At 39.5% G+C, this 132,156-nt stretch overlaps 9 protein-coding genes and 1 long non-coding RNA gene across 12 annotated transcripts; 5 read left to right on the forward strand and 5 right to left on the reverse strand.

Moving 5' to 3' along the window:
* The first annotated feature begins 943 nt into the window (after positions 1–943).
* Positions 944–4,343, forward strand: LOC133737770 (protein FAR1-RELATED SEQUENCE 5-like). The gene is made up of 3 exons (XM_062165268.1): positions 944–1,214; positions 2,276–4,008; positions 4,142–4,343. The coding sequence occupies exons 2-3, from the start codon at positions 2,276–2,278 to the stop codon at positions 4,341–4,343; spliced, it is 1,935 nt and encodes a 644-aa protein (XP_062021252.1). The 5' UTR covers positions 944–1,214.
* LOC133735764 (uncharacterized) lies at positions 3,897–5,314 on the forward strand. Its single transcript, XM_062163202.1, has 3 exons — positions 3,897–4,008; positions 4,142–4,816; positions 4,896–5,314. Exons 2-3 carry the CDS (start codon positions 4,685–4,687, stop codon positions 5,178–5,180), a joined length of 417 nt encoding a protein of 138 aa, XP_062019186.1. The 5' UTR covers positions 3,897–4,008; positions 4,142–4,684; the 3' UTR covers positions 5,181–5,314.
* A 9,656-nt stretch (positions 5,315–14,970) lies between these two features.
* Positions 14,971–17,492, forward strand: LOC133736420 (light-inducible protein CPRF2-like). 2 transcript variants are annotated; one of them, XM_062163897.1, is made up of 6 exons: positions 14,971–15,460; positions 15,556–15,637; positions 15,781–15,970; positions 16,444–16,519; positions 16,634–16,759; positions 16,856–17,492. In XM_062163897.1, the coding sequence occupies exons 1-6, from the start codon at positions 15,086–15,088 to the stop codon at positions 17,345–17,347; spliced, it is 1,341 nt and encodes a 446-aa protein (XP_062019881.1). In that variant the 5' UTR covers positions 14,971–15,085; the 3' UTR covers positions 17,348–17,492. The 2 variants fall into 2 exon arrangements, with proteins under 2 accessions (XP_062019881.1, XP_062019880.1); XM_062163896.1 differs by having other exon boundaries at positions 14,973–15,460; positions 15,541–15,637.
* A 186-nt stretch (positions 17,493–17,678) lies between these two features.
* On the reverse strand, positions 17,679–23,477 carry LOC133736419 (histone acetyltransferase GCN5). Its single transcript, XM_062163895.1, has 13 exons — positions 22,770–23,477; positions 22,575–22,639; positions 22,332–22,412; positions 22,164–22,235; positions 21,208–21,376; positions 20,924–20,967; positions 20,471–20,570; positions 20,249–20,317; positions 19,995–20,049; positions 19,136–19,248; positions 18,518–18,611; positions 17,945–18,086; positions 17,679–17,864 (listed from the first exon to the last, which is right to left on the reverse strand). The coding sequence occupies exons 1-13, from the start codon at positions 23,343–23,345 to the stop codon at positions 17,801–17,803; spliced, it is 1,644 nt and encodes a 547-aa protein (XP_062019879.1). The 5' UTR covers positions 23,346–23,477; the 3' UTR covers positions 17,679–17,800.
* Positions 23,478–24,071: 594 nt separating this feature from the next.
* Positions 24,072–27,035, forward strand: LOC133737771 (uncharacterized). The gene is made up of 2 exons (XM_062165269.1): positions 24,072–25,872; positions 26,383–27,035. The coding sequence occupies exons 1-2, from the start codon at positions 24,072–24,074 to the stop codon at positions 27,033–27,035; spliced, it is 2,454 nt and encodes an 817-aa protein (XP_062021253.1).
* A 13,936-nt stretch (positions 27,036–40,971) lies between these two features.
* LOC133737772 (uncharacterized) lies at positions 40,972–41,430 on the reverse strand. Its single transcript, XM_062165270.1, has one exon. The coding sequence runs from the start codon at positions 41,428–41,430 to the stop codon at positions 40,972–40,974; it is 459 nt and encodes a 152-aa protein (XP_062021254.1).
* Positions 41,431–49,652: 8,222 nt separating this feature from the next.
* Positions 49,653–55,948, reverse strand: LOC133739977 (uncharacterized). The gene is made up of 17 exons (XM_062167805.1): positions 55,617–55,948; positions 54,828–54,930; positions 53,973–54,042; positions 53,803–53,841; positions 53,604–53,721; positions 53,452–53,509; positions 53,265–53,329; positions 53,154–53,160; positions 53,003–53,063; positions 52,750–52,809; positions 52,593–52,612; positions 52,442–52,507; positions 51,936–52,103; positions 51,149–51,406; positions 50,826–51,038; positions 50,194–50,465; positions 49,653–50,114 (listed from the first exon to the last, which is right to left on the reverse strand). Exons 1-17 carry the CDS (start codon positions 55,709–55,711, stop codon positions 49,973–49,975), a joined length of 1,815 nt encoding a protein of 604 aa, XP_062023789.1. The 5' UTR covers positions 55,712–55,948; the 3' UTR covers positions 49,653–49,972.
* Positions 55,949–69,534: 13,586 nt separating this feature from the next.
* LOC133740841 (uncharacterized) lies at positions 69,535–70,789 on the reverse strand. Its single transcript, XR_009861461.1, has 2 exons — positions 70,176–70,789; positions 69,535–69,997 (listed from the first exon to the last, which is right to left on the reverse strand). It is a non-coding gene; the product is annotated as an uncharacterized LOC133740841 (long non-coding RNA).
* A 22,318-nt stretch (positions 70,790–93,107) lies between these two features.
* Positions 93,108–93,701, forward strand: LOC133737773 (uncharacterized). The gene has a single exon (XM_062165271.1). The coding sequence runs from the start codon at positions 93,108–93,110 to the stop codon at positions 93,699–93,701; it is 594 nt and encodes a 197-aa protein (XP_062021255.1).
* Positions 93,702–104,208: 10,507 nt separating this feature from the next.
* Positions 104,209–106,477, reverse strand: LOC133738243 (uncharacterized). Of its 2 annotated transcripts, XM_062165717.1 has the most exons (4): positions 106,162–106,477; positions 105,358–105,934; positions 105,034–105,226; positions 104,209–104,949 (listed from the first exon to the last, which is right to left on the reverse strand). In XM_062165717.1, exons 2-4 carry the CDS (start codon positions 105,796–105,798, stop codon positions 104,393–104,395), a joined length of 1,191 nt encoding a protein of 396 aa, XP_062021701.1. In that variant the 5' UTR covers positions 105,799–105,934; positions 106,162–106,477; the 3' UTR covers positions 104,209–104,392. The 2 variants fall into 2 exon arrangements, with proteins under 2 accessions (XP_062021701.1, XP_062021700.1); XM_062165716.1 differs by having other exon boundaries at positions 105,358–106,477.
* Between the last annotated feature and the right edge of the window lie 25,679 nt (positions 106,478–132,156).

A 132,156-nucleotide genomic window follows, 5' to 3' on the forward strand; every position in this document is an offset into this window, starting at 1 on the left:
ATAAGCCCATATGACTCTTTTAGCCCTTAAAGTGTGGGCCCCATCGTCGGACTTAACGTCCAATTTGGATGGAATCTGAGAAATTGAACACGATTGACTGAAATTGGAAAGCTCAGGGATGTTTTTGATTTTTTTTTTTAATTAAGATTGAAGATAGAAGAGCAACAATACTCTCCATCTCCCCTTTATTTCAAAAGAAAGAAAAAGATACACATAAGTGATCTCATGGATGTTTCTGATTAAATTGAGACTACAGAGACTAACATGAAGTTACCCCCAAATCTCGAGAAGGGGGGGGGGAGTTAAACTAAATTTAATCGTTTTTTATTCATATATCACTAGAAATTTATTATATGATGCGTACCATATACTGCATAACAAACACATGTATGACTCACTTAAATATTAAACCTATAACACATGTATTTAAGTGACCATATATATATGTCTAAAACAAAGGTAAAAGTTTAGGAAAATTCTACAGTACTGGGGGGTATCCCATACTGGGGTTTTGTGAATATTTGTGACCATTGGATCAGTAATATATCTAATGGTCATGGATATTCAACAAATAATTAACCTATTCAGCAGGTAAGGTAACCTGTTAAAAAAAAAAAAAAAAAAAACCCCAAACGTACGGTTCGCTCTCTCAGTTCGCTCTCTCCTCACTTCGCCGTCGGTCTCAGTTCATCACCGTGCCTCCGGCGTCGGGCCTCGGTGCGCGGCGCTCCTCCACTCCACTGCTCCTCCAGTCTTCCAGCCCACGGGTTCTCCACGTAAGCTCTCTCAGTTCGCTCTCTCAATCTCAGTCTCACCCTCATAGCCTCACTTCGCCGTCGGTCTCAGTTCATCACCGTGCCTCCGGCGTCGGGCCTCGGTGCGCGGCGCTCCTCCACTCCACTGCTCCTCCAGTCTTCCAGCCCACGGGTTCTCCACGTAAGTTCTTGTTTTTTACTTCTTCCAATGTTCTTGTTCTGATAAATTGAGAATCTGGGATTATGGGAATTATTGAACTGAGGTTGAATTGGAAAATTGAAAATTGAAATTTTGAATTGGTATTGTTCAATTTATTTCTGTCTTACTGATATCAACTGGGAATTTGGTAAAGGCGTAATGTTGCAAAGTTGGAAATTTGGTGAAGCTGGAATTCTGGATATTTGGGTGTTCTTGTTTCTGTTGTTGGCTTGGTCAGATTGTTCTCGAAAGGACTTAAGGTCAGATTGTTCTGTTAAGGTCATATTGTTCTGTTAAGTTTTCTTCGTAGTAGGTAGCACATGCTACAAAGCACCATTGCCAGAAGAACAGCGACTAGTGCAATTAATACCAATCCATATCCACTTATGCGATGCATCTGCATAGAGTAACTATTATGCATCATTATGCTTTGTGGTTAAGTAGACTCCGGACGTAATCTGGATTCATTAGGTTGCTCATAGTTTTCATTCTGTTTGTATCTTATGAATTCTGTGGTCTTTAATAATATTACCGTTGTGAGTAGGCATTCAGTTTCATTAGCAACTTGTGAGCACGTATCATTATCATCCAATTTTCGCAATATATGTAAACGGCTCATTTAGATACTTGATATTTGTTGTTCTATGGCTTCTGTAATCTCCATCTGATTGGAGTAGTGCTGAAAAGCTTTTGGTTCATAATAAAACTATTAACTTGCAGACCTCATTGATCCTTAATTAATAAAACCAACCACATATTGTCCAAGGAATGCTCATGTTATATCTCATTTCTTTATTATAATTGGGGATAAGATGGGTGGGATGATTGAAATCACTGAAAGTTTGTCATTACTTACCTAGGTTTATTTCAGGGGACGGCAATTGTTGCCGGCATTGAAGTAGTTTCTTTCCATATGTGACAATAAGCCACTTCAAACTTCTTTATAGCACCTCAGTCTCTTGCTGCACCTTTTATATTGGATAGATTTGTATCATTTTGAATCCGTTTAATATAGTCATCATTGTCTAATTCTTGCCTGTAGTTGCCATATGGATTCGTATTTATAGCTCATTCTATAAAAGACAATAGCTGCTGGTAGCATCAGATAAATTTTATCCTATATATAGTCATGTTTATGGTCTATGCAATTTCCTATCAAGAGTTAAATATTCGGATTCTAATGGTGTCTTTCTAAGAAAATCTCTGGACTAAATGTGGACTCATTCAACTTGATGTAATATGAACACAAAAAACTGACACTTGGTTCCTTGAGGATTTTAAACGTCTCTGTCAATATTCATTTTCATGTTATATGTTTCAGATGTCAAGTCAGGATGCATTAGATGAACCTCAACCTGAGATTTCAGACACTAATTTGCAAGAGTCTGAAAGTGGCATCAATCAGTTGGAATATAATGGTATTAGATACGATAAGTTGGCTCCAGAAGACATTATAGGCGTGAAGTTTGTAACTGTTGAGGCAGCAGAGACTTTTTACTATGCTTATGCGAAAGCAATGGGTTTTGATGTTAGAAAGGATGACAAGAGAACAAGTGCAAGGACTGGGAGAGTCACTATCCGCAAATGGGTTTGTTCTGCAGAGGGGGAAAGACTAGAGAAATATATGGACAACAATAATAATGTCCGTATGCCAAAGAAATTGACAAGGTGTCACTGCCCATGTTTGTTCAAGGTAAGGTACTTCAAGGAGAAGAACTCGTATGTCGTAGTTGATTTCAAAACAGATCATTCACATGATCTTGCACAGCCACAGGAGTCTCATTTTCTTAGGTCACATCGGTCTGTCCCAGATTCTCATTTAGCTTTAGCCACATCTATGCGGAGAGTATCCATTAAGACTTGTCATGCATATCAATACATGGCTGACATATCTGGAGGGTTTGCGAATGTTGGTTTCAAAATGAAAGACTTGTACAATAAATTGGACTCGAGTCAACGTGAAATTGTACTTGAAGGGGATGCAAAAGCTACACTTGCCTATCTTGAAGGAAAAGCAGCTGAAGGGAAGCCCTTGGTATTGTTTGTGGGATCAAACAACCATCTATTGACTACAATTTTTGGTTTTGCATTATTGGTAGATGAAACAGTTGAGACATACACATGGGTTTTGCAGATGTTCTTAGAGTCTATGGAGGGCAAAAAACCTCTGGGCATTTTGACCGACGGTGATGAAGCAATGGGAAAGGCTATTGAACTAGTGGTTCCAGGTTGTCCACATCGTTTATGTACATGGCATATTTCTAAAAATGCTCAGAAAAACTTACGCAACCCTGAAATAGTTGCAGAGTTCAGACGTTGCATGTTTGATGAAACAACTCCCTGTGGTTTTGAGCAACGATGGAGAGCTATGGTGGAAAAATATGGTCTTCATAATAGAAATTGGGTGAAGATGATGTATGATAAACGAGAGAAATGGGCTGAAGCATTTGTGAGTGGACATTTTTTCGCTCGCATGCGTAGCACGCAGCGATGTGAAGGCATGAATAGGTATGTGAAGGATAGTCTCAGCTTCAGTGGAGTGAAATTGATTGAACTCATTCCGCAGCTTGATAAAGCATTGGAACGACTTAGAAATAAAGTAGCTGAAGAAGATTTTCGATCAAATAACTCCGCTCATGTACTTTCTACCCAACTCAGACAGTTAGAGAAGCATGCCTCTACCATTTATACGGATAATGTGTTTCAACTAATATGTGTGGAGATAGATCGGGTTGGAGGACTGATAACTTCAAGGATCATGCATCTGAATTCATGTCGTGTGTACATTACGTCTAGTTATAACAATGATGAAGAGAAAGAGTGCACAACTACTTATTATCATCGGGAAAGTGATCCTCGAGTAGTATGCTCTTGCAAACTTTATGAATGTGAAGGCATCCCATGTTCTCATTTATTTAATGTAATGAAGCATGAGCGCATGAGGGAGATACCTTTGTCCTTAGTATTAAAGCGGTGGACAAAGCAAGCAAAATCTGAATTTCACTCCACAGTTTCCAAGGAAAATATGCCTAGTGAAGCTGTACGATTGGCCAGGTACATAAACATCCTTGTCAATATCAGTGATATTTTTTATTTTATTTCATATAATAAGTTAATGTAATGAAAGATCTCTTTTTGTACAGAGAGTTCTTTTTTTTTGGTTAATTCTTGTGTTAATGCATTGCAGGCATGGAGATTTAAGTTATTTAAGTAGCAGGATATCATATCTTGCTTCACAGACAAAGGAGGGTACCGACATTTTGAAGAAAGAACTCAGTAGATTGGAGTCGATACTTGGAGATGTTTTGAAGCAACAAAAAGATGTAGGTGATAGTCCAGATCCATGTAATAACATTGTAAGAGATCCTATCAGGGTAATAACATTGTAATATGTATCAATACACCTCCTTGCCAAGATTTCTGCTCATAGAAGAAAGATACCCTCCTAGACAAGATATATGTTTCTCTACACCTCCTTGCCGAGATTTCTGCTCATAGAAGAAAGATACCCTCCTAGACAAGATATATGTTTCTCTACACCTCCTTGCCAAGATTTCTGCTCATAGAAGAAAGATACCCTCCTAGACAAGATATATGTTTCTCTACACCTCCTTGCCAAGATTTATGCTCATAGAAGAAAGATACCCTCCTAGACGACATATATGTATCAATACACCTCCTTGCCAAGATTTCTGCTCATAGAAGAAAGATACCCTCCTAGACAAGATATATGTTTCTCTACACCTCCTTGCCAAGATTTATGCTCATAGAAGATGACATTCACATTCAACAAAACAACTTCGATTGTGGCATTTTCATGCTCAGATACATAATAAACTATGATAATCCATTGAAAGATGAGGTAAGATGATTCAACTTTAATTGCAATATATGATGTTTTTTTTCCCCTATTGTATAACTTTGTTGTTTACTAAATGCAGTTAGATTCCGTAAATCGTCGTGTGCAACTTGCCCTTTGGATGTTGAAGCACCCAAAGAACCAAGCATGGGTGAAAATTAATGAGGCTTTAGATAATGAAAACAAAAATGATGGTGCCAAGAACAAGATCAAGACAATAGAAGCAATTGATGAAGCTACTGGAAATAGTGTTGATCAACATCATGGCAAGAGCTGTTCAAAAGTCGTGCAGAGAAAAACCTCAACACTACAAGCAAGGGGTCGTGGTCGCCCTCGTGGTGCAAAGAATAAAAACTCTCGAAAATAAATCAAAACATGAACAATTTGTTTTAACAGAATCTTTATGAGATTGTCAAATGTTTGTTTCTTTTCACAATCAACTTTAGGATAAAACCCAAATCGGAACATTCTACCTAAATCATGAGTGCAAATCTCTAAGTTTCATTTCGTCATTCCTCCTCACAACTTCATCTAAAATGTTTCTTCCTAAGTTTTTTTTTTTTTTTTTTTCAAAATGAAAATCATAACATCCCTTGCAAGGCAATGCCGATCAGTACAAAATCTCGGATCTCAATGTGAACAGAACATACAATCATAGTAAAGAAACAAACAAGAACGGGAACAAGTATCCTAAGTAAGAAAAGAGCTGACTGTCTAAAAGACATGCCAGACCTCAGAGAGAATCTTGCAGCTAAGTATGTCTTCAAGTCTGGGACAGCGTCAATGGACTTTATCAACGAAGCATCCACACTCTTCTGATCATCTTTCCTCTCTTGTGGGAACACTTTCTTGTCCTGCAATTTGTTGTTGGGAAAATATTAATAATGGAAAGAAAAAATAGAGCATGTGTCCTAACTCACGTAATAGAGATCTTGATTGTGTAATTGGGTGGTACCTTGTGTAATGTTCGTCATTGAGAAAATAATTATCTCTCTGACTTGCTTATTACGATATACAAGGACAAATGATGAAAAATGTTGTAAAAAATGTCATCTTTGTGGTAACTACAAGGTCTACGACTACATTTACAGGTTTATGAACCATTTTACAAAATTGAATACGAATGTGTTGTCCAGGTGGTAAATCTTCATATTTCATACTAAATAGAACATGTGTCCTCATTCACGTAATAGAGTTCTTGATTGTGTAATTGGGTAGTAACTTGTGTAATGTTCCCCATGAAGAAAATAATTACATCACTGACAACGATTATTATGAATATAAGGACAGATGATGAAAAATATCGTAAAAATTGTTCTGTTTGTGGTAATTACAAGGTCTACGACCACATTTACAGGTTTATGAACCATTTTACAAAATTGAATACGAATGTGTTGTCCGTGTGGTAAATCTTCATATTTCATACTAAATAGAACATGTGTTCTCATTCACGTAATAGAGTTCTTGATTGTGTAATTGGGTAGTAACTTGTGTAATGTTCCCCATAAAGAAAATAACTGACAACGATTATTATGAATATAAGGACAAATGATGAAAAATATCGTAAAAATTGTTCTGTTTGTGGTAATTACAAGGTCTACGACCACATTTACAGGTTTATGAACTATTTTACAAAATTGAATACGAATGTGTTGTCCGGGTGGTAAATATTCATATTTCATACTAAATAGAACATGTGTCCTCATTCACGTAATAGAGTTCTTGATTGTGTAATTGGGTAGTAACTTGTGTGATGTTCCCCATAAAGAAAATAATTACATCACTGACAACGATTATTATGAATATAAGGACAGATGATGAAAAATATCGTAAAAATTGTTCTGTTTGTGGTAATTACAAGGTCTACGACCACATTTACAGGTTTATGAACCATTTTACAAAATTGAATACGAATGTGTTGTCCGGGTGGTAAATCTTCATATTTCATACTAAATAGAACATGTGTCCTCATTCACGTAATAAAGTTCTCTATTGTGTAATTGGGTGATAACTTGTGTAATTTTCCTCATTGAAAAAATAATTACATCACTAACAACGATTATTACTAATATAAGGACAAATGATGAAAAATGTTGTAAAAAATGTTCTGTTTGTAGTAATTACAAGTTCTAAGACAACATCTACCAATTTATGAACCATTTTACAAAATTGACAACAAATGTGTTGTACAAGTGGTAAATCTTCATATTTATACCAAATAGAGCATGTGTTCTCATTCACGTAATATAGTTCTCCATTCTGTAATTGGGGTAAACCTTTTAGTAATTACTCAATTTAGGACAATATTTACAAGTATATGGACAATATTACAAATTGATGACAAATGTGTGCTTAAAAATGTAATTTTAATTTTTTTAAATTGCCATGTGTCAAAATTTGAATGGGTAACCTGATGACCTATTCATCAGGTTACCATCATATTAACTTTTTTTTTGATCAAGACCATCATATTAACTTGTTATATATTTAAAAAAATAAAAATAAAAAGGTATCCCATACTGGGGGGTACTATAGTCTGTCTCAAAAGTTTAACCACATATTATACATCATGTGCAGATACATGACATTGAAGAAGTACAAATTTGTTGAATCTGGACCATGATCCGAGGGAGATCGATCCCATCTACTCTTGCATGATGAAGCGTCATGCAAGATAACGATTATGAGATCTCTTCTTTATGTTATTTAGTTCTACAATGTTTTTTTTGTTTTAATATGTTAAATATGTGAAATTGCTCAAGTAATATTCAACCTGTGTGCTCCAAAACGATGGGCGGATGGGAAATTATATATAACTTTTTGCATTATTCACCTTTTCGATAAAGAAGAAGAAAAAAAATTACCAATTCGCTGAAGCAGAGAGAAGTATATCAATATTGTAGGCTAGAATATTTGCACTCTTAATTACTAGCTTGCTAATGTAAAAGGTTGACTTGTTTTTACCAGAGGGACGGGCATATATTTTTGACTTACCTGTTCATGAAATTTATTTACTTGACACGATTATTTGCTTGCTGCACAATTTTTGCCTGAGCTTTTGAAGCTTAATTTGATCGGAAAGCGTCTGGGAGGGTCTGAATGTTGAATGTTGAATGTTGAATGTTTGAAGTTGGTGCATGCTAACCCTTTACACGACAAGATCATACTACTAATTTGACGCAAGCAAATTCAATTCAATTTATTTGTCGATTTATACTGGAAGGCAGTCAGGCAGCTATGTTCGAGTTATACATAAACCCGAACTATTTGCTTAATCAAAAGATCAATAACGAGTCTAAAAGACCAGACATCTATTGGTCAAACTATATTTGGGTCAAATTGACAGCAAATACGTCTAGTTTTTGATATTTTGACATTCAGTAACAGAAATCTGAATATCATCTGGTATATTAGTTCCAAAGAGGCATGCTATGAGGTTTTCCAAATTTCTTATACATTAACATTACCGATCGAGAAACCCATAAAATGGTACGCAGTATATAGCCTTTGATTTCTTTGTGCCTGAAATGCATTCCATTGTATGGGAAAACAAAACAAAAACATAAAATGAACAAGCTCCCCAACTTAATTTAGGGAAAAATAATATTATTCTTGACTGAGAATTGTTATTAACACTTTCCTGGAAGTGTCTAATAGTAGTTTTTCCTTCTCTTGTATACCCTAAACGTACGTTTGCACGACCCCTTAAGCTGAATTCTTTCTTCAATATTTGAATGCTACTTAGACCACGTTTAACGTATGAAACAAGGTTGAAAGCCATGCATTGATGCATATATGTTGGTGAGTATAAATATCCATATGTGTAAGTAATTTAACTCACCTCATCTCCACATATCCTTCAATTGTCGTTTTAGATCTTAACCTTTGCTAGCTAGCTCTTCTAATTTTTATAGTACAATTTCATCATCATGGGTGTTCTTAATGTTATCGGAGTTACAGCAGTTCTACTGCTATTTTTCATAAGCATGCAATTGTCTGAGGCTGGCAGGGTGTTGCATGACGAGGACGAAAACTTGACGAAGAAGGCTGTTCTTCCTCCCGGTGGACCTAATGGTCACACCAACGTTCCTGGTCCTGCGACTCCTACTAGTGGTCATGCTGCAACCATTAACCAAAGAAACTTTGCAGGCCACATTACTACAGAAAACTCGACGAAGAACAAACTTTTCGTTTTAATGGAGTCGAAGCAGAAAGGTGGACGCCCTCCCCAGGGACCTAATCCTCCCACCAACGTGCCTGGTCCTAAGCCTCCTGCTAGTGGTCATGCTGCTTCAACCATTAACCAAAGAAATTAACTTTGCAGGTCTCCTCCATATGCGTACCCTAACTTCAGGTTTCCAGTGCTAACCGGCATGGTCATGAATCATAAATAAGTCGATTGGCAAATGGTATACACGTACTATAACAATACTGTTATAGTATAACGTCAAATAATGTTATACGATCAATTTATTGTTGTAATCTAGCTGTACACAATGTACATGAATAAAATGAATACGTGAATTATTTTTAGCAGCATACTTTATTATGTTTTGCATTATGCACTTTGACGAAGTTATCACATAGGATTAATTATGGCTAGCTCTTGCAATCAAATCTTTTTTAACAAATTGTACGTGTGTTGCTAACTGGATCATAAAAAAGGGACGAAAATTGTAGTGAGGGATTGCCTTATCAATTTTGGAAGTGCTACTAGACCATGCATGTTTAGAAATTTAAGACTTGTATTGACATGCAACACGAATGAATTTCGAACAGGGTTGACCTCCAATTGTAGAGCCAAGGTGAAAAGAAAATGACTAGTAGCCACTTTGATCACCTCGATCTGTTGCCACTACAACAACTCTTATGGTAATTTAGGAAAAAAAATCTTCGTTAAGCTAGGTAAATCACAGAAGTATATATAATAGGTAATCGTTTTAGAAATTGAGTGCTTAGTGTATTAGATTCGTGAATGATATATATGCATATCAGCATATACAGTAAAATTATCCATATTTTATAAGTTTTCACCAATCAAGATTTTCCTGAGGCCAAACACCTTAGGTTTTTGAATCTGAATGATATATGGCTAGTCATGCATGTCAACCCCAATATATATATAAAGGAAATAGCTTTTAAATTCACCATAAAAGTTGACAAAACTATGATGAAATAATTCTATTATTTTGTCATATATATCTCCACGAGTTTGACGATTTCTGAGCATGTAAGTGATCTCCCCAGTTTGTCTGAAGTTGGAGATATAAAAACTTGCATGGGCTAAAGCCTAGGTTGCCCTTTCCCTTTCGTATTTATTATTTTGGCTATTTGTTTCAGGGTTAGGGCTTTGTGCTGATAACGTGTTTTAGGAAAAGAGATGCAGAGAGAATAGTAGAGAGAATTGAGAGAGAATGAGTTGTCTTTCATTAATCATAAGGGCCTGGCCTCTTTATATAGAGGATTACAAGCATATAATCAGAGTCTTATAAGGAAACATAATCGTACAATTATTTGAATATCTATGAAGATATCTCCGAGAATATCTATAAGACTAACCTTAAGTAATTAGAGTTTGGGCCAGACACACAATTACTAGGTGTCCTTAAACATCTATTTATTATTAGGGAAAATTTCGCAAACAATACATCAAGTAAAGACCACTAATAATTCTTATACATAAAGTTCCAAACCAATCATTTCGGTACACGAAATCTGAAACTCGACCCACTATCAGTACACGACGTCAATGACGCCGTTAATTTGACACCAAAATGTCTATTATCCCCTCAGTTTTTTTTTTCTCTTCTTTTTTTTTTTCCTTCGTTTTTATCTCTTTCTTCTTCCAGCTCCACGAAACCCACCTCTGTTCTTCATGTGAGAAGAAGCCCGAGCTCACCCACTTCGAAACCCACCTTTGTTCTTTAGTTTTCCTTTCTTTCTTTCTGATTTTTCTTCATCTATTCAATTCCTCCTTCCTCAGATCCCTCTCTCTCTCTCTTTCTTGCTGTGGATCCGGAAGAAGGAAGAAGGAAGAAGAAAGAGATAAAAACGAAGGAAAAAAAAAAAGAACAGAAAAAAAAAATTATTAAAAAAAAAAATTGAGGGCATAATAGACATTTTGGTATCAAATTAACGGCGTCATTGACGTCGTGTACTGATAGTGGGTCGAGTTTCAGATTTCGTGTACCGAAATGATTGGTTTGGAACTTTATGTATAAGAATTATTAGTGGCCTTTACTTGGTGTACTGTTTGTGAAATTTTAGGGAAAATTATGAGAACTCACTTTGTCAGCTAAAGTGGTTAAGTGGGTGTATTTTTTTTTTTTTGAGAATAAGAAATTGTATATATTTAAGCAATTTAGATAGGTATATCAGATATAAGTACGTCAGATAGCCAATAAGGTTTATCAATTACCCCAAATTTGAAATGCAGGAAACAATTAAAAGTGTTACCTAACTAAAACATACGATGTCTGAATACATTTCCTAAAGCATTACAAATAACTATAGGGAAGAAGTGGAAAAATGTCACCTTCTATTAAATAATTGCAATTCAACACATGATATAAACTTGATAGTGAAGAATGAGCAATGTCAACAGTGTAGTTTTTTTTTTGAGTTGAAAATGTCACACTTTTATAAAGTTCAGCAAGCAGTACAATAATGACTTGCCCATAGGGCCGTCAGAAGAAGCCATTACATAGAGCACACTACACTAGCACACCCCTCACACAAGCGTACTACTCAGCACACCCCTAGCACACCCACCTTTTAATATTAAGCTCAGACAAAGAACAATTAGAGCTCTGAAGAAAAGTAAAAAAGACAACAGAGCCCCAATCTTTCTCCGCATTCTTTCCCGCTCAAGCCAAGAAAAATACAGACCCACCCTCTTTGTGGACAAAGAGAGAAAGGCCCACTACTAAATTAAAAAATAAAAACATAGGCCAACAATGAACCCAAAGCCCCACAGAAGTGGACCATATCCAAGGCCCAATTTCCGCAAACCCTAGAGGAGAAGACAACGCTGGTGTTGCCGCCGCCACCTCCATATGGGCCCAAAACCTAGCACTGTCGCTGCCGCCACCCTCTCGGAAACCCCCGCCATCGCCATGGAAGCTACTGCTCCCATGGAAACCACTGTCGCCATCAAGGACCAAACCCTACACCAGATCGCGGCCAACCTTGTCCTGGCCAGCAGCGGTGATGTCAGCCTCATCCCTGTCAACGCCTCTAGAGGGAAAATTCCACCACCAGTGCCCTAATTCATCACAGCTTCTGTCCAATGGAGAAGCACGAACCGGATCCTGCCAGTCCCCGTCACCAATCACCGATTGCCAACCAGCCCCAGACGCCTTCGACCAAGGTGCCCCAAGCATCAAAACTTCTCTGATCCTCTCAACCAGAGGATCACTGATATGCAAATTCAACTCCAAACCGGACTCCCGAACTCCAGCCCTGCTCACTGTTAAAAGCAAGAGACCACAGTTTATGAACACGAGGAAACGCCGAGCAAGCCCGCTATCAACCCCGAGGAAAAGACGAGATAGAGGTGAAAAACCTTGCTCAATCGCAGGTACAAGACCACCACTAACAAGCCGCCACCAAGAAAACCCTCTAGCGAGGGTCAGAGAAGAAAACATTCTTCTTCTGTATCAATTTTGGGACTTGGTTTAACCTAGTTATTATGTCAACAGTGTAGTTGTAACAACAGGAAAAAATTTAGGTACAAATATTGCGAAAGTTGGCAGCTTCATATTTGAGGAAGATCCACAAGTATCTAAACCAAAAACCAAATACCATCTAAGTTTACTCTCTTTGACTACTCTGTAGACCACTACACTATCAACAACAACATGATGAAATGGACAAAATGGGTGTGAAAAGATGTCTATAACCTTGAACCACAGGTTATTATAGAGTAACTTTTAGTAAATGAAGGGTGTTATAGTCATTAATAAATTAACAAAAAAATTAATTAATAAAATAATTTAAAAAAAGTGTCTCTAAAATCGCCTCTATATGTTTGGTCGGTGTGTTTCACCAAATGAAAAAGAATAATAAAAAATAATTAAATTATTTGATCACAATTTGATAAATGAAATTCTCGGAAACAAATTTATTTAACAGAACTGAGAACGCTTAGAGCGAGCAACTATTGTCGTATGACAAAGCCCTTTTTCCTACCAAATCAGTTGGAGGTTCCAGTGTTGTTCTTTCCGACTAGTGTCGATTTGAGTCTCATAAATACTCAAGAGGATGTGGAAATCAGTTCAAAAATTCTCTTACTCTAATTCTCATTGCAACAGCAGCACAACAGGTATGTCTTTTCTTCGCTCCACTCCTCTTATTAAGAACAACTACAACAAAGGAAAAAGAACACTATAAAGAACAAAGTGTCACGGGCCGACTTTATACGTGACGGAATTAGCCCGTGAGGCGCTAAGGTTACTCTGGACTGAGGCCAGCCTGTCTTCCTTTCTCCCTTGATACTCCATTTTTCTTTTCCTCTGTGTGCTTCTCTTGTCAACTTGACCATTTCGACATTGTCCCCTTTACTTTTTGGGATTTATCAACGAAAGCTACTCATACATGAGTCTCACACCTTGTGACTAACTGATCGCTTCCTTGTGTCATGGTTGTCTCCTAAGACACTTGCCCAATCGATAGGCTTCCGTGTCATCCAGGCTTGTGCCAGCCCGTTGCTGACCCGTGTGCATCTCGCACGTCGATAACAAGTAGCATGACAGTGTACCGAGACCTAATTGGTCTTTACATTCCCTCATTCGGTCATTCCTTAGTAGCATGCACAACTCATTCGCCTCGTGGGCATCCCTTGCACCACCCACTCGGCTCATGGGCAACACATGCCCGCATACTTCGCCTCGAGTGTCTTCCTGACAAGCCATCCTGGCCGTGTGGCATTTCCCTTCTAACGAGACTAACCATGTTATCTTCTTGATGACTATCATGGCTCTAAGGCCTGTCCTCACTTGTAGGCCAATCCCCAAGCTGGCGTACCGTCTTGCATAGTGGCACGCCGCTCGAGTGAGCAACTCACCCTCGATGCCCCTCTCGAGCTTCCTTTAGTCTAGCACGGGGCACCCCTCCCGTGCTTGCTGGCATCACTTTTCTTTGGGCAAGGTCGAACCTTAACACATGCCCACGTCGCTTGCTCCGTGGCAAATGAGCACCACGGGGTCCTGACATATCTTTCGTAAGGCCGCATGTTTGTCTAACGTTGATGGCATAAGGACCGCCCTCATACGAACCTCGCCCTCGACGCCGACCCGCAATATCTGCTTTTCAGCCGATATTGTCCACAAGACATCTCGACTCATGGAAACATATGTCGCCCCTTTCTGACGACACATGCCCGGCCCCCTAGGTCCCTAACGGGTGCCCAGGAGAAGCTCACTTAGTGCCCCATGAAAGCCAGCACCGGGGTGGTGGAGAGCTTGACACCAGGTCTCCCCTTGTAGAGCATATCGGGCTTAAATGGCCAAGGTGGGATGAAACATCAAAATAGCCGAGGAGACTAATAATCCATAATTAATTCATAGAAAATCCAAATGACATACTGTCAAGTGCGTTGGATTCGTCTCGAGGTCCTTGACATTTCTTGTGTTTTGAGTTTTCCTAGATTCCCAACCGAAGACCTCGAACTCAAAGTTCCACTTAATTACGACAATGCCACTTGCCCTCTATTTAGCTCCAAGCTTGCCATTGCGTCTCCAAAACTCGCACCTCTTGGCATCTCCTTTATAAAGTGTCACGATAGCACTACTCTTACGTGCTGCGGCTCGTGACACAAAGCAAACAGCCTTCCCACAAGAAGGAAGGCCAACTATTGGAGACAGTTATATGCGCGCCAAAACTATAGAACGAGATTCATCAAATCAACCGCCAAGTAATAACGGAAAACTACCACCGTGAAATAGTTAAAACTGAACTGTACCCAGAGTTAATGAAACCCCACACATGGGGGCCCTCACTTCCTCTCGCTACTCTACCCTACAATCCGTACTACATAAGCCGACCAATCTCCGTACACCGCAAACCAACACGTGATTAAATAGTCCCAATCACGGCCCAGAAAAGAGGCAAACTCCAATTATTACCGTGGTACGAAAAGCACCGGATCCCAGCTCTAATGGTCCGCAGTCCAATACATTAAAGTTAGGCGAATCGTAGTTGGTGACTCCTTTTTCTCTAGTATCTCGGATTTCAGAGCCGCACCGGCACCCGATCACATCCCGGAAAACGACTATGCATTCGGCGTTTCCGGCCGACGAAATTCCCGACATCTCTGACACCTTCTGGGCCTCCTCGCCGTCTCTCCCGATGAATCGCAGCGCCTCCGAGTGGGCCTTCGAGCAGTTTCTAGAGGAAGTCGTCTCCGCCCCACCACCACCACCACCCCCCGCCGCCGATCAATTGACCGTCTCCTCCGCTCACTCCTCGACGTCGAAGCGCGAGGAGGCCGATGAGGAGGTCGTCGAGATCAAGAAGCCCGATCGTCATCTCAATTGTCCGCCGCCTCCTCCTCCGCCGTCCACGGCGCCGATTAATTCGGATCAGTACCACCGCGAGCTGCTCAAGAGCAAGCTCGATCTCGCGTGTGCTGCAGTCGCTCTCACTCGGGTAGTTATATCTCTCTCGTCAATTTTACAATTTTTTTTTTTTTTTTTTTGCTGAAATTTGTGTAATGAATGTGGTTGCAGGCTTCGTCGTTGAAGCCTGTGGGTTCTGGTAATGTAGCGCAGACTCAATCTATATTGCCACAGCCTTCGCAAGTGACCTCTGCACTTCATAATAAAGGTTTGTTCTTTACAATCTTGTAGGTGTTTGAATTTGATGTTGTTTTATGCTTAGTGCTTAGTGATCACTTTTAGTAAGTAATGTTAGTGTTAGATATGTTTGTGTCTAACATAGAGCGACCATTTTGATTTGGAATGTGCTAGCTGCGGGTTATGGTTTGCCACATAGTGAGGCTGATACTAGCCCGCTTGGCATTCCGGCTTTACCTGCTATTCAGAAAAAAGCTCAGACAACCAGTGGATCGTCGAAAGATGACTCGGATGATGATGACCTGGAAGGCGACATTGAAATTACCGAGAATATGGATCCTGCTGATGTGAAGCGCGCTAGGAGGTGAGTCACTTCATGTTGATTCCATGGCTTGTAGTCTCATTTTGGTTGCCATCAGTTTCCTACTATTATTTAGTTTTGTTTCATGTCATGGAAACCTCTTTGACTAAAGATAGTAAGAGTTGGTATTCAGGGTTTCGTTGAAGTGTGTTAGAATTTCTCTATGATAGTCATTGTATGACTATTATGTGACGGACGTCAACAAATTGAATGTCTCGATGGTGAACAAACATGTGTTCCCCTTGGAAATTAGTGTTGTTTGAAGCAAAATCAGTAGATTTAGAATGAGGCGATGGTGTCTGTTACATGAATGAATTTTCACCTGATGAATTTGTTTGACAACAGGTTTGTTGTAAAAATTGTCATCTCTGATATCAGGAATTCAACAGATACTACTCTCCATATGCGAGTTAATACCATATTTGGTAAATCTAAAAACATAGCCCTTTATCAATTGACATGTTGATGGTGCTCAGGATGCTGTCAAATCGGGAGTCAGCTAGACGCTCTAGAAGAAGAAAACAAGCACAAATGACTGATCTTGAGACCCAGGTGCTGCTCCTTTTTTTAAATTTGTAATAGTAAAATCATGCTCTCTTCTTCATATTTCCAATAATAATTATTGTTGGTAGAGACCATTGGAGTTATATGTTTGGTTTCATATAGGCTGGCCAACTAAGAGTCGAAAACTCTGCACTGTTAAAACAACTCACTGACGTGAATCACAAATATGATAATTCAGTCGTTGATAGAAGAATATTAGAAGCCAATATTGAGACATTAAGAGCAAAGGTACAGACATACTTGTGTGCTTGCTTTTCCCTAGTCAATATATTGTTGATTTGATTTTTCTTATTGGTTAACACTTACATTCTCTGAAATTATCAGGTGAAAATGGCAGAAGAATCTGTCAAGAGGAAGACAGGGATCAACCCGCTACTTCTAGCCATGTCTAATGTACCAAATGTACCTAGAGCAAGCATGGCATCACTAGGCAATCCAATGGATACATCTGCCAATGCTTCTGTGCCAATGCAACCAACCTCCAATCATCTCTTTCATCCAGTGGCTCCTAGTATCAACACTCCACCACATCACCAGAGATTAGATACCAGCTTCCCTGGAAACCCCTCGATTCCTCTAGTTGGAAACCAACAGAGTACTGTTGGGCAACCAATTGTGAGGGGAAGCAACACGACTGAAGTACCTTCAGTTCAGCACACAGCTAGCATAGATCACATGCACCAGCAGCAGCAGCAGCAGCAGCAACAGCAACAGCAACAGCACCAGCAGCAACTTCGGCCAGGAGTGAATCCGTGTGAAGCATTGCCAGTTTGGAACCCTCAGATTCCCCATGCAGTCCCCAAGAATAAGAAGTAGAAATGAATGTAGTATTGTAGTGCCTTTTTTTATCCCTTCCTATTTTACAGATAGGGATAAAAAGCTTGATTGGATACTTAAAACATGGGAGCACTTTATTAATGAATTTGTATTTCTACTTTCTTTTGCTAAATTTTTTTGTTTCCACCGTGTCTCCTATGAGAAATTCAATTGAGACCTCCACTATTGCTCAGGTAACCTCCCAAAGGAACTAGTTGAACCCATCTGATCTCAGTTTAGGTATTGGGATGCAAGTTGTATGCTAATACAATAACATGGTTTCATTAAGAAAAATAATTTCTCTACATGATAGCATCTTTCACAAGAGGACTTCGAAAGAAATTCTTTTTTCTTAATGGGGTCTTAAATGTCTTACATTTGAAAGAAACAAGAAAAAAGGTACTACATGAGCTGAAAATAATGATACAGGTGGTAATATGTTCATTTAATTCACTACTGAATTTTGGCGCCAGCTTGGAGACCTGATTGCACTTTGCTTTGAAAGTGAGATTCCAGCCTGCAAGAAGAAATAAATCCATTGACATCAGAACTAATGATAGATAATGACAAAAATGACGAGGGATACAAACACCATGCCTGGTTGAACACTTGTAGTAAATGGTATCGGGAGAATTGTAAGTGCGTGCATTTGCAAACATCCTCTTGGCATCCGCAACAAACATCTCAAATGTTACATAATACTGCTCCGACTCTACCCTCTTAGACATTGTCTTTAGATCTGCATCATATTGAATATCCGACAACACATCCCAAATTTGAGAACAATGCAAAGTTTAGTTACCTATGCTAAACACAGCTTAGAAGAGGTGGAAGTACTTGTTAGAGATTTCCAATAACAAGTACTAGGAAATAATATATGGTGAGTAAACACCTAAGCAACAGAATATTAGCATACAAGTTATGGTGACTAAAAACCTATCCCATACCATGCCTTTTCAAATAATTTAAGTTTGTGAAATTTTACAACTCAAAATGTAAAAGCCAAAACTATGCTATGACCCAAACGCCATTATCAGAACTCGGAAGTCAAATGGAATTTTACAGTTTCCAATGAAAGCACTTGAAACAATTCCAGATACGGCTGAACTAAACTGGTGGCCATGATATCAAATCCATTCTGTTGCATGGATTGAAACGAAAAATCCTTACCCATAGGATCTTTGATGATGTCATAATAATCAGGAACATCACGTGCATCGACTGGTTCCTTGAATGGCCACGCATCAACATGGTCATGCATAGACTGCTTAAATGACAAGTTATGTGGTCAGAATCCACATAGTATTGACAATAGGAAAATAAAAAAATTTCTCATGATTGTATAAATAGACTTTGAACTCAAATAGATACGTTTTAAACTCAAGTAATTACAATATTTTTAAACTCATGCTATGCATTAAGTTTCGTATATAATATCCTACCCCTGGAATATCACTTCCTTTAGGGGACACTAGGATGATAGTCCTATACTCTTCTATTAAATTTAAGGATAAGTAAACAAATGATTTGAATAATTTCTTAGCTTAAGAGGTATGCAACTAAGAAAAGCCTTGCAACATCCATGAAGGTTAAAAAAAGAGACACACATAGATGCAATTTTTTTTTTTTTTTTTGAAAAACCCCAGCTTTCTCATCAGCCCATAGGTTCCAGCAGCGTGTTAGTAACTTGATACTAGTTGCAAAATATACTAGGTCAAATGCAATTATCTTAATAAAAATAAGAGAAAATCAAATTTAAACTTGAGAAAGAAGAGCTAAGAAACTAACCTTCAGAAGGGCACGCATGAAAGCAGTCAAATGCTTTTTGGCATTCTCTGTGGAAGCTGTCAAAGCTCCAAAACGTGAATGGCCAAATTGATCAGGGGTCCACCCAGCCTCCCCTATTATCAGAATTATCATAAACTTTGAATTAGCACTCCAACTTCACCAACAGAAACTAAACTAGCATCTTAGTTGATGAGCAAAAGAATTCCATTAGGGCATAAACAATGAGATTAGCATGATATTAGTGCTTCTCGTGACTGACTACAGGTAGCATATCATACACCGCCAAAGACACCGCCAAAGTGTCCTATATAACTAGTCTACGTTCCAAGTCTTCTAAATTCTACAAATTTCAAGTGTACTTCAATTACAAGTTTCAAAGCATCTTCCTTTATAAGATAGTCAAAAGTACTCTTGCTTAATAGAAGCTAACTATCAGGTGGCGCATACTGTGCCTTTAGTCCCCACTTCATTCCAATGCTTATTTACACTAATGTATAAAACCAAAACCTCATAGTTGGTGTAATATGTTAGACTCCTACAATATGTCCAGTAGCCTAGTTAATATAATACTAAAAGTATTTTAAAAACTATGATAGTTAAACAGAAGTGGTAATAATTTCTTGTTCTCAAACAAATTGTCATATAGATTTGAATTTAAAGATTTAACTTTCAACTAGTCTAGACATACATCAAAAATAAATAAAGATGTAATTAACATTTGATGTTCAGCATTTAAGGGCCGCATTCAAACCTGGAAAATTAGTCTAAAGGTTGTTTGGAAAAGAATCAAAAGAGAGGCACCTACTGATCCAAAAAGTACATAATGGAATGCTTCGTTAAGCAAAATTAAATTACTTACTCAAGCCAGGGATGTCCTCGACCTTGATGAGCTTTTTAGGAATACCAGCTTCTTTCTGATAAATAAATTAATTCAAGTTCAGAAATTAAGTTTAAGAAACATAGGAAGGCACAGCTCAAATGTGCCATGACAGCAGATTATAAGTAATGACACCAGATTCTCACTAGTATGTCTAATACTCCACTGGTTAGTTGTTAATACATGAAAAAGTGGCACAATCGATTAGATCGGTATAAATAAGTTTTAGAATATACCTTTTGGAAATCAATGCCAGGATAAACAATGTGACAATTTGAGAGCTCTCTTATCTTTTCATCAATTGCCTACCATATGTCAAACATGCAGAATAGTCTAGATTAGAGTAAATCCATGTTGGTGCAATACAAATGCTTTGGCATCCACCATTACCATAATAAGATGGAAACACATCTAAACATTAATTACACAAATCTATAAGCGAACAAATGGACTATTACCTGCCTTTGACGACGAATCATAGTTGATAAATCAGTATATGGAAGCTTTTGGTCTATTTTGCATTCCATTAGGATTCCTCCATCATAGTCTTTTATATAGCTGCAAACCATAAAAAAATGTTGACAAAGTTTTAAAAAGATTCTCCGACGCAGTAAGATACATACATCTAGAAACTCATTTCTGATGAAGGACAAGCAGGTTACATGCTCATTTGTTTATCTTATCTTTCCTTTTTTTCTCGGGTTACATTTGGACTTTGATGATGGTAATTAAAAGTCAGAAAATAAAGCATCAGTTGTAACAATGCTAGGCCCCTTCCCCAAATGGCTTTTGAGACCAAAACACATTTCTTTAATTGTTTTAACAGTGACAGCTTAAGCACAATAAGACCCCTAAATCTTAAAACAGAATATGATAGTCTTCATACAATTAGAGTGATGCATATAACATACCCATGCCATCTGTCCTTCTCCAGGTAAATCTCTTTCGTAAAACCCTGCAAGTATATATATATATATATATATGATTTAGTGCAATTTCTTCACCAGTTTCAGTTCATCATTCAGGAGCACAAAAAGAAAGAGATCCGAAGGAGACAGTTAAATAAAGTATTTCAAAAGCTGAGACTTCAGACCCAAAATTTTGAAAGCACATGTAGTTTTGCCACTATTAGTTTATGCTAAAGCAATCAGTAGAAATTCTAAAAGAAGATTGCAAGAACAGTAGATAACAAGACCTGTTTAATAAAATAGCCAACGGCATTATTGTCAGCATAGGTCAGGAAATGGGTTAGCCCATCAACATCCCGTGCATGTTGTTTTAAGTGATTCATCAGTCTGGTGCCATAACCTTTTACTTGTTCATCAGCTGTGATTGCACAAAAAGCTATCTCTCCAAACCTTTGGCTGTAATCCAGAAAAAGAGTGTTGGTAACAGGGGGACTGTGGTAGCTCCTAGATGAAACTATAACACTAATGCACAAACTATTTAAATTACCATATAACTATTCCCCCTTCATATACAACGATACAGAGGCTATGAGAGATCCAAATGAAAAGAACATTCGTTAACACTTTGCAATGGCTTGATGATTTATTACATGTTCAAACTCTTGGGCCTCTAAGAATATCATCACGGACTATACAGAAGTCCTAAGTACCACTATCATATCATAGATATTACTAAGAGTTCCTGGAAGTTTCACAGGAACAACAATGAACAGACAGAGTTTGGCAAAGTTTCACTTCATAGGGGCGAACCAACTTTGAAGTGCCTAATCATTACATATTCAAACTCTTGGGATTTCAGGAATATGAACTCCAACTATACTCCTAAGCATTTAACTATCTGATGATAAATATGATCAGAAAGTTACTGGGGAGTTTCAAAGCCACAAATTGTATCTAATATACAGACAATTTAGGGAAGAAAGATACTAGAGATCGCTTTATGTTGTGAAACCGTAAATGGGATTATTGAATACTAATAGAGTAGTTCTGACAACAGAATAAAGCCAGGAAATGTAATGAAATGATTTTAAACAAGTGATCTAGTAGTCCTTCTTATATTCATTGAGAATCTTTCATTCGAGTAATGTTCATATACAGTGCAAATATTTTAAAACCTTAAAGTTGTATTTAAGAATGTGGAAATGGAAATACAAGGAGACGAAGAAAAAGGTATAAACTTTACCTGACATATGGTCGATAAGTTATGCCACCAACAACATGATTACGTCTGATAACCATAACCGACTTATGGCTCCTGTCACCCGAAAGTGAAAACCATAAACAAATTTAAACGAGAAATTAAAATATAACTACAGAGGGATGAAATGAGCTATGGAGCTAATAGCATTACCTATCCATAACCAGTCGAACAATGTACTCCTTGGGCATGTTTGGTAGTTGCCTGGCAAATATGTTCTTCAATCCTACCAACCTGAGAAAACCCAAAGCATAGGCATAGATTAAACTCCACACCAGGACAGAACTTTTATTACCACTTAGTTTCTACCGATTCCGTTCAGTGTTATTAACCAAACTCGTAACAAGAAATTGAACCAGCCAAGATTAGAAACAAAAGTTCATCAGAGACAAATACCAGACCATATGCTCATCAATACCATCATTCGAAAGGCACACAAACTTGAGCCTCCCTGCTTCCTCCTAAAATCGAAATTACGAAAAACAATAGAACTTAATATAACCAATTAAGCATTGCTTCCTACTAATTCACAATTCTGAATTTCATAAAAAAATTGTCAATGTGATACTTGAAAGTGCAGAAAGGCTGTACCTCTCTCTTCAGTAGCTCCTCTCTAGCACTATAAGCTCCACTGGTTTGTATATTCTCTGTAAAAATTTTAGTCGCGTCCTCCTTCACCATTATCCCCGGCACCGACGAAGTAGGCCCCACCGTACAGGTCCCGGCATTCCCACCGCCGTCCTTAACACTATCCGAATTCTCAATCTTAACCGTCAAATTCTCCGTCTTGAGCTTCGAATTGCGCGCCGAGGCCGCGGCGGAGCCGCCGCTGTTATCGAGGCGAGCGGCAGTGAAGTTGCGCATGGAGGAGTCGTGGTCGAAGTCCTCGTCGTCGTCGCCGAGGGCCTCGGACTCATCGTCGGAGTCGGAGTCGGCGCCGCCGCCGCGGGCGGAGATGCTCTCGAGGTCGTCGTTGGAGGTGAGAGCGCCGTCGCGGGTGTCGGCGGAGAAGGAGGAGGGAGGGAAGGGGGGCGCGTGGTCCTCAGACGCGAGCTTGCGCTTGTGGATGGAGGAGGTGGCGGAGGCGGAGGCCGAGTGGGACGGCGACGGGGACTGCGAGCTCCGCGAACGGTTGGAGACGGCGAGGTGAGAAGAGTGCGTGTCCATTGCGTGGGGTTAACTCGGGCCTGTGAGTTGACTCGGACCGAGTCAAGAGTTTAGGGCACTCTAGAGCTGATCGGCCAGTTCGAACAGAGAGAGAGACATGGAATGGAAGATTGAAGAAAGGGAAGCACGTGCGCAACAGTTGGACTCTATCTTAAAAAAAGTGTGTGACCCGCCCAGACACTAGGCCCAATATGAAGATCCAGCAACATCTTCCTCCCGCCAAGTTTTCTATCTTCGAATCAGTTAAGAGGGCGGGGATGGAGGGATTGAGCTCATTGAGGTGTCCGCCTGGTTCCTCCATTCCCCGTAATCGGCGTATCGTTTTAGCCGTTCGGAAACAAAGGCGTAGACCTTCGACACATGAAGATTTCTTCTAAAGTCAAGTACTTATAATTCGAAAGGCGGTAAAAACATTGTTAAATTTAGTGACATAGAAAATTGATCATTGTCAAAAAAGAAAAAAGTGGAAGAAGGAAAAGATTCTAGAACGAGGGGAAAAATACCTTTTTACAACGTACGTACTTACTAAGAATAGATCGATGTATGTTCAAATCATATTAAGAACAAAAAAAAGTTAAAATTTTAGTATTGTGGGAGCAATCGCGATGGAGAACCCCTTTCATGCTCAAGCACATAATGTTCAAAGATGGAGATGAGAAATTTTTTGGATGAAGTAACAATATTGAGGGAAACCCAACCCCACCCTGCCCGTCGGCATCCGTGTACATGTACTTGGATGTTGAAATCAATTTTGGATATAAATTGATGTTACAAATTAATGACATGACACTATTAGTTGCAGAAAATGAAGGGTTCAATTTTTCACCATTTGACTTGGGGGGCTTTAAAGCACCGGGACCTGATGGCTTTTCTGGCATTTTTTATCAAACTCATTGGGATATAGTCAAGTCTGTTGTCCATGAATCTGCTATCAACCATCTTGCTGCACAAAACACTCTCTCTCACTTTAACCAAACTCATATAGCCTTAGTTCCCAAGGTCCAGTGCCCTGTTTCTGCCTCACAATACCGACCTATTGCTTTATGCAATTTCTCATACAAAATTATGGTAAGCAGACTAAAGCCTTTCATGTCTGACTTAATCACTGAGAATCAGTCAGCTTTTATCCAACAGAGGCAAATCCAAGACAACATCATTGTTGCTCATGAAGCATTCCACCATCTCAAACTGCTTCGCTCTGGTCATGATGGTGCTTTTGGGTTGAAATTAGATATGAGCAAAGCTTTTGACAGAGTGGAATGGACCTTCCTAGATGCTGTTCTCCGAAAATTGGGGTTTGCTGCCCATTGGGTGGATCTCATTATGAGCTGTGTAACTTCAGTCTCTTACTCTGTTCTTTTTAATGGAAAACCAGGTGCAAGTTTCAGACCCTCACGTGGCCTTCGCCAAGGAGATCCCCTGTCTCCCTTCTTATTCCTATTCGTTAACGATGTCCTCTCTAGAATGTTGATCAAAGCCTGCAATACTCAACTCCTGCATCCAATATCTCTTGGTCAACCGGGCATTGAAATTAGTCACTTGTTCTTTGCAGATGACTCTCTTTTCTTTCTAAGAGCAACTCTTCAAAATTGTGAACATCTCTCCGACATTCTTCATACTTACTGCCTCGCTTCTGGTCAGCTCATCAACGCCGACAAGTCCTCCCTCTACTTCAGTCCAAATACCAGGCCAAAAATAATCCATTTTCTCAGCTCCATTTTGGGTATGAAGGTTGTAACTGATCTGGGCAAGTACTTAGGACTTCCCACCACTTGGGGTCGTTCCAAAAGAGGTGCTCTAGCTTACATCAAAGAAGCTGTTTTGAAAAAAGTTAAAGGTTGGAAGCAAACTTCACTCAGTCAAGCTGGGAAAGAGGTTCTAATAAAGTCTGTAGCCTCTGCTATCCCGGCCTACCCAATGTCGTGCTTTAAGTTCCCTCTTTCTACCTGCAATGAGCTTAATTCTATATTGAGTAAATTTTGGTGGGGTAACACTGATTCCTCGGGAATTCATTGGAAATCATGGGACTTCCTTAGTTTGCCTAAAGATCAGGGTGGCCTTGGATTTCGAAATATGCAATCCTTTAATGATGCCTTACTTGCCAAGCAAGCTTGGAGGCTAATTCAAGATCCATCTTCCCTGTGTGCTAGAGTTCTTAAACAGAGATACTTCCCTAACACTACCCTGCTCCATGCTCGGAAAGGTGGCACCCCATCATGGATTTGGTCTAGCATCCTAATCGGTAGAGATCTTCTGCACCAAGGTACTGTATGGAATATTGGAAATGGTTCTTCAGTCAATTTGTGGTCTGACCATTGGGTCCCAATGCCCTCCCCTTCCCCAATATGTGCTGATCATATCGACTCCTCCTCTTTAGTAAGTTCTCTTATTGACTGGAACTCCAAACAGTGGGACACTAGCCGCATTTCTACATATCTATCTGCAGATTCAGTTCGGCGTATCTCTGCCATCCCTCTCATTGACCCTCAGACCCCGGACAAATTGATTTGGCCTCATGTGAAAAATGGTAATTACACGGTCCGTTCGGGCTACCACTTTCACCACAATCGTTCACACATCCACTCCTTCATTCATCCTCACCAATCCCACTCAATTCAACCCTCCATTTGGCCTTGGATCCAAAAACTGAAAACCCTTCCAAAAATAAAAATCTTTTTGTGGCGAGCATGCCATAACATCCTGCCTGTCAAAGCTACTCTTTTTCATAGGCATATTTCTACCTCTGCCCTTTGTCCTCTATGCAATTTATTCCCTGAATCTGTTGAACATCTGCTCCTCACCTGCAAATGGTCAATGGCTACTTGGTTTGGCCATCCTCTAAGTTATAAAATCCAACCTCAACAAATTACCTCTTTTGATCGCTGGCTTCACCAAATCAGTTTGATGGATGCCTCCGGGGACTTCTTCACTCAGATATCTTTTCTTCTTTGGAGAATCTGGAAGCATAGGTGCTTCTGCTTCTTTAACCATGTTGAACCCAACCCGTCTTTGATTGCTTCCTCTGCATTTCATGCAGCTTCAGAATTCACTGTGCATAAGAAATGTCCTTCACCCCCTCACACTCCTTCATCTTCCACCTCCCAATCCCGTGCTTCTCATCACTGGCAACCACCCCCCATACATGCTCTCAAAATTAATACTGATGCAGCCTGGCATTCTGACTCATTATCATGTGGTGTTGCCGCAATTGCACGTAATCATCACGGTCGTATAATTGCTGGGTCAGTTAAAACCATTTCCGCTCCTTCTGTGTTGGCAGCTGAGGCTTTTGCAATGAATGAAGCCATGGTTCTTGCTCTCTCCTTCCCTCATCGGCATGTGGAATTAGCTTCAGATTCTCAATCTCTCATCAAGAGTCTCACTACAAATGTTCCCCCTGCAGATTGGCAGGCTACTAACATTATCACTCAAGTCCGGTATCTAGCTCAAACCCGGCAAGTCAGCTGGCTTTGGACCAGCAGATCAGCAAATTGTGCAGCAGATCATCTAGCTGCTCTTGCTTGCAGAGGAAAGTGCCCTGTGAACTGGCTTTCACACCCGCCTTCTTCTCTTTCTGAAATCTTGTTGTATGATGGGTGCCCTGGCCCTCCTTGCCTCTGCTCTGGCCTCTCCTTTTTGAGGCTTTATGAGCTTTGTCCTTCTGCTTGTTTCCTTTGGTTTCTGTTTTAATGAAAGTTTTCATTCCCAAAAATTTTTTTTCACCATTTCCCTTACCAACTTCAGTTTTTCATCTTTAGTTTGCAACAACACAAAGAACAGATCGTTATTACTTTATTTCAAAGAGCACAATAGTTTATTTCACCCATCTCTGAATTATTAATCATAACCAACCTTCTTCAAGTACCATAACGCTCCTTCTGCGGCGTGTTCCGCTGCAGCTTTCTTATTCAGCTGCGGTGCACTAAAGCATTCCACTTCTGTGTTTGGCTCTGAGGGTTCCTTTTTTATTTCAATAACGACCTTGAAGGTGAACCTGAGGTTTAATCAATTAGATGTATGATCTTGGTTAGATCACTAGTTAGCATCTACTAACAAAAACACAAAGTAAATTTTGTTGATGATGAACTTACATCCTCAGGTGGGCCGGCCCTTCCTCTTTGCAGCACTCATACACAGGGTGCTTCCATTTGTATGCATCACATACGTTATACAGTTTTGATCTATTGTTCAGTACTTTAACCTACACACAATTAGATGAAAGGAGGTCCCGGTAATTAATAAGAAAATAATGCAAATAACAATTGAAAAAGCTTCAATTCTTAATTTGGAATTAGAACTTACTTCCCTCTTGGCGAACTTGGCCTGTAGCTGATCAAGCGCATTTTCTGCATTCATATTACACAGGTGATGAAGATATATAGGATCAATTCCAGATGAATATATGAAATTAATCAATATTTAAGCATAATATGGTATTGATTGGTAATCACGACATACTAATTTTATACAATTGATATATATTTATGGCCAAAAGTATAATTTCATTAACATGACGGCATGACCAAACAATACATTGGATATAAGCAAGGACCAAAATATCGAGTTTCGAGGAAATATCGATGGTTCCGGAAACGGAAATTTCGAGAATATATCGATTTCGGTAAATAATCAAGAAAAATTATGGAAATTTAACGAAAAACATGGAAATTTTAAATGAAACTTTTAGATATGTTTGTTTAATCAATTATCTACTATATTTCAAAAAAAAAAATCTTGAATAAGTGCTATTATATAATGAGCTACAATAATCTAAGGTGAAATATTATATGTAGGATTACTAACAAGTAAAGATTTACTTTAAACATCTCATTTTTTTTCTATAGCTGAAAAACTCAATCATGTTTAAGGATAATAGAATTGAGAGAGATTGATGAGAGAATTATATATTCATTATTGAGAATAGGAGCCCTATATATAGGGATTACAAAGTACATGTTCTAATGTTACAAGGAAAACTAATCCGAGTAGGACTAGGAATTCTAGAACCTTCTCTCCTATTACAACTATGAAACTATTCCTAGTTTGATAAGGCACACTAAGTCGATTTTCCTTCAACACTCCCCCTTGTGCCGCTTAAACTTAGTGGTGACGCTTCATCGGTTGCCTCGTTAAAAACCTTGCTCGAGTGAAAAACCCTGTGGGACAAAAATACGCTCGAGGAGGAGAAAAAGAGTACAACACGTCCTCTACTCTTCGAGATCGAACATGTAGGCATCATAACTCCCCCTGATGTCGATATCTCCCCCTGATTGCTACAATCGTGGGAGTTCGAATAACTTTCTCAATCCGATGCTCTTCACATGTTTCTCGAAGGTGGATTTAGGTAACGACTTAGTGAATAAGTCCGCTACATTATCCTCTGATCGGATTTGATTCACTTCAATCTTTAGAAGTGATTGTTGTTGCTGATTGTAAAAGAACTTAGGTGATATATGCTTGGTGTTGTCGCCCTTGATGAAACCTAACTTCATTTGTTCAATACAAGCTGCATTATCCTCATAAATGCATGTAGGTTCATCTGTGGTAGACTTCAAACCACAACTTCCTTGAATATGTCTAATTACAGACCTTAGCCATATAAATTCACTTACGACTTCATGTAGAGCAATAATCTCTGCATGATTTGAGGAAGTAGCAACAAGGGTCTGTTTTGTAGACCTCCAAGATATCGCAGTGCTTCCCATGGTAAAGACATAACCCGTTTGGGAGCGACCTTTGTGAGGGTCAGAGAGGTACCCTGCATCAGCAAAACCCATCAAAACATCATTGTCGTTTTGATGGAGGGGAGTAGGGAGACGCCGGCCAGCATGGACGGCGGCGGTGCCGACGCCGACAACATGGCCGACGGTCAATTCTTGGATGGTGGCTTTTTGCCTTTTGGGGTCCGATCCCGAAATTCCATCATTCCTTTTCTCTCTGTAGGGATAGAATAGGCCCATATCAATCATACCTCTAAGGTATCGAAAGATTGTCTTTACACCAATCCAATGGCGGCGTGTTGGCGCAGAGCTATGTCTAGCTAATAAGTTCACTGCGAAGGAGATGTCTGGTCTTGTGCATTGAGCTAAGTACAATAATGCGCCTATTGCACTTAAGTAGGGCACTTCGGCCTCTAATGATTCTTCGTCCTCATCCTTTGGACGAAACGGATATTTTCCGGGCTCAAGACTACGACCAATCATGGGAGTACTCACAGGCTTTGCTTTATCTTCATTAAAGCGCCTTAAAATTTTCTGAGTATATGCAGACTGATGGATCAAAATTCCATCACTACGGTGCTCGAGTTCTAAACCGAGACAAAACCGTGTTTTCCCAAGATCTTTCATCTCAAATTCGGATTTCAAGTATTTAGCAGTTTCCTTTAACTCATCTAGAGTTCCAATTAGGTTCATGTCATCGACATAAATTGCTACGATTGCAAATCCGGAACTTGTTCTTTTAATGAACACGCATGGGCATATTTCATTGTTAATATATCCCTTCCCAATCAAGTAGTCACTTAGACGGTTATACCACATCCGTCCGGATTGTTTTAATCCATATAGTGAGCGTTTTAATCTTATTGAAAACGCGATCCGTGGTTTAGAGCCACTTGATTTGGGTAATTGAAGTCCATCTGGAACCTTCATATATATCTCTGAATCTAGATCCCCATAGAGATATGCTGTAACCACATCCATAAGCTGCATGTCAAGTTTTTCGGAAACTACCAAACTGACAAGGTAGCGGAACGTTATAACGTCCATTACGGGAGAATATGTCTCCTCGTAGTCGATTCCAGGGCGTTGTGAGAAACCTTGCGCCACAAGGCGGGCTTTATATCTTACCACCTCATTTTTCTCATTACGCTTTCTAACAAAGACCTATTTATGGCCAACAGGTTTTACATTAGGGGGTGTCTGCGTTATAGACCCAAACACCTGTCTCTTTGTTAGTGAATCCAATTCAGCCTGGATCACATCTTTCCATTTAGGCCAATCCGCTCTTCGTTGACATTCTTCGATAGAGCGAGGTTTGATATCATCATATTCTATAATTCCTTTTGCAACATGATATGCAAATGCATCATCAATAGCCATAGAATTTATATCCATCATCTCATGTACACTAGTGTAATTCATGGAGATCTCTTTATTCTCTGGAATTGGTTCTGACATTGGAGCGTCCTCCAATGATGTCTCTTGGACATAACCATAATCCGGAATATTCTCATGAGATAGATTATTTACATCGATGATTAATGGATTATTTTGTGCCAAACTCGCTTTCTTTCTTGGGCGAGAATCCATCAAACCTATATCTACTTGAGAAGTTTTTAAGATCTTGAAAGAAAAATGGCGGGTTGTTCTTCAAGCTTTGGAGTATCGAATGTTGTTACCAGGTCGAACGACGTGGTTTTGAGGAAGATGTGGGGTCAGAGTTTAGTTTTCGATAGCGTTAGGTTTAGGGGTATTGCAAAGGAGGTAGCTTTGCCAATGTTTTGTGGGAATAGTAGCTTTGGAAATGGGCTGAATTCGTTTTCGGTGAAGAAAGAGTGGAACTTTGTGGTCATGAGTGTGTTACAGCCTCGGCGTGAAAGGCAATTCAGCTTAGGTGCAGTAACGGTTTCAAATGAGGGAGGTGGTGCTGCTGTAGGAAAGGATACTAGGATTTTGGAGAATGAGGGTGGTTCAAAAATTGATAATGATGGTAATGACGGGGTTGTGCTTGATGGTAGTGGTGGTAATGGGAAGTATCCTAATGGAAAAGGAGGCGGCGGAGGAGGAAGTGGTGGTGGTGGTGGTAATGAACTAGTGTTTCTTTCTCCTCATATGGTTTACTGTTTAAATTGCAGGGGTCAGCCTGGCCTCTTGGCTTTGCAATGAAGTCATGCTCTATGCTTCGAGATTGTATGCTAGCTGACCCATCCTTTCTTTTCAAAATTGGAACAGAGGTTTGTTGAGATTATTTGTTATACTTTTACATCATTCTTGTAGGTTAAGCCTTTTTGATATAATGTTACACATCATTCCAGTGGCATGGTGGCATGGTGTTCTGTGGGGATTGTTGTACTAGTATACTGTACATGCAAGGCAATTGAGAGGAAAGATGAAACTGCAAAACAGAAGTGGCTTCTTTATTGGGCGGGTTGGGATTTGTATTTTTTATTTTTGTTTTCCTTTCATCTCGAAGAGAAGCAGCCTTGATGGTGGCGGTGGTCGTGCGTTCATCGACGGCTTGGGTAAAGATTAGATTTTTTTTTTGTGGTAAATTATGGGTGTGTGATATTGAGGATGGTTGATGTTATGGTTATTGGGTTTGTGATTGTGATTGGGTGTGTTCACATTTATTTTTGTTTATGTTGTTTGTCTGGAAATTGAATTGCAAAGGTTATGGGGTGAGGCAAGAGGCTGCGGTTTGGCTAGAGGAAAATCCCAAAAGAAGAAGAAGGAGAAGAAGAGACAGAACAAAAAGAAATGAAAAGGAAAAAAAAATGAATTTTAAAAAGGGTAAATTGGTCATTTTACATTTTTTTGGGGACCCACGTACTTGCCACGTCAGCAAATAGACGGCCCCGTTAGGAATTTTTGACGGAAGTATCACAATGATGTTAAAATACATGTTTGGGTATCACATTGATACTTTTGAGAGTTCGGGTATCAAATTGGCCTTGGCAGTATAGTTTGGGGACGGTAACTGAATTTTTCTCTTTAGATTATTAAACTACATACTAAAAATAAAAGGGTAAAAACCTCATATGGTATATGGATTATTGCGAAAGATACTTTTTGGTATCTGCGAATTTTTTTTTACCTCAAATGGTACTTGAACTATTGCACTATTACCGAATACGGTACATCCGTTAATTTGTCATTAAATTGCTGACGTGGCATGTATTTGGATTTTTTTTTTGCAAATAAGCTATGGGCAAAATAGTAAATTTCTAACAATGATGTTTGAAAAATATTTTTTTATATAAAAAAAAATTAATTTAGAAATTTGTTCTATTTAACCCCAATTGATGGCCTTGAGCAATTTGGTGGGAAGTTGTGAGAATTTGGAGGGAAAATTTTGTCATTTTGGAGGGAAGAGTTTATGTGGCTGCACAGACCATTTTGCCCCTCCAAATACATGCCACATCAGCGATTTAATGTTTAAGTTAATGGAGGTACCATATTTGGTAACGGTGCAATAGTTCAGGAACCATTTGGGATAAAAAAAATTCGTAGGTACCTTTCACAATAATTCAGGTACTATTTGAGGTTTTTACCCAAAATAAAAACATCCTCATATTTAAAGGTTAAGGTCTTAAGGAGGTTCTCTCTAAATCCTCCATATATATTTAAAATCAGGCATGATCTGAAGAGGACGTCCGCGAAATAAGCAAAAATGCGGACGTCCATTGTCAACCGTCAGATGGGATTAAATGAATTTTAACGGCTACTATTCAATTTGTCTTGCTCTTCCTTCCTTGGGTTTGAAACGCATTGCAAAGTTGCAGCACTCTCACGAATCAAATTGCTTCAGATTGATGCGAATTAATAACCAAAAACCTCATATTGAGAAATTTTCTTCTTGGAAATTAATCTCCTCACACCAAAAGCCTCATTAGCTTATCATCTATCTCACCATTCAAGAAGAGTAGATGTGTAGACCAAATCTATTTTTCAGAAAAGGAAAATTAGTTAAATTACTACATACTCCATTTCAATTTACCAGATAAGGATTGAGAAAAAGTGGGATTTGCTTCTGAGTGTGATGACTTGAGATGGGCAACGAGATTTGAAGGAAAATAAACAAAAACAAAACATACAGAGCGCTCATCCTAAATCTGATTGCCACTACCCAGAAGACATAAATTTGGAATTTAGAATTTAGAAACCAAGAGAGATCTGAGATGGATGAATTGGTTGATGATTCAGAGCATATCGATCTCTCCCATCCTTATTCTGAATTAGTGAATCCCAAATCTCAGAAGTGATGCTTTCATTGTGTTGGGTGAAGCGGTGGACATGGGTCAGCTAACAATTAAAGTCCGCATTTGTTTGGAGCCATTGATTATCAATTAAAGCAATCAAGGGCTAAGATTGCTTCATTCGCACTTCTAGACATTCACGGACGTCCTGTCTTGATCCAGGCTATATATAAAAAGGGTGCGGCTATTGCCACCGGACCATTTTTTTTGTTCACCCTACTTGCTCATTACACCCTACATTTTAATTTCAATTATTAAATTTACTTATTTAACTAATTTCTCTTTCCAAGAATATCCTTTAGAAAATAAATATTTTTAATGAAAATCTCTCATTTGTTCAAGTAAACCCTAATTTGTGTTTGGCCAAACTCTAGGTTACTTGCACCTAGTGGTAATAGGGTTTAATTAGAAGAATCTAGAGATTATCTTTCCTTGTATGATTGAGACTCTATGCATTGTAATCCTCTATATAAAGAGGCCCCTGTTATCAATGAGAATACACAGCAAATTTCTCTCAATTTCAGTTTCTCTACAACACGTTATCAGCACGAAGCCCTAACCCTGAAACCCTAAATTCGTAGCCTTCAAATCCCAGAAACCACCGCCGCCCACTTTGAAGATCTCAACTCCAGGAATCCTGAACCGGCCACCGGAAGTGTCCAAACCGGCCTCCTTAGAAGAGTCCGAAGATCTCCAGCCTGGTTTGCCATCTTCTCGTCCACCACTCAAGGCCACCTTTTGACCCAAGCTGCATCTCGTTTCCAGATTCCGGGAACCGGAAACCTCATCACCGGAACCGGCCTAGAACCACCAGAACCGGCCGCCTGAAGAGACTGCACCACCGAACCGGAACCGCTGCCTACCTCAGTCAACCACAGGCCCAGTCAGTAGCCCTAGGCCCAGAATCAAAGAAGCTGACCTCGGCCCAAAAGCAAAGAACCAGGCCCAAAGCCCACTGACGTCAGACCCCAGCCACGTCAGCATCCAGTCAGCGTCTAGTCAGCAGCCCACGTCAGCACCTCCGGTCAACCTTTTTCCGGCCACTTTCCGGCGACTTTTCCGGCCACTTTCCGGTGACTTTTTCCGGCCATCTACAATAACTTTTCCGGTCAAGAATTTCCGACCACTTTTCAAGGTAAATCTTTTCTAAAAGTTCCCATTTTTTTGAAGTTTTTCAATTTCTTCTTCTTTTTCTCGGGGACTTCCAACATCCCTTCTTTTACCCCCCTTTCTTCTTCATAGGGGAGACCAATAGCCAAACTGTGGGGGTTTGTGCTCATTCCAAACTTGGAGCTTGTAGAGTCCTCCAAACTTAGAGTTTTTTGAGAAGAAAACGATCGACCACATACATTGTCCTTTCGATCTAATCCAAAACCCCTCTTGGAATCGGATTTTCTTGGAAGCGACTACGCTCAGAAAATCCCTAATTTCTTGGAAGCGACTACGCTCAGAAATTTTATAGTTTTTCGTGGTAGCCTTCTTCTCTCTGAAACTAACCCTATTTTCTTGTTGTTTTTCAGGATGAGTAACCTGAACAAGTTGAGCTTCGCTCCATTAGAGACAACAGGCGCAGGATACCACAAGTGGGTCCGTGATGTGCGCCAGCATCTTAAGGCTGATGGGATCCTGAGTACGATCCAAGAGCCAAGTCAGGACGTGCGTACTCCTCAACAAGCTGTTGCTTTTGAAGCAAATAGAGCTACGAGAGAGGCGAATGAAGCTAAAGCCATCATTCTCATGACAAGGCACATGAATGACGCGCTCCAAAATGAGTACCTCAATGAGGAAGACCCAAGAAGACTATGGGTAGAACTCGAGCAGCGTTTTGGCAACGTCCGTGATTCCCTGCTTCCAGACTTAGAAGTGAGATGACATAGCCTCCGCTTATGTGATTTCAAGTCTGTACTTGACTACAATTCAGAAGCACTTCGTATCAAGTCTATGATGGAATTCTGTGGACAGAACATCACTGATACGATGTTGATCGAGAAGACTTTCTCCACCTTCCCCGTCTCTGCATTGATGATAGCCAAAAACTATCGGATTGATGTCAATGCTAGACGTATCACAAGATTTCATGAGCTAATTGGTGCCTTGAACGTAGCTGAAAAGCACGACAACATACTTGTGAAGAACTATAACTCCAGACCCGTGGGAACCAAGTCAAATCCGGAGTCTAATTATAGTCGCGCCTCCAAGGGAGGTCGCAAGGAGCGAAACCCTAAGAGTAGGGATAATTCTGGACATTCTGGTACATATTCTCGCCCTAAAGAGGAAGGAAATCGCCAAGATAGGCGTGCACGGAACCGTGGAGGCAAACGTGTGAAGAGAGAGAGAGAGGCCAAGCCTCCGGTTATGGTGGTAACGCCACCAAAGGCAATAACCGTCTACAAAACGCTCCCAGAGTGCCTCGATCAAGGGAACCTGACCATAATGATGCTTGTCTCAGATGTGGATCAAGTGGACATTGGGCAAAGAAGTGTACTGCATCCCAGAACGTTGCAAACACATACAAGATGTATCGTGAAGCAAGGGAGGCAAATTACATGGAACAAGAAGATCAAGATGGAGATCTCGATCTAAGGGTGGAAGACTACAAGGATCAAGACCCAGAAACTGACGATTTTGATTAAGTCTTTTTATTTCCAAGAGATGTAGGCAATTGCCATATTATTTTTGTAGTAGATGCCAATGCTATTAGTCTTTCTTCAAAGTAGGCGTACTCAATGTGAGTGTGATGTCTAGGAAGGTTTTGAGATAAGTGGTACTTAAGTGAGCCTCGCTCCACCGACATCTCTCTACTCACCTGGTCACATTTACATTGGAATTACCGAAAGGAGTTAGACGACTACCATTGTTTTGCATTAACTAGTTTATTGGATTAGATTTCCTTTGGTTAAAGAAACGATGATGTAATTCCGTTTGGCTTATTTATAAAAGTTGAGTTCTTTTCTTTATGACTCATTTTTTTAATTATGAGCTTTTCTTTTAGGAATGGATGAACTTCAATGTCTTGCGGATAGTGCGACTACGCACACCATTCTATGACATAGGCAATTATTCTTGGAGATATTGCCTACATATTCATCTGTGACTACGATGGCTGGGCCATCAGGTTTAGTTCAAGGACATGGAATGGCCCAATTCCTTTTGCCTAATGACACCTTGATTAAAGTCACTGAAGCTCTCTACGCTCTTAAGGCAAATCGAACCTTATTGAGCTTTAAAGATATTAGAGCCAACGGATTCCATGCGGAAACGCATAGTGAGAACGGAATAGAATTCCTTTGCATTACCTCTAATGATTGCGGAAGAAAGCGTATCTTAGAGAAGCTTATGAGTCAATCTAGTGGACTTTATGTCACTACAATTCGACCTATTGAATCCAATAATGTCATAAGAGAAGATCTCTTGGATTCAGACACATATTGGCTTTGGCATGACCGACTAGGACATCATGGTCGTGATATGATGCTCCGTATACTAAAGACTTCACACGAACATCCATTCTTCAGAGTGAGAAGAAGCAAGAATCGAAAATTGATTCCAGGACTTAGCAAGACCGCAACAATTGCAGCATCTGGCGCTGCAGCCGTCTTGGGGCGCCATAGGGCAGTCCAAGTCCCATGTGATGACACCATCAATGGCGCCAACCATGAGCATGACGCCATGGTTGTTCCTCCCAATGGCCATGACGCCATAAACAGCAATTCCCATGGCTCCAACGCCATGATGGGAGATGTAGTCACACATTTTGCTTCTAATAGTGCTACAGACGCTCAGGCCCAACCAAAATCCTCATTGGTTACTTCTAAGGCCCCTCGCTCTTTCTGCAAAGCCTGTTCATTCGGGAAATTAGGACCGAGACCGTCCTACGCAAAGGATCCCAAAATACTCATTCCGTTCTTACAGAGAATCCAAGGGGATATCTGTGGACCAATTCAACCATCATGCGGACCTTTTAAATACTTTATGGTATTGGTTTATACGTCGACACGCTGGTCACATGTCGCGCTATTGTCCACTCGAAATGCTGCTTATGCTAAACTCCTCGCCCAGATTATCCGTCTACGGGCTCACTACCCTGACCATCCTATTAAGTCAATTCGACTTGATAATGCTGGGGAGTTTACATCGAAAACATTCGATGACTATTGCATGTCACTGGGGATTGATATAGAGCATCCAATTCCCCATGTTCATACCCAAAATGGTCTAGCAGAAGCCGCTATCAAACGACTACAGATGATAGCACGGACATTGGTTATGCGCACCAATCTCACTGTTCCTGCTTGGGGATATGCAATATTGCATGCAGCGACGCTAATTTGTCTACGACCCACTGCAACCCAATCTTACTCTGCGTTACAGCTAGTGACTGGGTACGAGCCTGATATCTCGCACTTACGCATTTTTGGGTGTGCCATTTATGTGCCTATTACGCCACCACAGCGTACTAAGATGGGTCCACAACGACGAATGGGCATTTATGTTGGAAATGAATCTCCAACGATCGTCCGCTACCTTGAACCCTTGACAGGCAATCTCTTTACCGCTAGATTTGCGGATTGTCACTTTGATGAGACAGTCTTCCCATCGTTAGGGGGAGATAAGAACACATATGTTCAACAGGAACGACAGGAATTGTCGTGGTCTGTCCCCACTATGTCTCATCTCGATCCCCGTACCGCACAGTCCGAACTAGAAGTGTGAAGAATAATCGAGCTCCAGAACGTAGCAGACACTCTGCCTGATGCATTTTCTGATGTTGCCAAAGTGACGAGATCACACATACCTGCTGCAAACGTGCCTGCAAGGATCGATGTCCCAAATACTGGACATCACGCATCTCCTGTGACACCAGGAGATGGCGCCATTGCCCAACATGGCAATGATGTGGCATCTATGGTCGTAGGTCCCGCAAGAAAGCGCAGTAGACCAATTGGTTCGAAGGATACTCGCCCTAGAAAGAGAGCGAATGAGGCACAAACAAATCCTTTGATCATCGATACTCAAAATATGTCCCATGAGAATGTTCCAGATTATGGTTATGTCCAAGAGACATCATTGGGGGACGCCTCAATGTCAGAACCTATCCCTGAGAACGTAGAGATCTCTGTTAATTACACTAGTGTACATGGGACGTGGGAAAGAAACTCCATCATCACTTATGATGTATTCACGTATTTAGTGGCGCGTGATATTATTGAGACCGATGACATCGAACCACGCTCCGTTGATGAATGCCAACGTAGAGCTGATTGGCCAAAGTAGAAAGATGTGATCCAGGCAGAACTTGATTCTCTAGCGAAAAGAAAGGTATTCGGACCAGTTGTGCCAATACCGCCCAACACCAAACCAGTTGGTCACAAATGGGTATTCGTTAGAAAGCGTAATGAGAAAAACGAGATTGTAAGGTACAAAGCTCGCCTTGTGGCGCAAGGTTTCTGACAACGCCCTGGAATCGACTACGAGGAGACCTATTCTCCTGTAATGGACGTCATAACGTTCCGCTACCTTGTCAGTTTGGTAGTTTCCGAAAAACTGAACATGCAGCTTATGGATGTGGTTATTGCGTATCTATATGGGGATCTAGATACAGAGATATACATGAAGATTCCAGATGGAATTCAGTTACCCAAATCAAGTGGCTCTAAACCACGGAGCGCGTTTGCGATTAGATTGAAACGCTCACTATATGGATTGAAACAATCCGGACGGATGTGGTATAACCGTCTAAGTGACTACTTGATTGGAAAGGGATATGTCAACAATGACCTATGCCCATGTGTGTTCATAAAAAGGACAAGTTCCGGATTTGCAATAGTAGCGGTTTATGTCGATGACATGAACATAATTGGCACCTTTAAAGAGTTAAGGGAAACCGCTGAACACTTGAAATCTAAGTTTGAGATGAAAGATCTTGGGAAAACACGGTTTTGCCTCGGTTTAGAACTTGAGCACCGTAGAGATGGTATCCTGATTCATCAATCAGCTTATACCCAAAAGATGCTTAGGCGTTTCAACACTGACAAGATTAAGCCTTCAAGCACCCCAATGCTCGTCCGTAGTCTTGATCCAAGGAAGGATCAATTTCGTCCAAAAGATGACGATGAAGAAGTGCCCTACCTAAGTGCAATAATGCGCCTAAGTGCAATAGGCACATTATTGTACTTAGCACAATGCACAAGACCGGATATCTCATTCGTTGTGAACTTGCTAGCTAGATATAGCTCTGCGCCTACACGACGCCATTGGACTGGTGTTAAAGATATCTTTCGATACCTCAGTGATACGATCGATATGGGCTTGTTCTATCCCTACAGAGAGAAGATGGATTCAGACCCATCAAGTGCCAGGGACGCCACACATGGTGGACCGCGTTCCCTCTCCCCGTCCCAAAACGATATAAGTGTTTTGGAAGGTTTTGCTGATGCTGGGTACCTCTCCGACCCACACAAAGGTCGCTCCCAAATTGGTTATGTTTTCACCATGGGAAAGACCGCGATATCTTGGAGGTCTACAAAACAGACCTTAGTCGCTACTTCTTCGAATCATGCAGAGATTATTGCTATTCACGAAGCAGTTCGTAAATGTATATGGCTTCGATCCATAGTTACGCATGTTCGAAGCAATTGTGGTTTGAAGTCTACCATAGATGAGCCAACAAGCATTTATGAGGATAATGCTGCTTGCATTGAACAAATGAAGCAAGGCTACATCAAAGGCGACAACACCAAGCACATATCGCCTAAATTCTTCTACAATCAGCAACAACAGAAGCTCCTCAAGATCAAAGTGAACCAGGTTCGATCTGAGGACAATGTGGCAGACTTGTTTACTAAGTCATTGCCCAAATCCACGTTCGAGAAACATGTGGCAAGAATTGGCTTGCGGAAATTATCTGAACTCCCATGATCGTAGTCATCAGGGGGAGGCGCAGACATCAGGGGGAGATGTCTACATGTTCGTCTCGAAACGTGAATGGTGTGTTGTGCTCTTTTCCCCCTTCGACCGAGGTTATTTTTGTCCCACTGGGTTTTTGTTACTCGGCAAGGTTTTTAACGAGGCAACGAGAGAAGCACCGCGTTTAGGCAACACAAGGGGGAGTGTTCAAGTAAACCCTAATTTGTGTTTGGCCCAAACTCTAGGTTACTTGACCTAGTGGTAATAGGGTTTAATTAGAAGAATCTAGAGATTATCTTTCCTTGTATGATTGAGACTTTATGCATTGTGATCCTCTATATAAAGAGGCCATGAGAATACATAGCAAATTTCTCTCAATTTCAGTTTCTCTACAACATCATTTAATTTATACTCATAAAAAAATTAAAATTTATTAAAGTTTCCTAATAAAATCATAATCTGATTTACTCCCATTTTTTAAATTTTTTCTTTCAATTTCAATGTTTTTTTTTTTGATAAGGAATTTCAATGTTCTCTATTTCAATATATGTAAAAAGATTAGTAAATTTGCAACTATGATCAATGAAGAAAAGATTGATTTTTTTTTTCTTCGTGTTTTAAATTTTTACTTTCAGTGTTCACAAAGAATATTGCAAAGATTTTGATGAAGTTAAAGGTAATGGTTTTGCAAATTGAATAATGAATTAACGATGTTTTTTTTTTTTAAGAAAGAAAGTTTTATTACTAAGTACGATTAAGATCGTACATAAGGGCATCCAGTATTAAACCTGGAGCTTTTACAAACCATTCATGATGAACATTAGAATCAAAACTAAAGCTGGCAAGCCTGTGGGCTACTGTATTTGCCTGCCTAGGAGAAAATCTAATACATACATCTTCACTATCACTCAGCAAGCCTTTAACTTCTGCAATTAAAGCACTGAAAGGGGATAGATCACTGAACTCGTTACTAACAGCCTGCACTGCTACTTGACAATCACTTTCAACAACTACTTTAGTTATTTGCATAGCTTGTAGCATCTCTAAGCCATTCTTTAAGGCTAGTAGCTCGGAGTGTAGAGGAGAACTTACAAAATTCACCCTATGAGAGAAGGCAGCAAGGAACTGCCCATGAGCATTCCGAAGTACACCCCATGTACCTACATATTGAATGCTAGGCAGAAAAGCTCCATCCACGTTCATTTTCAAAATATCACCCTCAGGCGGTATCCATTTCTTGCTAATCTTTTGTCTAGGCTGAGAACTACCCGAAGAAATGTTTGCCTGCAAATATTCCTCATACCAAGCCAATGAGGAAGCCACTAGGCCGGAACTAGTTTGGGAATGGTTCCTCCATAATACATCATTTCTATTTCTCCAAATAACGAATTAACGATGTTAACGATGAGGAAGCAACAAAAAGACAAAAAAATAGTAATAAATTCAAATTTGGGTTGAGAAGATAAAGATTAATATTATCCAATGAGAAATTAAGTAGTATTTGTATTTAATTAAGGGAAAAATGCATGAACTTTGAGGACTGTCAAAGTGATACCTGAACTTTAAAACTTATCAATGTGATACCTGGACTTATATTTTCTTGTCAATGTAGTACATGTGTCAACTTTCCGTCACGGCCCTGTCAAGTTGATCACGTGTGATGCACGTGAGACCGAAAAACAAAGCTAAATGACTTATGTGCCCTCAAAAATTGCTTTTTTATATGAACCATAATTTAATATGAATAAAATAATTAATTTAAATAAATTTCATAATTAAGAGAAAGAAATAAAGGAAGAATTAAAAAAATTTCTTCTTCTCTCTCATTCATCATCAGTTACCCATAATTGATTCGGCCTCTGACTTCACTCTCACCATCGATCGACGCCGCCGCCACGGCGAACCATAGAGGTTGTGGCGACACCAGTTAAACTCCTAGTCTTCTGATTTTCTTTTGTTATCTGTGTAATGAGTTTAGGTTTCAAATTATTGAATGGTAGTACTTCTCAGAATTTCAATTGTTTGAGTTTTTGTGGCGAGTAACTGAAAATTTGTGGTGGGAATCAAATTGAGGGTTGGAGGTTTGATTGAGTATGGGGGTTGATTTGGAGGGTTTAGGGTGTTAGATGGCCAGTTCTTCGTTTGAGTTGGAGGATCAGACCGACGAGGATTTCTTTGACAAATTTATTGATGATGATGACATTGATTTTTCTGGGTATGCACATAGTTCCGTAGCAAAGGTTGAGCTTGATGTGGTTTAAGATATTTTGAAATTGAGTATTTCGGATGTAGGCACCAGTGGCAAGAAAAGGGTTGAAGCTTTGACTCATGGGGAAAATATTCCTACATGAAACCCAGGAAGCATGAATCTTTAACTCAAATTTCAAGGCTTTATTAAGCAAAAATCAGAAATCAGTCCCAAAAGGATTGTTTAAGTTCAAACAAAAACCCAGAAAACATAAATTAATGAAAAAATAAAAACACGACTGGTAATTAAAGCAGAGGAAAGAACAAAAACCCAGAAACTGAAACTTGAATCCAAGCTCAGAAATGGACAGAAAACGCATATATGGAGGTGATAGATACGATTATGTCGGAGATGAGATTGAAGAGAGGAGAGAGCTAAAGTAAAGCGAAGATAGGAAGAGGTGAGTCTGAGTTGTGATGCGAGGTGTAGTAGATGATATAGTGATCGTGAATGTTGTATCAGTAAATGATGAATTTGATCACAGGTGGAGGAGGACGACGACAAGCCGGCGGCGGTTGCTGCTGCTTCTACTGCTGTTGTTGTTACTGACGTGACGGCGGCAGCGGAGGAGGAAGACGCTGAGGCTGTGGGGAAGGAGGAGGGGGGATCGTCGCCGGCAGTTTTGCTATTCAACTTTTATTTTCAATATAATAATTTATTCAGTTTTTATTTGCAATTTTGAGTTTATTCATTTAGAGTTTGATGGAGTGAAAATGTGTTTTTTGCCCTCATATTCGGCTGCACGTGCGTCACACGTGATCAACTTGACGGGGCCGTGACGGAAAGTTGACACAGGTACTACATTGACAAGAAAATATAAGTCCAGGTATCACATTGATAAGTTTTAAAGTTCAGGTATCACTTTGACAGCCCTCAAAGTGTCCAGACACTATTCGTGCATTTTTCCCTTTAATTAATTACTTATATATTTATTTTTTCTTACATATTTGGATTTTAGAAAATTAGTGTACTTATTAATCATTTTGCACTTGAGTAATATAGTCTTTCAATAATTCAAATATTTGTAGGGTGAACTAAGAAAATGATAGGGTGGCAATAGCCGCACCCATATAAAATAGCTGAAAGTTGAAACCTCAGTAAATTTACTCAATAAATAAAGAAAATATGCAAAACTGTTAAATGCTAAACCAGAGGAAACCTCAGTAAATTTTACTGAATAAATACAAAAATGTTAAATGCCAAACCACAGCGAAAATACGCAATATGCAAAGGCCTCTCCTTTCAAAGAGATATCCCATAATAAACTTCAGTAATTTTATTGAGCTGATGAGAAATGAAAATGAAAGAGTACATGCCAAACAAGCCCTAGCCAAGTCATTATGAAACAAATTAACAAACTCACTGAAGCTAAGCACGTCGAAATATGAAGACATTAAAAAAAAATCTTATTATTCCAGATGAACTGTCTTTTCCAATCAAGATGAAGTCATCTTCTTCATTTAAAAAAATAGATGAAGTCATCTTTCTTTCTTTCCCTGTAAGCCAGCGGAACCCACTTCTTTGGGTCTGGGGCTGGCTTTCTCTTCCTCGTCGGAGTAGCTACTTTCGTACTCCTCGCTGATTGTGGATTCTGACCGGTACTGCTTGTCTTCTTTTTCTTTGGCAGGCCTCCTGAGGCCCTAGGCTTAGGGTTATCTGACCACGAAGTAGCAGCTGGTGGAATCGGTGGTTCCAAACCCAGAGACTTAAGAAAGGACCCCGGTGTGTCCGCCAGCTGCAGAGGGACCTCATCTGGTAGAGGCTCATTGCTACTTATCGATTCCGAATCTTCTGCATTGATAAAAGTCATAAAACAATAGAGATCGATGAGAGATCAGATCCTCGTATGCATGAAATCAAGATTGATGAATCAATGTAGATATAGTGGGGTACCTATATATTCCCTTTCAAATACAAAGAAAGAGTTGTGACATCGATTACCATCACTATAGAACACACATATCCCTACTCAAAAGTTTTGACATACCCTCTAGATTGAAAACCAATTCAATCGAAAATGGTATCATTTATATGGTGCGAAATGAGGATGATTATAATGTCATGGACATAAAGTACAAGCAAAAAGGTGTACATGCATGCTAGCCATATATAAAAGAGAGTTTGTTAACTATAAAACAGATAAATCGGGTAAACTATTAAACTGGTAAGCCTCTACAGACCATACAAGGCAAAGGGTTTGGTTAAGATGTGTAAAAAAGTACATATACAAACGGAAGCCATATAATGCCCTCCAATATTTTATATCTTCCAAATCATCCACATTGACAATATCCGGCCACCATTCTCTCTCAAAATCGAATTTTAGTAAATAACCAAATATAGTACTATATTTTGACAAAAACAATGTATCCCTCAGATGTTCAAATCAAATTCAATCCAAATGTCACACCAAAAAAGTAGGGAAAAAAATCGCACAATTATTAAAATAACCACCACACTCCCTCACTCATAAGATTTGTAGAGATTTCCAGTACAGTGGAGAGACTGCGATGACAGTTGGAATGAAAAGTAGAAAAGTTCTGGTGTTGAAACACTATATAGCTAGTTTCAACTGCCATAGCCAATTGAACATCCAAAAGAGAGACAATTTAAGCAATACTACAAACATAAATCTAAGTTGCATGGATTTTGTCATATCTAAGTTGGATGGACACTAGCTATTCTATGATCGTCTCTATCTTGAGTATTGAGGGGAACTAAAAGAAATTGTGATTTTTTATTTCTAGCAAAGATGTATGCAAAGCATGTCCCACGTAAAGTATGTAACTAAAACTACAATAGAGCAAGTGACATAATTCATTAGCTACATAATGAAATGAGCATTAAATAGTTATATACTGAACCGTTTAATAAATTCTCACATGTCGTATCACATACGACTTCTTTTTTGAGAAATAGAATGATATATTATGTCACTTGCTCGTTTGGTGTTTGGTCGTATGTGATAATACATCTTCTAGCACGAGCATAGAAGGATATATTCTTAATCATCTTTACAGTCTTTACTATTACGAAGTGTCTACAACTCCGATGAATTGCCATAAATCATGCCTTGATGATGATTTATTTATATGAAGAAAAAAATGCTCTCTCTCTCTCGAAGCTCTCTCCTAGGGTTTCCCGGTGGCGGCAGCAGTTTGGTTTTTTTTACTATGACGGGTGGTCTCCCTCCTCTCTGGTCTCTGATGAAGGTGATCTCAATGCTGCTGTGCGTTGGATCGTCTTGGCAGTGGGAGGCCTCGGCTTCCTTCTTCTTGTTTCTGGAGTTCAGTGCTCCTTTGAGTCTCCGGCAATTGGTTATGGTGGCCTTCCCCCGGCATGGAGTGTACATCTCCCTTCACCTTTCTCTGTTGTGCGCTTGCCGGCTGCGGTGAAGTGGATTGTTCCCTGGTGGGATACGGTGGTGGATGCTTTGGGTTTCAACCCATTCTCTCTTGGTGGTAGGAGGTCGCTTCCTGATGCGGCGGGAGATGGCTGTGGCGCCATTCTGATTTGGTGGGGTTGGGAGGCTGTGACAGCCTGAGTTAGGGCACGCGGTGATCCAAACCATGGTGGCGGTGATGGCGTCTGCTGTGATGAGACACTGATCAGCTACGGCGGTGCTATAGGTTATTCATGCCATGGCGGCGGCGTTTGGTGTTTGGAGGAGCCAGCTCGTGCTCAGGTTATTTCGAAGATGAACTTTGTTGATGACTGGTCAAAGGGGTTCGCAGGTAGGGCGCTTTGGCTGCCGGCGGGAGGAAGATCGAGGTGGTTGACGGCGACCTGGATTGGTGGGATAGCAGTTAGGGTTTGTTTGGTTTCTCTGCTATTGATGTTGGGCTTCTGGGCCTATTATTTTGTTAGGGCTTGTTTGGTGGTTGGTGGGCCGACAATTTTTATTTTTTATCTGTTCATTAAGCCTGGGGAAGGCCCCTCTGTGTAGGGTGTTTTCTCGGGTTTCTGAATAATATCGGGGGAAGACTCTTGACTGCGTTCGGAGGCTTCCCTGGTAGTGTCAAGGTTACTTTTCCTTGGAGCTCATTCTCATGGTTACATTATGTTTGGGTAGTCTAGGGTTTGCTTTAGAGTATTCATTCATGGCTCTATTATGTCGTTGCCCGGAGTCCGGGTGAGTTATATTTGTAATGTTTCCTACTTTACTATTAATGGACTAACACCCCACGCGTTCAAAAAAAAATGCCTTGATGAAGATTTCGTATAAATGTACAATTTTAGATACATTCCACAAATTATCAAGATTATCACTGTTATCTTAAAATTATCTCAAACGATTAGTAAAACTATTTACATCATGTTTATAATCTCACTATTAACCACATATAATACAAATACACACACATGTATATATTTTCTTGATTAAAATGTATAAATATGAAAGAAAGAGATGATTTTCTGACAATACTACTCGATCTGTTAAACGAGATAATTTTTTGAAAACACAAATTTGTAATTTTGAAGTACAACGAATTGAGGGTTGGCGAAATTTTCCACCTCATGGTACACAAAATTTTCCCTAGCATTAGTTATCTCCTTCTAATCGAGATCGTTTCCCCTAGCCAATTAGATTATCATCTTGGTCACAATTCTTATCAATTTTTGTTTCACTTTAGATACTGTCATCGAATGATTCAAACCCTTTTCCTTAAAAAATAAAAAATAAAAAAAGGAAGACAATAGATCCAAGCCTTGATTCAATGATTCAATTATCAACAAAGAGATCTAGACAGAACAATGGGATTAATTGGGGCAGCAAAAGAATTAATAGAACCACTCATGTAACCTTAAACCATTTTATATCTGATAAATTAAAGCCAAACATTCATCAACCATTACATCACGTACCTTCAATGTTGAGGAAAGCTCTTCCATCAGCGTTTTGATTCATTTTGAGCTAAGATCGATGTCTGGAAACCCTAACAAAATAACACTAGCTAGAATCGTTAGATCCAGAATTGGGGACAAATGGAATTGATCAGACGGGCTAGCTGCCCAAAACCAGAGTTCAATTCTTAGGTAATACCTAAAATTATCAGAGCAGCGGAGCTAGGCACTCAGTTGTTGTAGACAATTTTTATGTGTGAGAAAATGAGGTTAATATAATATATATATATATATATATATATATATATATACTAGGGCTCTTCCTGACAAGGGGGGTTCGTAACATCTCAGTACAGCGTGCCCGAGTAAATGAACCACACCTGCAGTACAACAAGCCTTCATAAAGCAATTTCATGAACTAATCACTTGCTGCAATTTGGATTTTTGAGTTTTTTTGTAAACCAATTACTCGTTGCCATGTCATCAACTCGAGTGACATGTATGCTCCATTCTTTGACTGCAGATGTCTTAAATTACCAGAGCTTTCCAATTTTTATTTTTGGTCCTGGGTCTTTCTTGCTTGTTCTTCCTTGGTTGCAACTTGCAACACTAGTATCATAACAAAGATTAGTAGTAGAAATTACACTAAACATTTTTAAAATTAAGCATTCGCGGGGTTTTTAAACATTTATAATTATAACAGTCACATATTTTTTCACGTATTTATGACGAGCTAACAAAGTTTATTACTCAACTGAAAAACTATTTTTTCATATACGTACTCGATCATAGTGCTCTTCTCCTCCCGTCCTCAGGGCTAATTATCTAGATAAAAAAAAAATGAACATGTTAATTTTTTTTTCCAATTAATCTTGTTATTTTTTATCTATCCCAAGTTACATACATTAGATCCAAAAAAAAATTATAATTTTTCCACACAAAAAAACAATTACATAACCACTAAAAAACAATTACATAACCACTAGGGATAGTGGGGTGGTAGAAGGTCCCAGTCTGGAACCCCCATGTCTGGCTTTTGAATCCCCATGAGGCCTTGGTGGCCAGCTAATGGGTGCTTAATGCCCCGTGGCGTTCGGAAGGGATTAGTCCGGCTTTGCTGGGATACTCCCTGAAGGTGTGTGTGTTGCTAACTTTCTAACGCTAACCTCCCCCAATCAAAAAAAAAAAAAAAACAATTACATACGGTCAAACCGTCTGTAAGACCCAACATTTGTCTTGAATGAACAAGACTTTTTGATGTAATAGTTTGACCCACCAATTAAGTAAGTAATTTCGTAAAGACAAATAAGGAAGACACTAATTAATTGATATGCAAAGGTAATAGGATTAATTTGTTTCCTTTTTCTTTTTTTTTTCGATGACAAAATTGTTCCCTTCGGGGACATCCGATAAAATTTGTTTCCTATTTGAGCATTCTATTACACACCAAATATGAGTGTGTGCTTCTGGATAAGTTCGAATAATCCAGATAAAATGCTTAATTGTGAGCCATTATGGTCGGAACGTCGCATATGGAAGATTCTCGATATGGTTTTGTAGGCACACAGGGAGTTTCTGTCAATTCCATTTTTGTATCTACAGTTTCACACATATCCATACTGGTCAAGGCTTCTACTGACGAACAATCATCGCAATGTTTACTTTTGGCGACAAAGAATAGTTCTGCGAGGATTATACCGAAAAATAGTTGGACAGGCAAAGATGCCTTGACCACTCAGACTAATCCTATTTCCATCACAAGTTACAGTCCAAAGCAAAATAAAAGTGGTCAAATTTAGCTAGTGTCCATGGTTGTTGATCCCTAAATTGTTCAGCATCAACTTGTTTACTTACTGAAACATGAGACTGATGGATAGGCTTGGAGTAGGGTTCCCAATTTGCCTTAAACTCAACGTCGGATTAGGGTTTGGAGCAAGGTTTCCCGTCATGGTGTTACGATCAGTTGAATATGGCATCGAATAAGTTCATGACTTCATGATCTATCATTTGCCTCAGAAGTACTAGGCTTAGCAGCCTTTTGACATGAGACACAAGCATTAGGCAGATCAGCATGTTGGTTTAGAATCAAATCGACATTTAAGACCAAATAAATCCAATGCTTTTGGCTCCCGTTTGGATTGAATGTTGAACTCCATAGCCATATGCCTATTTCAAGTCCCAGGAAGTACATACAAAGGGCCCTTGTCTGCTCAGGAGAAACAGTAAAACCTCCATTATCCACCGATCAGGTGCTAGTCAAGTTTATAGAGGCTGACTAATTCATTGACCCCAATATGCGTTCGAACACATCATCAATCACATAACACAGCCCTTGCAAATGAATGTGTTCCTTTTTTTTTTTTCCATTCTATTTTACCTTCACGAACCATTTAAAGTGATACAACACCAATTTTAAGTCACTGGATGATTGATTAAAAAAATTAATAGAAATACAAATAATTTGGAATTGTTACAGTTAGACTATACGAGCAGCCCATCATCGGATATGATCCTTCACCTCTCCATGATTCGGGCGTACTGAGATTTGAGATTGGGAGGCTTCGTATACAAAAATTGCAAAAGCTCACCCAAGCCTATGCTCCCATCTCAAGTATATATCAAAGCCATTGAAGCATGCCATCACCTTTTTCTTTAGTCCGATCTTGGCCGATTCGAGCCACCTTTCTGATTATTGTACAGGGGTAGCACCCATCCAGACCCCTGTTTTCTTTTCCCATAACACCGCCAATACAATATAAATACAGCTACTATTACACCAACTGGAATAGCCCATCTGTATTGATGAAAGACAAAGTAAAACACAATTCGTTGAGGTAATGTTTCACCTTTTAAAAGAAAGAAGAAGTCATTACCTGTCTAGATCAAGGATGGGGCTGTAAACAAGTGTTTCCCAAGTGGCTACTATTACATGCCAAACTGGGTTGTAATAAAGAGACTCCGCTGACCAAAACATCCTCGTGTACGTCTCTAAGAAGATGAAGAGAACCCACGCCCCAATTTCAATCAAAATAAACTTTATGATAAACCTGCCCACCACGACCATGACAAGAGAGAAGGCCACCAACCAATTGAAGAGCCTGTGATTATATTCTTTTATAAAAAGAGAGCGTGACTTTCCCAACATCTGCAAATTAAACAGTGTGTATCCACGTATGAGCTTGAACTTATCACATAAAAAATACACAGAATCTAAGTAACCTTAATTGCTAGTAAAATAGTTTTCAAATTTTATTGCTTCTTAGCAAACAGGGGTTCCTTTTGTGATTTGCTTATCACAGGTACTCTCTGTCGCATCCCTTTAACTCTTATATGGAGCATGCCTCAACAAGTATTTTGATACAAAAAGAAAGATAATTGAATAAATTTTACCATTCTGTGTCCAAAGTGTCCACCCAAGCATTCAAAGTATAGTTGAAAAGCAAGCATCAAGACATAATGCAATTGCAATCCAATAGGAAAAATTTATGATAAAGTTATGACTGACCTTCATCATCCGTCGCTCATAATTTGTTTTTGCAGGTCCAACACATTCGTGCTCAAAACTTTGGTTGCATTGTAGGAAACCTGCATTGAATTTTGCCATTGAAGGAAGCCTGAGAACCTGAAGATGATCCATTTTATCCTCACAACTGGTATACAATCCCTCACACAGCTTTGAAGATTGATATTCATTGGCCATTAAGACATTCCTGTACAACTAGACAGATTCCCAGCGTTTAAGCAGCATGGATCATTTTAGATGGATAGATTCAGCATGATGAGTTACGGCAGAGAATAAGGATACAACTTAATAAAAAGTACTCATACCTTATCTATTTCTTCTTCTAGTTGCACTACGGATTTCTTTGCATGGTGACGGCCAAAATGCTGCTCTTCAAAAAGCTTCATTGCTTCTGCCATAGAGCTCTCATGGTATTCTACAAGAGATTGCTCAAAGATAGGTAAATGCACTTTTTTCATCCTTTCACTATACAGCTTTAGGCATCGCTCAAGAATCCCTTTATTAAAAACCTCCACCAGAGAACCTGTTGATGGGATCTCCCCTTTGTTCAGGGCTTCAAGGATCTGAAAGATGATTAGTAAAAAGAAGTGAGGAACATAGTTAACTGTTTCTTCTTTAACTTATTTAAGTGAGAAAACCATATAACATTAACAGTACTAGACAATGACCACTATTAACAAGTCTTTCTTCCTTAAAAAGAGAGTAACAACCTCAACCAAAGAAAAAAATAAAAAGACACAGAGGGTAACAGTCATTACAAAACGTGGTTGCATTCAAGTACATAGAAGAATATGATCACTTTCAACTGACATCACAAGCCAAAATAGATTATACAGTGATTAGAAGAGATGTAATCTTGACAGTTGTCCATTCTAATCAAACAAAGGGCTAATGAAACCAGTACCAGTCAATTCAAATGAGTAACTGGTTTGTGTTTAAAAATAAAAGTATGTCCACTGCCTAAATTAAATCTAGTGTTATGTCTACCACCAAAGGTGACACAGACGTCCTCAACTACTTAGGAAGCTTGGTGATTCTCTCAGTCTAATAGACTAATATTTCAAATCTACCAGTAGTTCAATAAACAGGTACCTGCTCCAAAAAGGCTACAAATTCCTTGCCGTTTAAAGGTCTTCCTTGCACAATCTTTGGACGGATGATACTAGTAACAAGCTGTTTTAGTTGGTCCCTTTTTGTAACATATGCCGGGTCGAGCTCGCCATCCTTCATGTCACAGAGTTTCGTTCGTTGAAGGTGAGGCTGTTTATAAGTTCAACATTACAACAGAATCAGATCACTTGACAAACAAAGATTTTAAGATGGAGAGCATTACTATATGATAGCTACCAGAAAAACAGTTTTACAGCTCATGGATGTACAAAACAAATCATCATATGTATTCTCAATTCCTTGAAAACCATGTTTCAAAGATACTCTCCCTATCTCCTTCTCCCTCTCCCAAAAAAGCAATAACTAAAACGTGCTATTTCCGTGTTCTCAAAAACAAATCACTCAACCACCAGATGATAGCCACTATATAATAGCAATTCATATCCAAGAAAATGAGGGGAAACAAAGGAAAGAGAAAAACTTCATACTTGTGGTAAGCTAAATGCTGTGCTATTATCACCCATAATAGCTAAAGAATCCCGGATCTGGTTAACCTGATAAAGACACATGAAAGTATTGGCTTTCAATTGCCGACCACCAATGCCTCAGCAGTAAGTGATAATGAAATAGAGAAAGTACCATATCAATATTTTTGTTGCCTGCAATGTCCAAAAACACCCACTATTAAACCTAAGATATTTAACTGCAGACATTTTTAAAAAGACAGCTAGTCTTGTGCATATTCATAGGAAAACAAACGAAGAAAGAAAGTGAAAAAGATAAAACAAAAACTAACCATCGCTATTAGGAACATGAAGGAGAGCTTCGTGCACCATTTCTTGCACAGATTTTCCTTCTGCAATACACATGACAATGTCAATTCAAGAAAATTTCTACTGGAATCTTGAAATAAAATGGTTAGGAAAGGACACCTGCTAGTAAACCGTCACAGGATCTTGAAGATTTTACTTTAAATTGGAAAAAAAAAAAAAAAAAAAAGAAGAAGAAGAAGAAGAAAGGTAACATGTCACAGGTGTTTCTCAACTTACGTAGAAAATCACGTTGGATGAGCCACAAAAGCTTTGCAGGTTCAAAAGCAACATCTTGCCCCTGAAAAGAAATCCCAGTTATTCACATTCACATTGCAAGATAATGCACAGTAATACGCCAAAAAATAGTGATTCAAGGGATGATAATTACCTTCACTCTATTCTCCATATAAATTTGCAAAGCGACAAAAAATGTCAGTGTTGGTAATAGCACAATAAACTACATAAACTCAGGTAAAGAAATAGAGAAGAAAGTGTAGACCTGCCATAAAATTCTTCGGCAAGCTCAACAGCAAATGACAACCGTGCAATGTCAGCTTCACGTATCTACACACAATGATACAACCAAAAAATGCCAATCAGATAAGGAAAATTCGGCTTGAAGAACAATTGGCTTAGGAGTTAGGACCTACTACATCCTTCTAGTACATCAAGGTTATACAACTCACCGTCTCAGGCAGGTTATATACTAGCACAGAACTCATGACAGTTGCAAGAGCGAAAATCCTGTAAAAAGCATAGCAAAAGATCCAGCAGGTTGAACATAATTTGAATGACCACAAAAACAAAAATGAAGATTACATGATAACTTGGAGATTACCGGTCATCATATACATTTGACTTTCCAACACTTTCAAATCCTTCGGTATCAAGGTAAAACACAGAAGTTGTTACTCCATCAATATCCACTTCTATTGGGGTTCCCCATACCCAAATCCCTGTAAGAGGCAAAAAAGTTTCGTTAGTATGGTTGTACGACATATTGCAAACAATGCCATAAAGTTAGTATCAGCACGTACCTTTTGTTTTTGTGTCACGCATGTGCCCTACACCAAAACCTGTTGGGTAAAGTATTTAAGATCTTATGGTTGTTAGATGTTCAAACCACACACCGAATGCAGAAAGATAAATGTACTAGATCAACAAGAAAATGGACAAAGGTATAGAGTAATAGAAGTCAAAACTAGACCTTCATAACAAGAAAGGGAGAGCAGCTGATTGAGCAAGAAAGATTTCCCAGAGCGGTATGGCCCAATAACCTGAGCAGACAATCATTTGATAAAGAGAAAACAAGACTCGTATAGCAAGTACAGTTTACCAAAAGAAAACAAGACTTGTCCATAAATTGTAATAAAAATTTTTGGGGAAGATTATAATTCTCAATAACCTTTCACCATGTGTGTGCATGTGGACACACAAAACATTCTGTATTTCTGATCAGTGTGTGAACTTGCAATATAACTCATTTCTAGAGTTTGGAGACAAAAAAAATGCTGCTGATGCAGTTACCACCCTTTTTTTTTTTATTGGTCTGATCATTTATCTCTCCTTCTCTCTTGACACAAATCTTTACTGTTACAACAAGTCTTAAACTTTCTTTATGGGCAGGTTCAGTTTTCAATATATAACTCCAAGTGACTGACAAACCCAGAAAAAGTTGTATAATTACAATAAAACAAGAACATAACAAAACAGAGAACTGAACAGATGCAGGACTCCTTCTTTCATCCCTTTCACTGAAAATAGCTGATCTCTATCCTAAATGGTAAGTGAGGTCTTGGGTGATGGGGTGGGGTTTGGGAAGTGGAAGACTAACCCATTTTGTGTAACATCCTCTTACTGCTTGATCACTAGGCACATTTAGATCACTAAAACAATTCATTCAAAATTAATCACACCAAGTTTATTGGTGCTTTGAAAGTATATATATAGGTCCTTTATAATCTTTTGATACTAGAAAATATATACAAATTGAAGTTTTAGCTAAAACGAAGATAAGATTGTGAGTTCTACTGATGCAGAGGAAAACGAATCTAAATCTTACTGCAACAGCTGCAATCGGAGTTGTTATTCTTTCAATGGCCTCTAGGCCTTCCTTTGAAAGACGAAGTTTTGTATGACCAGGATCTGGTTCCACAATAGGAAACCTGCATGTGCAATATTACAAATAACAAACCAGTCACGATATTGACAAAACGCAGCTGCAGTAGTTGCAAAGTTAATTTTCTGGAAGCAAATATGACAAACAAATTTTTGCTAGTAAAATAGAAGAAACTAACAGGCTTTAGTCAGTAATATGTATACACATGTATTCAGTCATACAAGCTACATACTCACTGCTCTAGAGGACCTCCAAACTTTATCCTCACATAACAATCACTTCCAGAGTTTCAACACAACAGAAAAGTTATGTTCTTAATAACGACTCAAACTATCCTATACTAGGATTCTGCCCTACTCAACAATTAAGAACAAAACATTCATCACCTACAATCTAAAGCACCTTATGACCTTATAATCTATATCAAATTTCATGACTTGACTGGCATTTTCCTACTAATAAGCACAAGCTTGATGCAAAAACAATCTTTGCAGTAGTATATTTCTTAAATTTCTTCCTAGAGTTAGCAGCAGAGCAAATGTAGTGGAAGATCTAAACCAAAAGCTGCCAAATTTATCACCAACGTCACTGAACATGCCCAAATCAAAATGCTACTAGCGTAGTACCTTGAAACCAAAGAAAGTCAAAAGCTTTCCAATTGGCATTCAATTCTTACAGCAAAAACAAACAAAATGCTGCGATTCAAAAACAGAGGCAATCGAAACAACTCACGCTTGGTGATAATTCTCAATGGAGGAAGTCCCAGATGCGCAAAAGCTGAAGATTATGGAAACAGCCAAAACAACCCAATAAGCAGTCTTCATCATTAATGTAGAAACAGACTCAATGTGATTGAGTTACAGTTTTTTGATGAGAAATCATGAGCAGAGACACAAGAGGGTAAGAAGGAATTGGGTTTTGCAGACAACGTAGTAGTGAGGAATGGAATGGGATCTGAAGAAAACAGAGAGAAGAGTGTACGTTAAGAATCGTGCAGGTTTGATTGCGGGGAAATCTCGGAGATGGGTTTTGTTTTGTTTTGTCCAGGAAAGTAGAGGATTACCGCCCTGAAACGGAGGGACTGGTCGGATGGGTTTGACTGCGAATTTACATGTGCGTCCCGAAATTTGGAGTCGGTGCCATTAGGAAGTAAAGGGTATTTTGGTAACTTACATGTTGTGAGATGAACCCTGTTCAAGTAGTAGAGGTTTTTTTTTTTTTTTTTTACTTTGTCATGAGGAACCCAAATGCTAGTTAAACCCGAAAGAAATTGTGTAAGTTGATCCCAAGTGCACTTCGACACATTACATATAAATTATTATTAGAGTTAATTAGTTTTAAGTCCAAAAATTATGGCCTATTTTAAATGTAATTCGGACGAAATTTTGTGAGAGGAAGTTAATATTCTCTAGATCAAATTATGAACCCAGTCGACCAGGATCTCAAACATTAGTACAAAAATCCAAACAATTACAAGTGGTTTTCGAACCGAAACAATTACATGTGCAATTTTCGACCCAAACAGTGCAAAAGTCCAACTCGAAACAAAGGCATTTCTCATATACTCTTGCAGTACTCCAGGCCAAGTGGTTCAGAAGTAACATTCTTTGGAGCACGATAGGGTAAACAGTGTTCGCATCATCAGGTATGGTATGTTGTTTCTTATTAACAGGATCATAAACATTTGTTTCTTATTAACAGGATCATAAACATTTGTTTCTTATCAACTGGGGACTCAAAACTAGAAATGTTAGAATTGGATACACACAAGTACACCAACAATATTATTGTGCACTTTAAAAATTGGATTAAAGTTTGTTTAGTCCCTGTACTCTGCCTCCAACATCGTTTCAGTCCCTGACATTTTAATTTCATCCAAAAAGTCCCTGAGGTCACAATTTCCGTCTGATTGGTACACTCCGTCCAATTGCTCCGTTTATAGGCTGACGTGGCATTAAAGTCAACGTCAAGTCAACCTTTTCAATTGTGAAATGTCCATACTATCCATGCCTTTTATTATTTTTTTTTTTATCTGTTTATCTCTTCTTCTTCCCTATCTCTCTTCTCCTTCTGTTTATCTCCCTCCTCTCTCTTTCTGTTCGTCTCTCTTCTCTTCCCCATTCTTTCTCAAATGTCATCATCCACCTCTCACCACCTCCTCCTCGCTTCACCCTCCTCTCCCCCCTCCTCTCTCAAATCACCTTCCTCGGCCAAAACGACGCCGTCCTCCCCAAAAACGCAGACAGATCCCGGATCCTCCTAGCCAGGGACTGCGCCGGAGGGAACCTGGCCCACCACGTGGCCGTACGCGCCTGTCAGTGTCGGACAGTCAAGTTGGCCGGGTTGGTATCTATCCAACCGTTCTTCGGCGGCAAGGAGCGAACCGAGTCAGAGATCCGGCTCGAGAAGGATCCATTGGTCTCGGTGACCCTAACCGACTGGCTGTGGAAGGCGTTTTTGCCGGTCGGGTCGACCTGGGACCATGAGGTGGCGAACTTGAGCGGGCCGAACGCGGTGGACATTTCGGGTATGGAGTATCCGGCGACGGTGGTGTTCGTGGGAGGAGCGGATCCGCTGCAGGACTGGCAGATGAGGTACTATAATTGGTTGAGGAAATCAGGGATTGAGGCCAAGCTGATCGAGTATCCCAATATGTTTCATGGCTTCTATGCCTTGACGACGGGTCTGGGTTGGACGGAGGAGAGCAGCACGAAGCAGTCCAAGGCCTCGCTTGTTTGTTGTGCAGCTTTGTTTATGTATTTGCTAGTTCATCCATGGTGTTCGGTTCAAATTGGTTTCTGTAGAGTTTGATTGATTGTGCAGGTCTGGTTCTTGGAATTTGCTGATATATGATGGCAATGGGATTGGTGGTTGAGCTCGGTGGTGGTGGTTGTGGTGATTTGAGATAGGAGGGGGGGGAGAGGAGGGTGAAGCGAGGAGGAGGTGGTGAGAGGTGGATGATGACATTTGAGAAAGAATGGGGAAGAGAAGAGAGACGAACAGAAAGAGAAAGGAGGGAGATAAACAGAAGGAGAAGAGAGATAGGGAAGAAGAAGGAGAAGAGAGATAGGGAAGAAGAAGAGATAAACAGATAAAAAAATTAATAATAAAAGGCATGGATAGTATGGACATTTCACAATTGAAAAGGTTGACTTGGCGTTGACTTTAATGCCACGTCAGCCTATAAACGGAGCAATTGGACGGAGTGTACCAATCAGACGGAAATTGTGACCTCAGGGACTTTTTGGATGAAATTAAAATGTTAGGGACTGAAACGATGTTGGAGGCAGAGTACAGGGACTAAACAAACTTTAATCCTTAAAAATTTTATTGTTGCATGCCAGTGTTCTTGAGACCAATAATAAGCAGCTTTTAAAGGAGGCCGGCTTAGGGGTGACGATGTTGTCAAGGTCCCTCTCTCTGCCTGTAATCTCTAAATATATTTCTAATTTTGTATATATCCTTCGAGCTTCTTTCATTGAATGAATTTCACTCCAATCCACCAAGAAAAATTAAGTTTCACCCACTTTTTCTTGTTCTTCCATATATTGAATGAGTTACAGACACCGGCCAAGTAAGTTGCATTGGCATCTTCTTGATTCCCTGTTCACAATCACTGGTGCCCGGAACTTAGTTGTTGCTAGCTTATGCACCCAAATAACTTATCAGATGTCCAGTGCCATTACTGGGTCAAAGTACTCTCCCAATACTGATTCTGCTATGTACTCTGGTACATATCAAGGTCTATGATCACCCTGTGTTTTGCTGCAGATTTAAAGTGAGGAAACAAAAGTTGCAAGATAAACAGTTAAGCTTGGTGAAAATTCATAATTGAGGAAGTTCCAAAAGCTGAAAAATTCATCATCACCAACCTCAAAAGTTGTAGCAGAAGAAGTCCATTGTAATGTTCATTACCATGTACAATGGTTGAGCATTAAAAATCAATATCCTAGTACAAGGAAAGTCAAAAGCTCCCAACTGATTCAATTGTGGCTATCAATTCTTAGAGCAAAAGAAAACAAATGCTGCAGATTCAAATTGAGTAATCAGAAGTTGCAGAGCTAAAGCACTTGTGCTTTGTGAAGCTACCAAGACCTGATTGCACCGACTCTTTCTCTCTCTGATCAAATGTTCTACCTATAAACTTCATCCATGCGACACACACTCTTAATGTGTATAATAATTCTATCCACGAATCAAATAGGATTGAAAAGATACCTCTGACTAGATAATGACTAATGGAGTGTTTTCTCAGTTGATGGATTTCAAGCAAGAGACGTACAAGGATAAACAAGGTAGCTTGATTTAACAGACTTGTCAGCACTTGTAATGCAGAGAGACTATAAGGCTGGTGATGAAGGAATTTTCTCACAAGATCAAGGTCTTCCATCAATATAGTTCTCTCATAACGTACACCGTCTCAACAACAATAAGAAAACCATTAACAATAGACACACCACTTAACCTGTAGTTGTTCTTGGTTCCTACCATAACTAGGGTTGAGACTTGGAGAAATCCTCTCATTAGGTGACCCACTGTTAAAGGTATTTTCAGTGAAGCAGAATCTACTAGCTAGATGGTTTGCTTGGGAAACCAAGTAGAAAGTATTTAATTCCATGAAAGCTTTAAACAGATAACTACAGGACCATAATTTGAGAACAAAAATAGTCCTCCAGTCCTTATACATATCATTTGATTTTCTGTTCCCTGATTAAGCTTACCTGGATATGTCTGCATCAAATACTGATTATCCATACAATGACAAAAATAAGGTTTTTCTGCTGATAGTTGGGCCAACCTTAAGACGTCCTCCCTTTTGTCCGCCTGTCAGACACAATAAATCAACCAGGAAAGCTTTCGTTTAAACCAAGCACAAAACATTATACCTCACACAAATTTGTGTCAAAAAAATAGTTCATGGATCCATATCTATGCAACTGATAAGACACTGACCCGGCACATTTCAAGTTCAGAAGGTCTCCTAAGTTACAGAGTTGGTCAATAGAAGATCAGTAACTTAAATCATTACCCGAAGCATCATGCATGCGATTCATGTGATGGAAGTTGATGCATAAAGATAAAATATGGGCATGGGAGAGAAAAATAATGGATGTGGAATTACATTTAAATTACAAATTAACCTTCACTTTATAAAACAGATATTGAACTTGATAGGAACTGAAATTTTTATAGTTTTTGGTTGACAAGACAATGCAACTGACAAGTACAAAGACAATTACCCAAAGCTGCATTTATAAGGCAATGCAATATAGTTTTAGCTGAAGGAGTTGGCTTACAACATGGAAACTCTGTGGAGGCTGGAAATAAGATTCACTGGGAAACGCCGACAGCAACCCCAGCATTTGGAAGGAATCCCAAAGCCAATATCTCTGGTAAAAAACAGACAGATTTTTTTTTTTTTGCTCAAAATATTCAAGAATGGGAAAAGTTCTGATATAGAGCCTTTGAATGAAGGCCAAACAAACAAGAATCGAATTTGAGTGGAATAATACAAAGCATACAGGGTTATTGACTTAAATGTAACATAATACTTGACCCCATCTGAGAAATTGAGAGGTGCATGTTAGTCAAGAATTCACCATCTCAGGTCAATACAATCTTTCAAAAAGAAGCAGCATAAACATTCTTTCTTAAATACATACGTACCTACAAGAAATCGCCCTGCTTTAGAGGGTCAACACTCAGATGGATACCAAACCTGTAAAAAGTAAACTTCCAACCAGAACGAATATCAGATAAGATCAAATTACAGTTGGCATAGCTCAAAAATGATAAAGCTAATTGCCAAAAAACAAAAACAAAAAATGATAAAGCTACTACAAACTTTGACATCAGCAGTAATACATAATATCAACAGTTCCTTACCTTCATTTCACGGTGACCACAATCTAACCATGAAACTTCCCTCGATAAGATTTGTTTTCTTCTCTGATTGACCACATGTAACCCAAAAAAATTCAACAAATCAGTGAGCACCCTTTCACGTCCATCATCCAAATCAAAAATGCAAAAAATGCTATCATTCAGAGGCATATTTGTCTGCAGACATCTGAATACATAACATTTTTCATAAGAAAACTAACCAAAAAAAAAAAAATTTAAGAACACATACAAACTACAAAGTGCATTAGTGCAGGATGGCTCTTTTCTGTCAGCTGAGAGTTTTCCTACTGTAGAAAGTTGTTTATCAATTTATCACTTAAAAATGTATGAAGAATTGTTTTCACTAAATAGAGTCTATTTATCTGCAAATCACGAGTGTACAACCATCTGATAATAGTATTCTTTTTAATGGAGTAACTAAAGAAATACAACTACAAAACATGCCTTTACCTGTAATTTGGAGGAGTGAAAGGTGTGAATTCACCAAATTATTTCCTATGGAGTATGCGTACGTCAAATAGGCAATATGAGACTAATATGTAATCTTGATTGACATCCATGAACATTAGTTTTGCGACAATTGACTTCCAACAATGTAGCAAGCTCTGATGAAGGTGATATATTTGAGTATAAAAAGCAATTGGTTCCACTGAAAATCCATGCTAGGGAGCACCCAGCCACGGGTGAGATTGCATGGGTTATGGATATGTTGGATGTATTGCATGCGGACCACCGTGACCGGTTTTTGGTGTGCCTTTGGGCCATCTGGGCCGAGCGGAACAATGTAGTTTGGAAGAATGTTTCCTTCCAACCGATGAATTTGATTTGGTGGTCAACCCGTGTCTTAGAGGAGTTTCAGAAATATCACCCGAAGGCGGTAAGAAAGAAGAAGAGGCCGCCGTCTAAGTGGCAGAATCCTCCCAGAGGTAGGCTGAAAATAAATGTTGATGGTGCTTTCAGAGTTGATAGTGGATGTGGAGGTATTGGAGTAGTGGTCAGAAATGATTCTGGGACGGGTATTGCTGTGCTTGCTAGACCTTTTGTACATGCACACTCGGTTCTTAATATGGAAGCGGAGGCGTGTAGAGCTGGTCTACTTCTTGGGATTCACCAAGGTTGGGATGACATTGATATTGAAAGCGACTCTGGCATTCTGATTGCTACTCTACAGAGTGAGGAGAAGAATTTCAAAGAGGTAAGTCGGGTTCTTGATGATTGTAGAGATTATCTTGATGCTTTCCAATCAGTTAGAATTCGGCATATTTACCGTGAAGCAAATGGTGTTGCGGATAGACTTGCACACCTTGCTAGTTGTTTTGCTATTGATGATGTATGATTAGATGAGACTCCTGCTATTATTCAGGACGTTCTCCACGAGGATATGTGTCATTGTTCTTATGTAGCTCGGGGTTTAGGTTTTCTGTCCCCCCCCCCCCCCCCCCCCCCGATGCAAAATTTTACTACTATTAATATAATAAATGGAACCGGGCGTGGGGCTGAGCCTCCCAGCTAGGCTCGGTTCCAAACCCCTATTAAAAAAAAAAGCAATTGGTATCAGAATTTGCAAATGTTTGACCTTATAGATATTGAACTCTGCATCATGAAATCTTGAATTTAAAAATAAAAAAATTAAAAAAAAAAATCCCTTCGTAACAAGAATAAGAATAAATTGTTCAAGTAAATCCAGAATATGTGTCTGGCCCAAACTCGAGGTTACTTGCTCTAGTTGAAATAGGGTTTATATTAGAGATATTCTCGGAGAGTCTTAGGAGATATCCAATCAATGTACGATTATGTTTCCATGTACAACTCTATCTCTATGCTTGTAATCCTCTATATAAAGAAGCCCCTATTATCAATGAAAGTACGACTCAATTCTCTCACAATTTCAGTTTCTCTACAACACGTTATCAGCACGAAGCCCTAACCCTGAAACCCTAAATTCGTAGCCTTCAAATCCCAGAAACCGCCGCCGCCCACCTTGAAGCTCTCAACTCCAGGAGTCCAGAACCGGCCGGAAAAACACCAAACCGGCCACCGGAAGTGATGCAAATATCTCTGCCCGGTTCAACGGCTTCCTCACCGCCTCCTACATCCATACTCCGCCACCTGCTGGACCTCGATCCCAGACAACCGGAACCGGAAATTTCACCACCGGAACCGGCCTAAAAGTCCCTGAACCGGCCACCAGAAAAGACTGCAACCGGACCGGCAGAAAAGAAGAAAAAAAAGGGGAGGAGGCAGAAGCCCAGCCCAGTAGATCTGCCCTAGGCCCAGAAGTAGACCTCAGACCCATAGTCGCTGCCCCAGGCCCAAATCACATCAGCCCAGAGCCCGTCCACGTCAGCACTGCCACGTCAACGCCCAGTCAGCAGCCACGTCAGCACCAGTGCCACGTCAACGACCGGTCAACCTTTTTCCTGCAGACTTCCGGCCATTTTTCCGATGACTTTCCGACAGTTTTCCGGCGACTTTTTCCTACAGTTTTCCGGCCACTTTTCCAATGACCTATTTTCGAGGTATTTTTTTCTAAAAGTTCCCGTTTTTTTTAGAGTTTTTAAATTCAATTTCTCTTCTTTTTATCGGGGACTTGCAACCTCCCTTCTTCTACCCCCCTTTCTTCTTCATAGGGGAGACCAATAGCCGAACTGTGGGGGTTCGTGCTCACTCCAAGCTTGGAGCTTGTAGAGTGCTCCAAACTTAGAGTTTGTTGAGAAGAAAAACGATCGACCACTTACATCATTGTTTCGATCTAATCCAACCCCTCTTGGAATCGAATTTCTTGGAAGCGACTACGCTCAGAAATTTTATATGTTTTCGTGGTAGCCTTTCACGCCCCGAAACTAACCCTAATTTTTGTTCTCTTTCATGATGAGTAACCTGAACAAATTGGACTTTGCTCCATTGGGAACAACTGGCTCTGAATATCACAGGTGGGTTCGTGATGTCCGCCAGCATCTCAAGGCCGATGGAATCCTGGATACGATTCTCGAGCCTAGCCAGGACGTGCTAACTGTTGAGCAAGCTCAAGCCTTGGAAGCAAATAGAGCAGCCTTAGAGGCAAATAAGGCGAAAGCCATCATCCTAATGACTCGTCATATGGATGATTCGCTCCTGTACGAGTGTTTGAATGAAGAAGACCCCAGAAGGCTGTGGGTCTCACTCGAAGAAAGATTTGGCAACGTCCGTGACTCCCTGCTTCCTGACCTAGAAGTGAGATGGCATAGCCTCCGCTTCTGTGATTTCAAGTCAGTTCTTGACTATAACTTGGAAGCACTTCGCATTAAATCCTTAATGGAATTCTGTGGTAAAGAGATCACAAATGCGATGTTGATTGAGAAGACTCTCTCTACCTTCCCCGTCTCTGCATTGATGGTTGCTAAGAACTATCGAATCGATGTTACTGCAGGACGGATCACAAGGTTTCATGAGCTCATTGGAGCTATGAATGTCGCTGAAAAGCATGACAACATCCTTGTGAAGAACTATAATTCGAGATCCGTGGGAACAGAGCATATTCCGGAATCCAATTATAGTCGCGCCCCTAAGAGAAGGCGCCAAGAGCAAAACCCTAACCTTAGGGATACTTCTGGACATTCTGGTCCATATAATCGCTCTACTTGGGAAGGTAACCGCCAATATAGGTGAACACGGAACCGAAGAGGTCAACGTGGAAAGAGAGAGGGAGGCAACGCCTCTGGCCATGTTGGTGGCGCCACCAACACTAAGAGCCATCTAAATGACGCTTTCAAAGCGCCTCAATCAATGGAGTTTGAGCAAAGAGATGTATGTTCTCGATGTGGAGTGTCTGATCATTGGGCACACATTTGTAGAGCTCGCGAAGAAATTGTCACCGCCTACAAAGCATATTGTGAAGCAAGAGAAGCTCACTATGTGGAACAAGAAGATCAAGAAGATGATCTAGAATGAAGGGTTGAAGACTACAAATCTGACTGGGATCAATAGATCGCCAATTCTGTTTTAAGTCTTCATTTTTCCAAGAGATGTAATAGGCAATTGCCATATACTTTGTAGTAAATGCCATTGGTTTAGTTTTTCTTCATATAGGCTCATCCAAAATGAGTGTGATGTCTAGGAAGGTTTTGAGATAAGTGGTACTTAAGTGAGCTTTGCTCCACCGACATCTCTCTACTCACCTGGTCATATTTATTTTGGAGTTACCGAAAGAAGTCAAACGACTACCATTGTTTTGCATTAGCTAGCATTTTGGATTAGATTTTCTTTGGTCAAAGAGACAATGATGTAACTCCGTTGGCTTATGAATAAAATTTCGAGTTCTTTTCATTATGACTCCATTTTGATTCTGAGCATATAACTTTGTGACTACGATGGCTGGGCCATCAGTATTAATTCAAGGACATGGAATAGCCCAAGTTCCACTTGCCAAATAGCACCTTGATTACTGTCACAGAAACTCTCCACCCTCTTAGGGCAAATCGTACCCTATGAATAGCCAACGAATTCCATGCTAAAATGCATGTAGAGAACGAAAATGAGTTCCTTTGCAATACCTTTAATGATTGCGAACAAAGACGCATCTTAGAGAAGTTTATGTGTCTCTCTAGTGGACTCTATGTCACTATTCGAGCTATTAATCCAATAAAAGTTATGGGAGAAGATCTCTTGGATTTAGACACATATTGGCTTTGTCACGACAGGATAGGTCATCCTAGTCATGATATGATGATCCGTCTACGAAAGACTTCACATGGACATCTTTTCTCTCGAGCGAAATGAAGCATGAATCAAAAGTTGATTCCTGGACTAAGTGTGACCGACGCTGCTGCCTAGGGCACTGCCTCCGTCCACCACCAGTTTAGGGCTGGCGTAGTCCCTATCCATGACGCCATGGATGGCGTCCATCATGGTGATGGTGCCCCAGGTGATGATGCAATCACCAACTTGCTTCAAAATAGCGTTTCAGACGCTCAGGCCCAACCAAAATTCTTATTGGTTGCTTCTAAAGCCTCTCGCTCGTTTTACAAAGCCCGTTCCTTAGGAAAATTAGGACTGAGACCGTCCTATGCAAAGGATATGAAAATACTCATTTTGTTCTTACATAGAATCCGTGGGGATTCTGTGGACTGGTTCAACTAACTTGCGGACGTTTAAATATCTCATGATGATTGGTTGACACGTAAACACGCTGGTCACGTGTTGTACCATTGTCCACTTGTAATGCTGCTTATGCTACACTCCTAGCAAATATCATATGACAACGGGCTCACTCCCCGGATCATCCTATTCCGTCAATTGGACTTGACGATGCTAGAGAGTTTACATCGAAGACTTTCGATGGTTATTGCAATGGGACTGATGTTGGACATCATATTCCCATGTACACACCCAAATGGTCTCACGGAAACGACTACGATGGTAGTCAAGACATTGGTAATGCGCACCAATCTCCTTATATCCGCTTGGGGTGATGCAATATCGCATGCAGCTATGCTAATTCGTCTACGACCTACCGCCACTCAATCTACCTCGGCGTTACAGCTAGTGACTGGGTACAAGTATCGTACTTACGCATATTTGAGTGTGCCATTTATGTGCCAATTGCGCCGCCACAGCGCTCTATGATGGGTCCACACAGATGAATGGGCAACTACGTTGGATTTGAGACTCCAACAATCGTCCGCCACTTCATGCCCTTGCTAGGCGATCTCCTTACCGCTAGATTTGTGGATGTCACTTTGATGAGACAGTCTTCCCGTCGTTAGGTGGAGATAAGAACACGAATGTTCAACAGGAACGACAGAAATTGTCGTAGTCTGTCCCCACTATGTCTCATCTTGATCCCTGTTAAAGTGACGAGATCACACATCTGCTGCAAATATGCCTGCAAGGAAGTACGTCCCTACGAGAGGACGTAGCGCCACCCTACACGAAGGTAGGCATGGCGCCAACGCCAATGAGAGTGGCACTCTGGCGTTATAGGCCATGGCCCCAGCTAGGATGCGTGGGAGGCCCGTGGGTTCGAAGGACACTTTGGCACACTCTAATCCTTTGATCATCGACACTCAAAATCTGTCTCATGAGTATCTTCCTGGTTATGGTTATCGTTGGGGGACGCCTCAACGTCAGAACCTATTCCTGAGAATATAGAGCTCTATGAAACTTACATTATTGTACATGAGATGTGGGATAGAAACTCCATCATAACTGATGATGTAGTTGCGCATTTTGTTGCGCATGAGTTTGTTGAGTCAGATGATATCGAACCACGCTCCGTTGATGAATGAATGCCAACGTAGAGAGATTTGGCCTAAATGGAAAGATACGATCCAGGTTAAGATGGATTCTCTAACGAAGATGAAGGTTTTTGAGCCAATGATGCCAACACCTCCTAACATAAAACCTATTGACTAATGGGTCTTCGTTAGAATGCGTGATGAGAAAAATAGATGGTAATCTCGCCTTATGGCGCAAGGCTTCTCACAAAACGCCCTGGAATCGACTACGATGAGACATATTCTCTCGTAATGAATGTCATTGCACTCCACTACCCTGTCAGTTTGGTAGTTTCCGAATAACTGATTATGCAGCTTACAAATGTGGTCACTACGTATCTCTATGGGGATCTAGATACGGAATATACATGAAGGTTCATGGTGAACTTCATTTACCCAAGTCAATTGGCTCTAGACCACGGAGCGCGTTTACAAAGAGATTGAAACGCTCACTAAAGTGACTACTTGATTGGGAAGGGATATGCCCACACGTTTCCATAACAAGTTTCGAATTTTATCGCGGTTCATGTTGGACATGATCTTCATTAGAAGCCCTTAAAGAGTTAAGGGAAACCGCTGAACACTAGAAATCCGAGTTTGAGATGAAGGATTTTGGGAGAACACGATTATATCTCGGTTTGGAACTTGAGCATCGTGTTGATAGATGCTTAGGCATTTGACAAGGTCAAACCTTCAAGCACCCCCATGATCGTTCGTAGTCTTGTTCCTGAAAAGGATACTCTTCGTCCGAAGGATGATGACGAAGATGTGCTAGAGGCGGAAGTGCCCTACATAAGTACAATAGGCGCATTATTGTACTTAGCTCAATCCACAAGATCGGACATCTCATTTGCAGTGAACTTGTTAGCTAGATATAGCTCTGCGCCAACGCGACGCCATTGGATTGGTGTAAAAGATATCTTTCGATACTTGAGATGTACGATTGATATGAGCTTGTTCTATCCCTACAAAGAGATCATGGATTCGGACCCATCACACACCAGGAACGCTGTAACGCCCCAAGCCGCACCTCACCAGCTTAAGCACGTTACAGTGCCGCGAGTCTCTAAAACATAAACCAAACGCTCAGTTTACATTCTAGAGGACCGCTAGGCATTTTGTTTGAAAAACTTTTCGTAAAACACAGCGGAAACTACCAATATTTTTGAGGTGAAAATCCTTGAATCGCTAAGTTCAATTTGTTCGTCCAGACTTGAAATGAATGCTCACTCAGGAGGCACAAGATTTAAGGACTAAGAATTTAACTACGTTTGACCCAAGAATTCCGGGACACAAAGTTCGAGAAATAGAAAGCAGAATAAAGCCCAGAAGGCGGTTTACCAAACTTGTTCCGCACACCCAGCTCCGTCCGCCATTGTCCCGTCACCAGTGCACAGTACCTGCATCTATACTGTTGTAGGGGTGAGCTTTCGTCCTCGCTGCTCTACAGGAACTCTACCTCAACTAGATTTAAAACCAATAAACAAATATTTGGGCTGCCCAGTATGAAAACATATTTAAACCAAATATTTAAAAGAACGACAAATTTTAATGATTTTCAACTTGAAAACCGATGCATGATGCTTAAATAAATACGGCGCCAAATCCAAGTATTACCTGATGGCCGGTCCCATAGACCCACTACACGACATTACCTCAAATTAATTTATCACCAGGTAAGCGTAGTGAGAGCGTCCACTACCTAGCTACACACACGTACCGGGCCCGTTATTACGATCGGAATACCCGGACGACCGGCGTAACTAACCCTCCGGAGGTTAAGGGGATCGAACCCAAGGAAGTCAGAGCCACCCTTCGCTCTCAAGCCATCACATTTCTCACATGGTTTGGTTAGTATGCATTGCATTTGAACATAACCAAACCATACCAACTAACATGCATCATTTAATAACAATATATAAGAAAATCACCAACCGAGGAGAGTCCTGAATCCCTACCTGGATTCCGATGCTTTCTCTCACGTACTCCAAGAGTCGCGAACCTTTCGTTCCTCGAGTAACTGGAATCCTAAATTCCGACATTTCGATAATCAATATCTTTTGAACAATTATATGAGATCTTGACGAATAATAAATCGTCCAAACCAACTTTTCCTGGTTTGACCAGGAGTTGACCAACTTTGACCATTGTTTGACCAATTGCGACAAGTTCGATAATTAAACCCCAAATTACCGAACATTTACATGAAGTTTAAAAGTTTAAAGTATCGACCAAATATGCATTGAGTGCACCCAATATACATATATAATAATTCCTTTCATTTACTATCAATTTAACATACACACAAGCAAAGGTCAGGTTTCCAATTTCGTAAACGATTTATCCCAATTCACCCAATACTTGGTCTTTTATTTCCATTTCGCATGTTGTCGCATAGTAAATTCCATCGAATTACTATGGACACCCACATAACTTAAGCCATCCCTTAGCACCCTTTAAATTCACTCTCAAATAACAATAGCCACAGATCAAACATAACAACACAATACCATTTATTCATTCACAACCAGTAATCAATTTCACAGAAACCTCACACACATACTCACAATCTCCGATCAACAATACAACCAATTTCTCAATCCATAACTCAATCGATTCTCCAGCCAACAAACAGAAACATTTCCATCAAATTCTCGATATTACCTCCGGTACTACAATCTGCAAAGAAATCCTCAAATCACCAAACTACACAACTCGATCAAACTATGCATAACACCATGATTCAACCAAATCTCCAGGACAGAAATAATTCAAGAGCTCTTCAGTCCACAATTTTCGAATTCATCACAAGAGCAACCTTTGAATTCAAGGTTTGGAATTTTACCTTCGAAAGTCTACGTTGATCAAGCTCGGGTTTACAGAACCCCTTGCTAGAACTGGAATGTTGATGAGTTGAGGATTTTGACGCCAATAACCCAGCAAGCCTCTTGATTTCTGGTCCACAAGTGCAGCCAAGGTGAAAACCAAGCCCAGAATGGCCGGGAAGGTCACCGGTGTCGAAGAACACGGCAGCCCGAGACCAATCCCAGAAACGAAATTGTCAAAACCCCACCAATTTCAAAGACTAATTAATCTAGCGTGTAGAGAAAGGCGAGAGGAGGAAGTTCCATACTGAAGGCGGCCCAGACGGTGGCCGGAAACCACCACAGAACCGGTGGAGCAGACGCTGCTTCTCGCCTTCGACTCTCCGTTCACGATCGTTGCATGGACGATCCAAGGATAGGAGGCTGTTGGCGACGGCGAGACGAAGAAGATGGTGGTCGTCAGTCGTCGATCGGTGGCCGGACGACACCACTTTGGTCGGGTTTCATTCTCGGGTCGGCGACTCCGTTTCGGGTCAGAAGCTTCGAGCTTCTCTCTAGATCCTTCTGGTCGTCCAACCGAGACAAGGCCTCTTTATAGGCTGCTCTAACTTAATTTCGACGGCTGTGATCAGTCGGTGGGTTTATGGATGGCTAGGATCGCTCTACCCATTTTCTATTTCCTTAATTAATTTCCAAAACCTCAAAACTTCGGAAAATCATAACAAATAGGTCGGGTATCCGAAAAATTCCCCAAAAATTTCCACGAACTCGTCGGGTCATGTACTTTATTATCCAACTCCTAGATTGAGGATTTCACTTTATGAAAATTTCTGAAAATTCCCTCGAGCATCTTGACACTCATCGAGATCGTCAAATAATTTTGCGTACGATCTCCATTAAGCTCGACACACTTTTCCTGGGCTCACAAACGCCGCCAACACTGGTCTGCGTCCTCTATCCTCATCCCAAAACAACATGTGTTTTGGAAGGTTTTGCTGATGTTGGGTATCTCTCTGACCCACACAAAGGTCGTTCCCAAACTGGTTAAGTGTTCACCATGGGTAAAGACCGTGATATCTTGGAGGTCTACAGAACAGACCCTAGTCGCTATATCTTCGAACAATGAAGAGATTATTGCTCTTCACGAAGTGATTCTTGAATGTATATGGATTGGATCCATAATTACGCATGTTCGAACAATTGTGGTTTAAAGTCTACCACAGATGAGCCTACAAGTATTTAAGATAATGCTGCTTGTTTTGAACAAATGAAGCAAGGCTACATCAAAAGCGACAACACCAAGCATAATCAGCAACAACAAACTCTCCTCAAGATCAAAGTGAACTAGGTTCAATCTGAGGACAGTGTGGCAGACTTGCTCTCTAAGTCATTGCCTAAATTCCACTTTCGAGAAACATGTTGGTAGCATCGTTTGCGGAAGTTATCCGAACTCCCATGACCGTTGTCATCAGGGGGAGATGCAGACATCAGGGGGAGATGTCTACATGTATGGTCTCGAAACGTGAAGGGTTTGTTGTGCTCTTTTTCCCCTTCGACCGAGGTTGTTTTTGTCCCACTGGGTTTTTGTTACTCGACAAGGTTTTTAATGAGGCAACGAGAGGAGCACCACGTTTGGGCGACACAAGGGGGAGTGTTCAAGTAAATCCAGAATATGTGTCTGGCCCAAACTCGAGGTTACTTGCTCTAGTTGAAATAGAGTTTATATTAGAGATATTCTCGGAGAATCTTAGGAGATATCCAATCAATATACGATTATGTTTCCATGTACAACTCTATCTCTATGCTTGTAATCCTCTATATAAAGAGGCCCCTATTATCAATGAAAGTACGACTCAATTCTCTCCCAATTTCAGTTTCTCTACAACATAAATATATTTAACACAGTAAGAACTACTGCTAAACCTAAGACATATATAATTGACAAGGGAAGGCCCTTCCTGAGCATCATAGCTAGGCATTCTAACCACTAAAACATCTAGGAAAGAATGGAAGACCAACATATATACCGAAGATTTAAGAATGTGGACAGTAAGCTCACGTGTTAGTCTAGTCAATGCACTTGCAGACAGCAATCTTCTCCATCCATAAGAAACCTTAATTTGCACTGCATCTTTTGTTCCTGAGTACTGTCCCCAGACACTCGCAACTTCTTCAATTGTATATTCTATATGATTAACAGATTAACCCACGGAGACCAGCAACTAAGTACAATCCAAACTTGCTAGTCGTTACATGCTGGCCAGCTTTGTGAGATATAAGAAATCTGAACCAAAGAAAAAGGACTCTCAGCATAGATACTTTAAGAAAATTCATCAAATTTATTAAACAGATGCTATGATAAATTTAGGATGTGATTTTTTTTAAAGGCACAATGGGAAGGTTAAGATGTAGCATGTTAAGTTCATTAATATCTTCAGACTGCAGAACAAGCAACAAATCATCATTATACATTACTTGCCAGACATGTCATGCCTGAAACTCGTCTGATAAGGCAACATTTACCAAGGAAAATCCAATAATTGTCTCCATATATCACTTTTCAATATCACAGAGCCTTTATCTGTGTTCATCCCATTGCATCAATGAGGTTACACTTATCGGAGGTCCATATTCAGGTTGTGGATTGGCTTAACCGTTGGAGAAGATACTGAACTCAAACCTATTTGACGGGTTGTTGACAACAAATGAAACAAGAGAAGACCAAAATGCAAGTCCTCTTAACTTCGACACAACTGCAAAGGCTGAATTAAAAGGTGTCCACACAACACCACTGACAGGTCCAGTGTCTTCCATTTGGCGTATGAAAGGTGAAAAGGCCGTGTCATCTATTTTTTGTACTTAAATCTGAAACTTATAACACAATCCAATTCTTAACTGTTTGGTACTAGAAACCCATCGGAATTACCAAGTAGCAATTTTGGCACCTAATAAGGTTAAACACCAACCTACCGAATATTCCACCATTGGTTGTACTCACATATCATTACTTAGCCCCAGTCATACAGCGATACAAAACAATCCATGATCCAAATTCTACAAGGTTATATAAGTCCACAACCCCACTTTTGGTCCCAACAGCAAGAATTGGTTGCTCTGAAGCTACCGAAGTACGTACAACATCACCAACCCCCATTTATGCCATGCTTTAAGCCTTTCATAATTATAGAACATAACAGCAGTTGTTCATCAGAATATAACACAAATAGTAACTCATTGGAAAACAAAGCTCCAGATGGACGATAGAAGAGTTCCTGGAGACAGTAGGACTGACAGTCATAGTCCCTGGAACCCTTTTAGTAGCAACACCATTCCCTAAAGAATGCGGTGAGGGGGATACCTTGCTGGCCATCGATGGAAATGGGTCAAGTTTGAAAGTCCCACAGTACATAAAAAAACAGTCCTACTCAACACATAAAGCAGGTAATACATCAACTCAGTAAAAACAGAATTGGAAAGACACCTGCTACTAATAGTAACAAAGAGAATGCTCTATGAGCTGATGAATTTCAAGCAAAATCATGTGTAAGGTGCAACAAGGCATAGCTTGACTTAACTAAGAATTGTCAGCATTTCCAACTTTTGCATATATGGTGACAATATAAGATCTTCTATCCCCACTATTTCAGTATCAGCAATTTGACTCTCATAGTCGCCGTCTCGGATATGCTCATTCCAATTATTCTCATAGGAAAATAACCATCATTACTGTCAAGCAAAGAATGATTGAACTAACGATGCAAACAGAAGTAAATAGATATAGACTGATGTCGACACCTTTGTCGAAGCATAGAAACAAGGATGAAGCTATTATTTTGACTTGCACGTCAACCAGAAAAAGTATCACTCGAAAACACAAACTAATCCATGTGTCGTAAAATCGCTTGAAAACACAAATTAAACATATTCAAGATCCCAACTTCTTCACCTTCTCATTTGCTTTCTCAGTAACCATAACCAAACAGACCGTCAAGCACTAAAAGAATAGCAAACAGGGGAAAGGTAGAATGGGGCTTCACCGATTTGAGTTTCGATGGAGTCGATGATGACGGAAATCGGAATCGATGACTTGGCGACACGGCGCAGGTGATCTCTCGTCTCTCTGTCTCTCTCTTTTTTTGGCGGGACTAGAATTTCACACGAAATGCAGGGAACCCTATTTGCTCTATTTATACCAGCAGCTAATCTAATCGTTGTTGTAAAACTATAGTAAACGAATTTGAGAGAGAGAGAGATTATAGACGTAGAGAATAAGATATGTGTGTATTATTCATCTCACCATGAGGAGCCTTATATAGGACTACATGGTGTACACAAAAGGGTAATGCTTAATTACAATCCAATCACTCCTACAATTACAACCTATCAATCACCAATCTATAGGGATAGGCACCTATTACTCAACATCTATTTACATGATTATCCACAAATATTTACAACACTCCCCTTTGGATATTCCATATCAATAGTGTTGCATAGGCTGAGAGCTTCTAAGTTGCCTCGTCAAAAACCTTGCCAAGGAATAAAAACCTTGTGGGAAAAAAAACAATCTTGGTCGAAGGAGAAAAAGAGCACAACGAGCTTGAGTGTGGAGTAGCAGTATCACAGCTTTAGAGATAGGTAAAGTCTTCTTATCAGCACCATAAGTAGGTAGTATGTCTACGAGAGGGATGCATTAGAGTTGCTACACCAAAACCTTGCCCGGTAAACCCAGTGGGAGAAACCCGTGGTCGAAGGGAAAAGATGAGCAAATGCATGTATATGTCGAATCAAAGCATCTTCTGGATGTAGTAAGTGGGGTGACCATGCTAAAGATGTGCCTCGTCAAAACCTTGCCAGGTAACAAAACCCAGTGGGACAAAATAACCTTGGACAAAGGACAAAAAGAGTACACGATGGTCAAATGAGTATGCTTCAGGATACTCCCCCTGATTTCGACTCCCCCTGAAAATTACATGTTAGGTAATTCAGATAGTTTACGTAGACCAATACCTTGGACATGCTTCTAGAATGTAGACTTTGGTAGTGACTTGGTGAAGAGGTCAGCACGATTGTCTTCAGATCAAATCTGCTTAACTTCAATCTTCTGATGCTCCTGTTATTGCTGATTGAATGAGAACTTCGGTACAATATGTTTGGTGTTGTCTCCTTTGATGAAACTCATCTTTATCTGCTCTATGTAAGTAGCATTATCCTCGTAGATAATGGTTGGTTCATCAGTGGTGGAATGCAGTCCACATGTGCTTCGAACATGCTTTGTAACGGCTCTTAGCCATGTACATTCACATACTGCTTCGTGAAGAGCTAGTATCTCAGCATGATTCGAAAAGGTAGCAACAAGTGTCTATTTCGTAGACTTCCAAGAAATTGCAGTATTCCCAATGGTAAAGACATAACCAGTTTGGGAACGTGTCTTGTGCGGGTCTGATAGATAGTCTATATCAGCATATCCAACAAGGCGAGCATCAATCCGAGGATCAAGGGGGTTTGATCCATTCCTTGATGCGTAGGGATAGAATAAGCCCATATCCATCGTACCTCTAAGGTAGCGAAAAATGTCTTTTATGCCATTCCAGTGGCGGCGTGTTGGCACAGAGCTATATCTAGCTAACAAGTTCACATCAAATGGGATGTCCTGTCTAGGGCATTGAGCCAAGTGCAATAATAGCCAAGTACAATAATGCACCTATTGCACTTAGATATGGGACTTCTGGCACCAATATCTCTTCGTTATCATCTGCAGGACGATACGGTTCTCTCTAGACTTCAGATGACCATGGGTGTGCTTGCTTTTATCCTCATTAAAGCATCTTAACATCTTCTGGATGTAATTTGGTTGATGGACCAAAATTTCATCTGCACTGTGATCGGGCTCCAGGTCGAGACAATAATTTGTTCTCCCAAGGCCTTTCATCTCAAATTCCAACTTCAGGTGCTTTGCAGTTTCCTTGATCTCTTCAGGAGTATCAATCAAATTCATGTCATTGACATAGACCGCCACAATTCCAAACTAGGAACTTGCTTCCTTAATAAACATGCATGGGCATAGTTTATTATTCACATATCCCATCCCGATTAAATATTCACTTAGACGGTTATACCACCTCCGTCTGGATTGTTTCAATCCATAAAGTGAACGCCTCAAAACTAATGAAGAGCGTGTTCCGTGGTCTAGAACTATTTGCATCGGGTATATTAAGTCCTTCAGGAACTTTTATGTATATCTCTGTATCATGATCCCCATAGAGATAAGCTGTGACCACATTCATAAGCTGCATATTCAGTTTTTCGGAAACTACCAAACTGATAAGGTAGCGGAACGTTATGACGTCCATTACGGGAGAATACGCCTCCTCGTAATCAATCACAGGGCGTTGAGAAAATCTTTGCGCCACTAGACGAGCCTTGTGTATCACAATCTCGTTTTTCTCATTACGCTTCCTTACAAATACCCATTTAAATCCTACAGGTTTAACATGGGGAGGTGTAGGAACAACAGGTCCAAAACACCTTTCTCTTTGTCAAGAAATCTAATTTGACGTACCCATAATCCGGATTTATCTCATGAGATGAATCGGTTTGAGATTGCGATATCAAGAGGATTCGTTTGTGCCAAGTTTACCCTCTTCTGGGGATAAGAATCCTTCGAACCTAATGGTCTACCTCGCTTCTGGGCAGGGACATATGACTGGTTAGCCGCCATGGTCGTACCTTGTCCATCTGGGACTACACATCCTACATGGACTTCTATCCTTGCAGGCACATTTGCAGCAGGTATATATGATCTCGTCACTTTTGCTAGATCAGAGAAAGTGTCTGGCATATTGTATTCTTATACTCTATAGATCTAGAATTGTTCGCACTTCACTATTTTCATGAGGTTTGGGGATCAAGATGAGACATTGTGGGGACATTCCATGTTAATTCAAGCCGTTCATCAGGAACGGTGACGTTCTTATCTCCCCCTAACGGCGGGAAGACTGTCTCATCAAAGTGACAATTAATCCGCGAATCTAGCGGTAAAGAGATCGCCTCTCAAGGGCTCTAAAGAGCACATAATGGATGGGACTCATAATCGACATGTATGCCCATCCTTTGTTGAGGACCCAACTTTGTACGTTGTGACGGCACAATTGGCACGAGGACTGCATACCCAAATGCGCGTAAGTGTGAAACATCAGGTTCGTACCCAGTTACCAGCTGTAACGCGGAGTAAGGTTGGTAGCAGTGGGCCTCAACGGGACCAACATAGTTGCATGCAAGATTGCATAGCCCCACGCAAAAACTAGAAGCTTGGTGCGCATTACCAAGATTCTATTTGCGAGACCATCTTGGGTGTGAACATAGGGAACTATATGTTCGGCATCAATCCCAAGGGATATGCAATAATCATCGAAAGACTTCGATGTAAACTCTCTGGTATTATCAAGTCTTATAGACTTTATGAGATAATCCGAGTGGTGAACCCTCAATTTCATGATCTGGGTGAAAGTTCAGCAAAAGCAGTGTTTTCTTGCGGACAATAGTGTAACATGTGATCACTTTGTCGATATATCAACCAAAACCATTAATATTTAACTGGTCCACATGGTGGTTGGATATGTCCACAAATTTCCCTTGCATTCTGTGCAGAAAAATAGTGGTGTATGTACTAGTCTTTGCATATGATGGTCTAGTATTAAATATTCTTGACGAGTATGGCATAGTGTGTCATTATATACAAGACCCTTATTCAGAAGGGGATGCACCTGCGATGAGTTGAGGATACGGTGCATCATACTTTGACCTGGGTGTCCCAAACGGTCATGCCATAGCAAGTAGTTGCTTGAATTAGTTAGCTTCTAGCTAACAGATTTCAATTTCTCCAATGTATGCTTCTGGCCACACACTTGGAAGTTATGCAAAGATATTACACTCATTTTTCTCAGTGGTTTCAACGTGATAACCGTTGGTTCGAATATCCTTAATACTCAATAACGCTCTTCTGGAACGTGGAGAATATAAGGCCTCATTAATGGTAGGTTCAGTATATTGGACAACATACAGTGGGTTTTGCCATAACCCTCTATCAGGTTGGATTGGCCTGATACGGTTGTCACAGAGGTATGAATAGACAATAAGTTTGAAAAACATCTCCGATCTGGGAGTATGGTGTGTGTAATAGCACTTTTAACCAGACAACAAACTTCTCCACAGAATATGCCTATTCATTTATTTAATTCAATGGATCACATGTATAAATAAGTTTATTGAATTAAATATATTCGAACATAACTACATTTCTATAATCCAAAATAATTGAAAACATAAATCACCAAAATCTGAAGATGTTTCATTCATTAAGATGAAATAGATATGGCACAAGGGGCCAATTATACTCATGTCTTCGAGTTCTAATTCTCAGTATGTTCAGTAACTGCCTGAAAATCCATGATCTCTAGTGTGGAATCGATAGAAAATGACCCTTCAATAAAGTTGGTATTTCGAGTTCCGCGACCGGCGTAATACTCATCTACTGTTTCGGCTATCGCACAATAGGTGCGGGACCAGCAGTCAATTCCTCCACATCGATAACAAAGATTATGCTGATTCTGGTGGCGACAGGCCAGACCAGTGTTCCTTTCAACTCGGGCTTGCTAAGTTATGGCATCATGGTTCCTACCACGTGGGCCTTGGCCACGTGGAGCCTGATTACGTGGCCTCTTGGCCAAGTGGCAGACAGTCATATGGGCTAATTTCGTTCTGCCAATCATGTCTTGCTTCAAGCAAGAAAATGGTCATCTGATGGTGAAAGTGCTCTTCCATAGCGACCCAAAGAGTCTGTGGATCCTTTTCATCGGATACTCAACTTGGAGTGTTTTCTCCATATGTTTCCTTTTCAAAAATTATGGCACTCATATTAAAAGCCTCAATGACGACATTGTTAGCATTGATTGTTGATCTCATCTTCTTTGCAGTCAGATGAATTTTCACATCTTGAGTTCACTTTAGATAGTTTCTTCTGGAGACCTCCAAAGCAACAAAGTCAAACATGTTGAGATTTGACATTTCTTACAGGAAATGAACAAATAATATTAGTGTTTTGGGTAATATCATCCATAAGCAAGTAATGAGAACTTCAGGTTCTATAACATGGTATGAAAAATCGGATTAGACATGTAAAATCTACTGGTTTTATCATGTGTGGTGAATTTATGAAGGAAACTTCAAGTTTCTTAAACGACATTATCGAAACTACAAGTATATATGTATGAACTACTGGTTCATTTAGAACTTCTAGTTCATTAGATACCTGCATTTTCTACACATATATTCTAGTGCGAAAATTTAGACAAGTAACTCAATAATATTGAATAAAGCAAATTGAAATAATCTCACAAATTTGGATACATAAAAATCACAAATCAATTGAGATATTAATTACATGCTAGTAATATAACAGATTAATTATCACACAATTATGTGAATAAATGCTTCTGGCAATTAATTACACATATTAGATATGGTGAATCTATTTACAATATCAAAATCATTTTTCCTTTTATTTTTGATTCTGTTGGACCAAAGAATGAGTGGGCTTGATAGTGAAGCCTATCGGGCTTAGTCTGCGGGCTTGTGACCTGGGCTTTCATGCGTAAGTCAAATGGTGTGTGAGACCTGCTGGGCTCAAACTGGTCTGCCAATGAATGAAAAGTTATTACTCAACCCTTTCGGTAACTCCAATTGAATACGACCAGGTAAGGAAAGATGAGGTTTAGGTGGAGTGATGCTCACATAAGTACACGGCCTCATCTGAACCTTGCCTAGACATCGCATCCAACTGGATGAGCCTAGTTTGAGAAGATTCATAACTTTTGTCATGGCAACATGTGGTGAGCTTCTGTTCGGGCCTTACAACTTGGGCCTGAGCTTCTGGCTCGAATTTGTTATTGTGACTTTGGGCTTGATTTGAGCTTCTGACTCAGCCTCTATTAATATTCACAATTATAACATAACAAAATTCAATATATGTTATTAAATCGTAACATAAATAAATTAATGCAGCGATTATGTACCTAAGGAATTGGGTTCAAATCCCATTAATGCTTCTGGCATTTCGTATAGGTAATAAATTGGGCAAATGCTTTCTGGCATAATGTTTATGTAATAATCCCGTAATTGTAATACCCCGAAAATCCAAATTAAATTCCATGGATTTTTAGAAATGATTTCACGATAGTAGGAGCGAGTACGAAGCTTGGAGAAGTTGTGGAATTAGTTCGAACGATTTTATTTTCAAAAACGAACGTTTTTTTAGGGGGTCAACAAAGTTGACTTTTTATACGTTCAAAATTTAGGAAAACTTCCTTCATGAAAGTTGTAGAGCTCGTCGATACGAGTTCGTGGACATGTGGAACGCAATATTCGAAGTTCGTATGAATAAGTTATGAATTTTTGAAATTTGGGAATTTTCTATAAATATCGAAAAAAAAATCAGAAATTTCATTTAAGGAGGAAACATTTTCATTTTTGCTGAACAGTCCCCCAGCTCTCTCCGTTCTCTCTCTTCCTTCGACCCTCAGACCCGACGGGTCTTAGTCGACCCGACCCGGCCGAAAACGGCGCCTCCGGCCTCCTCCGTCCCCGGACCCGGGCTCCCCTGGGATCGCCGGCCCACGACGAGCCTCCCTCTGGTGTCGCTTTGCTCCGCCGCTGCCCCGAAAACTGGATCGAAGAAGCCAGCCAAGAGGAATCCGACCCGACCGGAATTCCATTTATCCGGCGTTTCGTGGGCCGATCGTTCCCATTTTCGTGATCTCCTCCTCCCCCTGATCATCCCCATATAGGCCTTGCATGACGATTTTGGGTGTAGAGCGCTTGATCAAAGGTTTGACTTTTTCGACGGCTCTGATTCAATCTGGAATCAGATCAGACGCTCCGGATTAATCCAACTTCAACGCTTGACCTAGGACGATCTAGGCCGAACCAGGCTTAGCTCCAGGTATGAAAGACGATCACCCTTTCATTTTGAACAAGTTTGTAGTTGGTCGCTTTGCCATCGGAGGTGGTTGACCCGGAGTTGACCGCCGCGTTGACCGCCCACTGACCACCGCTTGTGGCGGCGCGTCAGACCATATTTCGAGTTTTCATTATCTAGGCGATGATCTATGCATCCATACGAGCGTTTTGATATATAACTTGGTCATGTTAGAAAAAGTTGATAAATAGTGGATTTACGTTTTTACGTTACTATTTACGGTTTTTACGTTTTATCTTCGGTTTACGATCTGCGAAGATCAGACCATCGGTTTTACTTCAAATTTTAATATGTTGATCGTATGACTGTCCCGGTGACTTTGTGAGGTCACGGGCGAAGATCCGACCGTTGGATCTTCGTATAATTGAGAAATAGTGATTCGGAAGGCGATTCGTGAGAATCCGACCGTCGGATTTTCATATAATTTTGTGGAGATGTTAGTAAGGGCGATTCAGGAAGATCTGACCGTTGGATCTTCGTGATAATTTTGGAGGATGATCCTAAAGGCGATCCGTGAGGATCCGACCGTTGGATCATCATTAAATTCAGATCCAACCGTTGGATCATCGTTTAATTTGAATCTGACCGTTGGATCGTCGTTTAATTACATTTATGAGTTGTTGGCTAAGTTAAGATCATTATTGGATTAGGTTATCGACGGATTGATTTGGCGGACAATTCGGGAAAATTGTTGTTTTAGCTGTTAAGAAGACGCAGCTGGATTAGAGGTGAGTAAACCTCACGTGGTTCATATTACGAACCGAATAAATTTAATTACTTTATTTTTGTCGCAATTGTGTGAAAATATTTGTGGAATAAATATTTGTTTTCAATCATATGGACTTGATCAACTACGGTCCATAGGTAAGTAAAATGATTTTATTATACAAATGAATTTCACGGTTTTTATGCTTGAACTATAGTTGGTATTAGTGGTCATCCCTGAGCGGATGATTACGTATATATATATTTACGTGGAATATATATATTGGTTGACGTGTGATTGGTGTGATGAAATAATTGAGAATGAATTGGATATTATTCAAGCTATTAATCTCGCATTTAATTGTTGAATAATGAAATGTTGATCATGTGGTGTGAAAGCTATTTTATATGCCCAATGGTGAATATGTGGAAATTATTTTAAGAAATAAAGATTTGTCTTGAAATAATATGTCTCTTTATGTGGGTGTACATATACATATATACGATCTATAAATCATAAAGATTGTATTTTGGTGATTTTGATTATGTCTGAGAAGTACAATTGTGAAGTCGGGTGTTATCTACTACCCCGTGCTTAAGTGAATTACTGGTAATTGTGTTTTGGTGATATGTGGAAGTTAGCCTTGGGCCCTAGTCCCTACAGATAGTGCACTATTATACTCTTAGGAAGGTTGCTTACTTTGAGTATACATACTTGGGTATAGTACGTTGGACCCTAGTATGCTGCGGCTTTCCCGTACTTTGGGTATAGTACGTTGGACCCTAGTACGTGGATTTATGATTTGTTACCAGTCAACCTGGCTTACTTGTGCTTTGGGTATAGTACGTTGGACCCTAGCACTTGTATTTATGAATTGTTACCAGTTAATCCGAAAATTCACTAAAAAGAAAAGTGTACTTATATTATTTTGATCAAATATCTATTTGTGATATATTGTTAATATGTGAAGGTGTTAGTGGAAAGAGAATCAAGCATGCTTTGCTTTAATGTTATTTCACATATTAATGTTGCAATATTCGTTGGTGGTGATCAGTCAAATGCTGAGTTTTAAAAGAAGTATCGAGAATAAATATGCTTATATATGTTTCTTTGATTTTTGGAATTACATTGTGAGTGCGTCGATTGTTTACTTGAGTTATAATAAATATAATTGAATAAATCAACAGTTCTTTCTTGTTTGCTCATACGGGCTGTCAAAAGCTCACCGGGTTTTGTGTTGTTGCAACTCCCGGTACACTATTCAAATTGTGTAGCGGGTAGTCTTACAGGTCAGGAGAATCAGGGCAGTGATCGTGCGGTTTAGAGTATTAGTATTAGATTTACAGCAATTGTTTTGTGAGGAGAATTATACTCATTTGAGTTTTACTATTTGATTTGGTGAGAGTGTGCTGTAATAAGTAGCTTGAGGATTTGGTTTATGTAATATCAAAGGTGTAATGTGCAGTTGATTTTGAGAAAGAAATTCTGAGATTATAAACAGGGTATTTGAGGTTCATGCTTCGAATATGAATTACTTAAATTCAGAATTCGGGGTGTGACAGTAATAATTTAGCCCATAATGCTTCTAGCATAAGGAATTATAATGGCATAATTCAAATTAGTGTAACCAAAAATTAAGCCCACAATTCACGTAATATACAATATTAAAATGTAGTAATAAAGGATACATTGTGAAACTACTATGATAATTGTTTTGGATAAATATCAATCAAAACCAAAACATGAATTGAATCAATTGATCAATCACCAATTAAATGGAGTTGAATCTGCTTCTGGCAGTATTAATATTAAATGGTGGTGATAATTACCAATTGGCCATAGTGGCACAGTGGACAACATGCTGGGCTGGTACACACTGTGGCTGAGTTCGGTTCGAATCCCAGAAATAGCAGACTTTATTTTTGCATGATTGATTGATGCTCTCTAGTTGTGAATTGGTGCTAGTGGACCAAGTGCTAGAAATAGCTACAGCCAAAATATCCTAATTTTTTTTTCTTTTCCAATCAAACAATCCAAAACATGAACAAATATATATATTCCAAATAAAACAATCAGAATTTAGGGTTCATGCATCATGGAGGATTTTTCATGTTCAATCAATAGGCTCAATAAGCATGAAGCATGAATATAAAATTAGGTTTTGAAAACATTACTTGATGAAGGACGGATGAATCTTCAGCTTATGTGTGCAGAACTGAGAAGGTTGTCTTCTTAGCCAATCCAAGAGCTATTCGCCTCTTCTGGTAGGAAATCCCGAATCGCAAAGCTATTCGATCCAAATCTTAGAGCTAGTCGTGAACATGGAGCAGATTCTCTTATGAATAGCTCCCACTTCGAATGGTGTACAGGTCTCAAAACGACTCCAATAGGGCTGAAATTTGGAAGTCAGATAGAAGAGGCAGAGACGAACAACTTTGATGAAGGAAAGATTTTGATCTGAGGTCCCGATCAAGAGGTTTCGGGGCGTGCAAACAGGCTGCAGCAAGGGGGAGGTTTTTTCCTGGCTAGGGCTTGGGTTAGAGTATCGTGTTGATAACGTGTTGTAAAACTATAGTAAACGAATTTGAGAGAGAGAGAGAGATTATAGACGTAGAGAATAAGATATGTGTGTATTATTCATCTCACCATGAGGAGCCTTATATAGGACTACATGGTGTACACAAAAGGGTAATGCTTAATTACAATCCAATCACTCCTACAATTACAACCTATCAATCACCAATCTATAGGGATAGGCACCTATTACTCAACATCTATTTACATGATTATCCACAAATATTTACAACAATCGTAATCTTTTTTTTTTTTTTTTTTTGAATAAGGGCCGGTGGGCTGCCCTCAAGCCTTGATTAATGAAATTGCATAATACATGGGGGGGGGACATTGTGCCTATACCCCCAGATTACAATGTGCATCAAGAGAACTTCCTGAAATAATAACAAGAGACTTAACTAAAACAATGTATTCTAACAATATAATCTTATTTTTCTTCGTTAAAAAAGTAAAATCTAAATACGTTTTTCTCTCTTTTTTGAGATAAAAGGAATATGATATCTAATCAATATAATCATAACCTAACTAGGAAAAAAAAACAAATAGTACCTGACCTTTGGCCTATTAGTAACTTCAGTACTTGACAAAAAAAATATCACTCTGGTACCTAAAGTTCGGACTCTGACCCAACTTTAGTACCTGAAACACTATTGGCACGGCGTTTGGTAGGCGGCGAACTTTGAGGGGCATTCTCGTCCCTTCACTCAATATCTTCTTCTTCTTCTTCTTCCTCACGCTCTATTCATCTTCTTCTTCCTCCCAACTCTCCCTATTTCTCGTCTTCAATGTTCAAACTCAGTTTCACCTCTCAAGCTCTCATGCTTCAAATTTCAGTTTATCCGACTCTCTTAATCTTGAGTCGATTTCAAGAAGCCAAAAGTTGTAGCTAGACTCTTGACTGGACTTCAATTTCCAGATTTCTAAACTCGGGTGTTACCTTCAAACCCACTTGAAAAACCTAATCAAGTTCTCCTCCACAATAAGTGGAGTTTCAAGTACTTTAACCACAAATTCTTCATTAAAGTCAAATCCAAATCCCTGAAACTAGACTCAAGAGACCATCAGCACTACTATGAAGCAGAGACAACAAACCCTCTAATTTATCCACATCAATCTCATGAACCTCTTCCTCTATCCCTAACTCCCCAATTTCAATAGAACCCAGTTGCTCTGAAACACCAGCAACCCCATCCCCAGGGCAAAACCGGTCATCTGGGCGTCGTCATTTTCACCTAGTGAAATCGAACGGCGAAAACGACAACAATGGCGATAGTGATATGGTGTTGGGAGATAAGAAGCGTACTGGAGAAGAAGAAGAAAAACGAATTCTCTTAGAGGAAACAGGAGGAGACGATGATGTAGATGAGGGCAGCTGCTCTTTGAATATCGATGATCTCTTCCCGCATACTACGGGAGACACAGTTTCGAAATCACGCTCTCTCTTCTTCTTCCTCCTCCAGCCTCAACAGCCCCACCTTCTTCCTTCTCATGCAGCGCACCGTTTCGATCTCAAATCCCTTCCCCACCGATTTCTGATCCAGATCGGACCCAGAACCCCAATTTTCACCAATTCGTTAAATTTCATTGCTTATTGTGTTTCTGAGGAATCTGAATCTGTGGCTGCTTTCCTTCCCTTGGCTTTCGTGATTAATTGGAGGGAAGACAGCGCGGTTGTGTGCTGCCTTCACCGAAAGAGAAGCCTTGAAATTAGGGTACATACGCCGGTTGTGATTCTTGCAATGAGGGTAGAAGGGAAGGGCCACGAAGTAGCCGGCGAAGAAGAATTTTGGCGATGAATGGTGAGATGGGTGCCCAGAGAAAATTTCTGGGTGCCAGAATAAGATTTGGACCAAAAAGTGGATGAAAAAAAAAACAAATAATATTAGAGACTCAAATTATCCATTTACCCTTTATTATATGTCAATTGACTAACGCCATAACGGCCAACAGTGTTTCATGTACTAAAGTTGGGTCGGGGTCCGAACTTCAGGTACCAAAGTGATTTTTTTTTTTTGTCAGGTACTAAAGTTACTAATGGGCAAAGGTCAAGGACTGTTTGCATTTTTTCACCTAACTATGGGTTTTTTTTTTTTTTGAGAATAAGAAACTTTTATTGAAGATAATCAAAGTTACATAACACGAGAATGATCGGTGGTGGACATGAACTCCCCACTCTCCTCCCTAAAACCGAACCTAGTTACGGGTCCGTCATCATAAATGACATCCATGAGCCGAAAGGGCCCAACCCTTAACCACCTGAAACGCCCAATCTCTCGGGCTACAAGGAATCCCGAGAATTTCGATACCACCTCATAGACAACCGCCCAAATAACCAACGCCCTCTTCCACACCGTGTCCCAAATATACCAGACCACGTGCAAGGATCGCTGGTCAACATATTGGCCATAAGATAAATCCAAAAATAAACCAATTCATCCCCAGGAATGACACCACATCCATGGCACCTCAATTTGACCCAACCCTCGCTCAAAAGAGTAGGGACATACCAAATACCAAAAAAACCTAGCCAAAACCCTAACAAAAAAACCTACTTTAAACAAAAACAAATAGTAGCGGTCATAAGACTTTTCCCTCTCCCCAAAAGACCCGCCGGCAGACCTCCACCACAAGTCTTTCCCGTCGACCTCCCAGCGCCGAAGAAACTCAATCCAAACAGCAAGCCACCTTAATCTTGAACGTTGTTGACCGGATCCGGGCTTAAAGCCAGATCCCGTCAACCTCACTGTGCCTTGCCACCCGGCTGCGTCCAACAGCTTGAGAACCCGACTCCACCTTTGCAAACGCCACCAATTGACCCATCCAGAGAGGTAGTTGGCACCATACGATCCATGGCATACCGCCGCCATGATTTGGCCTCTGTCCACCTGCTCCATGCCCGGGCCGATCGCCCATCACACATCCTACACACCTGCGTCGCCGCCTGAGAGGAGCGAAACGTCGTGCCTAACCCAGAAGGATGAAAAAAATACCATAACTGAGGTCCCGAGCCCCCACAAACCTGTTTGGCAACACTCGCCACTCGTTGATGAGGCAAGGAGCCAAGGTCGACGCGGGGGCGCCGCCGGATAGGCAGCAACCTCTCGGTCCTCTCCTTTGCTTCTTCCAACCCTAGAGTTTCTTCCCGGTATTCTCGGAGAAAATCCTAGAAATATATCTGCCTCCACCTAACTATGGTGTTTATGACCATGAAAAGTGTAAAAGTTGGAGGACAACTAAAATATGACAAAAATGTCATACTTTTAATACATTTTTATTTTAAATGAAGCGACAGTGATGGCTCTAACTTAAAATTTATAACATGTAAAAAAAATAAAAAATTAATAACATGTCTTTATTAATTATAAAAAAAATGCCTTTATTAGAAATTTTACGAGGATTCTTGTCAAACAGATATAAAAATATGAAATTTGAAAATATTCCAATGAGATGATAATCATAATATGACTCGTTTTAAAAAACGATCAAATAATAACGAATTGTCTAGAAGGATGTCAGCACGATGAACAGTGTCACAATGATGCTTTCAGGAGAAGCATCCTACAACCTCATGTGGCGAAGAGTCGAGAAGCCAAACCGTGACTAAAGAGTGACCCTTTTTGAATCTCTATAACCCTTTTTGACTAAAGAGCTTAGCTTTTTTTTTTTTGAGAAGCCTTATAAGAGCTAATGCTAGATTAGTGGTTTATAGAAAATAAGGATAGTATAATTGTTCAAAAAAAAGAAATAAGGATAGAAAATCATAGAATAGAGGTCTAGTCAAATTTTCGGGGTATAAAATCCTAGAATAAAGGTCTAGTGAAAAAAAAAATTCCATTTTTCCGTTCAAAATCAATTTTTTTTCCTCACTTTTTCTTATTAATTTCTTTTTTGCACACGTGCTAATAACTTTTTTTTTCCTTTAATTTTTTTTCGCTAAACGGTGAGTGACTCTACCTAAAAGCCTGCGAGGAAATCGCCCAATGCCCACTCACCTAAACTTTCCCACGCATCACCCATTTCCGAAATTACCCCTATAGAAGAAAGATATTCCATCCCAGTCCAACGCCTCTAACCGCCTTGTGAAAGCAAAACCCAGCGATCAAAAATCATAAATCCCAAAACCTGCATTTCAGCTCCAGTGTCTGAAGAAGCAATGGAAATAGTTCGGAGTTCTAAGAAACTAGACGAGAAGTTTGAGTTCTCTGGAAATTTCACCATAGATTTTGCTGGAGATCGTAAGGCTGATGACCTGCACAAAAGTTAGTGCTCAATTTAAAACTCTATCAATGTAGTAAGAATAAATAGGGATCGTTCTCAACTGGGGATTAGGGACTTATTAATTCCTGCAAAAATAAAACGTTAGACAAAAGAAACAAAGTATATATATACATATTTACGAAAATACAAGAAAAAGGGGGTTTTTGGATTTTAATTCTAAATTAACAACTAATTATATACATGTGACACATCAAAACACATAATCAAGTAGATAATTATAGGAATGGAATGAAAATAGATATAGTTAACTACTAGTAACAGTTGGCAAGGTTTCAAAGTCCAAATCACGAATCAAAAATATGTTATCGCAAGGAATCAATCAAGAACAGAGATGAACGCATACAAAGACTTTTTTACTTCCCTTAATTAAATTAACTAGATGAACGCACCATAGTTAACCCTACTAAGCATGCAATTACTAGTGGTAGCTAATCACTAACAAGAACACAATCAACGCATTAAGCACATATGGAAGTTTGATCAATTCAAGTCAATAACACAAGTTAGAACGCTAATCAAGCATGCAAAACTCATTGTTGATTTACCTAAGGAATTATAGGTTTTCCACTTCAATTATTAAGACCTAGAACGCTAGCATCTTAATGGATTCAATTACATGCTCATCAATTAAAGTATGCATCCTAAGATCAATTAACACATAAACGATGGGTTATTCGCACAAAACCAACCATCATGCATAACATATTGAAATCACAATTTTTATTTTGAAAACCTAAAATATGCTTCATAGTATTTGAAAACTACATATCTAAATTCAATACTTCATCCAATCATGAAATCGCAAATCATAATCAAATAAAACAAAAACCGAAATCAAATTTGATATAGAATTTATTTTACAAAGAAACCAAAACCGAAAACAAAATAGGGTGTTCATGGTTACACTTTTGAATCCTTCAAGAACGCAAGAAGCTTCAAAGGTGGTGGAATGGATGAGGATCACGGCAAGGATGCTTGAATGGAGATGGAGATGCTTCACGGTCTTGAACTTTGAAGAATGATGAAGTTGCCGAAATATTGAAAGGAGAAAGGGAACGAATTGTGATTTTAATTTGATTCTAAATTTTGTGGTGTGTCTAACGTCTTCACAATCCTCCCTATATATAGTGCATGGCTATCTTAGGTATCAAGGTCGAAATCTACTTCCATGATGTCATTCAACCAATCAAAATATTCCTTGAGAAGTGGAGAACAATTCTTTGGGCCAAGCTTCTTCAACTGGACATTGTGAAGCCCATCTTCATATATGACACAAACCTTAGTCTTCTAGAACAATCTTGAGCTATCTTGAAGCCCCAGCATCTCCTAGCCTTCCCAAGTATCCTAGTATCATCAGGACTCCTAATGCAAAACAGGTTTCCTGGTCCAATTGGGACTTTGTCATTTCTCATTTCTTGTCATCATTTTTCCGAGCTCTTTCCTAGTTGACTTAGGATTTCTACTTCAACTGGGATTCCTTTTCCTAGTAGGACTGGGAAAACTTCATTTCTCCATTTCTGCGCTTATAACTCCTTGCCTTCCATTTCTAGACTCAAAAGTACCTAAAAACAAAAACTAAGTTAGAAATGATAATGTTAAGGAAATAACTAAGTAAAATGTAGAGAGAATAACATAAAAAACATAGCAAATATTGCTCTCATCAGCTGATAAGGTAGTACACTCCTTTCTTGCTCTCAATTTTCCGTACAAGATTACCTCTATAGATGAATTCTAGGGTTAAATTACAGTGGTTTCGTTTCAGAATCTTTCATCAATCTTTTGTGATTTAGTTCAATCTTATATGCTATCCAGCTTTTTAAGTCCGAAATTGGCAATCTTTTTTCCTTTGGGTTAACTCTAGCTGTTCTTTAATTGATTGTAATCAGCTTGTGTGGAACCCTTGTTCTTTAATTTTGCGGAATTGGAGGATGCTGCCAATGACCTTGAATTTCAGTCAGGTATGTCCTTCACTAGTTTGCAAATTTCATTGGATTTTTGAAGTTGAAATTCTAGAGTTAAGAACAACTGTTGTAATCTCATGGGTTCTGATGATCATTTGCCATAGTAATTATATGTTTTGTTCGTGGGGATTAAGTATTTTCATGCCATTTTGTTCTGCAGCCATGCCACTTCTCAGTGGTCTTGAAAATTCAGACTATGAGCAAATAGGTTGAAATGCACATTTAGCATATAGCATTTATGTCGAAATTTGACTAGTTCAATTTGTTAATCTTTCCATTTAGCACTTTAAGTTGAAAGTACTAGTTAGAATCATCAGAGTCTGAGCATATAGGTACTCCATTGTTCATGGGGTCCAACTCATTTACCATTTCAATCTCCATTTTAGAATGGCTCCTTGTAGCATGCCCTGTTTGTATAAGATGATAGGAATTGATCGAATCAGTCCATGGCATTATGAGATCTAACTTCCTTCTTTTGTCACATTAGGAAGTCCTTGGATCATTTTTCTTGATTGAAGTGTATAAAGAGAATCACCAGGAAATGCAATCCGTAATCATTAAGAATAGGATCATAGCAGATCACTCATTTTCAAACTATTGTCACAATAGCTATCACAGCAGTTACAGATCATTCAATAGGACCTAGAAAAGAGTCAATGAGATGTAAGTAGCTACCTTTATACCTATGGAGCACATTAGGAAGTCCTAAATTGCATTGCTTATTCTAGTGTGTGTGTGTGTGTGTGTGTGTGTGTGTGTGTAGCTTAATGTTTCCTGTCATCAGTTATATTATTAGTTGTAAGCAAAAATTGTAAATAGTTATATGACAATTGATGAATTATACATTAATAAGGTTGTAACTTTCCATAACTTCTATATTGGCAGAATCTTTATTCAGCAGTTATCAAAAAGCATACTATAGATGCAAAGAGGGGAGAAGGATATGGAGGAGAGGAAAAAAGTGAAGGAGAGGGAGATGGAGGAGAGGAAGAAAATGAAGGAAAGGGAGATGGGGGAGAGAAAGAAAGTGAAGGAAAGGGAGATGGGGGAGAGAAAGAAAATGAAGGAAAGGGAGAGAGTGAAGAAGAGAGAGATGGAGGAAAGGAAGAAAATCAAGGAAAAGGAGAGAGTGAAGAAGAGAGAGATGGAGGAGAGGCAGAGGGTGGAGAAGATGAAGAAAGTGGAGAAGAGATAGATGGAAAAGGAGGGAGTGAGTTGTGGTCGATTTACAGAGTAACTCCGGATCAAATTAATCACAGAATTGCAACCGTATGTCCTCGATCCTATATATGCCACTATAGATTCTGTAAATGATGAGATTGAGAACGTTGTTGAGAACCTTGGGGACTTAAGCCCTAAGTATCCTACTCCTGATATTGTAGAGTACACAATCAAGTATTGTTACTTGGCTGAGGAGAGAATAGTGGCAAGCACATGTGCAGAACTAACAGAGGCAGAGATGGATTATGATGAGTTTGTAGAGACCTTTAGGTTTGTGCTTGCATATGATCCCACAGATGATGATGAGGTTGAATTTCTGGAAACTGTAGAAAAGGTGAGGAGCAGTAATCCTTCATATTTTGATGACGAAATTGATTGAATTGTTTCGGTTCATAATGAGGTTTTTACCTCAGAATCCAAGTATGGAGAGAGCAGTTCTAAGTTCATGGCAGGAGTCGGTCTTTTCTGAACAATTTTTAGGATGATGTTCAATGCAGACTCATTTACACCTTCAATAGAGAATAGTGCAGTGTAATAAGTAACAATGCCTTCAATATCTTTAATATCTGTAACCCAAGCACCCTCAGAATTGTGCAAACCTTTAATGGTGCTTCGTAACCTTCTAATTGATGCGCTGAGTGTTGAAATGGCAAATCAAATGTTTGGTGGGTTTCTAGATGACCACCACGTTTTTCATTTTATATTACCTATTGTGGGCATTGTTAGTAAAAAACGAGACATGTATAATATGTGAAAAATACGTACGTGTACTATTCGGATATTTCATTAAATTGTTCGTTGAAAAATTAGGCAAAATATTTTTAATTTATTAAATAATTAAATTTTTTCTTTTTAAAATATTAATTTGTATTCATTTTTGTTCAATAATATGGGTAAAATACGGGAAAAAAACGTAAAAATCATGTATAGTACGTGTATAATATTTTTGAATTTAAAAATACGAGAAATTTAACGAGTCCCTTTCAAAAGTACGAAGTACAGAAGTATTTTTGAAAAAAATGTAAGTACGTGTTTTATTCGCGTATAATACGAAAAATTACTAACTATGATTGTGGGCTATGCATATCTAGCCATGTTGCAAACTTTGATTTTTCATTGCATATTTACTGCATTCCCATATGCAGATATTATTGGTCAAGAGACAAAGCATTAAATGCTTGTCTGATAGTTGTTTTGTAAGACTCCCTATATAAGGGATCAAGTAGTACGGTGTAATGCATCCCAATTAACTCATTGAAGAGTTCATCAATAAGATAGCAATAGCTAGTCTTCCATTTTCTCTCTTCCTTTGCTTTGTTATTCTTGCTTCTTTTCCTTAAGTGTGAGTGAGAGTGTGGTGTGATTTGTTTGTAAACCTATCACCCATTGTAGTTGGTGTTAGCTTGAAAGCTTAAATACCAACAAAGTGGTATCAGATCGAGCACTTGGTTAGTGCTTTTGTAAAATGGCTTCCAATTTGGTACAATCCCAAATTCCGCTGCTGAAAACAGAAAATTATGAGAAATGGTGCATCCAATTCAAAGCATTGTTTGGATCACAAGATCTTTTGGAAATTGTACAAAGTGGGTATGATGAGCATACTCTAGAGCAAGAAGCCACATACAGTGCAGAGCAGAAGTCCACTCTCAAAGATCAAAGAAAGAGAGACAAGAAGGCGTTGTATTTTCTATATCAAGGATTAGATGATTCAACGTTCGAGAAGATCGCCGAAGTGAAAACAAGCAAGGAAGTATGGGACGCCTTAAGTATAATTTTCAAAGGTGTAGATCGAGTGAAGAGAGTCTGTCTTCAGTCACAAAGGGCAGATTTTGAATCTGCTCAAATGAGTGAGGGAGAAAATGTTTCGGACTACTATTCGCGGTTACGTATAATCGTGAATGAAATGAAGAGAAATGGAGAGAAAATTGATGAAGTTCATGAGCATGTGGTGACATCAATTGAGGAATCAAAGGACTTGGAGATTATGAGTACAGAGGAGCTGCTGGGATCTATCCGAGTTCATGAGCAACGCATTCAGAAGAATGCAAGTTCTACATAGCTAGAGCAAGCGTTGGAGTCAAAGTTAAATTTTGACAAACCAAAGGAAGGTCGTGGATATTGGAGTTCGCGACATGGGGGTGCCAACAACCGAGGTCGAGGTTACCCAGAAAATCGAGGTCCTTCTCAAGAGATGAGAAGTTCGTTTGGTCGAGGAAAGAGAAATGTCCAATGTTACAATTGCAATGAGTTTGGACATTATGCCTCTGAATGCTTGTATAAGAATGAAGGTGCACCTCGCTGAAGCATATAACAATGTGAGTGATGAACCTACCCTCTTGTTAATTTGTACAAAATGATCTTGGTGGTCAACTTGATGCTTGGTACCTAGACTCTGGTACAAGAAATCATATGTGGGGAAGAAAATCAAATTTTGTTGAGCTTGAAGAAGAAGCACGGAACTGGAGCAGTATAGAGGAGGGCAATGAAACTCTTGCCTTAGATGAATATGCAAAGCAAACCCTAGAATTTGTGGGGAAGAAAATCAAATTTTGTTGAGCTTGAAGAAGAAGCACGGAACTGGAGCAGTATAGAGGAGGGCAATGAAACTCTTGCCTTAGATGAATATGCAAAGCAAACCCTAGAATTTGCCTTTCATGTTTCCTATCAGCTTGGAAACACCTCTTTAGTGCACCGCAGTGCCACATTAGATTCCAGTGCAGACTGCCGTAGCAAATTCTCAACTCCAAGATGAGAAGTCGAAGAGAGAGTGATATGGACTTGCAGAAGAAAAAGAAGAGGAAAATAGAGAGCCTCTAACCTTCCAAGCAATTGTGGAAGAAGATTGCTGGAGGTCAGCAATGGAGGAAGAAATCCATGTTATTCAGAAGAATGACACATGGGAGTTAACGACACTCTCACCGAAGCAGAAGGCTATTGGTGTTAAAATGGATATATGAGGTCAACCAGACTACATATGGTAGTGTTGATCGTCACAAGGCAAGGCTCGTAGCTAAAGGCTATAGACAAGAGTATGCAATTGACTTTGAAGAAGTCTTTGCACCTGTTGCTCGACTTGAGACGGTGAGATGGTTGATCTCACTTGCAGCTAATCATAGTTGGAAGATATACCAACTCGATGTCAATTCCACTCTTCTCAGTGAAAGTCTTGAGGAAGAAGAATACATGGAGAAACCAGAAGGTTTCCTAGTAAGAGGAGAAAGATCGAAAAAAGAAGTATGGTTCAAAAAAGGCTTTGTATGGCCCAAGGCAAGCTTCTAGAGCTTGGAATTTATGCATTGGCAACTACCTTGAAGAAAATGGTTTTGCTAAATGTCCGTATGAACACTATGCTCTATGAATTAAATTCAATATCTTGAAAATTGTTGAAGTAGAAGTTATTAGGTTCAATAAATTGAAATTGAACAAAGGAACTTACAGTACTACAGTAGCAGTAGCAGTAGATCGGAAGGACGTTGTTGCGAGTAAGATAGATCTTTCATGCAAGCTCGCATGATTATGAAGGAGATAGACAGACGCCAAACATAGGTTCTTCTCAGATCTGGTGCTTTGCACACAAGAGTCATATTTTGGTGAAGTGAGGTCGATCTCGGTTTGAACTTTGAACAAGACTGGACTGGGATTATATTGAAAGGTTGCTGCTATACGCCCATACCCATGTGAGAGGGATGGTATTGCTGACAAGAGATGTCCTAGAGGGGCAACAATCGTAAATAAAATTGGAAAATGAACAATGCCATGCCTACAACTTCAGCATCGAGCCACCCACATTCGGTGCCAAGTCTCATAACAATTCACCGATCCGATTAATGGTGACAAACTATTCTAAAAACCCACTCTTTCCATATAGTGGCCCAAATCGGTGTTCTAGCCAAGCTTGGCCTGCTGCATCATATGCCATTTTGCCCTACCTCTCTTCATTTTGGTGTTGGCTTGTTCTCCTTTAATGGTGTTTTACATTGTTTTCAACTCAGTAGCTATATGAAAGTGCATGATTGTTTTACATGGCTTATTGTCAGCTATTTTCAGCGTTGAGGTTCTCTTCAAATTGCTTGCAGCAGCGATATGGGCTTCCTTAAAAGTTTAACTTTGCCGTCTTCTTAAAGCTCAGTTTTGTACGTACGTTTCCGTAAAAACCCATCTTTTCTATAGGTTTTTTGGTTGTCATGATTTCGTTTATTAGAATAAGGATTAGACCCAAGACCTCTCACTTTCACAAGATTGCAGGAAATATTTTGACACTAAACTAAATAGTCATGGACCATCAATTTTTTGTATTAGTTGAAAGCCACTAAGCGATCTCAAATTTAGTTAATTTTTAAATTAAAATGAGCAGATTCAGTCATAAGAGTTTACACTGGTACTCTTAACATACACTATGAGAAAGTTTGGGCTTCAGTGTCCAAATTAATTTTGACAATATTATTCCTAGAGAGAGAGAGAGAGAGCAAAACATAATAAAAACGAGAAAAAGCCCAAATAGAATCAGAAATATAAAACCCTAGTACAAAAAGAAAAAAAGCGCCTTGTACAGATAGAATTATAGGGCCCAATTCAGAGAAGAAGAAAAGTCTTAATGCCCGACTGGTCATGGATCTTCCCATCTCTATCGCCAAGTGGGCGGTAGCAGATTCCTTAAAAGATTTCATTGTTTTTGGTGCAGTTTGCAAATCATGGAAATCAGCAGCAGACCACTTAAAAGAATAACTACAAATAATAAAGTTTGAAATTAGGGTTCTTGACCCAAAGCACCAAAATGAGATAAAATTGTCCCACTTACCCCAGTAAGAGATTTTTATTCCCTCTTACCCGATTTAAAATAAAATAACAACTTTGCCCTCCATCTAATTAATGAATTACATCTATGCCATCAAATTCTCTCTCTTCTCTCTATCCCTCTGCGCGCGATCTGCACTCTCTCTCCTCTCTCTCTCTCTCTCACTGCCGCCGTCAGATTCAGACTCTGCCGCCGGTCTCACCGAGCTCGCCACGTCGCCGAAATGGTTTGGGTCATGATGCAGAAGACGCAGAACCGGCGGAGGCCAGGAGATTTCGTCGGAGCCGGTTTTGGACATCGTCTCCGAGCGCCGGTTATGGACAGAGGTAACGCCGGTTATGGCAATCGTCTCCGAGCGCCTCCGCCGATGCTTCACCGCCTGCGACACCGTCAACTGCACCGGCTCCAGCTCCGACAATCCCAATGCCGGCGACCGAGCCGAGGACCACAAGAAGGACCACCACCGGAAAATCATCACCAACAACTCTTACGCTGGAGACGACGGTATCGACCCGACCCGGTCAGGGCTTCGCCATGTTGGAATTCGGATCTCCATGGTTGATTCCTATATTCGAGTCCAGTTTGGCAGGGTTGCAGCTTTGGCACAGTTTCGAGCCAGGTTCACGAAGGGATCTTACCAAAAAAAACAAAAAATCAAACCAGCAATTTTGATTTGATTATCATGTCTTTCATGCAAACAAAGATGAAAAGCAAACCTCAACTTTTGTTTTTATTTTATTTTATTATTATTTTTTTTTTATGACAAAATACTTTGGTTGAATACTGTTTTGGACTATAGAGTGAGAAAATGGGGGCAGAAGGCCCCGAAAGAAAGAAAAAAGGTTTTATTAGAGGGGGCAATAGACGTCTATTGGGGGATAATAGATGTTTTGAATTGATGTAATATCCTCGTTTTTTTCTTTAATTAAAGTTTTATTTGTCTAATTTTACGGAGATTAGTTCCCATTCCGGCGACCGAAAGTTCTATTGGGGGGCAATAGATGTCTATTGGGGGGCAATACAGATTTATTCAGGAGGCAATAAACCTCTCCAGCTCGATATAAGATCTACAACAATCTCTTTGGAGACTTCTGGCGAAATTTCATATATTTCTATTGCCCCCCAATAGACGTCTATTGCCCCCCAATAGACGTCTATTGCCCCCCAATAGAGGGCAATAGACGTCTATTAGGGGGCAATAGAGGTCTACTGCCCCTCTATTGGGGGGCAACAAACCTTTACAGTGAGATTTTCAGAAAATTCCAGTGGGTGGTGGCAGGTGACCGGATTCCGGCGAAGTTGGCCGGAATCCAGCGGCCGGTGACCGGGCTCCAGCGAAGTCCCTTATGGTTTCTCTCTCTTCCATTTTCTCTCTTACTCTCTCTAAGTAACAAAGGTGAGGGTAAAATGGTATTAAAAAATAAATAAAAACAAAAAAAAAAATCTTAATGGGGTATTAGGGAAGACCTCCTTAGAGTGTTTTGGGTAAGAGTGAATTAAAAAAACTTAATGGGGTAAGTGGGAAAAAAATCTCTAGAAATGGGGTAAATGGACAAAAACCCTTGAAATTAAAATATGTCCAAGACATTGAAAAATAAATCGATACTTTATTAATAATAATTAATGATTATATCAAAGTTTCGTGACCAAAATGTAATCCGAAATAAAAATTAAACTTAGACAAATTGGAGTCACTTCATCCGTTCGGTATTGGTTGTGACCGTTGTGACCAGGTAAGGTAAGACGAGATTTTGGTGGAGCTATGCTCACTTGTAAAATCGTTTTCTCAATTCAAACCTTTCCTAAACATCACAATTAATTTTGGATGAGCCTAGTGAGAAAGAGTTAATACAAAATGTCATTTTATTGATTAAGGCATAATTACCATTACATAATTCTTGGAAAATATATAAAAAGGACTACACTAATCAAAATCTGCAGCATCCTTGTGCACTTCTTTGTCAGATTTGAAGTCCGCTATGGTGATATTGACATCATTGTCATCACCATCATCTTCTTCTTTGGCTAAATAGGCTTCTTGCTCTCTCAAGTCCCTATATGCCTTGTATTGCGCAACTAACTTGTTGCTTGCATTGCATTGCTTGAACCAATGTTCAATAGATCAACATCTATGGCATGCATCATTGTGATTGCCTCCCTTTAATTGAGGTGCACCTTGTGCATGAGGGCGATTTTGGCGTCCACGTTGGACGGTGGCGCCATGCCTATGGCCGGCGGCGCCGTGCCCTCCTCTCCCATATGTGGTGTTGTTCGCACGTGCTACTGCTCCAGTTTGACGGTTACCTTCCTTTGTAAGGCGTTCATATGGACCCCCACATCTGTTTTGTCCCTTAACTTTAGGGTTCCGCTCCTTGCGCCCTCCTTTGGGTGCATTATTATAATTTCACCTCGTGAATACTCTTAGTTCCAACAGGCCTTGAATTATAATTCTTCACGAGGATGTTATCATGTTTCTCAACTACAGACATGACATTAATTAGCTGATGAAACCTCGTGATCCATCCAGCATTGTACTCACCTCTGTATTGTTTTGACACCAAAAGTGCTGAGACGGGGAAGGTGGAGAGAGTTTTCTCAATTAGCTCTTGCTCTGTGACAGGTTGTCCATAGAACCCCAACATGGATTTGAGGCGTAGAGCTTCTGAATGATATTCAGAGATGGACTTGAAGTCGGCGAATCGTAGATTGCTCCATTGAACCTTCAAGTCAGGGTGGAGGGAATCCTGGACATTACCAAAACACTCTTGTAGCGCCACCCATAATTCTCTAGCATCCTTGATCGCCATGTACTCCAATTGGAGTGATTTGTCCATGTGGCATCACATCAAGATGAGGGCAGTGGAATTGTTTGTAGTCGTACGCTCGAATATGAGCTCAGGGTTTGGTGCCTGAATTATGGATATATAGGATCCCTTTCAAAGTGAGATGGTTCTCAACATCTGTGACCCAACTGTGGTATTCTAAGCCAGTTGAATCAAGCATAGAAAAATCGATCTTCGGTTTCGACATCCTGAAAATAAGAAGGAGAAATAGATTAGTTTCGGAGTCAAAGCTTCCACAACAACTAATATTAATAAGTTTTCCGAGTTATGCTACCAAGAAATTGATTTCCAAGAATATTTGGATTAGACCGAAACAATGATGTTTATATGGTCATAAATCGATGCTTACGACGCTCTTAGTTCGAAGTCTTACGAACGCTCTTAGTTCGTATATAGCGTGAATCCCCACGATTATGTTTTTCAAAGAATCGAACCCATGTTACAGAAATGTGGGATGTAGAAGAAGGGAGGTTGCAAGTCTCCGAAGAAAAAGAAGAAGAATTTAAAGACAGAAAGCAGGAACTTTAATCTTCAATACTTACTTGGTTAATCGGAGCTTGAAACCTTGAAACTTGAAAATTTGACCTTTTGGAGTTGATTGGCGTTGATGAGAAGTCTTGGAGGGCTCGGTGATGTGTAGGAGGTGCATATGAGGCAGTTTGCGATTGTTGCCGAAGGGTGTGGCGCGGCGTTAGGCTAGCGAGGCTAGCGAAGCTTGTCGGAGGCGCAGGGGCGTGCTGCAGGGGCAGCAAGCAAGGCGCACGGGCTGGCCGGTATGCTGGCCGAGAGGGCTACAGGGGCAGGCGAGCTAGCAGAGGGCTAGGTGCTTGGCGAGGCTAACGGTGGAGAATTTCTGGTTTTGAGTTTTTGGTTTCAGGGTTAAGGCACGTGCTGATAACGTGTTTAAGAATATTAGGATGCAAAGAGATTGATGAGAGAATTATGTATATTCATTGATAATAGGAGCCCTATATATAGGGATTACAAAGTACATAATCTTCGAGTATAAGGATTCTTATTCTAACTCGGAGTAGGAAATCTCTCCTATTACAGCTATAGTACTAATCCTAGTTTGACAAGGCACACTAAATGTCAACATTTTTCAACAGAGCCTTATTTTTCTTTTTCCATATACAATATTAGAACTGAAAAAAGGGAGCTGGTACATTTTCAATTTGAATGCCAAAAGGAACCCACTTTTGAAAAGTCATGAGGCTCTTGCAGGGCAAGATTGAACTAAGCATCATAACAGTACTATATTCTGCAGGCTGTGTGGTCCAGAAAATGTTTTCTGATCATCATCAGACATCGGTTTTTCTTTTTTTCCTTATTAACACATTCTTCGTATTGTTATTAACTAGGACTCATAGCTTTCTTTAGGATTACATTTCTACTATGATAAAGTAACAATGTTTTATAGTTGAATTATAAGATTAGATTTTCACAAGACCAACTGACACTGTAGGTTTCAGTTCAGAATTGCGGGACTAATTCATAGAGCACGTAGCTAATCTAATAAAATGGCCAAAACATTGTCGGAAATTCCATACTGACTTACTAAGCAGTGTTCTAAGCTTGTGTTAGTGACGTACATATATGGGCCTCCTAAGATACTCTTCAATTAGGTCAAATCTTAACCTCACTTAGGCGTCGACAAACTGTAATTAACAACATCAGCTTCTCCTAATCAACATGATAATTTTTGTTCGAGTATCCAGTACGTGCTCATCGATCCTTGGAAGTTTGCCTTCAACATGTAGCATAGTATATGAAACTTATCTTTCTTATATTTTTGTGAATATAATCATGAATTCAGGACGAAATCGTGAACTTCTGCAACCTTTGCCTTTGAAGATGCAGAATCCCAAGGCATGCCTTCTGAAAAGTCCACTAAGCTGTTCAAGGCTGACTACTTTATATAAAAGCGGTTGTGCATTTCAAGTTTCTGAAATACATGCTTCATAAAATAACAGGATTTTCGCACATGTTCATTTCAAAACACTTTCAGTACTTTCAGTTAAAGTGGGAGTGCGAGCAATGTGTAAGAATAGTTTTATAATCGCTTCGTAATTTGCAGAGAGAAATTTTGTGCTTGTTTACAGAATGGAGAACGGCTTCTAGTTACTCACACATGAAAGTATCAAGTATAGATAATTACACCAAGAATTTTAGATTATTCGAAACTACCGAAATTTCTTTTAAAATTTTATAATTTGATCTTATTAATATATGAGTGATTTCAGTTTTTAAATTACTGTTTAAGTATTAATATTGAACGATTATTTATTAAAATTTTAATTGATACTCAAAATTTTCGTTTCAATTCTATAAACTAGTATTCCTCCACACATGTTCTGCATATGCAAGTGTTTTTTTTTTTTTTCAGAAATAAAAAATAATAATGGATTAAAACAGTTATTGTAGAGAGAAGTTAGTGGGAGACAAAAGTGGGTTGTGGGATTTTTTTTGTTTATTTTTTTAATAAAAATATAATTTGTAATTGTCATAATTGCTCTTGTGATATAATTTATTCTCAAAATTTTTTAATATTTCAGGGTTATTTCTGTCAAATTTTTTAATTTTGTCTAACAAAGCCTGTTTTCTTAATAATAGTATAGATTTCATCAAGCTTGTTACCCTTTATATTCTATGATTAAACATTAATGGTTATGGCTTAAGGGCAGCCGATTTAGCCCTACCTCAAAAAAAAAAAAAGTAATAATAGTATAGATTTAAATTATCAACTGAAATTGAAATTCTAAATCTTGTGTGGCACACACATTTAGTGGTTCAAATTGCTCTTTAAAGTTTAAACTCTTCTGCAAGCCGTTTTACATCAAGCATGAAAATACCCTTTCCTACTTTCGTGGTCCAAAAATTGGACCACCTGTCGTTATAACTGAAAATGAATTGACGTGAAACTGTGGGCGGGTGTTGAGTATTCTATTGAAGCAAAACTATGGATAAAGGTAGGTTTGAAATGCGTACCTATAAACAAAGTTAACGAAGAATCAAATTTCTGGCAAGTTTCATCCAATTGGGTTATCCGAGTTTATATAAACCTGCAAGTAGTCCACTCCGGCAGTATTATTGATTCAAGGACAAGCCACCGGATTTTGAATTTGCGATGGAGATAAAGTAGGTGGAGGGTTGCTTTCTTCGATCACAGACTAAAACATTGATCTCAACCTCAAGCATAAGAATTGGATGGATCATTTTCTAACTAATAGCATAACATCTTTTCCAATTTTCCATTGTATGATTGATAAATTCGACCCTAGCTAGTACCACATGCAATTATAGTCATTCTGACCCTACTGAATTTATTTTGATAATAGAAGTGAGATGGATACAATGAGCTTTCAAATAGCCATTTTAGTATTATATTAAGTGTTGGCTAAATTGTGGAGTTTACCATTCTCACCCTAATTTAATTGTAAAATTTATATTTTTGTAATATAATATAGAAATAAGTTTTGAGTGAGGCAACCGTGTCAGATGACATATCTGACTTACCAATCATATTTCTGTTAAACAAAACATGTTATTCATGTCTCTCATATGAAACTTCAAAATACTATCGACTTACAAAATTTTCACATGTACTGTTTATTTATTAACCGATCGTTGCGTGATAATTCTGTACACATGCCGTCTGCTTATTGACTGATAGTTGCGTGATAATTCCATGCAAGTGACGTTTGCTTATTGACTAACCGTTGCATGGTAATTTCACGCATATGACCTTTGCTTATTGATCGATTGTTGTGTGATGCTTTCATGCACGTAATGTCTGCTTATTGATCGATTATTGCGGGATAATTTAGTACATGCGACGCTGTTTATTGACCGATCGATGTATAGTAATTTTGTACACGTGCGTTCTACTTATTGACCGATCGAATTACAAAGACCTTCCTCAAATGATGACATCTGCCAATTTGTGAAAATGACATGTCATACTTCTGAAAGGAACTCTAAGCACCAGATTCATCCACGTTCGTGTCTACGTGCAAAGCAATTGTCACCCAGAAGTTCATATGAAGCGAAGCATGTGTCACTAACCCAACCCTAAACCACAAACAGGATTTTTTGCAAAAAAAAAAAAAAAAAAAATACCACAAACAGGACAAAAACCCAATAATTGAGGAGATAGCAGAGAGTAACTGACAGTACTCCACAACCTTCTAAATGCAGCCACCAATTTGAGAATGGTACCACATTTCAGCACCAATAAAATTGAACCCCCACCTCTCCCCTCTAATACTAATTCAAGAAATATAACTGCAAAAACCACTTGGGAAATAAGCAAGATTTGCCTGCCAATTTTAATAACCGCATAGAATTGTAGAGCTGCTGCTGCCTAAACGAAATTACTCTTTATATTTGTGATCTAATTCTTACCTACCACTGTACCATATTTGTGGTCTAATTCTTACCTACCACCACCAGTGAGCAAGTTCTCCCAACTTTTCAATGACTGTTGGTCGAAAAAGGAAGTTAACCTGATGATTCTAAAACCAACAAAAATGAGAACTAATGGACAAGATAATCGTAACCGTTAACTGTTCAATCTCTTATAATCCAAATCAATCTATTTCTTATTTTAAAAAAAAAAATCAATCTATTGACAGAATTTAATTAATAAGCGAGCATTTCTCATTTTGAGCTCAGTGTTCGAGACAGCACGAGTCTGTTCTGAGTTATCTTCATCATCGAATTTTGAATTAGGTTCTGTTCAACCTTCTTCTCCTCCCACTGAGAATAAACAATTAGCCGTCAACAGCGGAGGAATTGAAAATACCATATTGCACTGAGAACAATAATACAAAGACCAAGACACAGATTTTTACCTTCTCCCCCAAATATGATCATCTTCCTCATTACAGAAAATGAAACAAGCAAATTAAGGGTAACGTTCTGGGGTCTTTTCAAAACTAGTTTCTTCTTCGAGAATTTTATTGCTACTTGTAAACTCCGACCCTTACATCAAAAACATAGAAGGGATCATTACGGTTATAGGCTTCCATATAGGCATATACAAGGCATATACGATATTTCAGGTCTCTAATAGGTCAAAAAAGAAAGAACAAAAAAAAAAGGATCAAAATTTCATGGCTCATTTTCATCTTCCATGACTGAAGCCAAACCAGTCACAATCTTCACCCCTGATGCTCTCCTGGGCTTCACCTCCGGCGGCTTCCACTCCTTCACCACCGCCTTCTCCTCTTCTCCCTCAGACAACTGAAAAACCGACTCCTCCGGCTCAGAAGAGTCCACCGACTTTGCCAACTCGGTACGACTCTGTTCAAACTCCATGGACTTGATCAAAGCCTGGGTCTCGGTCTTTTCAGGCAAGGAATCCGGTGAGGAATTGACGGAGATTGAGGCGCGGGTGTGAGGAGAGAGCCACTTGGCTTTGATGTACTCTGCTTTCCTCCACGGCGGAATGTGCATTCCCTTCTTCTTCAGGCTCTGCTTCGCCGCCTCCGAAACAATTCCGATGATCCTCCTCAGCCGATCGGGCTTCCCAACGAAAATATAAGGAAGAGCCTGCAGAATCGCCTTGTAGCTCTTCGTCGGTCGAGCAATCTCAAACTCCGATCGGAAATCCACGTCGATTAGCAGCCTCTCCCCATTTACGATCACGTCAATGTACTCGTACTCCCCTAATCCAATATCACAAAATAACTAATTAATCAACTGTCTAGTGCTTAACAAGGGACACAGAGAGAGAGAGAGAGAGAGAGTACCGGAAGGATAGGAAGGGGATTTTTCCCAACGAGTTTTGCAGACTGAAGCGTCGTATCCGAGAGCTAACAGATTATCAGTAACAACCAGTCTGCCATTGTCGTCTTTACGCTTGCACATCTTGTTTTTCTCGACGATTCTAGCTGTGTCCGCTAGCAAATTCCTTTCGCATAGACTTGGGCACGACACCAAACTCTGCCGCATAAGGGAAGTTTCCTTTTCATCAATTTTTTATTTTGATTTTTCAACAAACCAACCAACCAACCAACCAACTCACTCTGTTATTTCTTACACAAAATCATCAGATACACAGGGGAGGAATTTACCTTGAGAAGCTCACATGCTTCGCCGGATGAAGCCAGATTGGAATCACCGAAACCGAAAGGCTCCGATTCGTCGTCGGAGCTGTCGTCGCAGTTTCCGTTGAAGCAGTTACAGCGGTTCCGGCTGCACCTGGCCGACGATTGCTTCTCGTTGCTCTCTTCGATGAAGTTCTGCACCATATTCGCCAAGCAGACTGAGCTCGGCTCGAACTCGCCGCCGGCCAAGTCCGTGAAGCCGTCTTTGTTGAAATGCAGCTCCTCGACACCCCAGACGACGACCTTCTCCTCCGCCGCCGCCGCTGCAGGGGTCGTTGTTCTCAATACGCTCGTGAACTGTCGCTCGAAGAGCCTCTTGAACCGTGACTTGGCCACCGGCTTCACCGGTTCGAACCTAGTCGCCGCTTCCACAGGCCCCGCGTGTGACTCAATCGGCTGTATTTTCATCGGAAACGGCAGGATCGGAGAGAAAGTGCTCTCTCAGAACCTCCGATTTTCAAGAACAATTTCCTCCATTTCTTTCTCAAAAAAAAAAAAAAATATCTCCAACTCTGACGGAGACTCTTCGGACGAAGAAATTTAACTACGATAAAAAATTTCTGAAACAATTAAAGCTATCGAAAAGATAAAGTACCAAGACCACAAAATTCAAACCCCAAAATGAAAAGCCAGAGGGTTCAAATGCCGATACATCGATCAAAATCAACCTTTCACTGATTGCTCTGCAGCATCTTCTCGAACGAGATCGTTGAATTGAATCGATGCAGCGGAATCCTAAAACTCTGATTACTATTATATAGTTTTCTTTACCGCTAATTTGCGAAACAAAGCTTGGGATAGCTTCGAAGCTCTGCTAACTCAAAAAGTTGCTTTCGCTTGGGATTTTCTCTGATACGGTTTAGGGTTTTGGAGAGACGCGACGGCACGGCATCGTCAAGCTGATGATGATGCTCCGGTCACTTGGAAAGCGATCGGCCGCCCGCACGGCCATTTTTTCCGGCGAGATCAGAATCCAATTGACGGCGACGAAGCCTAGAAAATTAGAGGAAAACCGGGTGAAAATGAAAGGGAAGTTCTCTGTGGAAAATGTGATTTTGGCTTTTTGGGACGATTGAGAAGAGCTGGAGCAGATGGTGTGAGCTATATTTATAGAGATTGATGGGAGCTGCTGACCTGGACTTTGGTGCCACATGTGAATCCTACGTGGAGTATTATCTAATCCGTCCCGACTCCCGAGAGGGGGTTACGTGTCGCCGAACGGACGCGGTTCGGTTTGTTGGCTATGGTGTGGGAAGCCACGTTATGGTTTTGGTTGAGTCGTGGCGATTAGGGTCCGTGCCGAGAATGCCCTCGAACTTTTAGTAAAAAGATAGGGGTGATTTGGCTCCTCGTGATACGGACGCTCCCGATCTCAAAACTGCCTGTTCATGATTGTTTTTCTTGGGACTTGTTTTGACGGAAATGTCCTTTTTGGATGAAATGCGTGTTTAATCGGGACCATTTTGTGGCCGTTAGCAATAGGGTAGCAACGTCATTTCAACCTCTCAACTTCCGAGTTAAATTGCGGTGGTTGTCGTGTACTCATTTTATAGAAAAGCCCCAGCCCCCAGGGAATTGGTGGGACCCGAAGTACTTGAAATTTCTTGAAGTACAAAAGAATTTTCTTTTCCTTTCAAAAAAAAGAATTTTCTTTTATTTCAAAAAGAAAAAAGAAAAGAATTTCCTCTTTTTTTTCTTTTTTTTTGATATATTAATAATTTCAGGCCAGAAATGACCATTACATATCCGGACTTGGCTTCTCTGCTATAATTTACTTTGCTATAATTTGCTTGGATTTCATCATAGCCGTCAAATATAGTTTTAAGGGCCAGCTGATGCCACATCAAGAAACATCAAGAAGTTTTAAGGGCCAGATGATGCACTTTTTTTTCTAGCAAATTATAGTTATAGCAGAGAAGCCAAACCTACATATCCTCCCTCTACCATTTCCTCTCTTTTGAAATTGAAGCATAAAGTAATAATCTATCTTAGAGCTAATTTTTGGTTTCCTAATTGTCTACATCACCATTATATACGGTGTTTATCGCCCGGATTAGTATTGATGCTCAATAACATGTCACATTATTTTTGTTATCTTTCAATTTGATTATTTGATGTAGGTTCTACATCTCAGTTGTAATCTTTTTTATTATTAATAGAGTTGTTTTTTTTTTTTCAAAAAAATTAAATAATAATCTATTAAGAGTTAATTTTTTGTGACCTTACTTTTTTTTTTCTCATCTAGAAATTTTAATATTTAAAATGTCATATTTATTGTCTTTGACTGATAATAGTCATTTTTCATAAAGATACAAGGAAAATAAACTTTTTAGTAGGGCTGGATTCGGTACTAAACCAATCCATTTTTTCCCAAACCACTACTGAACTGACCTCCGTCAATATTAGGATTTTCAAACCTCCACCGATCCAAATAATTGGTATACAGACAAGCCGGTAACTGAAAACCTTAGTTTGGTACCGGTTTGTAACCGGTAATTGCAAGCAAACTCCATGAAAGTTGGCTTGCAGATCTGGTGGAGAAGAAGATGAAAAAACAGGGAAGAGAAAGAAGAAAGAGAAGAATTGAGAGGGCATGTTCTTCTTCCTCCATCGAATTAGCAGAGGCTGTTGAAGGTCACACTCCAAGCCTAGCGTCAAGACTTCGACGCCGATCCCCACCACTCCGTGCCCAGCTCCATCATCCAGGATAACGCCAGTGAAGTAAAAAAATATATATACAGATCGCAAAACTAACAATCCATGGTAAAAACGGGATTTTGGTGATTTGGGTTTTTGAGGTTTTGATTTATTAGTAAGAGTTGAAATGGTTGCTGGTTTCTAGAAAGAAATTTTGGAATGAGAAAGAAGAGTGAAATTCTGGAACGATGGGTTTTCGCTTTTCCTTTTATTTTTTTACTTCTACTGCTTAAGAAGCTAATAAATATAAAATATATAGACAATATGTCGAGAGCAATTTGTAGCGCAGTGGTTGGAATTAGAATCTTTCTCTATGAGAAGAGGAGTTCGAGTTGCGCCTTCAACCAATTTTCATTTTATATATACTAGCCCCTTAACATGTGCTCTGCACATGTCCATTGGGTTTTATTATTTTTTTTTAAATTAAAAAAGTTACAACAATTTGTCTCTTTATTTTGGAGAAGCTTTTTTTTTTTTTTTTTATGGGAGATATTGCAAATTTTTCAAATATGATATAGTCTATTGACTATCTTATTCTCATATATAAATAATTTGACTATTAATATTTATATTATGTGAGGGCATATATGGTAGTTCAAAAATTTAACCATTCCCCCAATAATTGGCTTCATTATATATATATATAAGATAAGATAAGAAGATATATAATATAATAGGATTAAATTCAGTTTAGTCCCTCAAACTTTAGGCCAAACATCTGTTTGGTCCCTCATCTTTTTTTTTTAATCAAACTCATCACTGATCTCTCAAATTGCATCAATCTCGTCCAAAATTTGAATTTGGCTCGAAAGATGACGTCATGTGCTGAGTTGGAGCCGACACTGGGACCCACTTTTCAGATTTTAGAAGGGCAAAATGGACATTTCATATTTAATCTAATTTCTAATTTTTTTTGTCTAATTTTCTCTATTTTCTTCTCTCTCTCTCTCTCTCTCTCTCTGACTGGTGAAACACATACCAGTCAGATACACAGCCAGTAAGACTCTAAAGCGATCGATCAACAGATAAGCAACTGATGATTCACGTTTGCTTTTAATTGACAGTTCAAAATCGTTCGTGCAGACATAAGCAATTGCGAATGATTGTGCCAAGCATTTTCTTTTGGAACAGGCATATGAGAGCAAAGGTAGATTGATTATTTTTGTTCGAAGTATGAATTAAAGGAAAATTGCACATTGATACAAATACAGCTCATCAAAGTCTTTGTGATTAGTATTTGATCAAACCCAAATTCTTGAGCCAGGGCATCACCTCCTCTAATCCTTCCTTCAAGCTTCTAGGACTATAATCCAGCTCTTGCTTGGCCTTCTCACACGAATACGCCCATTCATGCCTTAGAACATAAACAGTCTGCACCCAAAATGAAGCATAACCCAAATTTTGTTCACAAACAAACATTGCATCAAAAACCAAGTGGAAAAACAAAAACAAAATCACATACCGGCGGGCTGATCAGAGGAAGCTTCCCTGTAACCCGAGAGACGAGAATCGACACCCATCCATAGACCTCAATCAACCACAATGGGATGTTAAACTTAGGCCTCTGCGTATGAGTCAGTACAGCAGCTACATCAAACACATGCTTAAACGATGCGTTTTCGCCAGTAAGCGATCGGAATGGAAGCGATCGGAGGTCAGGGGTACCCCATCTGCAGGCCCCCAGCTCCGATTCGGTCCTCGCCCACAGAATACCACCACCTCCATCACACCCCAAACCCTCGATCGATTCCTTCACTTTGCAATCTGGCTGGGCTTCGGGTCGAAGTTTTCGTCGCCGGAGCTCGACTCGGAGGTCATGGAGAAACCAACCGGGGGTGATATTTGATGGAATTGGGTGAATGTGAGAAATTAGGGCTTTAATCGGGTTTGGGGAGATAGAGAGAAGGTTGTGCCTACGCCACCAATTCCGATCGAGGAGGAGGATGAGGAGCGAGACGGCGTGGTGTGGAGCTTCAGATCGAAGGGAGGTGGTAGAAGGGGTTTTGTGGTCGTCAATCTAGAGAGGAAGAAGAGACAGATCGAGAGAGAGAGAGAGAGAGAGAGAGAGAGAAGAAAATTAGAGAAAAAAATTAGAAATTAGATTAAATATGAAATGTCCATTTTGCCCTTCTAAAATCTGAAAAGTGGGTCCCAGTGTCGGCTCCAACTCAGCACATGACGTCATCTTTCAAGCCAAATTCAAATTTTGGACGAGATTGATGCAATTTGAGAGATCAGGGATGAGTTTGATTAAAAAAAAAAGATGAGGGACCAAACTGATGTTTGGCCTAAAGTTTGAGGGACTAAACTGAATTTAATCCAATATAATATATATATTTTGTGAGACACTTATAAATATAAAATATATACATAATGTAATGAGAGCAACTTATGGTTTAGTGGTTGGGATCAGAATCTCTATATGAGAGGAGAGGGGTTCGAGTCACGCCTTTGGCAAATCATTTTGTATATATATTGTGTATATATACATTATATATCTGGTATGATGTATACTCAATCGGTAAATCATTTTGTATATATATTGTGTATATATACATTATATATCTGGTATGATGTATACTCAATCGGTAAATCATTTTGTATATATATTGTGTATATATACATTATATATCTGGTATGATGTATACTCATTCGGTACGGTATACCGACCGTATCGACAGTATGACATACACCATACCGTAGTTGAGCCGAAAGAAGTCAAACAGTACAGCCGAGCCGAAAGTCGGCAGGCCGAGTTTTCGGCCCAAAACAATTCGGGCTGGTTCAAAATTCGGCTGGTTCGACCCAAAATACCAGCCCTACTTTTTAGTGCACGAGAGGATTCAATTTCCTTATTATTATTTTTTTCGAGGGAGATTGATCATTTTCTATTTTATCTTAAAAAATAATATTTACTTTTTGGGTAAATTAGTGAAAAGAAAAGGAGACCAAGAAAATCATAAAAGCAATTTGGTGAGGGGTCCATTTGCTGTGACCAAGTCCGAAACCAGGGCATTTTTTCCTTCTGTTGATGCAAAGGTCTTTCTGGTGTTTTACTAAAAAAAAACAGGTGTTTCTGGTGTCGTTTCGACGGATGATCTAGGCACGTGTCCAGTACGTGGTGCTGAGAGCCGTTGGATTGCTTGGGCAGAGACTGCTAAAACAATCTTACCAGATAAACCCCAATGAAGAAATTCCTACACAGACTACAGTGTAATCGCAGCTAAGAATTTCTCTCTAAACGGGTAGCCAACTAGCCATAGTGGTTCGAAATGTAAATTTCATTCTGTTTTACAAGAGAATACGCATGGGAGCTGGGTCATATCTTTATCCTTCTTCTTCTGCTGCTAGATCAGATGCATAATGCATTACCTGTACAGATATGGTAAAGGACCAGTAGGTTTTAAAAGCTAAGGCTTTCAGCTTAGATAGATAGGTCATCAAGTACAGTAATGAAATGCATGTATGCATGGCCCGCTACAGTTAGGTATGGGTTGCCCTAAGTTTTCTCTGTTCTGGTAATTTACGTACCAACTGGGTCTTAGGGTAGGGTAACATTATGGGTATATACTTGAGAAAAAGAGATGGCGAGACGATGAGGCCACCTGATGTGACCATTTTGATGAGTACAAGTCCTTTGTGTTTTATCCACACAGACACTTGACGTGATTGGAGAGACGGCTTAGCGACATGGAAATGAAGAAGAAAAATAAATTTGGGGGACCAAATATGCACACTCTTTATTTTGCAACTTCGTTGTATTGATATTATTGAAGTTGGGTCGGAATAGCTCGTGGGGTCTATCATATGTGACTCTGATACATGTAATTGTTCTTGAGATTTATCGAATGGAGGGTCGGGTTCCACGCCTTATACAAACGATAGATTGAGGAAAGATGGAGAAAGCTCGTTCAATTTTCATTAACATGAATAATCCATTGTATAACAATATTTAGAACTTAATGTTATGATAGATTATAGAAAACTTACGTACAAAACTTTAAGCGGAAATGAAATTAAAATATAAGAAACTGTAATAAATTACAATACACAGACTTTTTGTGACTTCCTGTGAAAACTTCTTAAATTATTTGAGTAATTATTCTTTTTACACTGGCGGAGTTTGAACTACAAGCATAATCATGACTCAATTCTCGACCCTTTTTGGGACCTTGATTGGAGTAAGCCTAAAGGATTTCATGTGAATTATTATAGTACAATGTAATATATCCATCATTTACTAAATTTTCAGATTCTTTTGCAGTGATGTATTATTGGCTATGATTGTACTTGTAGTGTTTATTTACTAAAATCTGAAACCGATGACAGAATCGTTGTCACTCATGGTTTTTCTTCCCTAGCTTTTGTTAAATTTGCTGTTGATGGTGGAGTTGAATAAGGGATATCAGACATATATAATCAAATGAGTATTCCTTAGACTAGTGTTTACTTGGAGAAGGGTGCATCCAAATAATGGAATCTTAAATAAAAAAGAAAAAACTATTATTAACAACCACTGCCAAAATAATAATCATCAAGAATAAGAATATTACAACGTTAATTTTTTTTTTTTTTTGAATCAAATCAACGATTTCTCATTATAGTCTCAAGCTAGAGCAGTACATTACATACATTTCCACTGCCTTGAATACAGAGGGCAAATAAGAAAACGTGGTATATATATCTAGTACCACTCATTAACGAACATCATGCTCACTTATTAAAAGCAAGCCTATAAACTATGAAATAAAAACATAGAAGATAGGCAGAGTTTAAAAAACCTAAAACTCTATATTTTCTCCTTGCCCTTGACACTAGGGCTAGGAGGTTTAGTTAAAAAAGCCAAGCAAGCTTCCTGGGCAGCAGCAACATTTTTCGGCTTCGGTGGCTTTTTGTTCTTGGATCCCAAGGGCCTGCCTCGTTTCTTTTTTATCCCAGAACTGTCAGTCTCAAACTTTGGAACAAGGATGCTACCCGGAGCTTCAATCAAACCCAGGGAATTTGCAGTAAATTTAGAACTGAACTCCGGCATCTTCAATTTCTTGGAGGGAGCTTCATTGCATCCCAAGGAAGTAAACAACTCAGGCAATAGTACTTTCAGCTTTGTTGGGGAGCGATAGTCAGAGGGCTGCCAATCTCGCTTAGTTGACTCAGTTGACTCCACTGAAACCAAAGCCAAGGTGGGATTCTCCTCATCCCTGCTGGAGGCCAATCTACTATCCGATCCCCGCAACACCACAGGTTTACGGCCACCCTGCTCTTTGGAGTGAAAAAGGGATCGTGCCACCGTCGGTAATATAGGGGTTTGAAGTCCCTGGAACTTGAACATGCCCTTCTCAAAATGGCTATGCATAAAACTTAGAGAAGGACCAGTGATATCTAATTTTCGTTATACCGGGTTTGGCTCCATACGGGGAAGAGCCCTACCATCTGTTGCAGGACAAACACCATGCTCATGGAAAATCAAATCACAATAGTTACACTTACCCACAAGGTTTTCAAAGAAGAAACTGATCTCTGCTTCCACACCCGGTGCAAGTTTGACTTTCTTTTTCAGATCAAAAGGCTTGGAGAGCTCCCGGGAAACCCTAACCCGGATCTTACTAGTATTGTCAAAGAGTTTATCATCTAACTCCATGACCTTGCCCGCTATAGCCGCAATATCGCGGATAGTGTCTTTGTCCTCAAAGAGTGGTGGTATACCAGTAAGGCGTACCCAGAAGAATAACTCATTCAAGACCACCGAGTGCGGCGGTGCAATCCCATCATACTTCTTTATCACGACCGGGGCTTGGTTGAAGCGCCACGGTCCTCCACGTAAAACCTTGTTGCGATCCCGTTTGAGGTCAAAAGCAAGGACAAAACAGTGTTCCCCTCGCTCTTGAATCTTGAAATCCCTATCAAGCACCCATACCCGACGAAAGAAACGCCGGAGGTCTTGTAGTGGGGATGGTTTGGCTGCCAGTGGGCGGGCTAGCAGATAGGACTGCTTGCCCCGTCGTTCCTCAAAGTTTGCAGATCGTGAGAGATCCACGACCTCATTGGTTGCAAGGGCCAAGGAGGCCGCAAAAGAGGCTGTAACTTCATCCATGGAAGGAGTAGCAGTTCGAGCTGGGCGTGCGGTAGCCTTGACGGTAGTTTTGGTGAGAGGTTTAGGGTTTCTAGCGTCCATAGAGGCGCTTAGGGTTTAGGTACGGCAATAACTGCACTTTGTGAACCACATATCTATTACAACGTTAATTAAACAAAGGTCCGGTTCATGTATGTCACTTCTGTTGTAAAGAAATGTGACCCCTTAAAGAGAAGTCAAGTCTCTACTGGTCTACGCTATTTTAACATCTACAATATGCTTAAAATAATTTTTTTCAGAAGAATCTTGTATACATAAAATACAAAATGAATAAATAAAAAAAGAAAGATTCATAGTCCTTTTTTTTTAATAGGATTTGATGTTATTAGATATCAAAGCCATGAAAACAGGCCAGAGTCTAACATACACTTACATAAGAATCCGGTGAACCGGATAAACCTATCTAAGCCATTACTAAACTCATTAAAGTCTAAAGGGACGTTCGCTGGAAACCAAGCCTAAAACAAGCAAGAACAACCTCGCTGTTCTAAGGAAAAATCATTCATCTAGTCTAATCTGCCAGCACTCAATTGTGATACAAATAACAACTAGAAACATCTTAGAATAACTCATAGAGATTACTCCAACTTTAGGAGGCTTGTGACAAGATGTCTAATATCAGAGAGACTTAAGAAAATGCTAGCCCCATCCCTTTAGGGTTGGAGCCAGTACCGTCCTCAGCCTCTTCAGGAGCCAACAACCTCGGCATCAGGTTGGTCTTGCTCTTCTTTTCCATTGCAGCAGACTCCCACAACCCAAGCCTGAACTCAAGCCTAGGCCCTAAAGCCCAAGCATTCCTCAGTCCAAGTTTGAGCCTAGGCCCAATGACCCAAGCCCAAACCCGATCATAATGGGGAAGCCTAACCCTCTGATGCAAGGCCACCTCTACCGCTGCCAGGTCCGGCGGCCGGCTGTTCCACCCCTCCATTAGATCAGGCGTCGATCAATGATCCAAGTCTAATCCGACAGAAAACTGACGATTCCTCAACCTGCACGATCTGCCCTCGACTTCTCACTCCTTACCGGCAAAGGAATCTGATCGAAGCCCACCGCTTGATTTGCAATCGACATCGACCGCCTGCTTCGACCTCGATCCGCCTGCTTTGACTTCGATCCCTGGGTCAAAAATCACAACCAGGCCAAGACGCCTTGTCCTGATCTTCTCTCCTCTGCGCCCACACTAAGCCTATTGGCTCCCAACGTTGCACGACCTCCGACGAAGCCTCGCCGGTGCCTGACAGCAGACAGCAAACGAAAGATTTTCCGCCGCCGCTTTTTGCTCAAAACCCTAAGGCTCTGCTTGACATGTATATACCTATTAATATTTATCTTCTTATTCTTTTTTAAACATTTGTTGAAGAGATAAGATTCATAGTCCTTGTTTATAAATTGCCGTGATGAAATGGTTAATGTCTTAATTCATGATTTGGGTAGTTGCTTTTCGTTAAATAAGTCTTTTGAAAACATGTATTAGAAGGAAAAAGTCATCTAAAACCAGAAAGAAATTAAGGGGAATAAGCAAATTAATTAGATGCCTTGGATTTGGATGCATGCCATTTTATATATGAACATACAATATTATCCATTTAGTATCCAGTTATCTTTTCAAATATGACTTCTTTTTTTTTTTTTTTTTTTTTGAAAATAGAGTTTAGAACCCAGTCAAGCTGGGAGGCTCAGCCCCACACCTTTATCTTTTCAAATACGACTTTATCTAAGATGGGTTTGCTTTTTTTCCCCCATTACCAAATTCTAATTGCCCAAATAAAAGGTAATTATTTGAAGGCGTTTTGGGATGAGTATGGCTGGGTGGATGAGAGCCATAACTAGTGGAAGGTATGGCAAAGCTAGCTCGATCATGCTTCTTTTGATCTCAAAGTTGTCCAGTTGGGGTTTGCCCTAATTGATATAAATCTATTTTGGTTAGTTGGATAAGGATAGAACAAAGTTGCTGCTTTTCTTTGATTGTTCATGCATATATATATATATATATATATATATATATATATATATATATATATATATATATATATATATATATTAATTTTTTTATTTTTTATTATTGATTGTTCATGCATATATGATAGCTAAGGGAGGGCTATATTGGGGTCAGGGCTATAATTTAGCCCCCAGAAATATTATTTTTTATTCATGAACAAGTGAACAATCTCCAGTAAGGGATGGCTAAATTTTAGCCCTATCAAGTATTTTATGATTTTACATTATGTTTTTTAATTTTTATGATTTTATTTTATTTTAATAATATTTTAATTTAGACTAAAATTAATTTATGAGGAAAAAATTAATTTTTAAGGTGTATATTTGGATGAGGTATTTATGTGGTATTGTTGATAACATTTTCTGATAAGTTTTTTAAGTGCCACGTGCCACTTCGGAAGCAAATATGTAAATTCCCGATTAGATATAGTGTCGACGTGGCAAGATTAATTATTACAGAGTCTTATCAAATGTTACCGTTTTTTTTAGGAATACATATATACTAAAAAAAAAAAAAAAATTATGAAGCCAACGGCTAGTTGCTCATGTGTATAATTATACTCCTTAATTATGATCATTGGATTCAATTGTTTGCATGATTATGAGCCATTGGATTAATGTATTGCATCACAAAGAGCAAGATTGAGCTGATTTGTCGTGGGTCCCACCAAGGGCTAAAGGGCTAGCCATAGGGCTAAATTTAGCTCTCTCCACCCACCTCTCCACCTCTAGCCCTTTGGACATTCCCTTGTTGGAGTCCATTTTTTAGCAAAAATGGCTTAAGGTCACATGTAGCCCTCCTTATTGGAGATGGCCTAAGGTACCCGATTTTGAAGAAGGGCCCCCTCCCCTTTTCGATCAGGCATTACTTTACAGAAATTTGGTGGCTAGAAACATATTGATGCTTTTCCAATATGGGCTTATAGCTTATTCATTAGCTCTTTTATTTTGAGGTTCAGATGCCTCACGATTTAGTGGCATAATTTTTTGAACAAGAAACGGGGTTTTTGTTTTCCTGATGATATGGAGAAGGTGTTGTTTTACACGGTTGTACTATTGAATTGGTTTGATTGCCGATAAGAGTGTAAGATAAGTGAAAAAGATAAAAATATCTTAAAAATTACTGATCTAACGTTTTTTTTCTTGAAACAATGATAGTTATTGGATTAAATACTATTTGGTATTTGCATTTTTACTGAAAAAAAAAACACTTCATGAGTCCCTAACATTCGAATTTCACATGTTTAATCCTTGTATTCTCAATTTTGGACCAATATATCCATTCCGTTACTCTCCATCCAAAAGCTCCGTTAAGTCGCTGACGTGGCACTCATTCTGCACCAAAATATATATTATACCCTCACTTCCATTTATTTATTTATTATTTTTTGTTTATCTCTTCTTCTTCTTCCATCTCTCTCCTTCTTCACCTCCTCAATCTTCCTCACTTCCTCTTCCGACAAACCCCACTTCGCCATTTTCAGTCCCAATTCCCTCAAAATCCCCCAAATTCGACCACCACGATAAGAGTTGGAAGAAGAAGAGATAAACAGAAGAAAAAAAAATGAAAAAATAAAAGAAAGCGAGGGTATAATAGACATTTTGGTGCGGAAGGATTGCCATGTCAGTGACTTAACGGAGCTTTTGGATGGAGAGTAACGGAATGGACCTATGGGTCCAAAATTGAGAGTATAAGGATTAAACATGTGAAATTAGAAGGTTAGGGACTGAAGTGTTTTTTTCAAGTAAAAGTTCATAGACTAAACATTATTTAATCATTGTATATTTATGTAATACAATCTTTTTATATTGGAGGAAAATCAAAATTTTAATTTAACCCAATCTTAATTCAATTCTCAATCTCTTTCACCACTTAAACTTCAAAAACTTATTTTTGAACCTAGGGAATTCTAGGGTAGAGAGGCTGGTCTTTGAGATAGGTGGTGAGATGGCTGAGGCTATGGCATCACGATTGGCAGCAGCGCTTGCGTTGACGAACAACGTGGTTTTGGGGTTTGGTGATGCATGAGCGGCGGCGGTGGCGGCTGAGTTCTTCTACTTGGTGGGAAGGATGATGGGCCGCGGGCGGAGGATGACAGCGGGTTGCCTCGAGCCATGGTGGCGGTTTGGGGCATGCGTGATCGTCTGTCGATCATAAAGCTTGACTGAGATCGGTTTCAATTCTGATTCTGGGTGAAGGAGCAGAAGGTGCTCCATGGTGGTCCTTGGCATTATAAAGGCAGAATGCTGCTGCTTTCGGAATATAATGGGCATTGGGGATCCGGAACGGGTTCCTCTGTCAGCGTTAAAGGCATGGGTGGTGGTGCGCTTTCTCCTGCCGTGACTTCGGACTGAGGCATCTCTGGTTTTGATTGGAACTTCCATGAGTAGGTTTCTCTGAGCAGATCAGTTTGCGATACAGCGTAGCCTTCTGGAGCAGCGTTTTCGGGTTCTGTTGGACGTCCGCTGGAGTAAGTTTGGTTTCACGGCGGCAGCGATGGCTGAGGTTGATCTGCACTATGAAAAGGTCAAAAGGTCGGGTTGTTTAGTCATAGTGATCGCGAATGCGATCAGTTCCTGATTAAGAAGGGCAATGGGACGGCTGCCAGATCTTCTCTAAGGCGGCAGGTTGGTGGTTTAAAGGTTGTAGGCGGTGATATTATACTGGTCTCCAACCCTAAGTTTTGGTCTGCCTAATCATAAGGGGGTTCTGAAAATTTCACCTGTGAAGAGCAAGCACGGTCGCCCTAGTGGTTGAAAGAGCAAGACTGCCCCTCATGTGAAGATTAAGAGAGTGGCCCGTAAATTGGAGGGTGATGGCACTTTGGTGGTGGCTAATGTGCAAGTGGAGGGTGAAGATTCTACTTTGATGGTTGCTAATGAGCTTATAGGAAATAAGGAGGTAAAGGCTGGTGAGGTAAGTGAGACTCCTCTCCTTTTGGAGATGGAGTCTGTTTCTGCTCATGAATGAGATAACCACTAAGAGTATCTAAGATGTCTTTGTCTTTAATTTCTGAGGATGTTTTAGGATAGTTTTTGGCTAAGTTTCATATCTTTAAAAATGTTGAATTACTTAGATAGTAACTCTTTTGAAAATCCCACTGAAATAAGGAGGTAAAGGCTGGTGAGGTAAAGGCTAATGAGCTTATAGGAAATAAGGAGGTAAAGGCTGGTGAGGTAAGTGAGACTCCTCTCCTTTTGGAGATGGAGTCTGTTTCTGCTCATGAATGAGATATGCCACTAAGAGTATCTAAGATGTCTTTGTCTTTAATTTCTGCGGATGTTTTAGGATAGTTTTTGGCTAAGTTTCATATCTTTAAAAATGTTGAATTACTTAGATAGTAACTCTTTTGAAAATCCCACTGAAATTGGTAATTATGTGTAATTTCGCTGATCAATAAATGAGTTTACATGTTTCTTAAAAAAAAAAAACTCTAAAACTTTGTATTCTTTTTTTTAGTAAAATGAGGTCAACCTTTATTGAAAATGGGAGAGATTACATGACAATGGTCTCAGCTGCAATTGCAGCTAGTAAAAAACTAGGTGTAGAAAAAAAAAGCAGAAACCTGCTGTAGAGTCTTAGCATGATCTGCTAGAAGATGAGCTACCAAATTGGCAGCCCTCTTAGTGTGAATGACTTTCACATTTGAATATGGGCACAACTTGACCACAATATCATCATATATCCTTCCCAATACAGAAGTATTCGAAGCTGGAGGACTAGCAACTTGTCTCTGCTCAAGTAAAGAATCAGTTTCAATAATCACCTGCATCATATGTTATGCTCCAGAACAAAGTTTGCAGCAGCTTGACATATATGCTAAAGCCTCTGCATGCTCAGCTGATAAAATATTCTGAAGAGGACTAACACCACTTATATTCATTTATACACTTTTCATATAGTGAATATTAATATTGTACATAGATACACATTCAAATTGCAGATCATCACCAATTGAACAAATAATTAAAAATGCATATGTAAAATTTGTTGAAGATGTATATATTTCACTATCTAATGCATATGTCTTTTACTTGTTTGCCATTAAGTGGAGAGACATGTTATGTCAAGTCATAATCATACTTATCTTATCCTAGCTAGATACCTAGTGTGTCAAAGAAATCAACATATCGTCCTTTCTTGAATTTTATGACAATGGTTTCCTAATTCTGTTGGCACTGAGTGCATGACTTGTTCCTTTTTCTTGTTTGTTTTTATAGTTGTCCAAATTAATTTATTAATTTATTAAAAGCTTCAACAAACACACAATTTAAAAATAAAGCATCTTGACTTGAAGTGGAGATAGTGTTCATTGCTATTTCATATAGAAAAAGGGGAGAAAACATTAAAAGATGATCGTTTAAAGTTAGGTTTAAAAGGCATGAGAAGAAGAAATTAGCATGAGAACGAAAGAATTAAAATATTAAGAGAAAATTAGAAAAAAACCCAAAAAATGAAGCTCCTTTTAAGAGAAACCCAATCCTATGTTTTCTTTTAATCTACACCCATTCATATAATTAAACCTACCGTATAGGTTTTAAGTCTATAATTAAGTTTTTTTCTCGTTTTTTTAGTTTGACTATTTTACCCTTCTCGTCGAAGAAGGAAAATATTCCTCAAATATAGGTGTTTTTTTTTTTTTTTTTGAATTTGAATTGAATTTGAATATGGTATCAGTTATAAACACAAATTAGAATTTAATACCATCAATTTATTTTTCCTGATTTAAAAACGATTAATTGCCTTAATTATTGTATATCTCTTCCTTTCTGATTTGACCTATATATTTGCCATTTTTTAGTAGATATGTTTGTGTAGATAATCCTATTATTAAATATGTCAACGTGATTAATACCTTAATTATTGTATGTAACTGATGCCATATTTTAGGAGATATGTTTGTGGAGATATTCCTTATTTAAAAAGATTAATTGCCTTAATTATTGTATATCTCTTCCTTTCAGATTTAATCTTTATATTTGCTATTTTAAAGTAGATGTGGTTGTGTAGATATTCCTATTAGATTGCGTAGATTTCTCAATCTGATTAAACATCCTTTTGTGGAGGTATTCCTATCATGTAGTGATTAAACATCCTTTTGTCTTTTGTCTCGTATGAAATTTCAGCTATTAATATGGAAGTTATGTGTTTTAGTTGTGTTGTTGTATTCCATTAGTTAAGTTTTATGAAATACGTACTCTCACACGTCACCACTCAATACACAGTTCGTTCACTTGCTACTTTGGGTATCTCTAGATGAACCATAGGTAGAATTGTGTACTTTTTCCTATCGTGCAGGTGTCAAATATCGTATGAGTTTTCACATTCGCAAGTGATTTAGATACCTATCATTTATGAGTTTACATTTTGTGTCTATCAATCAGGGAATAACTTAGGTACAGTAAACCGTAGGTAAAATTGCATAATTTTGTCTACTATTCAGGTGCTACATATATTGACTAACTTTGGTAGCATAAACCCTAGGTAATATTGAATAAATTTGCCTACCATTCAGGTGTTTAACATCTAGTGGGTTTTAATATACGCAACTAATTTAGGTACCTATTATCCAGAAAGTTCACAATTTGTACGTAAATCGTCCAGCGAATGCCTTATGCACATATAACTCCGGTTTCAGGAAATGCATTTTGCTACCTATACTATATGAAACTACTTCACGACCCTCCCCCCTTATGCCCAGGGGAAATCACAAACTACCAGACTTTCCCATAATATTGCCTCCAACGTAAAGACAACCCTATTCACCCCATTAACCCTGTTTAATTGTGCATAAAAAAAAATTTATTCAGAAATAAAATGATTTCCACACGATCCATCGTGTTTTAAGAAACACACTTTAATCATACAAATTCTCAAACATTGCAAAAAAATACATATAAGATCACTTTAAGCATCCACAATCATTAACATTCCAGAAAAGACATAAAAACTGATGAAAGGCCTTCCAAATGGCATTCTTGTCCCTCCCAAACTCCTTTCACAAAGATGAGCCTAACCGTCATTGTTGTCACTTAAGAACCTTCCCAAAACATGTGCTCTCTGCTGAGTCATGGCACCTTTTTTAAAGGTAGACTCTAATTCAAGACCTTCCGATAATCGCTTGATAATGTACGTCACAGCAATCCCGATGTCCACACTGTACATTAGAAAACAAATGAATAAGCTCATACACACACATATTAGGAGTGCTGATAGTAAGGAACAAGATAATTACCTGGAAGGATCTTGTTTAGGACATTCCTTGCTTGAAATAATAGGGAAATGATGAACATTATTCCTTCCCAACCAGGTAAGAAAGTCCCTGTCTTTGTTTGATACATTGAACGTAAATAGACTCACTTGCCCTTCTCTTTTCACATGTTTCCATATCATCTTGCTCTTAATAATTGATTTACCCTTATCTTTCAAAAATGCCAAGCGTAATAGTGTTAGATACATCTTTGATTAGTTGCTCCAGGATCACCTTGGACAACCTTTTCACTCCAGGGAATCGTCTTTTAATGAAGTAAGAATCCCCTTTTCTCTTCTTCTGGTTAAGGTTGATCTCACGACCTTCAATATTCAAACCAAATAGTTCTGGAATGTCACCTACAGATATGGTACCAGTAATTTCCCCAAACTGAAACGAGTTTTTTTCCTTGTCAAAGCATTTTAAAAGAGAAACGATGTCACTATTAGACTTCCTACAAGCAGAGTCTATTATTTGCCACTCATAAAAAGCTCTAAACAAATCCCTGAACGGTGTGGACTCTATCAGATCAAGCTTCACTTCAGTAATATCTGCCCTTACCTCGTCGGTCATAACACGTCCAAACTTGAGAAGGTCGCACCTAAATTCCAGGTGGGTGTACTCTTTAGCCATCAAAATTAACTTGTAGTATCTATTGAGAAACAAGAAGATGAAACAAAAACCTGCAATAAAGAACTTGTATAGTCTATCATACCTACTCAATAGCAAAAACCTAGAACCATCACAAAACAAATACCTCTTCGTCAGGAGCACACACACCTTTTGAATAGGTAGCAACCACAATACTCATCAACCGTACCAATCGGATATGCTGTCGAACACAAGCAACCCACCAACCTCTAATTGCGCAATCCATTTATATCACAAGCTTGTAGAGATATTGACACCGGCTTTGAATGTACAGATTAGACTCTTCAATATGGAGATTACGTAACCTCCAACCCAGAGGAGAATTTTCAATTGCTGAAATCAAGGGTTGAATAATTTTGGGCGACGTCTATGGGCAGCTGTTTCATGATCGACTTCCATCGACAACAAATCTAGATTTTATTATCAATCCTATTTAATAGTGGCAGCTTTAGTAATTCTTAACAACATTGAGTTTTATTATTTATTCTATTTAATAGGTTTTTTTATTTTGCATAAAAAAAATTAATTGATTTGGGTGTATATTAAAACACTCTTATGATTGGGTTTATTCTAAAAGAGGTGTGTCAATTTGGGTATAGAATCAAATTCCCCAAATATTAAACCTTATCATTTTAGTATGGATGGTCGTTATACTATTTAAATAATATGCATGTAAAAAGTTGAACCTTTTTTTTTTTTTTTTTTAAGGGAAGGAGTAAGGACGATCAAATTATATTGCTCAATCAAAGAGTACAATGAGAAGCCACAAAGCCTCTAATATCAGGAGGGACAAGCCCACTCCATGAAAGATTAAAAGAAGAATGTAAAGCTAGTTTAGCTAAATTATGGGCAGCCATATTAGCTTCACGATACACATGTCTCAAGGAAGAACCAACTAAAATCCCAAGAGAAAAGTTGATATCCTCAATAATACGACCCAAGGATGAAGTCTCCTCCCCCTCAGCCTCAATAGTAGAAACTAAACTCTGACAATCTGTCTCAAACATAATAGGAGAAAGGTGAAACTGCACTGCCAGGGAACAAGCAGCCCTGCAAGCCATGGTTTGATCTGCGCGTACCTCATCGCTTGCCTCGATTGCTGTTTATTTTGTATCATTTTATTTATTTTCTAGAGGAATTTTTTACTTTCATGTCTCCAATTGATTTTGTTTATTGACTTTATTCTTCATTCTTATTTTTAGTAAAAGCTTAAATTTTTATATTAGAAAAATAACTTTGCTAGATTTACCAATTTTCCACTAGCCCTTGATTTTCTTACCATGTATAGACTATCCATAGAATTAACAAAATGACAGAAAGCGAAAAAAAAAATTACACTAATTAGATGTCAATCAATTCCATCTTATTTGTTGATAAAGAATGGTGCATGTAAATCTAGCTACCTAGGCCTATTACTTATTTGATCCTATTTTCCAAATGCATCAGGGCAAATTCACAAATGATCGATCTCATTTGAACACTATCATATCAATCACCATCGTACATGAAACATTGAATTCAAAGAATCTCTTTTCTCCATAGTCTATACTTTGCTTTTGCTCTTGTTCATCGATCTTTTCTCCACTTCTAGCAACCAGTTATGCACCGTACATTCTATAGTTTCTACTTTCTCTAATTGCAGCAAAAAATGTCACTGATATTTGACTTTTGTAATAGTACTGAAATTAATGGTAGCTAGTATAGCAAAAGGCAAACTTAAAAGAAGAAGAAAAAAGTTATGGCTAGCTAGGTTAGTAATGTGACAGAAGTTTTTGGTCCCTTATATAAATGTATACATTTTGATTCTTGTTTATATACATATTGTAACGTGATATCTTAGAATGATTGTTCTTGCTTATTGTCAGTGTCCTACGTACGTAACTACATCCTTGTTTTTTTTTTTAGGGAAAGATAGCGAAAAGCAAACATTGGAAGGGGGGCATAAACCGAAACCCCAAGAAACCGCTGTTACATATACCATCAGGCTAATGGGCTCAAATTCTAACGACAATACACCTCTTTCCAAGGCTAATTTGATCAAATGATCCTGAATGTCCTAGTAGTACCTCGTAGTCAACAGCAAAAGGACTGCGTCCTCTTCAACATAGTGTCCAAAAAGCACCAGATCACATGTAAAGGATCGCTCGTCAGCAAATCGACCACCACAGTAAACCATAGTTGAACCAAATCGTCCTCGAGAATGACACCATTTACATGGCATAGCACCTAGACCTAATCCTAGCTCAAAAGTGTAGGAACACAATCCTAACTCAAAAGAGTAGGCACTTATTAACCCTAACAAAAAAAACTAACTGAAAAAGCAAAACCCTAACAATAACCAAAAGGAAAACATTGCAACCCACAATCCGCAGCCAAGCTACAGTCACCGAACCACAAATGACGGCCGCCGTCAGTGGATTGGTGCTGGTGTCATTGCTCCACTTTGCTGCAGATATGCTCTGTGGTCGACCCCAAACATCAAAGCCCAGCCACCAAGGCCATCCTCCATGCCAACAGAATAGAGCGGCCTTGAAAAGCCTCCTCCGAGAACCCATATGCTCCGCCGCCTCCCGTCGACCCCTACCATAGCAAATCAGACCCAACAGAGATGCAAACCAACCCCGCCTTCCCACCCAACGCCCAACGCTCTTGATTTGGACAAGAATCTGTGCAACTCGACCTTGGAATCGCAGCCACCGTCACCCTCACCCTTGACCAGATTGGAACCACCATTAGATATGCCGCCGACATCAACCAAGGTAGAGAAAAGTCTCTTGTAATGATTCCGACTCTACCTCCACAAAGACTCCAAATACCCGTACGGCAACAACCACCAAGCATCGGCGAGGTCAGAGGCCCACGCCAGAGCCAAGGCGCCGTTGGACAAGACTGCGCAACCAAAAACGAGAAAACCCAAAGTTTAAGAGGAAACCAAAGAGCTCTGATAATCTAGCCAAGAGAATTGAATCTCTAAGTGCATTTAATAACTACATCCTTGTTAGTTCAATGTGATCGTAAATTTCTTACTTTCTACTAACTTCTCCATTTTTTGTTTTTTTTTGTTTTGAGAAGACTAACTTCTCCATTCAAGTTCTTAATATGCACGTACGTATATTGTTGTGTAATGAAACTGTCAACAATTTAAAAAAAAAAAAATTAAGAAAATTAATGTTTAATCAAGTCATTATTGATTTTATTTAAGGATTAAATATTATTTAATCCTTGAACTTTTACTGAAAAAAATATTTTAGTCTATTTCCTTCTAATTTCACATGTTTAATCATTCTACTCTCAATTTGGATCTATCCGTTACTCTCCATCCAAATTAAGTTGTTGACTTGGCAATCATTCTACATTAAAATGTCTATTATACCCTCACTTTTTATATATATATATATATATATATATATATATATATATATTTTCCTGTTTCTCTCTTTTTCACCTGCTCAATCTTCCTCACTTCCTCAACACCCTCAACTGAGAGAGTAAAAACCCAATATAGGCCCAAAGCCCTTAAACCCCACACAACAACCACAAGACCCTCAGAACAACCCAGCATGAAAACAACAACAACAACCCGAAAATGGTTAGGTGGTGGCACTCAACTGGTGGAGGCCTCCAGTCGCTTCTCTCAAAGACTCAAACCCTCCCTCCGCCTCATAGCCTTCTCTCCAATCGCAAGCTTCTCTCTACTACACCATCCAAGCCATCCCCAGAGAGTTCACCGGAAATGGAATCTCAGCCAAAGACAGAGCCCAAGGTCGAATCCCAGCCGTCGTCTTCGCTTAGCCGCCACCGGAAAACAGCCCCAAGCCCACCGGCCGATCCATCGCCAGAAGGCGCATTGTTCTAGGAAACTCTACGCCCTAAATTAATTGAAGACGCAAAATTGAAGGTTGTGATTTTGGGTGCAGAAATTATAAGAGCACCAGCCGATCCATCGCCAGAAGGCGAATTGTTCTGGGAAACTCTACGCCCTAAATTAATTGAAGACGCCAAATTGAAGGTTGTGATTTTGAGTGCAGAAATTATAAGAGAGAGAGTACCTTTGTTGGGGAAAAGGAAAGGAGAGAAGCAGAGATTGAGAAGAGGGTCGAATTGGGGTTGGAGAGTGGAACCGATTGAAGAGAGAGAAGTGTGGACTAGGGTTTTGCAGGTCACCATTGGAGAAGTGGGGGATTTTCATTTCAGATAGGGTTTTGGGCTATGGAGCAGTGGTGCTGGGGATGGCGGTAGGGATTAGGGCATGGAGCTGTTTGGCCTGGGATTGGGATTTGATGGTACTGGGGTTTTTGAAGAAGGTTTTGAGCAAGGTTTGGATGGAGCTCATGGGTTGTTGATGGAATCGTTTTGGTTTTCTTTTCTTTTTGTCTAATCAATCTGGGTTTGGGAGAAGAACTATTGCATTTTTTTTCTTTTTTATTTGGGTTTGGTTCAAGAACATGAAAATTTTTTGGGTTTTGATGGTTGGGAGAGAGAAGAGTAAAAAAATAAATGAAGGAAAAAAAGAAGTGAGGATATAATAGATATTTTGATGCAGAATGATTGCCACGTCAGCAACTTAACGAAATTTTTGGATAGAGAGTAACGAAATTGACCTATTAGTCCAAAATTGAGAGTACAAGGATTAAACATGTGAAATTAAAATGACAGGGACTGAAGTGTTTTTTCAGTAAAAGTTCAAGGACTAAAATAAAATTCATGGACCTTAACAAAATAAAATTAAAAGAACAACAAAGTAAATATTCCAACACCTAGTTATAAAAAACTCACCAACTTAAACCATATCAAAACCCTTCTAACACTAGTTGTAGTTCTAAAATTTGCCTATGGCTCTCCGCCTCCTTGCTAACCCTAGCTGTCATGGCTGGGGACTCCATCCATGGTTTTCGACACCATCAATAAGCAGTAGCTTCTCTGCCTCACGCCGTCTTACGGCCCTTCAACGTCAGTTTGCTTCAACGATTCTCCAACCAGTTTTCTCCCTCAGAGAGGCTATATCCTCGGGTTCCATCGTGCCTCACCACAATGGTGTTGGTAGCCTCTCAAGTTGGGAACCAAATGAGAATCTGGGTCGGATCCGACCTCCTAGAGGGCGACTAAAGAATGGTGGAGTTCGACGTATGATTCTCGATGTGACGTCAAAGGCGGAGGGTCGGATCATAGCCTCTGCAGCTGTTAGGCAACGAGGTGGCTGTGGTTTGGGCCTGGTGCTGCAAGCGGTAGAGAAGGAAGAGTGGTTTTGCTTCGGCTCGGGATGGAGGCTGAGAGTAGCGAAGCCGGCAGGGCGATCATGGTGGCTGGTGGCGGCGAAATCTGAGGTTGGTCGAAGGCAGCAGTCGATCTGCAGGTGTGAAAGGTGTTGCGGCGGTGGCGGTAGCGGTAGCCGTGACCAAGATGGCTACAGGAGAACGGCTGCTTAGGAGCTGGGTGCCCAGATCATTTGGGCGGCTCAAGCCGAGGCTAAGGCCCAAGGAATTTTGGATGTCCAAAGTCTTTGCAGATGTTGATTGGATTTGGGCCCTTTTGTGGACCAAGATCTTGGGCTCTAGTTCCCTAGGGTTTCGTATTTAGGACCCGGGTGACTTCATCCAACAAACTACGTCTATGGTTGACTTTTTTAGCCAGCAGATTATGATGTTGTCTCTTTACATCTTGATAATGGAAGCTTCTGGCGCACCGCAATTGAGCGCATTGGCAAAGGAAGTTTTCACACAAAATTATCTCTTTGTAGGATAATGTTGTAGTTTGCTAGGCTCCTTGATTAAGTGAGCTTCAATGTCTTAAGCGAATGGTGCATGATTCCCATTTTTCGGGAAATTTATAAGTGCCGTTCTGGCCTGCGATTATCAATGAAATCTTCATTTACTCAAAAAAAAAAAAAAAAACACTACTCGAGCATAATTTTTCAAAGCTAGAGAATTAAACCATAAAATCTTAACCGATTGAATAGCTTGCTCTCATGCAGCCAGATTTGGTCTAGTGCTAAATATGCAACTACATTTGTGACAAAATTAATTCATGAAAAGATATATTTGAAGCTAATCATTTCAAATGACGAAACCAAAAATCCGACATCTAGAGTAAAAATGTTTAGTTGTCAGGAACATTACATCTGCCGGTCAGCCGGTGATAAAGTCATATACAATAACTAACTTTGATTCTCTTGAATATTAGAGTCATATAGACTAGCTTTGAATCTTTGATCACCAATGCATCCTACCTAGCTTGAAAACAAAAAAAAATAAAAATAGAGGAAAGGAGAGACAGGAGTATATAGTCATATCTAGCTAGCTCTGAATTTCTTGCAGTCCAAGGATCCTTTCACTTAGGTATAAAAGCAACTGCTCAAATGCTTTTCACTTTTTTTGACTTGTAATGAAAAGCTTCATAATGTGGTTGCCACATATCTGGTCCTTATTGGGGATCAACCAAGTCTCCCTGGTTTTAAAGCACTATCTCAACCAAATTCACCGGAAACGCTCTACCTGCCGGCGACCCGCGTTCCGGATCGGACGAACCCAATCGCGGGGAGTTCGTGATCCGGATCGGCAAACATAGCGATCCCATATATGCCGCCGGATCTGTAATACTCTCTATCAGTCAAACCCACACCAAACCCAAACATTTTCTCCCATCTCTCTTTGTTTTCTCACTGTTCGTCTCTGATCTCATGGCAATGGGCCAATGGCACTCAGACCCATCGACAATGCTCTCCCAATTACACCAGAAAGACCCAAGAAGCCAACCAAAGTTGCTCTTCCGATTCAAAATCAATCAACGCCAAACATAGCTATCCCACTTGAAGAACGAAGAGATTCGGCGACCACTTCTTCTTGGCGGCGGCGGCGGCGGTTTCTTCTTGAAGGGTGAAGACTGAGTCGGCGCCTCAGCCATGTTCTTGAATCTGGGATTTTGGCGACGGCTTTCTTAGCATCTTCTCTAATAAGCGTTGTTGTTCACGACGTTAATTGAGTTTTTTTTTTTTTAGTCAAAAGCATAGATTTTTTTGACTTTATCAAGGGGAACCCAAAGGCTTCCTAGGCCCAAGATAAACCCCTTCGGCGCATGTGAAATGCTCCAACTGTGCATTGCAGCACAGTGCCTGGCCACTTTGACAGCTTCGGGGTTCGAACCTAGGTTGGGGAGCACACCCAACTAGGCAAGAACCACTAGGCTACTTGCAGTGGTTAGTCAAAAGCATAGATGATTAAGCTGATGATGATTATCTACAAAAAAAAAAATTAAAAATTAAAGGCAGCTTTCTTTATTATTTATTTTTCTGTTATTTGTTAATTTACTTGTTTATCCTCCATAAGTAATGTGGTTGTCATAGTATGTTAATAAGAGGTATTTAGGTAAAATAAAAGTCCTTTAGGATTAGGACTAGGAATCTCTTTATAATTTTTTATAATTTTATTTATCATAAGTAATTTATTTTAATTAAAATTAGCTAATATATCCTAGCGTACCGCGTACTGTAAAGACCAGCGTACCGCGTACCCGTATCGCGTATCCGTATCGAAACGTTCCGCGTTTCAAGTGACTTTGATCTCAACTCTTTCTTTTGCTTTAAAATCCTTTTAACTTTGCTGCATCATATTTTCCAGAAATCACCGAACTTATTTACTTTGATGGTCAGGCAGCAGAGTTTGAGTGCGTGACGGATAAAGAATTCCAATTTCCAATCGAGTGCAGTTACGAAGTTAGGACCAACATACATTCCCCTCTTTCACTCATTACAGTGGTTTAAAGTCTCACACTCACTGGCCGGGTTAATATTTTTCATTTACTTAAGGAAAGAAAGCCACGTCAAATTGCAATTTGCAAATTTCTTGCAAAAGTTCTTGTTTTATGTTTTTCCTAGCCTTTTCCTTTTTGTTTTCCTTGATGGTTTATCAAAAGTTTCTTCAACCACAATGAAGGGCTAAAGCAACTAGAATTAAGCAAGGTTCTAAAAATCGCTAGGAACTAGTCGAGCGGTGGTCAGAGGGCAATTATGAACATATTATATTTTTATTATTCTTATTATTTATTTATTTTTATAACATATAATTATATAATTAATCAATTAATTATTGTTTAATTAAGAAAGAAGATAGAATGCCCGATATAATGCTATATGCCTAATGAATTTCTCATCAATACCAAATCAATCACTAGCTAACCACTCATATAGTCATATATTAGAAATTCATATATTCATCAACGGTGCAATTGACCCAACATTTATAAGATGATCTCAACCCTTGATATTTATAATCAACATTTTTTTTTAATAACCAAAAAGTGTATTTGATGTAATCCAACCATCTATTCATGTTGGTGCAAGTGCACATCTGTGCTCTGAATCATTCCCCTTCATATATTAACTTCAATCTTCCTGAATAATAGGTACAGTAATTTTAAAATAATATAATAGGAATATAAAATAAAAATCCCCGCACTCGTCCATCGATCCTTTGTCCCACGACCCAAACCCCCAAAATTCAATTTGAGAACGTAGATCGAGGAACCATTGAGAGCCATCTAGACTAGGACCCTTGACCCAATCCATAGAGATCGCCTTGGCGCCGCAAAAGTCCCTAGACCAGAACATTCCAAACGACGCCGTCCTCGATTTCTGAGAACAACGAGGCGAACATGTCGACGTCGTTGTCGATGGTGGTGAAATACGACGATGACGAAGAGGAAGAAGGCATGTGCCAGATTTGTAAAAATTTTGGAGATGCAGATAGATAACTCGTTCAAGTACCCAACTCGCCCACCCCACCGATTTGTCATTTATCGGGGTGGGGACCTACCACCCATCGCTTAGGCGGCCTAGTGGTTGAGTTTTAAAACAGTGGGATTAAGCAAGAAGAATAATTAAGCCCATCCATTAGTTTTTATTTTTTATTTTTATTAAACAAATAAATTACAACTTAGTACTTAGTCCAACAAAACCTAAATTATCAAAAATAAACGATTGATTTATAGTAAGAGGTAAGGCATGACTCCAACTCTGAGCTATCCTTTTGTGACTAACATTGGCAA

The sequence above is a fragment of the Rosa rugosa genome, chromosome 3, assembly GCF_958449725.1.
Source record: "Rosa rugosa chromosome 3, drRosRugo1.1, whole genome shotgun sequence".
Classification (NCBI taxonomy): domain Eukaryota; kingdom Viridiplantae; phylum Streptophyta; class Magnoliopsida; order Rosales; family Rosaceae; genus Rosa; species Rosa rugosa.

Coding starts and splice junctions, on each gene's coding strand:
- LOC133737770 (XM_062165268.1), top strand. CDS start 2,276: ATGTCAAGTCAGGATGCATTAGATGAACCTCAACCTGAGATTTCAGAC. Junction 4,009..4,141: donor GAAGCTGTACGATTGGCCAG/GTACATAAACAT, acceptor AATGCATTGCAG/GCATGGAGATTTAAGTTATT.
- LOC133735764 (XM_062163202.1), top strand. CDS start 4,685: ATGTTTCTCTACACCTCCTTGCCAAGATTTATGCTCATAGAAGATGAC. Junction 4,817..4,895: donor ATAATCCATTGAAAGATGAG/GTAAGATGATTC, acceptor TACTAAATGCAG/TTAGATTCCGTAAATCGTCG.
- LOC133736420 (XM_062163896.1), top strand. CDS start 15,086: ATGCATTCGGCGTTTCCGGCCGACGAAATTCCCGACATCTCTGACACC. Junction 15,461..15,540: donor CTGCAGTCGCTCTCACTCGG/GTAGTTATATCT, acceptor ATGTGGTTGCAG/GCTTCGTCGTTGAAGCCTGT. Junction 15,638..15,780: donor CTCTGCACTTCATAATAAAG/GTTTGTTCTTTA, acceptor GGAATGTGCTAG/CTGCGGGTTATGGTTTGCCA.
- LOC133736419 (XM_062163895.1), bottom strand. CDS start 23,345: ATGGACACGCACTCTTCTCACCTCGCCGTCTCCAACCGTTCGCGGAGC. Junction 22,413..22,574: donor ATTGATGAGCATATGGTCTG/GTATTTGTCTCT, acceptor GGGTTTTCTCAG/GTTGGTAGGATTGAAGAACA. Junction 20,318..20,470: donor TGATTCGTCGTCAAAGGCAG/GTAATAGTCCAT, acceptor GACATATGGTAG/GCAATTGATGAAAAGATAAG.
- LOC133737771 (XM_062165269.1), top strand. CDS start 24,072: ATGTACTTGGATGTTGAAATCAATTTTGGATATAAATTGATGTTACAA. Junction 25,873..26,382: donor TTGGCCTCATGTGAAAAATG/GTAATTACACGG, acceptor CATTTCATGCAG/CTTCAGAATTCACTGTGCAT.
- LOC133737772 (XM_062165270.1), bottom strand. CDS start 41,430: ATGAACGTGGATGGAGCTTTTCTGCCTAGCATTCAATATGTAGGTACA.
- LOC133739977 (XM_062167805.1), bottom strand. CDS start 55,711: ATGATGAAGACTGCTTATTGGGTTGTTTTGGCTGTTTCCATAATCTTC. Junction 54,043..54,827: donor CTCCGATTGCAGCTGTTGCA/GTAAGATTTAGA, acceptor TTGTCTGCTCAG/GTTATTGGGCCATACCGCTC. Junction 53,330..53,451: donor TATATAACCTGCCTGAGACG/GTGAGTTGTATA, acceptor CATTGTGTGTAG/ATACGTGAAGCTGACATTGC.
- LOC133737773 (XM_062165271.1), top strand. CDS start 93,108: ATGGCTTCCAATTTGGTACAATCCCAAATTCCGCTGCTGAAAACAGAA.
- LOC133738243 (XM_062165717.1), bottom strand. CDS start 105,798: ATGAAAATACAGCCGATTGAGTCACACGCGGGGCCTGTGGAAGCGGCG. Junction 105,227..105,357: donor AAGCATGTGAGCTTCTCAAG/GTAAATTCCTCC, acceptor CTTATGCGGCAG/AGTTTGGTGTCGTGCCCAAG. Junction 104,950..105,033: donor ATCCCCTTCCTATCCTTCCG/GTACTCTCTCTC, acceptor ATATTGGATTAG/GGGAGTACGAGTACATTGAC.